The sequence below is a fragment of the Choloepus didactylus genome, chromosome 1 (assembly GCF_015220235.1).
Source record: "Choloepus didactylus isolate mChoDid1 chromosome 1, mChoDid1.pri, whole genome shotgun sequence".
NCBI lineage: Eukaryota > Metazoa > Chordata > Mammalia > Pilosa > Megalonychidae > Choloepus > Choloepus didactylus.
In genome coordinates, this window is record NC_051307.1 from 144,687,289 (window position 1) to 144,795,568 (window position 108,280).

General features: G+C 36.7%; 2 protein-coding genes across 3 annotated transcripts; one reads left to right on the forward strand and one right to left on the reverse strand.

Moving 5' to 3' along the window:
• Positions 1 to 26,975: 26,975 nt before the first annotated feature.
• EIF2A (eukaryotic translation initiation factor 2A) lies at positions 26,976 to 76,707 on the reverse strand. 2 transcript variants are annotated; one of them, XM_037842753.1, is made up of 14 exons: positions 75,625 to 76,707; positions 55,406 to 55,475; positions 49,005 to 49,079; positions 46,457 to 46,575; positions 44,513 to 44,612; positions 43,665 to 43,747; positions 39,701 to 39,774; positions 39,418 to 39,562; positions 39,104 to 39,220; positions 35,853 to 36,424; positions 33,087 to 33,200; positions 29,627 to 29,752; positions 27,961 to 28,026; positions 26,976 to 27,355 (listed from the first exon to the last, which is right to left on the reverse strand). In XM_037842753.1, exons 1-14 carry the CDS (start codon positions 75,650 to 75,652, stop codon positions 27,290 to 27,292), a joined length of 1,755 nt encoding a protein of 584 aa, XP_037698681.1. In that variant the 5' UTR covers positions 75,653 to 76,707; the 3' UTR covers positions 26,976 to 27,289. The 2 variants fall into 2 exon arrangements, with proteins under 2 accessions (XP_037698681.1, XP_037698691.1); XM_037842763.1 differs by lacking the exon at positions 46,457 to 46,575 and having other exon boundaries at positions 75,625 to 76,704.
• Positions 75,836 to 78,752, forward strand: SERP1 (stress associated endoplasmic reticulum protein 1). Its single transcript, XM_037842777.1, has 3 exons — positions 75,836 to 76,414; positions 76,690 to 76,765; positions 77,915 to 78,752. Exons 1-3 carry the CDS (start codon positions 76,331 to 76,333, stop codon positions 77,953 to 77,955), a joined length of 201 nt encoding a protein of 66 aa, XP_037698705.1. The 5' UTR covers positions 75,836 to 76,330; the 3' UTR covers positions 77,956 to 78,752.
• Positions 78,753 to 108,280: the final 29,528 nt, after the last annotated feature.

Consider the following 108,280-nt stretch of genomic DNA (forward strand, 5'->3'; position numbering starts at 1 on the left):
ATGCCTCTGAATTAACAGACAAGAAAGGGGATTATTGTACTGGCTAGGGTTACTGATCCTTACTATCAAGGGGAAATAGGACTGCCACTACACAATGGAGGTAAAGAAAAGTTTTCCTGGAATACAGGAGATCTCCTAGGGCATCTCTTAGTACTATCATGCCCTGTGACTAAAGTCAATGGAAAACTGCAACAACCCAATCCAGGCAGGACTACCAGTGGCCCAGAAACTTCAGGAATGAAGGTTTGGGTCACTCTACCAGGCAAAGAACCATAGCCAGCTTAAGTGCTTGCTGAATATAGAATGGATAGTGGAAGAAGATAGTGATAAATATGAACTATGACCATGTGACCAGATACAGAAATGAAGACTGTGATGGCATGAACATTTCCTCTTTGTTTTGTAATGAGTATATCTGTATTTGTCCATAAAGCAAATATCTTTGTTTTCTTCTCTATCTTATCCCATTATTTTATGATATAAGTTATATTGTTCATTCCATAGAATTTAAGTTATAGGATATAGAGCTTAATAGTGAGTCACCAAAGGACTTGCACCCTATTCTGGGGAGATTTTGTGCATTTCCAGTTGTACACAGGACAGCTGAGTATAGTTACATGAAACATATGTCTGCTATTGTTTTCTATTTAGAGATTAAGTATGGTTTAAGGTGATGTGTATAGCTGCCAAGTTGACAAGGTGTGGACTGTGATGGTTAGGTTCATGTGTCAACTTGACCAGGTGATGGTGCCCAGAGGTCTAGTCAAGCAAGCAGTGGCCTTTTACTGCAAGAACATTTTGTGCCTGGTCAATTGACTGCATCTGTGACTGATTACATCAATGAAGGGCATGTCTCCCTCAATGAGAATTCAATAAGCTGGATTTAACCCAATCAGTTGAAGACCTTTAAGGGAGAAGAGAGAGAACTTTCACTTCTTCTTCAGCTAGCCAGCCTCTCCTGGGGAGTTTATCAAAGACCTTCATCAGAGTTGCCAGCTTGCTGCCTGCCCTCATGCGTCCTCCCTTACAGAATTTAGACTCATGCATCCCCACAGTTGTGTGAGACACTTTTATAAAATCTCATATTTACAGATATGTCCTATTGATTGTTTCCCTAGAAAACCCTAATACAGTGTCCAACATATAATTAATTTAATGGCATTTTAACAAACATTGAAAATGGTTTATAAATGTTTATATATGTCCAAAACAATACACAAGAAACCAAGAAATGTTTGACCGTTAGAAATGGTAAATGGATGGCCTAGACTGTCTTGAAATTCTTAATCATTTTTTAACAAGGGCCCCACATTTTCATTTTTGCACAGGATCTCTTAAATTATGTAGCTGGTCCTCCTTTTATGTCTGAGGATGATCACTTCTCTATCACTGTCTGTATAACCAAGCTCTATCAGAAATTCCTTGAAAAATTTTTTCACTGCCAGTTTTTAAAACACCTGCTCCATGTTTTTGTTATTTCCATCAATAAATATGAACAAATTGTCTATTATTTAATTGGGTGGTGGCAGGAGGTACCAGTCAGGGACTTCAGTTTTCTGAAATGGGGGACAGATATTCTTGCTGGGAAGAAGAGGGGAGAGGATGTAAAAAAGGCTGGCCATTATAAAAGGCTCTCTTTTATGATATGACAATTTTTCTAGCATTTGTGCTGTTAATATCAACTGAACATAGAGAAATAAACAAAATTGTGCCTAGAAGTATTTTTGCTTGATAATGTAAACACAAGCTCTGATTTTGCCAGGACATTTAAGACCTAAAAGCACAGTTGACTTTTCTTTAAAGAGGAACCTAAATCCAAGAGATTTGTCAAAGTATTCCCAAGTCACAGGTGGCTGGTTTGCAACTATCCCTGGGATAAATAAGTAGCTACATAATACCTCTCTTCCTCTTCCAAGACTTTTTACCAACCCCCAACCCTTCCTGAGCTCCGACAAGAAATTGAGACAGTGTCCTGTATGTATGCAGTGTCTCCAACCGAATTCCAATGTCTCTTTCCCTTATGTCTTCCTTTTTTTTCCCTCTTTTACTGTGCATCTCATATATATCTTTTTCTCTGTAATCCCCTTCTCTTTTTCCTCTTTAGCTTCCATTTTTTTTGTTTGTTTAATGATTTCAGGAAAATATCTCTCCCTCTTTCTTTCCTTACCTTTATTTCATTTGTAAACTGAATGACCGCAACCAATCATGGTTAAATTTCTTCTAGTTTTTTTTTTTTTTGACCACTTTCAAGCATACAATTCAGTGGTGTCAATTACATTCACAACATTGTGCCACTATCACCACCATCCATAACCAAAACATTTTTGTCATACCAAACAGAAAATATGTACCCATTAAGCATTAATGGTTAAATTTAATAGTGAAAATCTGTATCAAGAAAAAGGAAAGATAAGTTTTTATGTCTGTAGCAAAGAACCAATATCTAAAGCATTCAAAAATGACTAAAAGCATCTTTAGAAATCTCCAAAAAATTATTTCTGTTTTTTCCTTCATTTAAATCTGCCTTTTCTAAAAACAAAATTGCATTCAAACTTGCAAAAACAATTCTCATTCTATTTTCTTATATTTCTTATTTAGACAATAAATTATTTTAAATTAATTTTTAAACCACTTTTTAAATGAGTCTATATCCAGTTCTTCTGTTTAAAGTTTTCATGGGCTTTCATCAGCACCAATAACCATTTATAAGGGAAAACACCCTCCATTTTCTAAACAGTTGACTTACAGACAAACACTTGGGACATAACCATTTGCATTTATGAGGAGATCAAGGAATAAGCATGCTCACAAGGCGTCAGAGAGTTATTTCAAGGAGTGTGACAATGAAGGAAGAAAGAGCAGCAACCCAGGCTACTAAAATGAAAGTTTTAAGTGAGTGAACATATTTTCTGAATATGTTCTGAAATGTCTAATTCTGCATCAATTTCCCTATACTCTGATCTTTGGAACCCTCTAGTGGCCAAATGAGGAATCGTTTTGGGTGAATTGAATAAAATGCTTTTGAGTTTTAAATTCATTTAATATATACACATATTTTATAAAACATATACAAACTTTAAAAGTGTGCTTTTATGACTTCCAATTTAAGACAGCAGATTAAATTTATGGCAACATTGAAAAGGACTAGTGGTTCAGAAATGGTGTAAAAACTCCAAAAACAGAAATCAGATGGAATCATTAGTTTATTTATGATTTATATAACATACTGGAAAGAGGATAGTGAAGATGGAAACTTGTGAAACCCTACAGGGGTTCCAAGAACCAAATGAGTGCTATAGACAGAAGGAATGAGCTATAAAGCCTCAACTTAAGTGGAACTGCTAAGCCTTGGACCGTCTTTATATGTAAAGAGCAAATGGCCACGTATTTGCCTCTGGCTGGAGTCCTGCAAACTTCTTTAAAATTCCGTTTGGGATGATTCAGATCTCCACAATGTCCTGAAGAGCAAAAGAAGTTCCACTCCTAGAGGAAGAGGAGCCTTTACTTTGGAAATTGTGGTGGCCCCAGTCATCCTGCCATTATACTTACAGGACACCTGCCTGTCACAAGACGTGAGTAGGCAGTCTGTCCCCCCATTGAGGAGGGGTCTTTTGTGTAAACAAGTCTCCACAAATGAAGAGGCATACATGCCTGACGCCTGACCTCATCAACTTTACGGGGTGGAGGTGTCCCTATATACTTGTAATCTTACTGTGGTGGCCTGTGGCTGACCTCTGATACAACAGAGAGGTTACAGACTCAGAAGTACTACAGTTATTAATCGATTGTGTCTTGTAAGTAGAGAGCTGAAGAAAAGAATAAACTGCTTACCTTACAATTTACTTTTGGAAAACTCAACATCTTTTTTCACGTTTCTGGATTGCAACACAAACATTAGGAGCTTTCTGATATAAAATAAGTTCTTTTGGAACTCATACATATAATCTTTATACTTGGCAGGGGGTATAAATTCAGACAATGTTCAAATTAGTTCAAAAAGAGTGGCATACGTCTCTTTCTAACTAAGCCACCTTGGAAGGTGATCTCACGGCCCTCCCCTGCTACATGGGACCTGACTCCCAGGGGTGTAAATCTCCCTGGCAATGCAGGATATGACTCCTAGGGATGAATCTGGACCCAGCATCATGGGATTGAGAACATCTTCTTGACCAAAAGGGGGATGCAAAATGAAACGAAATAAGGCTTCAGTGGCTGAGAAATTTCAGATGGAGTTGAGAGGTCACTCTGGCGGACATTCTTATGCACTAGATAACACTTTTTAGGTTTTATTGTATTGGAATAGCTAGAAGTAAATACCTGAAACTACCTGACTCCAACCCAGTAGCCTTGACTCTTGAAGACTGTATAACAATGTAGATTACAAGGGGTGACAGTGTGATTGTGAAAACTTTGTGGATCGTGCTCCCTTTATCCAGTGTATGGATGGATAAGTAGAAAATCAGGGCCAAAAACTAAATGAAAAATAGGGTGGGAAGGGGGAGATGAATTTGGTGTTCTTTTTTATTTTTTGGAACTCATACATGTAATCTTTATACTTGGCAGTGGGTATAAATTCAGGCAATGTTCAAATTAGTTCAAAAAGAGTGGCATACCTCTCTCTGATTCTTTCTGGATAAGGAAAATATTCAAAAATAGATTGGGGTAATGAATGCACAACTATATGATGGTACTGTGAACAGCTGACTGTACATCATGGATGATTGTATGGTATGTGAATATACCTCAATAAAACTGAATTTAAAATTAAAAAAAAAAAAAGAGTTGCACAATGGTTTATCTGATGCAAGTTGGTTAGCCCTGAACTCCTTTCATTAACCTTTGAACAATAAATGTTTAAATGGTTCGATCTGTGTGAAAAAGCAATATGGCCCATTACACTGTTTCTTTTTTTTTTTCTTCAAATGTTTAGTTGTTAAAATGCCAATCGGCCATCATTCACCCACCAGATTGACAATGGCTTTAGAGTAATAGCAGTACCAAATGGGAAAACAGATCGAAGGAAGCCAAAAAAAAAAAAAAAAGGTGAGATTGGTGAAGGAAAAAGTAAGAGTCTTTTTAAACATAAAAAGTGTTAACATTTTTGAATATCACTTAACTAAGAAATTCCACTTCTAGGAATTTATACAGCAGAGAATACAAGAAGAAAAATAACTAGATATTATGATTATTCCCATGTCACTTTGATTCTTCTACAGTGGGGGTCAGCAAACTTTTTCTATAAAAGGTCAGAGAGGAAGCATTTTAGGCTTTGTGAACCAGAAGGTCTGTTACAACTACTTAACTCAGCAGTTGTAGCATGAAAGCTGCAAGGACTTATTTATCTGAATTTCATATAATTTTCAGGTGTCAAAAAATAGTCATTTGATTTCACAACCATTTAAACATGTATAAACCCACTTGATGTGTGGTCAGATTTAGCCTAAGGGCTGTGGTTTGCTGACTATTGTTCTACAGCATCATTTTATAAAGGCTGATGGTATTCCATTGTATGGATGTACTATAACTTAACCAGTCCTCTATTATTAAAGTGCTGTTATGAGTATGACTGGAAACACTAAACATTTTTTTATTGTGGTAAAGTATATATAACATAAAAATTTACCATTATAACCATCTTTAAGTGTACAATTCAGTCACATTAATTATTTTCATAATGTTGTGCAACCATCACCACTATCTTTTTCCAAAACTTTTTCAATACCCTGTTCTAGTTTGCTAATGCTGCTGGAATGCAAAACACCAGAGACAGATTGGCTTTTATAAAAGGGGGTTTATTTGGTTACACTGTTACAGTCTTAAGGCCATAAAGTGTCCAAGGTAACACATCAGCAATTGGGTACCTTCACTGGAGGATGGCCAATGGTGTCCAGAAAACTTCTGTTAGCTGGGAAGGCATGTGGCTGGCATCTGCTCCAAAGTTCTGGTTTCAGAATGGCTTTCTCCCAGGATGTTCCTTTCTAGGCTGCAGTTCCTCAAAAATGTTCACTCTTAGTTGCACTTAGGGTATCTGTCCTCTCTCAGCTTCTCCGGAGCAAGAGTCTGCTTTCAACAGCTGTCTTCAAACTGGCTCTCCTCTGCAGCGCCTGTGCTTTCTTCAAAGTGTCCCTCTTGGCTGTCGCTCCTCTTCAAAATGTTACTCACAGCTGCACTGAGTTCCTTCTGTTATGTCAGCTCATTTATATGGCTCCACTGATCAACTTAGACCCACCCCGAATGGGCAGAACAACACCTCCATGGAAATTATCCAATCAGAGTCATCACCCACAGCTGGGTAGGGTGCATTCCAAAGAAACACTCAAAGAATTAGAATCTAATCAACACTGATAACATCTGCCCACACAAGATTACATCAAAGATAATGGCGTTTGGAGGACACAATATATTCAAACTGGCACACACCCCAAATAGAAACTCTACTCATTAAGCAGTAACTCCCCATTCTCTCCTGCCCACAGCATCTGGTAACCGCTAACATTATTTTTTTTTTCATGGTCATTCCCAGAATTCATGTCTCTAATAAAATTCTTGTCCCTATGAACTTGCCAATTCTAGGTATTTCATACATGTGGAATCATACAAAATTGACCTTTTATGTCAGGGTTATTTCACTTAGCATAATGTTTTCAAAGTTCATCCATGTCGTAGTTTTCCAGGTATGCTATTTCAAATACCACACAATGGGTTGTCTTAAAGAATAGGAATTTACTATCTCATGGTTTTGGATGCCAGAAGTCCAAAGCCAAGTTCTCCACTTGCTATGCTTTCTCCTGGAGTCTGTAATGTTCTGGTGCTGGCTTGTGGCAATTCTTGGTCTTTGGGGTTCCTTGGCTTGCATTTCTTCTGCCACACAGCAATCTGCTTCCTAGATCTCCTCTGGTGTCTTTCTCTCACTGTGTCCAAATTTCTTCAGCCTAATAAGGATTCCAGTCACATGGATTAAATCCCACCCTGATTCAATTTATCGCTTCATCTAAATAGGATATTGAAAGATCCTATTACAAATGAGTCTACAAATTAACCAATAATAACCTCTTCAAAAGTCATATTTACAAATGGGTTCACAACCACAGGAACATGGATTAAGTTTTGGGCATGTCTTTATGGGGACAAGATTGAATCCCCAACAATTTATACTGTAGTATGTATAAGAACCTCATTCCTTTCTAACAGCTGATTAATACACCATTGTATGTAAACGCCTTATTTTGTTTATCCAATTCATCTGTTGATGGACATGGGTTGCTCCCACCTTTTGACTATTGTGGAAAATACTGCTTATGAACAAGTACCTGTTTGCATACCTGTTCTAGTTTGCTAATGCTGCCGGAATGCAAAACACCAGAAATGGATTAGCTTTTATAAAGGGGGCTTATTTGGTTACAAAGTCACAGTCTTAAGGCCATAAAGTGTCCAAGGCAAGTCATCCACAATTGAGTACCTTCACTGGAGGATGGCCAATGGCATCTGGAAAACCTCCGTTAGCTGGGAAGGCACTTGGCTGGCATCTGCTCCAAAGTTCTGGTTTCAAAATGGCTTTCCCCCAGGATGTTCCTCTCTAGGCTGCAGTTCCTCAAAAACATCACTCCTAGCTGCTCTTGGGGTGTTTGTCCTCTCTTAGCTTCTCTAGAGCCAAGAGTCTGCTTTCAACAGCCATCTTCAGTCTGTCTCTCATCTGCAGCTACTCTAAGCTTCTTTGAGTTCTTCAAAGTGCCCCTCTTGGCCGTAGCAAGCTTGCTCCTGTCTGAGCTTATATAGTGCTCTAGTAAACTAATCAAGGCCCATACCGAATCGGTGGGGCCACACCTCCACAGAAACTATCCAATCAGAGTTATCACCCACAGTTGGGTGGGTCACATCTCCAAGGAAACACTCAAATAATTACAATCTAATCACTAATACATCTGCCCACACAAGATTACATTGATAATGGCGTTTTGGGGGACATAATACATTCAAACTGGCACAAGACCTAGGGAGTGGAATTGCTGGGTCATATGTAATAAATGTAATTCTACATTTAACTTTTGGAGTAACCCAAACTGTTTCCCACAGCAACTGCACCATTTTATATTTCTACAAGCAATGTATGAGAGTTCTAATTTCTTCACATCTTTGTCAACACTTATTTTACATTTTTTTGGTAATAGCTATCCTAGGGGTGTGAAGTGGTATCTCATTGTGATTTTGATTTGTGATTCTCTAATGTAATGGCTGTTGATGTTGAGCATCTTTTCTTTCTTTTTCTTTTTTTTAATTTGCCAGATATTCTTTTTTTTAATACATTTTTATTGTGAAATTTAACATATATATAGAACAGTGAAAACTTTCAGGGTACAATTTAACAAGTAGTTAGGGAGCAAATTTCAAAGAATATTATGGGTTACAGTTTCACAATTTCAATTATTTCCTCATTGTGATATATAACATATATAGAAAGGTGACAGCTTTCAAAGTACAATTTAACAAGTAGTTATATAGGTAATTTCAAAGAATGTTATGGGTTACAGTTAAGCAGTTTCAGTTTATTTCTTTATTATGAAATAAAAGATATACAGAAAGGTAAGAACTTTCAAAGTACAATTTAACAAGTAGCTATAGAGCAAATTTCAAAGAATGTCATGGGTTATAGTTTCATCACTTCAGTTATTTCCTTCTAGATGTTCTAATACCTTATCATCTAATATATATATATGTGTGTGTGTATATAAAAATCCAGTATTCATAATCCTTTGTTGAATCCTATCCTGTCTGTTGCTACCCCTTCCTCTCATTTAATCACTTTCTTGATCTTCAGGGGTTTCTAGGCAGTATCACCCTAACTTGTTCATATTAAAAAGGGGTGTTGACATTATGGGGAAGGGAAATGCATCTGGCTGATGTTCTGAAGAGGCTGTTGCCTCTGGGTCTTAGGACTTGTCTGGTATAGGAACACTCTGATGGATTTTAAGTTTCAGAAAAATAAACTTAATGAGTGAAACTTTTATAGAGTCTCAAGTAAGGACCCAGGTATTTTGGGACTACTGTTGGTTGGGGCATGGCATACTGTGGCCATTTGGGATATCTGGCTGGAGCTTGCATAAGAGTAACTTCCAGGCTAGCCTCTCCACTCTATTGGAAATCTCTTAGCCACTGTAACCTTATTTTGGTAACTTTCTTTTCCCCTTTTGGTCAAGAAGGCATTTTCAATCCCTCAATGTCAGGGCCAGGCTCATTCCTGGGAGTTGTGTCAGGGAGAATCACTCCCCTGGGAGTCATGTCCCATGTAGGGAGAAGGGTATTTAATGTATTTGGAGAGTTGGGCTTAGAGAGAGAAAGGCCATATCTGAGCAACAAAAAAGGTTTCCTGGAGGTGCCTCTTAAGCATAATTATAAGTAGGCTTAACCTCCCTTTTACAGTTGTAAGTTTCACAGAAGCAATCCTCAAGATCAAGGGCTTGACTTATTAAGTAAGGGGTCCCGAAGTCCACATATGCAAGATGAACAATCAGCATCTCATATTATCTTCATTTAGTTGCACAATCATCACCACTGTCCATCTTAAACAATTATCAGAACACAAAACACGCCAAAGCTTTTATCAGCCCCTAATTATTCATCCCTAGTATTAGTGTAGTACTGGTAAGGTATTCGTACTACATATAGTCTGTAATAGCAATGGGCAGTTTTTCCCATATACCACTCTTGTTAACTCTCTGTATCAGTGTCATACCTTAGAAGTATATAATGCAAACACTTACTTACATTTGTAGTGCTAATCTGTGGGATACATGCCTTTAAACAATTTTCAATTGAGTATCTTTTCATGTGGTTCTTGGTCATTTATATAATTTTTTTGGAGAAATGTCTGTTCCATTCCTATGGCCATGTTTAAAAATAGGTTGTCTTTTCCTTGAGTTGCAGGACTTCATTATACACACACACACACACACACACACACATATATATATACACACACATCTTCTCAGATATATAATTGGAAAGTATTTTCTACCATTCTGTAGGTGTTTTCACTTTCTCGATAATGCCCTTTATTGCATAAGTTTTTAATTTTGACGAGTCCAATTTATCTATTTTTTGCTGTTGCTTGTGCTTTTGGTGTTGTAGCTAAGAATCCATTATCAATTCAAGGTCATGAAAATTTATCCCTATGGTTTCTCCTAAGAGTTTTATGGTTTTAGCTCTTACATTTAGTTGTTGATCCATTTTGAGATAATTTTTGTATATGTTGTGAGATAGGGATCCACCTTTAGAAATCAGGTTTCCCAGCAGCATTTGTTGAAGATAACATTTTTTTCATAACATAGTTTTACATACATCCCTAATTATTCCCCTGCGGTAAATTCTGAGAGATGAACTTGCTGGGTTAAAAGGATATGTATGCATGAAGCACGCAACAACATGGATGAACCTTGAGGACATTACATTGAGTGAAATAAGTGAGACACAAAAGGACACATGTTGTATGATCTAAGATGAACTAAATATAATATGCAAATTCAGACATAAAATCCAGAATATAGGTCTTCAGAGGATAGGAGGGTAGAGAACGGAAAGCAGTTGCTTAATATGTGCAGAATGTTTAGATTGAACTTAAAAGTTTGGAAATGGATAGAGGTGATTGTAGCATATTATTGTGAGTATAAAAGCACTGAATTGTGAATGTGAATACTCCTTTGATATTTCTTATTTTCCTTTGCCTTTTCTTCACCTCCCCCACTTTTATTTTATTATCTTTCAGTTCCAATTCACACAATACACTCAAACCGGCACAGCTGGCAACCATAAGTATCTGAAATACAGCAAACTTTTTCTCTGTATGTCTCTGTGGTAGTTTAAAGCCATTATTACCCCAGAAAAGACCATGTTCTTTTAATCCATTCCTGTGGGTACAGACCTATTGTAGGTGGGACCTTTTGATTAGGTTATTTCAGTTGTGGTCTGCCTGCCCTGCCCCCCCCCCCACCCGCCACAGCGGGAGTGTCTTAATTCTCTTACTGGAGTCCTTTATAAGAAGATAAAGGACACACAGAAAAAAAAGAGATGAAATTAAGAGAAGTTTAGAGAAAAGCCCTGGAGAAGCTAAGAAAGGATCCACAGAAAGAGAGGAAGCCACTGAAACCAGAAGCTGAAAGCACTGAAGGACAGAAGGACCAGCCTATGCCAGTCATGTGCCTTCTTATGTGACAGAGAGGTCCTAGATGTCAGCACCTGTCTTCAGAGTCCAGGTATCATTGTGTTGATGCCTTGAGTCGGGACATTTTCATGGCCTAAGAACTGTAAATTGTAAGTTAATAAATCCCCATTGTAAAAGCCAACCCATTTCTGGTATATTGCATTCTGGTAGCTTTAACAAACCAAAACAAGCGCCCAAAACAGAGCCATGTTAAATCTCAATTCTTTCCGTGAAGCCTTCTCTGGTTAGTTGGCCTTCCTTGACCTTTAAACAACCTGAAATTTATACATCCCAACCCACCTTTCTTGTATCAATTTGATATTAAAGTTCATTGATGGATGAATGATCACACACAGTGCTGTTCCCTGACAGCCAATATTGTTTTTGTCAGTTACCTTCTCAGTCTATTCACCAGTATGCGTGCAATTATTTTCGAATATCTCATTACATTTTCCACAAATGACTAGACTATGGAAAAAAAAGTACTGATGCTAATAATAAAAACCTTTTCTCTTGTAAACTTAATACTGAGAAAAGACGGAATTTATTAGGTATGCCAAAAGTGTAAAATGTTTACCAACAGACTCCCAAAGGACTTAAGAATTTTTTTATACATGTAACCCAATATCAAAAAATATTATCATTTCAAAATGTAATAAAAAATTTAAAACTATTGAGATTTTTGCATTCTTTTAAAATGCTGTCCTTGATATCCTGAGTGTACTTAATAATTTTAATTTAAAATTTGATATTTATAAATTATACTTTATATATTTCTTTTAAACGTGTAAAAACTTACTTTCAAATAATTTCAAACTTACAGACAGTTCCTTCTTCTACCAGCTACAATCTGCTGTTCAAACTCTCCAGGGCATTTTAAATTTGTTATTGTTGTCTTCAGCTCTGTTTGGTTCCTTTTCATAATTTCCATTTCTTTGTTCTCTTTGTGTTCTTCTACCATTTTCCTGATGTCCTTGAATTCTTTCTTCATGTTTTCCATTAGTTCTTTTAAGGATATTAAGGACCATATTTTGAAAGTCTTTACTATGCCCCAGGTCTGGGCCTCCTTTTGATTAGTCTAATGTTCTAATATTCTCCTCTGCATAGATCATTACTTCCTGTTTCTTTGTATGTTTGGTAATCTTTTATTGCAACCTAGACATTTTGATATTTTAATGTGTTATCTCTGGAATTTTAGAATTTAGAAGCATCTATTCCTTAAGCTTACATCCAGCTAGTGTCATGACAGCTTTACTTGAAAGCCAGGAGCTAACTGGAAACAAAAACAAGAACACGGGGGGGGTGGGGCACTTTTCCTGGTTGTATTAGCCAGGGTTCTCTGGGGAAACAGAACCAACAGGAGATATCTGTAAACAGTATGAGCTTTGTAAAAAGTGTCTCACCCAACTGTGGGGAATGCATGGGTCCAAATTCCATAGGGCAGGCTGTAAGCTGGCACTCTGAGGAAGGTCTTCAACGAATTCCCCAGGAGAGGCTGGCTGGCCTAAGTAGAGATGGAAATTCTTTCTGACTGCTGAATTCATCACCTCTCCTTTTAAAGACTTCAAGTGATTGGATTAAACATTTCTCAATGCAGAAGACACTCCCCTTAGTTGACTGTAGATGTAATCAGCCATAGATGCAATCAACTTACTGATAATTTAAGGCCATGAAATGTCCTAACAGAAGTTAGGCCACTGCTTGCTTGACCAGACAATTGAGCACCATCACCTGACCAAGTTGACACATGAACCTAACCATCACATTAGTCTTTGCAGTTTGGCCTATGGGAGTACTCTTCTTCAGAGAGTATAGAGAACAACTTGAGACCCAAGTATTTAGGGTCCTCAGCAGTCCTTTCTGCACATATGCCTGCTATACAAATTCTGTTTACATGCATACAAATGCCCTTTCTTCCCTAGGAAAGAATGTTTCCTTACAGTCCCTGACACTGCACCGTGTATCCCTTGGCCAGCAAACCTTTGTCACAGGCAGCTGCAGTTTCACTGTTATACAGTGTTCTGTAGGAGAAATCTGGGAGCTGCTTCCATATACAGGGCAAGTTCTGAAACAATGAGCCTGTGAGAAGTGTCCTGATTCAGTCCTTCAGGCTGCCAACAGACAGATGGGCACAAACACATGTTCCTAGTATGCACACAAGGGTTACTCTGCTCCCTCTGGAACCAAAACCAGACACCCACACAGGAAATGTGGGCTGGCTCCAAGTCACTGAGGGAATTAAAAAGGGGCCAGCAAGGGCACCAAGAAATCCTACTACTAAGTTGCTTTCTTCTTTATTCAGCACTTCCCTGTTATTGCAATCCTTTAACTATTTTCTGGAGGTTTGAGAAAGATGCCTCTGCCAGTTGTGCTTGTTATTCAAAGCTTTTGTGGGGGAATGGAGCCCTGGAGAGTCTCTCCCACAAAACTTTGATGTATTCAAATGTAAACAAAAAAGAACATTTAAAATTATAAGAAATATTGTAAATATAGTGAATAATATGGCAATAAGGCAAGAAGTAAAATATTTCTATTTCAAGCTCTCTAAGATGAATATACATCCTACAACAGAAAAGAACATAACTTGACCTTCAGACACATTTTCCCTAATGTATTACATTTAGGACCAAAATTAGGATAGGCTAGATCTGTGGCTCCCAAACATTCCTAATACATTTCACTCACTTGGGGATGCTTTAAAAGATACTGATGCCTAGTTTCGAACACCAGATATTACAGCTAAATTTGGGAATCAATGGGCTAAGTTAACCTGGCAATAAAAACCATCCAGAAAATTTCAATGGCTTACAAAAACATCATTCAAAAATCCACAACAAAATACTTGCAAACTGAATTTGGCAGCACATTAAAAGAATTATACACCATGATCAAGAAGGTTTTATCCCAGGTATGCAAGAGCAGTTCAACACAAGAAAATTAATTAATGTAATATACCACATTGATAAATCGAAGGGGAAAAACCACATGATGATCTCAATTGATGCAGAAAAGGCATTTGATAAAATCCAACATCCTTTCTTGATAAAACAGTTTAAAAGATAGGAATAGAAGGAAACTTCCTCAACATGATAAAGGGCAAATATGAAAAACCCACAGCTAACATCACACTCAATGGGGAAAAACAGAAAGCCTTCCCTCTAAGATGTGGAATAAGACAAGGATGCCCACTGTCACCACTGTTACTCAACATTGTGCTGTAAGTCCTAGCTAGAGCAATTAGGCAAGAAAAATAATTAAAGGCATCCAAATTGGAAAGGAAGAAGTAAAACTTTCACAGTTTGCAGATGACATGAACCTGTATGTAGAAAGTCCTGAAAAATCTACAATAAAGCTACTAGAGCTAATAAATGAGTTCAGCAAAGTGGCAGGATAAAAGACCAGCATACAAAAATAAGTAGTGTTTTTATACACTAGAAAGGAGCAATCTGAGGAAGAAATTAAGGAAAATAATTCCATTTACAGTATGAACTAAAAGAATCAATTATCTAGGAATAAATTTAACCTAGATGTAAAGGACCCATATGCAGAAAACTACAAAACATTGCTAAAAAAATCAAGGAAGACCTAAATAGGTGGAAGGACATACCATGTTCATGGATTAGAAGCCTAAATTTATTTGGAAGGGCAAGGTGCTAAAATCCTTGCCCCAGTTTGCTAATGCTGCCTTTTCACAAAACACCAGAAATGGATTGGCTTTCATAAAGGGGGTTTATTTGGTTACAAAGTTACAGTTTTAAGGCCATAAAGTGTCCAAGGTAAGTCATCAACAATCAGGTACCTTCAAAGGAGGATGGCCAATGGCATCCGGAAAATCTCTGTTAGCTGGGAAGGCACATGGCTGGCAACTGCTCCAGAGTTCTGGTTTCAAAATGGCTTTCTCCCAAGATGTTCCTCTCTAGGCTGTGGCTCCTCAAAAATGTCACTCTTAGTTGCTCTTGGGGTGTTTGTCCTCTCTTAGCTTCCCTGGAGCAAAAGTCTGCTTTCAAAGGCTGTCTCCAAAATGTTACTCTGTAAGCTGCAGCTCCTCTCCCAACTCCTGTGTGTTCTTCAAAGTGTCCCTCTTGGCTGTAGCAAGCTCACTCCTTTTGTCTGAGCTTATATGCTACTCTAGCAAACTAATCAAGGCCCACACTGAATGGGCAGGGCCACACCTCCATGGAAATTATCTAATCAGAGTTATCACCTACAGCTGAGTGGGTCGCATCTCAATGGAAACAATCAAAGAATTACAATCTAATCAACACTAAATACTTCTGCCCCCAGAAGACTGCATCAAAGAACATGGCATTTTGGGGGACATAATACATCCAAACTGGCACAATCATCTTAAGAAAGAAAAATGAAGTTGGAGGACTCACTCTTCCTGACTTTAAAGCATATTACAAAGCTACAGTGGTCAAAACAGCATGGTACTTACATAAGGATAGATATACCAACACATGCAATTGAGTTGACAGTTCAGAAATAGACCCTCTCATATATGGCAAAGTGATTTTTGACAAAGTGGCCAAATCCACTCAACTGGAACAGAACAGCTTCTTTAATAAATAGTGCTTTAATAAATATCCATATCCCTAAGAATGAAAGAGGATCCCTATCTCACACCTTATACAAAAATTAACTCAAAATGGATCAAAGACCTAAACATTAGAATTAAGACCACAAAAGTCTTAGAAGAAAATATAAAGAAATATCTTAAAGTTCTTATGATAGGAGGTAGTTTCCTAGACCTTATATCCAAAGCACAAGCAATGAAAGAAGAAATAGATAAACAGGATTGCCTCAAAATTGAATACTTTTGTGCACCAAAGGACTTTGTCAAGAAAGTAAAAAGGCAGCCTACTCAATGGGAGAAAATATTCAGAAACCACACATCTGATAAGGGTTTAACATCCAGAATATATAAAGAAACCCTACAACTCAACAACAAAAAGACAAAAAACCCAATTAAAAAATGGGCAAAAGACATGAATAGATACTTTTCCAAAGAAGAAATGGAAATTGCTCAAAAGCATATGAAAAGATGCTCAACTTCACTAGCTATTAGGGAAATGCAATTCAAAACCACAATGAGATACCATTTCACACCTATTGGAATGGCCATTATAAAAAAAAACTACAAGTGCTAGAAGGATGTAGAGAAATTAGGTACACTTACCCACTTTCGGTGGGAATGTAGAATGGTGCAGCTGCTCTGGAAGGCAGTGTGGTGGTTCCTCAGGAAGCTAACTATACAACTGCCATATGATCCCACAATCCCATTACTAGCTATATACTTGGAAGAAATGAAAAGCAGGGACACAAATAGACATATGCCCACTAATGTTTATAGCAGCATTATTCATGATTTCTAGGAGATGGAAACAGCTCAAATGTCTATCAAGTGATGAGTGGATAAACAAACTTTGGTATATACATATGATGGAATATTATGGAACTGTAAGATGGAATAAAGTCAAGATGTATGCAACAACATGGATGAACCTTGAGGACATTATGTTGAATGAAATAAGCCACAAACAAAAGGACAAATACTATATGGTCTCACTAATGTGAACTAACTAGAACGAGCAAAATCTGAGCATTAAAACCAAGAGCATAGGTTACCAGGAAATAGAAAGAGGGCAAGATGGTCAACTGATGCTTAAGGAGTACAAAATGTTTAATGAGGTTGATTCTAAATGTTTGGAACTGAATAGCACAATACCATATGATAGTAGCACAAAACTGTCTAATTGTAATTAACAAAGCAGGGTGTGAGTATGGTTGAAAGACGAAGGCTAGGGTCATGTGTATCACCAAAAGGAAAGCTAGAGGATAAAAATCAGGACCGTATAACTTAGCAAAACCTACAGTGGATAATGATGGTGGTTAATTGTACAAATGTAAGAGTTCTTACATGAACTAGAACAGATGTACATCATTATTACAAGGTATTAATAATAAGATGGTATATGGAAAAAAATACAATTAATGGAAATTAAGGTCTATAGTTAACAGTAACATTGTAATATTTTTTCAGTAATTGTAACAAAGCACTATACCAAAGCTAAATGTTAGTAATGGGGGATAATAAGGAGTATGGGATTTTATTTGCTTTTTGTTTGTTTTTTCAGAAGAAATGAGAATGGTCTCACATTGACTGTGGTAGTTAATGCATAATTATGTGATTATACCAAAACCTATTGATTGTACACTGAGGATGGGTTGCATGATATGGGAATAAAACTGTTTAAATTTTTTTAAAAAAGTAAAAACAAAACAAAACAAAACCAAAAATACAATTCATGCTATAAGTTCAACATGAGTCAGCAGGGGGACTTGGCTCATCCTAGTCCCTTAGAGACTGTGCTGGTTTGGATGTATTATGTCCCCCAAAAAGCATATTCTTTAATCCAATCTTGTGGGGGCAGACGTATTAGTGTTGATTAGGTTGGGATCCTTTAAGTGCTTCCATGGAGCTGTGACTCAATAAACTGTGAGTGAAATGTTTGACTGGATTATTTCCAGGAGATATGGACCCACCCATTCATGGTGGGTCTTGATTTAATCACTGGACTCCTATAAAAGAACTCACAAACAGAAGGACCTCAGAACAGCTGAGACTGACATTTTGCTGCTCAGCCAAGAGAGACATGTTGGAGACCGCCACTGAAAGTAGACTTTTGCTAGTCCAGAGTTTGCCTGGGAGAAACTAAGAGGACACCTCCAGATGCCTAGAGAGGAATGTCCTGGGAGAAAGCCATTTTGAAATCAGAACCCTGGAGCAGATGCCAGCCACATGCCTGTGACTTTCTAGCTAATAGAGGTTTTCCAGATGCCACTGGCCTGCCTTCAGTGAAGGTATACCTGTGTTGATGCCTTAGTTTGGACATTTTCATGGCTGTGCCAGTTTGAATGTACTATGTCCTCCAAAACACCATTATCTTTGACGTAATCTTGTGTGGGCAGATGTATGAATGTTGATTAGACTGTAATTATTTGAGTGTTTCCTTGGAGATGTGACCCACCCAACTGTGGGTGATGACTCTGATTAGATAGTTTCATGGAGGTGTGGCCCCACCCATTCAGCATGGGCCTTGATTAGTTTACTAGAGCACTATATAAGCTCAAACAGAAGGAGCAAGTTTGCTACAGCCAAGAGGGACACTTTGAAGAATGCATAGAAGCTGAGAGAGTAGCTATAGATGACAGACAGTTTGAAGATGGCTGTTGAAAGCAGACTCTTGCTCCAGAGAAGCTAAGAGAGGACAAACACCCCAAGAGCTACTAAGAGTGACATTTTTGAGGGGTTCAAGCCTAGAGAGGAATGTCCTGGGAGAAAGCCATTTTTTTTTTTTATTTGCAATAGGTATATATTTTTCCCTATATATATATGCCTCTCTATTATTAACTTCTAGTTGTACTGTCATACATTTGTTCTGGTTCATGGAAGAGATTGCTAATATTTGTACAGTTAATCATGGACATTGCCCACCAGAGGATTCAGTTTTATACATTCCCATCTTTTGAACTCCAACTTTCCTTCTGGTGACATATATGACTCTGAGCTTCCCCTTTCCACCTCATTCATGCACCATTCAGCACTGTTAGTTATTCTCACATCTTGCTACCAACACCTCTGTTCATTTCCAAACATTTAAGTTCATCCTAGTTGAACATTCTGCTCACACTAAGCAATCGCTCCCCATTCTTTAGCTTCATTCTGTATCTTGGTACCTTATATTTCATGTCTATGAGTTTACATATTATAAATAGTTCCTATAAGTGAGACCCTGCAATATCTATCCTTATGTGTCTGGCTTATTTCACTCAGTATATTGCCCTCAAGGTTTTGTCATCAAATTTTTTTTTTCTTAAGACGTTTTTGTTCACATGCCATACATTCCATCCTAAGTAAACAATTGATGGTTCCCTGTACAGTCACATATATATGTGTTCACCACCCTCACCACTATCTATATAAGGGCATCTACATTTCTTTCACAAGGCAGGAGGGAGAGTCCAAGCAGGCAGAGGCAAAAGAAAAAGAAAAAAGAAAGAAAGAAAATGACAGCTAGGAAGCAGCAAAAGGAAAGATAACCTTAAATCAAAGTAGAATAAAGAGTCAGACAACACCACCAATGTCTAGTGTCTCACACCCCTCTCCTCCCCGCCATCTGCATTTACCTTGGTATAGTGCCTTTGCTACATTAAAGGAAGCATAATACAAATGATTCTGTTAATTACAGTTTCTAGTTTATGTTGATTGCATCCCTCCCCCAATGCCTCCCCATTTTTAACACCTTGCAAGGTTGACATTTGCTTGTTCTCCCTCATGAAAGAACATACCTACACATTTTATCACAATTGTTGAACACTCTAGATTTCACCAAGTTACACAGTCCCAGTCTTTATCTTTCCTCCTTTCTTCTGGTGTCCCACATGCTCCCAACCCTCCTCTCTTAACCATATTCATAGTTATCTTTGTTCAATGTGCTATCATCTCCCCAAATTGTGTTCCAATCCTCTCACTCCTGTCTTCCCCTATCACTCTGTAGTGCTCCCTTTAGTATTTCCTGTAGGGTGGGTGTCTTGTTCATAAAGTCTCTCATTGTCTGTCTATCGGAAAATATTTTGAGCTCTCCCTCATATCTGAAGGACAGTTTTGCTGGATATAGGACTCTTGGTGTGGTTTTCCTCTTTCAGTATCTTAAATATATCACACCACTTCCTTCTTGCCTCCATGGTTTCTACTGAGAAATCTGCACATAGTCTTATCAAGCTTCCTTTGTATGTGACGAATTGCTTTTCTCTTGCTGCTTTCAGGATTCTCTCTTTGACGTTTGATAATCTGATTATTAAGTGTCTTGGCATAGGCCTATTCAGATCTATTCTGTTTGGAGTACACTGCGCTTCTTCGATCTGTAATTTTGTGTCTTTCATAGAGATGGGAAATTTTCATTGATCATTTCTTCTATTATTGCTTCTGCCCATTTTCCCTTGTCTTCTCCTTTTGGGACACCTATGATACGCACATTCTTGTATTTTGTTTTGTCCTTAAGTTCCCGGAGACATTGCTCATATTTTTCATTCTTTTCTCCATCTGCTCCTTTGCGTGTAGGCTTTCAGGTGTTTTGTTCTCCAGTTCCCGAGTATTTTCTTCTGCCTCTTGAGATCTGCTGTTATATGTTTCCATTGTGTCTTTCGTCTCTTGTGCCGTGCCTTTCATTTCCATGGATTCTGCTAGTTGTTTTTTTGAACTTTTGATTTCTGACTTACGTATGCCCAGTGTTTTCTTTATAGCCTTTATCTCTTTTGCCATATCTTCTCTAAACTTTTTGAATTGATTTAGCATTAGGTGTTTAAATTCCTGTATCTCAGTTGAAGTGTAAGTTTGTTCCTTTGACTGGGCCATAACTCCGTTTTTCTTTGTGTAGGTTGTTTTCTGTTGTCTAGGCATCTGACCTCCCAGGCCACTGCAATCAGGTGTTCCCAGACAAGAACAAGCTCAGGTCACAGGAGGAGGAAATATTCAGTCTGGTTTCCCTGATGGTTTTTCTTAGAGGATTGACACACCCTGTGCTTTTCTGCCCAGCAGGTGGTGCCTGTCAGCCTGTCATGGGCTGGTGTAAGGGGGTGTGGCCTGCGGCTCTCCTCCCCCAGGCTCTGGGGTCTGGTTACGAATGTAAGGCAAGTAGTAGAGCCAAACCCCTCCCTTTCCTCTTGGGAAGCAATAACCCCTCCAGAGAGGTCATTTGCATATAAGAAGATTCTGTTTCTCTGACTCTGCTGGTTAGAGTGCTGCCATTTAAAAATGGCTGAGGCTTTCTCTATTGCAAAGAGCTGCGAGCTGAAAATGGCTGAGGCTTTCTCTACTAAGTTGCCCAGGCTGACAGAGAGAGAAAGGGACAGAAAGCTCCCAGATTCACCCTTCAGCCAGAGATAGCACCCGATCCTCTGGGCTCCCCATCCTGAGACAGATACATCCCCTGTCTCTCCCAAGGTCAGCCGTCACCAAAAGCCTCTGCCTGCTTGTCAGGGATTCGCTGTCTGTATTGAGCAGTTAACATTAAAACCCCAGGTGGAGCTGGGCTGAGGTACACTTGCTTGTTCAGAGAGTTCTGTTCTCTAGCACTGCAAGGCTTCTGTGAGGGAGGGGCTCTCAGCTCTCGGCACAGGTCCGCAGTTTTTACTTACAGATTTTATGCTGTGATCCGGGGCATTCCTCCCAATTCAGGTTGGTGTATGATGAGTGGACAGTCATGTTTGTCTCCCCGCAGTTATTCCACATTTGTAGTAGTTTTTCTGTTGTTTATGAATTGTTCCAGGGGAACTAACAGTCTTCCACTCCTCTCTATGCCGCCATCTTGACCATTGCCTCGAGAAAGCCAGTTTGAAACCAGAACTTTGGAGCAGACGCCAGCCATGTGCGTTCCCAGCTAACAGAGGTTTTCTGGACACCACTGGCCATCCTCCAGTGTAGGTACCAGATTGTTGATGTGTTACCTTGGACACTTTATGGCCTTAAGACTGTAACTGTGTAACCAAATAGAACCCCTTTATAAAACACCATTTCTGGTGTTTTGCATTCCGGCAGCATTAGCAAACTAGAACAATGGCCTTCAGACTATAACTTTATAACCAAATAAATCCCCTTTATAAAAGCCAATCCATTTCTGGTATTTTGCATAATGGCAGCTTTAGCAAACCAGAACAGAGACCCACCATGTTATGACAATGTCATTTCAACTCCAGACTTCATGATTCACTACAGCAGGGCAAGAGGCAAGATGAATCATGCACTGGCTTTTACATGCTATTGCTTAGAAATGACACACCTTACTTCCCCCTGACATTTCACTGGTTGAAGCAAGTCACATAGCCATGCCTAACTTCAAGGAGATGGGGAAGTATAATTCTCCCAAATGCCAGGAGATAAGAACAAGAAATACTGGTGACCACACTAGTATCATCCATATTTTCATAGCAGTATACTTTGAATTTTGTGTTTATTATTACTTTTGACCACCTCTTTTGGTACCAGATCTTGAACACTTAATTATCTTCAACTTATTTAATGAACCAATCTCAGATCTACAAATAACTGGATATTTCTAAATTATATATTGTATTTCGGTTGTACATTGCACAGTTCCCAATAAACAATCAGTGAATTGATCCAGGTAACTTAAAAAACAAAAAACAAAACAAAACAAAAACTAGGGTGAAGGTTATTCCTTCTAAATCTCTTTTGATTTTATGGATTTAGAGGATGGTAGAGAGGATGACTCAGAACTAGTATTGACTTATTCCACTATTCCTCTTTCTTTCCAGAATGAAATAAAGCACTTGAAGAGCAACGATGTCACCAACATTCTTCTCATTTTTTTACTCATAAATTATTGCCAGTTTGTACTGCTTTGATTAGTGTTCTGTTTTGCTAATGCTGCCATTATGCAAAATACCAGAAATGTATTGGCTGTTATAAAGGGGGTTTATTTGGTTACAAAGTTACAGTCCTAAGGCCAAAAAAGTGTCTAAACTAAGGCATCAACAATAGGATACCTTCTCTGAAGAATGGCTGATGGCATCCAGAAAACCTGTCAGCTGGGAAGGCACATGGCTAGCGTCTGCTGGTCCCGGGTTGTGTTTCAGCTCCACTCTCAGCTGCTGTGCGTCCTTAGCTTGGCATCTCCAAATAGCTGCCTGTCCGCAACTCCAAACATCTCTGAGCATCTCTTGTCAGCTCCCAAGCCTCTCTCAAAAGGTCTCTCTCAGCTGCTCTTGGGGTGTTTTGTCCTCTCAGCTTCTCTGGAGCAAACTCTGGGCTAGCATCTCAAAGCGTCAGCAGCATCTGGGCCTATGTCAGCTCTTTTTAAAGGACTCCAGTAAACTGACCAAGACCCACACTGAATGGGTGAGACCAAATCTCCATGGAAACATTCAATCAAGAGGTCACACACTAATCAAAAAGATTAATCAATCTGTCCCCACAAGGTTGCATTTAAAGAATATGGCTTTGGGGGACATAATATATCCAAACCAGCACAGACAGTATTTACAAAGGTGTATGAACCCAAGAACTGCTTTGAAATCGCACTTGAATACTCTTACTCTCCCCAGCTATTCTTTCTAGTATCTCATTAACTCAAAAAAATACACTGCAAAACTGACCGCCAGTCAAACTGAGCATCCAAGGTACTAATTCAATTTCCCAAAACATTTAAATTAATCCTAAAACATAGTTTAACATCTTTACTTCTTTTTGTTTTTGTTTATTTAACTGATGTTTCAAACCTAAATATACATCAGTGTGGGGCTGGTTAAATTACCTTACTTCCCCACTGCACCAGTATGAAGTGTTTTATATATAAAGGACAATATACTGATACGGACTGATCTCCAAAACATGTTAAAGGGAAAAGAGTACAAAACAATGTGTATAACAGACTACTATTTGTTGTTTTGAAAGTATGTATATATATGTATACTTAAATACACATACTTCTATCTTTAGAAAGATACGCAAACTGGTAATAATTGTTACCACTATTACAGAGGTAAGAGGCATTTTTTATTGTATGCCGTTTTGTACTGCTTAAATTTTTTTTAAAATTGTATTTTTTTTAAACTTTTAAAATTCTTTTCTAAAAGAGGATTTTATGGGTTACCACATGGGACAATCTTACAAATTAGTAAGACAAGAACTAAACAACCAAATAGAAAAATGGGTTAAGGAAAAGGAAAAACAATTCACTAAAGAAATGTAAATAACTGTCAAATGTTAAAAAGTATATAATTTATCTCAAATGAAGAAACATAAATAAAAATAACAAAAAGTATCATTTTCCCATTCTCAATATGGCAGAAATAAAAACCTTACAGCATCCAATACTAACAAGGATATGGGAACCTTTCAATTGGTGGAAGGATAAATCTTGAAAGAGGCCAATTTGGTAATACCTATGACAATTTAAATGTGCAGTCTATGGGCCAATAATCATCTATAACATCTATCCTTCAGAAACACTAAGTACACAAGCATGTATCACTGAAGGCTATAGAAGCAATATGTCACTGTGCCACAGAGTGTCCTAAGATGCCTAGGCTCTGGCATCAGATTACCTGGGTTCAAATCCTACCTCCTAGCTTTGTGATGTTGGCAAATTTCTTAATGCAATGGCTTTAGCTCCTTCATTTATAAAATAGATTACAAAAATAATATCAGAGTTGTTATGAGAATTAAATAATTTAATGCACTTAGATGTCTGGCTCATGGCAAATGCTCAACAAATATGAGTTATATAAGGTTGTTCATTGCATCTTTTCTTGGGAAGAGAGTAGGGAGATGAGGGAGGGAGGAAAGGGAAAAAGAAAAAACCTGCCAAACAGGCTCCTCTTTCTGATATTTCAATATCACACGTGTAGTTAACTATAAACTATTAGTATAACGTCACACTTAAAACTACAGACATTGAAAATTCTAGTCCTATTTATTATTCCTTATTGTTCAAAATCATCAAAAGGATGTCTGGCAAATCAAAGATATCAAGGCAATCTTTAAGTAGGCTCTGGATGATTTAATCTATGATTAAGTCTAAGTTACAAATCTTATTGCTATACATATTGTTATATAAAAATCATACAGGTACCCATTGATTAAAAGAAAAATGTAAGTGACCAATGAGTATGTGAAACAGGAATCAAACTCAGTTTTGTTTTTGAATTAGGTAATATGCCAGGATAAAAGGCACAAGCCAAACCTACTATGTATTTTATATGAGAAGAAAGCAGATATCCATTTTCCAAATCTACTTGTCAAAATTCATAAGCAAAAAAATAGATTAGAAACATTTTTCCAGACATATGTCTCTGTCTCATCTTGCCTCATATATTAGGTGATATATAACAAAGACTAAATGAATTCTACCCATTTCCCTAATAATGAGCTCTTATCTCAGATATCAGAGGTATATGGCAGTCTTAATATTAGACTGGAAGAAAACAAAGTTCTTATTCTGAAGTCGTTTCAATGAACTGTAATTTTTAAATTGTACAAAACTGTATTTTCCTTTATATATATAAAAAAATTAAACATTGCCAATAAAGTTAACATCTCTTTTCATTCCCCCCACCCTAGTGGTCAATGTGGTCAGCTTTGTGTGTACTCTTACTGGACATTTTTCCATATGTTTATATACTTACATGTACCCATAGAAAATAGTATTGTTTTGAAAATATTCAGTATTACCTTATGTAAGAATATACATATGCAAGATTTTACATAAATACTATATCTATTTCTTTTCTAAGAGGATAATTCCTTTTCTTAGGGTTAGACTTGGGTTTTGCTCCTTTTTTTCTTCCCTCACTGGGAAGAATAGTTAACTAAGGTAAGGTAGGAAGAGCCTTTGTGTCTACTGAAGTGCCTCTCCTCAAACCTCAAACTTATAACATCTCTAGAGATGTCTTATGATAGATGCATAATATCTCTGAGTTGACTAAGGAAGGGAGGTCTTTATGAGAATCCAGGATTTACAGATTTTCCTTTATAATGAATACAGCAATGTATTTTAAATTTCATTTCCAAGCAGACTTTCATCACCTTAGTCATATCCCCAGAGGATGTGTTTAAAATAAAAAGCATATAAAATATGCAGTCAAAGAACACCTCAATGATTTTTATATTGATCTGTGCCTAAGAACTAAAACACTTCTTAGGAAACAAATGGATTCAAGACAATTCTAAAAAAATGAGTTTAAGAATTTTGGTAGGATCAATCACTCAGAAGCAATTAAAAAAAATCTGACTAAAAAAAAGAACAAATGGCACTACCTTGAGATAAATACTTTAAAAATCAATTATAAGTACATGTGAGTACGCACACACACACCAAACAAACATTTAACGTACTATTTAGATTTTAATGCATTTTAGGTCTTTACCAAATCTAAGCAGAAGCTTTGGGATCTTGATCAACTGTTATCTGTATGTGGTTCTCTCAAGGTGCTTCTGGGTTCTTTTCTTTCACTTATCAGTTTAGGTATTAGCATTTTAACTAGCTGGCCCTGGAAAATGAACACCGATATCAATACAAATGAAATAAAAATAATTTCAAATGTTAACCTGATGTAAAAAAATTAATTATAAGACAGATAAATTGATAGGACAGATACATAGATAGATGGATAGATAGAATGATATGGCAAATGTACCAACATGTTAAAAAGTGGATCTTGATATCTGGATGGGGGTTTTGTGCTATTTTTGCAAGTAAGTCAGAAATTATTTCAAAATAAAAAGTTCTTAAAAATTTAATTATAACAGACTCCAAAATCAAATTTATATTAGCCTTGATAGTTGAAGTCTTAGATTATCTTTTTTCATCATAAGAAGGACCAAGCAAAATAATCAAGACTTGATTACAGCAAAATAAGCACAGTTCATTATCTGGAAAATATTCACCTCACCCTTAAATCACTGTGTTTATTATTTAAAATATCAAAATTAAATGTTTTACTATTTCCTAATTTTAAAGTCTATATTTACTTCAGAGCTAATTAGAAAAACTTTACTTCAAATACTACAAAAAATATAAACAATTTAATATATTTAATAAGTCTGATTTTTAAGGCTTTTCTTAAGAGTTTGGACAATATGATAATGTTTTAGGATCAAGAAAGCAGTATTGTATACTCAAATGAAATATTTCCCAAACCTACCAGGTAAATTAATAAAGGTCTTCTTAATTTGGATTTATAATAAAGCCAAAAATGGTTATATTTAAGATGTCTTTATTCATTTATATGGTAAATACTGTTTCCCACTAAAAAAGAATGACATTTATCTTTCAATATGTCAAGCTTAGCTTAAAAATTCATGAGTCTCTTTTCTAAATCATGTATTAACAGATAGAAGAATTCAATTTAACAGACATTATTAAATATTTTCACACATATGCAGAGTCTTGGATAAATGGTTAAAATCACAGGTGAACATTTGAGTACATGGATACTCCATGTACACCAATGCGTTTAACATAAGACGTGTTTGCACCGATTTTTGGTAACCAACTTGTTTTCTGTGACTCTTTAAATACCCAATTCCAATTCTTCCAACTCTTGCAGAAGGGATTTCTCTTTTTGAATTTTCTCCAGCTAGAAAAATTTAAAACAAGAAAATTATTAAATAGGAAATGAAATAAAATCAATTAATTCAATGTTTTTGGATCTATAACCAAAGAAACAAGGGAGAAAACATTTCTGATACTATAAGATCCATTGGTGAACACAGCTTAAAAAATACAGATTAAACAAAATTCTAATTTATCTGGTATGAATCAAAGGGGTAAAGGGCAAAAGCTGTCTTACTGCATCCCTTTGGGTTCAGTGATTTTTTCCATCCAACATTTGGGCTAAAAAGTACTTAGGAGAAGAGGGAAAGTGACAAACAGAGCAGTGTAACCTGAGATACAGCAAAGAAGAGAACCCTCTATATGTCTAATGTAAGAAATTGCCTTTATTTTCAGCAGCAGTAACAGTATGCTTCTTAGGAAGGGCAACTGTCTAATTCACCATGATCCATATCATTTCTTCCCATATCCTGTACTGTTTAAGAGTTAAAACATTTTTATACAGCATATTGTTTTCAAAGAAGTTTTAAAATCTATTCACTGCCTTATCAGATTAAACAATTGCTTATAATAAAAGGGAGGGGGGGGATAATGGTGACTGTGGACCCAAATTAAAAATGCAGAAAATACCTGATTTTTTTCTAACTGTTTTCCAGTTGCTGCTTGTTCTTTCAATTGTTCAATTGCTTTCAGTTTCTGTAAACATCAAATATACTATGAGTTAAGAGGAAGAAAAAAATTGCCATTTTAGAATGCATATTTTCTTATTAACAACTCAATCATATGAATGTGAAACCTGAATAAAAAGAATCAATTATCTTACATTTGTGTCAAGAATGGTCTGTTAAAATGATAGGGTAAACTATATTTTAAAGTTAAATGTAAAATTGGAAATATTTAGAACATGGGATTTCACAATCTTTTCATTAATGTTATATCATATTATAATATTATCACCAATTTCACCATTTATTTCAGTACCTCTTGTACCTAGATTATGTTTTTGACATTAAAAGAAACCTCACAATGTACACAGCTCCTGGCAGGAAGACAGGAAGAGACAGGAAGGGCTCTAGAGACCTGGTTTTATTCCTAGGGTCATCATCAAACACTAATTGCAATTTGACAAGTTAAGAAACTTCATTTTGTCTGTTTTTCAACTTTAAAACTGGGATAATTATCTCTTCCTGCCTATTTCACAGGTGTCTAGTGAAATATTGGTTTTAGAAGTTTCAGGATACCTCTATAGAAATGCACGTTCTTATTAACCCAAAAATCAGTAATAAAAAGACTAACAATAAGCCAGGCACAAAAAGAGAGATATTGTATGTTACCACTAATGTGAATTCTGTGAAAAATGTACAATGTTTTATACTGTAGAATGTAGGGGACCTAGAGATACCAATTAGTGGAGGGGGAATGATAATCTAATAAGAACAGATAAACTATGGAGGGTAATCTCAATGTTATGGGAATGCTCAGGAATGATTATGGTTTGTAAACTTTATTGGATATAGTAAGATCATGTTGGAAGCAATAGAGTTATTTTAGGTTTTTTTTTTCTCTTATTCCTTTGTTTTCTTAGGGGTTGTTAATTTTCTTGGGGTATGGTAGGAACATGTTGGAAGCAATGTAGCTATTTTAGATTATTTGTTTTTCTTACTCCTCTGTTTGGACATGGTTTATTAATTTTCTTGGGGTATGGTAGGAACATATTGGAAGCAAAGTAGTTATTTTAGGTTATTTGTTTTCCTTAATCCATTGCTTTGTTTGAAATGTTGTGGGGTTTTTTTGCTTGTTGTTTGCCTGTTTGTTTTTAATTTTTTGATAAACAAAGTTAAAAAATTGAAAAAAAATCAGTAGAAAAATGGGAGTAAAAACTAAATGACAAATAGGGTGGGATGGGGGGATGGTTTGGGTATTCTCTTTTCACTTTTATTTTTTATTCTTATTCTGATTCTTTCTGATGTAAGGAAAATGTTCAGAAATAGATTGTGGTGATGAACGCATAACTATATGATCATCCTGTGAACAGTTGATTGTATACCATAGATGACTGTATGGTTTGTGAATATATTTCAATAAAACTGAATTAAAAAAAAATAATAAAAATAAAAAGACTAACAGCCTATAGACATTTGTGAAAAGAACTAAAATCCATGCCAATCCTAAATTACAATATTTCTAGTGAGAAAGCAACAATGAAAATTGCTACAAATTTCTTAGATGCCTGTCTGTAAATACCAAGGATGACCTTCTTAGAAAAACACATTTGTTTTTCATTTAAGTCTCTCACCTTCTTTAGGTTCTTGATTTTTTTGTCTATCTCAGGGTCTCCAGAAGTTGACTGAGAGACAGTATTTCGCGGTATGCTCTGTGGGGCAGGAGTAGGTGCCAAATCTGGATTGTCATTTCTTGCCTCCTGTAGGAAATTGTTTAAAATAAGCAATTTTCTAAAATGAGAACATTAAAGTATTTCAACCAACAAAGCCTTTGTATGAAATGCAGATACCAAATATGTTACTGTATCCTTTACGGTACATTTTATATAGAGAAAGGATCCAAACTGAAGTTCTCATGAAGTAATGCCACATATTCCCATAATAGACAAGTAGATAAAATACAGTTTAATAAAAAGAAAATCACAATATAATAACTTTGAGATACCCACAAGGTTTTTACTATACAATTGTTATAAGAACTTTGCTAGATCTAGAATTTAGAGTTAAAATAATATAATAAAAATACAGTATTAATAATATAAAGAAATGACAAATAAAAAAAAATGAAATGGCTCGATCCTGAGCAAGATGGAAGAGTGAGATGCTTCAGGGCTCTGTACCCCCCACAGAAGCATTGAACAACCAGCAAGAAATGGTACAAACACCTTTCTCAAAATCCCAGAAAACAGTTAATAGTAACAGGGCAAGCACCGAATCAAGAAAAAGGTTACTTTAAAAGTGGTAGAGTCTTATGGTCTCCTGGCTGTCCCCTGCCCCCTCTCTCACTGGCTTGTAGGCGTGGAGCCAGCCCCACTCCCAGTGCAGACCCCTGGTCCTGATTCTAGAGGGAGCAGAGTAATCCTTGCACACATGCTGGGACCATGTATATCTGGCCAAATCTCTCCGGGGAGGACAGCAGTCCCAGAAATTGCCCTGAGTGTAGAAAGCAGCTCAGAGAGTTCTCCTACAGAATACCATGGGAGAGCAGTCTGGTCATGCTGCCTGGGGCAAGGGATTGCTGATTGTAGGACTTAGTGCCTGGGAATGCAAGGGAACTATTTCCTAAGGAAAGGAAACATTTTTAATTATGTAAATGGGGTAGGGGGGATTCCTAGGGTCACACACACATGCTCAAGATAAGATGCATGTGCAGAAGGGATCAGAGAAGCTTCTAGGCTTTGGACTGGAGCTATTCTCTAAACTCTTTGTATGAATAAGCACTAAAGGAGAGCACCTGCACAGGTAAATCTACAAAGATGGGGAAGGTGTTTTATTTTTTTCCTCCTTTTTTTATTAGCTCCTGGCAATCAAGGAAAGCTCTCATAACACTAGCTGGATACAAGCTTAAGGAGCAGGTATGTTAGAGTTAAATTCCAGTGATAACACATTAAAATATTAAAATGTCAACAAGATTACAAAACATACAAAGAAACAGGAAGTGATGGCTCAGGCAAAGGAAAAGACTAAAGCATTAGAAAACCATAAGTAAGGAGGACCAGACCTAGGACATTACAGATAAAGATTTTTATAATGGTCCTAAGTATGCTTAAAAAGCTAAAGGAAAACATGGACACAGAATAATGGAAAATCATAAAAACAATAGATGAACTACAAAGAGAATATCAAAAGAGATGAAAATCATTAAATACCCTAGAGGGGAAGAAGAAGGATCAGAAAACTTGAAGATAAGACAATTGAAATCATTCCATTTGAGAAGAAAGTAAAAAGAATGACTAAAAGTGAACAGAGCCTAAGGAATCTGTGGGACACATCAAGCACACCAATATACACATTCGGGGAGTCCTAGAAAGAGAAGGGGTGGAGAGAATATTCAAAGAAATAATGGCTGAAAACTCCCCAAATGTAATTAAAGACATTAATATACACATCTAAGATGCTCAACAAACTCCAAACAGGATAAACCCAAACAGACCCACACAGCAACATAATCAAACTGCTGAATGCCAAAGATAGAATTCTGACAGCTGCAAGAGGGAAGCAACATGTCACACACAAAGGAGGTTCAATAAGATTAAGTGCCAATTTCCCATCAAAAATCATGGAGGCAAGAAGGCAGTGGGATGAATAATTCAAGTGCTGAAAGCAAATAATAATAAATAAATAAATAGATAGATAGATAAATAAATAAATGATAAAGCCACCCAAGAATTCTGTATCTGATAAAACTGTCTTTCAAAAATGAGGGAGAGATTAAGACATTCCCAGATAAACAAAAGCTGAGGGAAATCACCACCACTAGACCAGCCCTCCACAAGCTGCTAGAGAGTTCTGCAGTTTGAAAAAAAAGGACAATTAACTGAAGCTGAATGAAGATATAAAGCTCTCCACTGAGGGTAAAGACATGGGAAAATATAAATGCCAGAACTACTGTATTTTTTGGTTAGCAGCTCTACTCTTCTCTTCCTATAATATCTAAAAGGCAAATGCAAATAATATAATAATAACTCAATGGTTGTGGACTCACAGTGTGTCAGCATGTAATTTTTACCAAGAACTACATAACAGTGGGGGGGACACAGTAGGGGTATAGGAACACACTTTGTCCATTCTATTGAAATTAAGTTGGTATCGAAGCAAATGAGATTGTTAAATCTAATACCTGGATCATTTTACTTAAAATGACCTAGACCTGACCTATTTAATAATATTTCTGGAGATGAAATATATTAACTACAAAAAAGCACAAGAATTTTTTTAAAATCCCAAATTATAGCAGAATATGGTTAGAAAATACAATTATAGGCCTTAAAATAGCAATTGCCTACCAAACACTAAGCAACTCAGAACTATCAAAATTAAAACATTACGAGCAAGAATGCATTGGTAACACAGCAATCAGCTATGAAAAATCTATCCCACAATGTTTGACTCTCAAAAATGTGGACAGCATGATATCACCAACCAGATCATCTTAGTACAGCTGATCACACCATCACCATGAACCATATACTATCAATATATACACATGAGCCATATACTATCAGAATATATGACTGTCAGAATCTGTCAGTGACTAAACTTGCACAGTTTTTCAGCAGCATAATCAAATAAATAATTATTTTAGAGTAATTCCATTGTTTGGATACTTCTAGTATTGACTCCCAGCATAATAATCTCATCTAGTAATAAAAAACTGGGTGACAAACTGGCTTTATAATCAGGTAATTTCCAGCCTCTTTTGATAAATACATGCTTTAAAGAAAGTGAACTACACCATTTCGTACAATGCTCACCAAAAAGGTCTTCAGTAAGTAACATAATATATAAATTCCATTAGACTTTCCGGTTTTAAGGTCAGGTCCAGTTTCCTCACCCACATATAATGCTAAATGGTTACTTAGAAATTTATGGGCAAATATAAAAGATATTCTGGCTATTGAAGTCTAACTCCAACTACATTTTACAACATAACAATCAAGTCTTTAGGACCACAGTTCTTTAAACTTTACAGCATAAAGCTAATGAAACTGGCCTTTTTTTTTGTTTGTTTGAAGAGATTAGTATCCTAAATACCTGCTTTGCAGCTTTCTTGGCTTCATGCTTCCTTTGATTTTTAAGGGCTGTTTTTGATAATGGCTTATCATTTCCTGGTTGTGGCTTCATATTCTGAGGTGGTTCATCCTCATGCTACGGAAAAATAGAAATTAAGTGATTTTGAAATGTAATACAAGTTCTTGAAAACATATAGAAAAATTATATAATTTTTGCTACTACGGAATAAACTTTTACTAAATTTATTTAAGATCTCCAGCAAAGAATGTTTCCGAACTTTTATTAGTGGTGGCATACTCCAAATGTCAGGATGGATTTAATTAGGTTCTTTGTATAAATTTACATTTATCTTTCAATTACATAAGAGTTAGTAGACTTCACTTCCACTGGTTTTGTTTAAAGAAAGGAATTTTTTTAGTACTACTACTGAAACACGATTCTTAGGAAATTAGACACCAACAACAACTTCTCCAACTTCTTTTTGGATCTGACTAATGCCAACAGAAACCAAAGTGCCTTGCTTATTTTCTTTGCACAAAGTATTACCTGCTAAATCTTTACTTGCAAAATCAGACATGGAAGATTCAAACCAAAAGCAAACAAAAAAAAAAATTAAAATTCACTTTAAGAAAATAAGTCAAATAGAAAGAAAGGAGTGAGTAACTGCCTATTTATAAATCTGGGCTTAACATAAGGATGAGACCTTCAAAAAAACTTATGGCTTATCAGACTATACAATGAAGATAACCATTTCGATCACCAGAGATTTATATAACCATATATCAACTACATTCCAAAACAGAAAGAGGGTGAATTAGAGGTTCAAGATATTGCCAGAGTAGCTTCAGGCAACCTACAGCAAAAGTGATGATACTACAACTTCTTATCAGATTCATCTACTTATTGGTTTCTCTCCACATTGCTATTATCATGGTAACAAACATCTCAATGCACATTAAAGGTACCAGCTCTCCATGAAGTTTCTTGAGAACTAGGTCTCAAATCTATATTTTATTTATAAGTCCTATAAGGAAATGAGAAAGGCTCAAACATTTAAGTTACAGAGGAATAAATAAGAAACCATAAAGTGGCCTTACCTTAGGAGCTACATTAGTTATTTTAGGTCATCAAAGGTGTATATATATACCCTACTTTAAACAAATATAGGAAAACCCACATTTGAACAACAGACACATTTGGAGTACAAGACTCTTTTACTTCTTTTATATCCCTGTTGCAAACCACATTAGGTAAGATACACAATATTGACTGAGCATTTGTTTTACATATAAAATCCAAAATTCTTTCAATAGTGGACTCTTCTATAGTATCTTGCTTTAGCTAAAAGTTTTTGTTATGAGCACTTCTAAAAATAATAAATCCATTAAAAATGTGCAAGGAAAAAAAAGGATGATTTAGTCTCTTCCACTTAAGAGCATCATGTGGCCACTGACAGACTTTTATTTTAGACAAAACATTTACATGACTATTGTGGATTAGGAGCTTTTCCAGCGTTCACAGAAACTGCAAAATTTAGAAGATTATTCCTGTTAATAAAATTTATTTCCTAAGTATAACAATTATCATGGTACTGTTTTGATGAACACCTTGCAAAAATGGAGGATTTTTAGAAAGCCAGGAAATACTTAAGTACAATTTATATATGAATTTCTACTTATAAAAAACTATGGTTCCTCAAGAAGCTAAATATGTGGGTGCCATAAGGTGCTGCAACCTTATTATGGGGTATATGCTTGGAAGATCTGAGAGCAGGGACATGGGTGGACATTTGCACACTGGTGTTTATGGAGGCAGTTTCATCATTTGCAATGGGTGGAGGTGGCCTAAGGATACACTGACTGAGGAACAGAATGAACTGTGGTGTATGCCTACAATGGAATATTGAGCAACTGCAAAAAGGAGTGAATCTGTGAGACACAAAACAGGTGAATGGATCCTGTAAACAGCATTTTGAGTGAAGTACGCCAGAAACAATGGCAAACACTGTAATGCCTCACCAATATGGACTGACTACAATGTGTAAACTCAGAACTGAATCTTAGAGCACAGCTTATCAGGGAAACACTCATTGTAATGGTTCCTAGATTCTAAGCCCTTACAGCAGTCAAATCTATTCCTAAGTTGTAATGGCTTTCTCCAGATTCTGAGATGCTGATCCCTTTGTGTATGACCTGGTCAGTCTCTGGAAGTTTGGGTATCTATGTGACACCTGAGGCTCAGAGCTAGAGTTCGGCAGATATGAACATCAGTATTAGCACACAGAGCAACTGTTTAAAAAGCTGAAAAAGAGTCTAGACTTCAATTAGAAATCCAATATAAGCATCCAAATTTGTTTCATCTTGAAAAATCAAACATTCTGGCAAAGTGGGCCTAAAATCTCCTATGGAAGCTCTTTAAATAGGACACGGGGCTCTCTCATTCACTAATCTTTCCTACCCTCTATATAGCCTCACCTGCCTAGCCTGACAGGCATCTGAATTTGAGTCCCTGATCAACAAAGCTGATATGTCACACTCAGTTATTTCTCCCAGAGATATTATTTAAATTTGCATTGTTATTAAATGTTAATTAACATTAACTACTTTTTCAACTAAATAATATGAGCTGTTCAAGATCTTCAGCAGTAGGTCCTAGATGATTTCTGCCCTACAGTTTTTATTTTCATCATAGGAGGTACTAAGTAACACAAGAACATGATTAAATAGTCAAGAGAATTCCACACACTGGAAAAATCTTTTCCTACCAAAGTAGTAAAGTTTTACTTACCAGTTTGGAATTGGTGATTGGTTTATTTCTTAAAGCTGGGGGTCTATAAGCTGTTGTAACTTTAGGTTCCTCACTGGGTACTTCACTTGGAACTGCTTGGTAAGTTATTGCTTTTGCCGGAAATATTCCATCCAAAAATGGCTGCCAAGAAACCTGCCAAATTTCTGCATTTGTTGGCACATTGTATTTGTGCAAGATAGAGCCAGTATAATGCCAAATTTTGTACCCATTATTAACTCGTAACCTAGGAGCACACGTGGCAGTCAAAATATGCTCACCATCTGGGCACCAAGCAAAATATGTAGAATCAGAGGCCACTGGTTTAGAAATAAGTTTGTAGTTTTTAACATCCCACACTTCCATTTGTCCCCTCAGATTTCCAAATCCAGCTAGCACTAATATATGTCCATGAGGGCTATAGAAGGCTGCATTACGAGGACCAGTTCCAAAATCAAACACAGGATCACATTTCAAGTTGAAAACTGTCGCTTTGGCAGGCATAAAACCATAAACAGCACAAAACTCAGTGGAACTAGAGTTCCAAACTACATCATAAATGGGACCATTTTTTGCTAGAAACAGAATATAAAACCCAAATTAGTAATAAAGAATTACACAATTATATTTATTATAACAAGATATAAACATATAGTAACTCATAATCATGTCAAATAGTAAAAAAAAAACCCAAATTTCAAGACATGTTAAAATTAAAATATTCTTACATGATATATTTTAGGGATTAATGTATAATCATAAATTTATTTAAGAACTGCTACTGAATCTCAATTTCTTTTAAACACTTTTGGCAATGTAGGCTCACAGAAACATAAGCTATTATTATTAATAACAAACTAGTTTCTATTGGAAAAGGTAATATAGGCACATGGTAATAAAAATACAAACTACATAAAAAGACATGCCACAAAAATAAGTCCCTCTACACAGTGGCAACTCTCTGTTATATTTCTTGCATATCCTTTCAGAATTTTTTTTGAACCAAAGGGTATCTCTCAAACATACACATACACTAAATATACAGTTCTGGACCTCTGTTATTTCATTTAATACTATATCTTGGAGATTTTTCCACATAAGCACATTAAGACTGACCTCATTCTCTTTTCAGTTGTACTGAATTCCATTACAAACCTTGCTGTATATTCCCCACTGTGCGAGTGTACCGAAATATATCTGTAGGTATGAAACTGTTAGGGAAAGGGCATATACATTTGTTTGGTAATAAACCACCAAAATGCTCTCCAAAGAAGTTTTAGCAACAATTTTTTTTGTGTTTTTTTTAGCATTTTTTATTGTGAAATGTAACATATGTACAAAAAAGTGGTAACTTTCAAAATATAGTTTAACAGGTAGTTACAGAGCAAAGTTCAAAGTATAGTATGGGTTACAGTTCCACAATTTCAGGTATTTCCTTCTGGCTGTTCCAATATACTAAAAACTAAAAAGAAATATCTTTATAATGATTCAGTAGTCATAACCACTTGTGAAATCCTAACTTCTCTGTTACAACTCCTCCCTCTCATTTGTTCATTTTCTCAGTCTCCAGAGATATTTGGGCAATGATCATTCTAACTTCTTCTTGTTGAAAAGGGGTATCAACATTATGGGGTAGAAGAATGCAACTGGTTGATGTTCTGGTGGAGACTGGTACCTCCAAGTTTCAGGGCTTATCTGGCATAGGGACAATCTGGAGGTTTTAAGTTTCTGGTAAATAAACTTAATAAGTAAAACTTTTTATAGAGTCTTAGATAGAGCCCTGGGTTTTCTTTCAGGTTTTCAGGGATACTCTGCTAGCAACAGTTTTTTATAGTGCAGGTTTCCCTGTGTGCTCACCTTCACTGCATAGTACCATATTTTTATCCCTGCCAACCTATTAAGTGAAAAAGTGCACTTCATTTTCATTTCTATTTCTTTAATTCTGAGTTAGGCACCTTTTAATATATTTATAAGTAATTTCATTTCTTTTTCTGTGGACTGATTTTTACTGTATCATTAATTTTTTTCAATTATTGGTCTTGCTCTTGATTTACTTGATATATCAAAATTCACTTCCCTTGTCTTAGAAAATATTTTCCTTAATTTTTTTGTTTACTTTTCATATCTTACGGATTCTTTTCTTCCCCCAGTGTAGAAATCTCTAATTTTTATATATCCAAATCTATTATTCTTTTCTCTTATGACTTCTAGATCTTGTTTAGAAAGTCTTTTCCACCAAGATTAGAAAAAATTTCTGCCATATTTTCTTCTAGTTCTTCTATAATTTATGTGTAATTTTTTGGCTCATTTGGAATTTATTTGATGAAGGGGCAGAGAAAATATTTGTTCCAAATACAGCCAGTTGTGCCCAAAATATATATTGAATGATTACTATTTTCCCCATTGATTCAAAGGCTGACTTTATTATATGTTCCACTCATTTACCCATCTATAAGCCAGAACAAAGCTGTCTTAATTACAATTGCCTTATGTTTTAATATCTGGTAGTATCAGAACTACCTTTGCCCTGCTCTTTTCCAAAACTTTCCAAAATATCCTTGCATGTTTATTTTTCATTATCAACTTTAAGAACCAGCTTTATCTAATTTAAAAAACCAACTGGCATTTTAATTTAATTTTTAGATTAATTTGGAGAGAAATGACATGTTTTAAAAATAAAGTATTTCTATTAAAGGACATAGTTTGCCCCTCATTCAGAGGCCTTCTAAAGTTTTCTTCTCATAGGTCCTACATATTTCTGAATAATAATGGAAGCGGAGCCATCCTTGTTTCGTTTCTGACTTCAATGGAAATGCATAGTTTTTTGTAAGGAAGATTACCTTACATTTACATGTTCAATTCAAAATGAAAAAATTAGGGAGATGTCAGAATTTAAGAACTATTAATTTATAGTTAATTTAGCTCATTAAAACAACAAAATTGTAACATTCTCAGGTATGATTCACAACTGTAAGACAGTATTCAATTCACTAGATCAACTTGCTGCCATAATTAAATAAATCCCAAAAGAGCTACTAAATGGGATTACCCTACTGAAATGGTGGAATAACTCAACTAATTAGATTGTGTCAAAATAATGTATGTTTAGGGACGATTTTAAGTTCCTTAATTAAGAGGAATTTTTAACCTAAAAGTTATTAAAATATGTGAGTTTTAATTACTTGATCAAAGAAAATTAGATTACATTTATGGTATAGTATTTTTTATCAAAGGAAAACTTCTGGAATACTTACGTAATTGTACTACAGCACTTTCTCCATTTGTTGCAATGTAATGCAGTGTTTGTTCCCCATAGTAGGAAGCGCCTGTCTTGTCAACATCTGTACTAGCTATTACCAACACTGCAGTAGCTAAAACATTAAAAACTTTAATTAGATTTAAAATACAAATTAACCTAATGGTGATAAGAAAAATATTAAAAACATAAGGGCACATCTAAATTTCCGTTAGATAAGCATTGGTACTCTTATTTTTCTATTCACACAGGAATATAAGTCTAAATTAACACTTGATAAACAGAATCAAGGATAAAATATATTTATCATACCTTTTTTATTCCATAGCATTGTAACCTTATCAGCCTTAAAGAAACTTTTGTTGGCTAAAGCTGCATGAGGTCCACCAAAATTGGGATACTGATATAATCTAACAAATGAAGGTGCACCTTTACTTCCTGGAACATAAACAGCCACCTAAGATATAGATATAAATCATTATTTAATTTTTTAAGCATATAAACTAAAATGGACATGTTTTTATAGTCATCAAAAACTAGGAAAAGGTTTAAACACGTAATAGGCCTCATGAACAAGCAAAAACAAAACAATTACCTTGTATGGTTGGGGTCCAGGTGATAACACAAAATCATTAATTTTTTGTAAATGCAATTTATTTGCCATCGTACCTAAAAAAAAAAACAAATGCTGTTACGATGATGGCAGAGACAGCTAATAGGAGTTCAGCTAATAGGAGTACTCTGAATGCATTATAAAAGGTTAATATAGCTATACTTTAATACTGCTCAATGTAGTTTCATGTAGGTAAGGAAGAGCAACATAGTGGAAAAAGTATGGGCCAGAAGTAAGACAGACTAGGCTTGAATTCCTACTCAGTTATTTTCTAGTTGTGTGACCTTGGACAAGTAATGGGATTACATCGCTTACTTTTTTAAGAGCACAGTGCATGCACATAGTAGGTACTAGCAGTGGGACCCCTTCTTTTGGAATGTTTTAAAGAGAGTAAGACAGGAAAGCAAGCTAACCCAAAAACAGTGCAGCAGGAGTGAGTCTTGAAAGCAGAAAAAAGAAGTGCACGGCTATACTTATTGTTTGGATAATGTTCAAAATCAGCCTATATGCCATCTTTGGTACATATGAACAAAGTCACCAATTCCTAATCTACTTTAATATATGTAAAAGTGCACAATCACTAATGGAATACTCTTAAGGAAAAAAGGAACTGCAAACTTTTTTTCTTTAAATTATTTTCAGTAATCATGCTATTGTAAGTAGTGATGGTATTGCTACTGTGAGAATATTATGAGGATAATGTGGAAGAAAGCAAATGAATACTAATGTGAATGTAATATTTTCAAACTATCTTTCCTGGTATCCCAGAAAAACAAGATTCTTGGTATCAGAGGAAGGCAATACAGACATAAAAAAAAGGTTAAGTAGAAATCTTGTCTTTAATTTAAATGGAAGTTATCAGTATGAATTCATGATTATTATACCATTGAAAAAAAAAAAGGCCCAGAAACAATGATCAACTCTGTAGCAATGAAAATCCTAGAATCCAGATTGTAGTGCCTAAAAATCATTTTCTACTAAAAGGAACCAGAGTTTCTTGGAGAACTGGCTGATTCTAAGTGTATAGGAGGAAATATGCAAGATGATTCTAGAACATCTTACATCTTATCTTACTGTATAGCAAAGAAATCATTCAAGAATATTGGTCAAGAAAAGGACAATTTGAGCATCAATTAAAATAATAATTGCAACGGATTGAAATATCACATATGTTTAAATACATGGGTTCTTAAGGACTGAGGGGAAAACTGGCTGCAAAGGAGATGCTAGAAAAAGAAACTATTATTTTAAAACTGATAAATTAGGCAAAGAATATTTTTCCTGCCTTTACTATATACCATGTACCACTAGGCAACCAAATAACAGATGGGGTAATTTCTCTTTATAGAAGTAGTCTAGCTAATAAATGAGGACAAAGGAAAGAAAAAGAAATTAGAATATCACTAATTGGCAACCACTGATGAAATAATGGATCTAGGCATTGAACATTAACGCCAGTCAACCCCACAAAATTCAATTTATTTAGACATAATACAAGCTTCTTGATAAAACAATTAAATATCACCTATGATGTAGTCCTGCCCTCACCCTGAAGCTAACCTGAAGCTGATCAACTCTAGATCCAACTAGCAATTTAGAGGACAGATGTACATGTTAAATTACACCATGAGATAGAACAGTAAAACTCAAGCTGTGGGTACATATAGAAGACAACCTCATTTCTCAATTTTGTTTCTCAAACAATAAATTACAAGGAGGAAGAAAAAAAGATGGAGAAGGAAACTACGGATAAAAGAAAAAAGATATATCAATCAATTACAATATGTGGAGCCTTGTTTGGATCCTGAGTTTAAAGTTATAACTGTAATTATTAAAAATTCAAACACTGTTCAGACATTTAATTTGAACACTGATCAGATACTTAACTTGAATATTGACAAGATAGTTAACAATTTGTGAAATGGCTAAGTTTGAAAAAAAGAGCTCCCAATCTTCAGAGACACATACTAAAATGTTTGTAAGTAAAATGATATGATGTCTGATTAATTATAATAATGAAAAGAGAAATGGCTAAAATGCCAAAAAGTAAAGGACTCCTTAAATAAGTTTCTATGTATCTTCAAAAGAGAAAATAACCATTCACAATAAAAACTGTAGTCTGGAGAATCATGAACAATTTTTTTTATAATAGTAAGAAAAAAGGCAGAATATAAAATTACCAAGGTGTTAGACATGTTCCAATTTAGAAATGCTTACAAATGCAAACACTTTAGGACCTGGTGATTATACAAGTGAATGGTCTCCCCACCCTCTCGCCCCTTCTCTCCCTTTCTGTCTCTCAGTATCTTTGATAAATGCATCCAAATTCTGACTCATTCCCACTTCTGTACCTTATTCCCTTGTCAATGGGAATATTTTTTTTCGCATGTATTAGGATGTGGGGGCATTTTGCGGAGGAATAGAGGAAGGCCTTGTTTTCATGAGTGTGCAATGAATGTAAGAAAAGTTCATCAAATTATTTGGGACATAGTTGGGACAATTAATTGAGACATATTCAGTGTCACACAAGTCCTCTGCAAGGCCTGCCCAGGTATTTTCTTTCACCTTTCTAGATGACCTTGGCTACCAATGAAAAACTCGGAGAACAACACTTGATATTGCTGTTGCTGTCTGTATCTTTCCAAAAGAGTAATGCCCTTCTTAGGAATGAACTCCTTATTGGCCATAAAACTGTAAAACTTGACAGCAAACTTACATAGCAAATTAGATCTACTAGGAAACCAGTAATCATCAGACTTAATGAATGAATCAAGTCTCCGCCAGACCCAGGAACACACATTTCAGTGAAGAGACCATTCACCATGTGAGTGCATTTAGGTTGCCCATTTAGAACCTGCCTATTGCACATGGGTTATTCCATCCACAAAGCTCTGCCCACCTTATTTCTAGGCATTTAGAAATGAGCTCAGACTTCTCTTGCTCTTTCATGTTTTTACTGTGTTTTTACCTGTGTTTCACTGATACCACCTGTTGTTGGTGAGCTTCACACTCAGCCTCCTGACAAAGGGAAATTCTCACAGGTCTATATCCTGTCAGGCGTTCTCAAGCCCATCTGTGCTTTGTCACATTGCTTGCTTTTCTTATAGAAGACACTTACCTAACACTTAACACATAGTAGATACTCAATGAAAAGTTTTCATTGAGTCAACCAATCATTTGTTGAGGGCTTTATTTGGGAAATGAAAAGAATAATTTGGTGAACCTTTCTTATATTTGGAGCAAGCCTGTGAAGGTGGAGGCATCCCTTTATTTTTCTGTAAAGTGTTTCTACATCTAAACCATGTGAAAAAATATAAAACTGTATTTTCTAGTCATCTTCCCTTTATCTTTAGAAAGAGGCTGTAACCACTTACATTTAGAAAAAATGAATTTAAGTCTTATATAAAATACAATCTATTCCGTTTTATAATTATCATTCATATATATATTCCTAATTTCCATATTTAATTTTACATTTAATAAAAGCCCCTATGAATATTTTTTTAAAATCATATGATATCTGAGATTTGTTACAGCATAGGAAGAGAGATGGCAGGTGGAGAGACCTATAGATGAGGTAGGAATGGCCACGGACTAATGACTGTTGGGACAAGCTGTCTACTTTTCCATTTGAAATTCTCCACATTAAAATATTTTAATTCTAAAAATTGGTGTCACAGAATTTCATTAGCAATTAAACTCAGAAAGAGGTCTTCAAATGATTTAATTTAATAGTAACTGTCAAATAATATAAGATTATAAAAGAAAACCTATGTTATAGAATTTCACTAGCATTTAGACTTACAAAGAGTTATTCAAATAAATTAACATTATAGAGGTTATTAATAAATTAACACTACTTAGGAGAACTCAACAATACTAAATAAGGCAATGAAAACTATACACATTTACAAATAATACAATTATTTCATAAATCTTCCCATACTAAAATTGTTGTTTTCAAAGAAGTGAACTTCATTGTTAACATTTCTGGCACAAATAGTTTCATCTTCTGACCAGGATGGACACCTAATATTGAAAAGAATTAAAAAAAAAAAAAAATTTAGAATATAACATCACTGTTAACATGCTAAAGTGGTATTTTTAAAATAAACATGTAACCCAGAACCCTTGAATCTTGAAGATGATTGTCTAAAAATGTCGCTTATGAGAGGTGACAATGTGATTGGGAAAGCCATGTGGATCACACTCCCCTTTGCCCAGTGTATGAATGGATGAGTAGAAAAACGAGGGCAAAAAATAAAAATAAAAAGCACCCAGTATTCCTTTTTACTTTAATTGTTCTTTTTCACTTTAATTTTTATTCTTATTACTTTTGTGTGTGGGGTAATGAAAATGTTCAAAAATTAATTTTGTTGATGGACGCACAACTCTATGGTGGTACTGTGAACAACTGATTGTATGCTTTGTATGACTGCATGGTATGTGAATATAGCTCAACAAAATTGAATTATTAAAAAAATAAATAAACATGCTTGTGATATTGCTTACTGTTTTAAAAAAATACTTATAAACATGATGTTAAGTCAGTTACTAATAGTTTCCTTCAGTATAGGTAATAGAAAAATACTGTTCCTATCTATTTAAATACTAAACAAAAGTAGTATCAAATTTTTACAATAATAGCTTAAGTAAAGACTGCTATATATGGTCTTAGAGGTCTAGCTTGTCTGACAAGTTATTTTTGAAATCAATACCAGAGAAACAAACACTATGGAGATATTTAAAATTTAATATTTTGTAAAGAATAAGTACTTTAAAACATTTAATTACCAATTTTGCATTTTTTTCTGGATGAAGGATTTCAAATATGTTCCAGTTTTGACATCATAAAGTTGTAGGTTAGGTATTCCAGCTGTGCCATCTTTAGAGGCTGCAAAAAAAACAAAATTTTTTTTTTTGCAGTATTATCTAACATTAATAAAAATGTTTCATTCTTAAAAAAATTTTGAACAAGACTATAAAGATCAAGTAAAAGGACTGCTTTAAATCTCTCCCCTCTAGCCTTAATTATGAATTTAATCATCCATTCTTAAAACCATGACAGTATGACAGCTATTTAAGAGCAAAAGTCTAGCATCTCGAAAATGAGATAACTACTATAGATTTTAAGACTACTTAAGAGATCCCTTGTTAATTAAGTGTAACATGGTTTAACTGCCAAATGAATTGAGTCTTATCAAGAAAGCCTGCATCCGTAAGCAATACATGCAAAAAAAGTTATATAAAACCACTCGTAATTCTCAATTGATTCTCAATTTCTCTTTTATTTTCTTGGACAAATAAGATTCATTAGAGCCCATGCCTCTTAGAATAACAAACCAGAAGGTTTAAAACACAATAATGAATAATTATCATATATTTAACTCAGCAATATCCACTTTAGAAAATGTTGCTTAAAAATAAGTCCCTGTCGTCCTTGATCTTGGGGCTTGCCCTTACGAAGCTTGCTACCACAAAGGAGAGGCTAAGCCTACTTATAATTGTGCCTAAGAGTCACCCCCAGAGAAACTCTTCTGTTGCTCAGATGTGGACTCTCTCTCTAAGCCAGCTCTGCAGGTAAACTCACTGCCTCCCCACTACATGATACATGATTCCCAGGGGTGTAACTCTCCCTGACAACATGGGACATGATTCCTGGGGATGAACACGAACCCAGCATCATGGTATTGAGAGAGTCTTTTTGACCAAAAGGGGGAAGAGAAATGAAACAAAATAAAGTTTCAGTGACTGAGAGATTTCAAATGGAGTCAAGAGGACATCCTGGAAGTTCTTTTTATGCATTATATAGATATCCCTTTTATTTTTTAGTGTATGGGAATAGCTAGAAGGAAATACCTGAAACCGTTGAACTGCACCCAGTAGCCTTGATTCTTGAAGATGATTGTATAACTATATAGCTTACACTGTGTGACTATGTGATCATGAAAACCTTGGGACTCACATTCCCTTTATCCAGTGTATAGACAGATGAGTAGGAAAACGGGAACAAAAAGTAAATGACTAATAGAGAGGGTTGGGGGGATGGGATGTTTTTACTTTAATTTTTATTCTCTTTTTTTATTTTTGTGGTAATGAAAATGTTTAAAAATTAATTGTGATGAATGCACAACTATATAATGGTACTGTGAACAACTGATTGTACACTTTGGATGATTATATGATATGTGAATATATCTCAATAAAATTGAATTAAAAAAAAAGTAAGTCCCTATACCAGATCCCAATATTGTATTACTTATTTATGAAGCACAGCTATATAAAATGTTTATAAATGTATTATTACTAGATACCTGTAAATGCATTAGAAAAATGACAAATCATTTCCCACTTTTTCTTATACCATACACATCAGGTAGATGTTGTACCTACTGACGTACTCTTCCATTTATAAAGATAAATTTAAAACATTTTTTTATTTTAAAAGTCATTATTATTTTTAATTTTTAGGGACTATTCCTATCCAGTAGTTACATACTTCCTAAATTTTCCTTTAAGCATTTTCTTTTTTTCAATCTCATAATGGATCTTCTCACTTACTTAAACTACCTTATATTTAGAGAGCACAAGATTCACTGCTGATTAAAAATGTTCAAAAACACTATTCAGTATCAGAAAGACTAATTACTTCCAAACAAGGTTATAAACTGTTTTCATATTTTCTGACTGAATTTAATTGGTTCTGTCAGAATATTTTTACGATTGGAAAATACTTACTAGCATAAGGCTGCCACGCTGCCAGGACAGTGTTTTTTGGCGAGAACTCAAGGCAAACTGCCTTTGGGAGGTCGAAGGAGTGCAGCAGTCCCTTGTTAGTGACATTGATAATATTTACTCTGGTTTCAAAAGAAATACCTTTAGCAGTGAAATACTGTTTTATAATAGCCAACACTAACCAAAGTATTCACATCTCTTTTCAAATATAGATCACTCTAAAGAGCCCAATTTGCACAAAAATCAATTTGCAGTTAGTTCTACAAAATATCCAGTAAAATACCTTAACTAAAAAAAAGTACACATTTTACCAAAAGGCTCCTATATAAGGCTGCTGTTGGAGAATAACGTCAAATTAGCCAAAAGACAATAGAAGATTCCTCCTACAGTTGAAAAGGAAACAAATGGGCCTTTAAAGGAACTCAGAAGCTGAGGTATATCATACCAAAGAGAAAGCAGAAAAAAACAGAGGTAACTAGAGGGCATAGCGAAAGTATTTTTTTGAGTAAACGGAAGCTATAGCAGCTATGGAAATCAGCAAGGAAACTCTTGAGGTCTACTAAAATCTCAGAGGAAGTCTCCAAAAGATATAACTGTAAGAATTATTACAGTACAGTAATGATGAAAATGATAAATAGTATAATAAAAGCAGTTTCCATTTGTTAGATGCTTTCCATATGTCTTGTACTGGTCTAAGCAGTGCACATACATTTTCTCATTTAGCCCACACAACAGTCTTATGAAATAGGTATTATCATCCCCATTTTACAAATGATAAAATTAAGGTTTAGAAAAATTAAGTAATTTGCCCAAGATTATACTATTGATAAATGTCACAGCCAAGTTTTGAAACAAGTTGGTGTGACTTGCTTTTGTGCACTACACTAAACCCTTTGGGGTTAAAAAAACAAAACAAAACAAAACCAAAAACACCTTTTCCCAGAAATTATTTAAAGTAACTTTGTTCCACTCAGTTTTGAGGAAGATATTGAGGTTAGGATAATCAATAACTGGTAAGAATGCAAAATTACTGCATATTGTTTAAATACACACACACAGAAAATGACACACATACACATGTAAGATTCTTTATAACTTACTATATATTAAATATTTTAGGATTAAATGAAGCTTTCTTTTTTAAAAGTTGTTGTTGATAACCTTTAATAATTATTCTTAGTTTAATGAAGAATATCAGTTTTAATAAAAAAGAATACCTTACATAAGGAAAAATCTGTGATTGATTCTGACTTAGTTAACTACTAACTTCCTAAAAACACAATCGGTATACTATGTCTGATTCACTCAGTCCTGGAACAATATGTACCATGTGGCAACAGCACTTTAAAAGGCTAAGTGGGGATATGAATAGGATAGTACATAAACCCATTAAGGATAACTGCCAAGGTGAAAATCAACTTATTCAATAAGCTTTAAAGCTAGTAAAATAAGGGATACTTCAAAAAGACAAAAAAGCAATGACTAGAAGTATGGAATATCCCTTTAGATAGTAAATTTCAATTAATTCATAATTAATTACTCAAAAACTACGGACAGAAAAAAACCTCAAATACCCACACCACCAAAAGAAATAAGAAAAACTGAGAGTATATCCTATCCTTGAGGCTGAGATTAAGACTGGTCTGTAAGGACTGTGACTAGGATCCAACAAGATACATTCTTCATAATCTGAGAATAACGGCTTATTGGCTTAATTTAGTAACTTCAAAAAAATAAATTGATATAATCTAATCTGACCCTAAAAGACTTCAGAATACATTACCACTGTGCAAAGAACAACATTTTTCAAACTACTGTATACAGTTTTTTCCCCTCTAAAAAAACTTACAGGATTATATCTGGTTAAAAACAACAAAAATAACATTTAACCAAGCAACAAATATTTAGATATTTTCTTGGTTCTGTGAACTGAAATGCTATAGTGATACTGGAAAAACTAAAAAGGACTGATTTTTCCAGTGAAATTATGAACATTTAATCAAAATACTTACTTTTTTGCAAGACCAATTCTGTAAACTGATATTTTATGTAACATAGATTAACAGAATAACTTATGTTATGTTACTTGAATAATTTATAAAATACTTAGATAATATAATTTTATATACAATAAAAGAGTAATAACCACAGACAGTTGTTATTAATTTAACAGCAAAGATCAAAAGCATCCAAACCTAAGATAAACAAAGAGAATTATTCCCTAAATGTTAGTGCAGAACTTAAGAAACCCTAAACAGAGCACCATTTCAAACAATCTCAGCTTCTTCAAAGAAAAAAGAAAAAGGCAGTAAATTAATTGCCCTTTTTTACATGCTGAATTTAATTCAAAGTAACTAGATAAAACAGGGCACATACACAAAAATTAACAACTTGGGAGGTGTTAAAATAGAGACAATGTCTAATTACATCATGACATTAAAAGATGGACCTTACTAAGGAAACCCAAATGCATGTCATTCAAAGAATGTTAGATATGCTTTATATTCATAACACACACAAAAGTTATAATGTTACATAAATGAACACTAACTTTTCTCCGCTGCCCCAGGTAAACAAGGTCCCATCCTTACTGAAGGTATAGATCTTGCAATTTTTCCCAGACTCCCTGAAAAATGACCAAAAACATATTTAAATTAAGCTTTAATACTGTTCAAAAATCTAATTACAAAATCCACAGTCTTACTTCTAATTTAATGACTAAGAACTCAAGTAAATTTTAGAAAATAATTCCAAAATGCTTTAGCCTGTCAACACTTTAATCTCCAAAATGCAGTACCAACAAACACTGTAAAGTAAGCTGGTGCAGAGTAAGGTATTTAACCTCCAGAAAAGGTCTGGCCTTTGTCCTGCTACTGGGAACATCCTTGGCATTTCCCATGTTTTCATGGCAGGCCCTGGACCATGCCTGATAGTTCACATGCTAATGAGAAGTCTCAGGATGGGGTCAGCCTTACCAGTAGTCTTAGAGGGGAGTGGGCCCCACCCCTTGGGATGGTGGGAATTCCCAAATTTGTACCAGCTGGTCAGAAGTGTGGATGGCCAGGACCTCTGAACTTGCGACTGGTACCCTGAAGGGCAATCTTGTAGAGGAGTGCTCCTTAACATTTGGAGCCTGGCCTAACACCAGGAGTCAGGCAGAACTGAAATGTACCTGATGACTGAAGTCACTGCAGTTTATACCATTGGTGTTTGACGTTTCTGCAGTTCGGGTAGCTGGAAATTGATTTTATAATTATTTTTTATAAATAGTTTGTGTGAAAACCCAAAATGTAAGTGAATGTGAATCTCCCATCACCCAGATCTGAGAGGGCTGATGTATTTCAACATGGAGACTTTGTGGAAAATGCTTCAGACCCTTTCTAACAAAACAGTGGTAGACAGAATATCCTCAAAACAAGTACCCCTGGACTTGAAGGACAAAGACCTTCCATCAACTTAATTTATGTAAAGACAGAGAAGTATCAACAAGAGGATTTTCACAGTAAATAAATGCTGATGCTGGATTCTGTACAAAAAACAGACCCATAGAAATCAGACTTCTTGGCAATATTCTATCAAGTGATCATCAAAACTCCAAGAAATGCATTTCTCAACTGGAAATGCCCACTGTGAATATACCTCCCAGTGATGAAAACTCAAACAGAAATGCGTATGTGTATATATGTAGATGTCCATGTGTGTAGTCACAATAATACATCAGACCTTCATTGCTAATAAACATTTGAATTGTTAAGTAACAATAAATTGGCACTGAGAATTGACCATTATATACCTTTGTAGTAGACTAAATTATGTACCTCCAAAGACAAGTTCCTGTGGGTACGAATCCATTGTAAATAGGACCTTTTGGAAATGTTATTTTTAGTAAATGTGTGGCCAAATGAATGAAGGTGGGCTTTAATCTTGTACTAGTGGAGTCTTAAAAGAGAAGTCAGAGAGAGCCACAGAGCCAGAAGCTGGAAGTCTGCGGAAACCGGAAGAGTGGACACAAGGAAAGAGACTGCCATGTGATGGGAGGCAGAGATGAAAACCAAGAAATCCCAAAGACTGCAGCAAGCTAGCACCGGAATATTACAGACTTTGTGGAGAAAGCAAATGCCTTGATTTTGGACTTCTAGCCTTTGAAACTGTGAGCCAATAAATTCCTGTTAAGCAACCCCGTTGTGTGGTGCACTTGGTTGGATGTATTATATTCCCCCAAACGCCAGGTTCTTTAATGAAATCTTGTGGGAGCAGACATATTAGTGTTGATTAGGTTGGAATCTTTGGATTAGGCTGTTTCCATGGAGACGTGACCCACCCAACTGTGGGCAATACCTTTGATCAGATTATTTCCATGGAGGTATGGCCTGCCCATTCAGCATGGGTCTTGATTAGTTTACTGGAGCCCTATAAAAGCTCACAAACAGAAGGACCTCAGAGCAGCTGCAGCTTAGAGAGACATTTTGGAGAACGCCATTTTGAAACCCAATCTAGGAGCAAGCGGACGCCAGCCATGTGCCTTCCCAGATAACTGAGGTTTTCCAAACGCCATCAGTGTTCTTTAGTGAAGGTACTCTACTGTTGATGCCTTTGTTTGGACATTTGCATGGCCATAAGACTGTAACTTTGAAACCAAGTAAACCCCCTTTATAAAAGCCAATCCACTTCTGGTATTTTGCATAATGGTATTTTGAAAATAACAAAAAAATGTGGTATTTGTCATAGAAGCTTGGCAAGATGCTATCTTTTCATTAATTCATCTTAAGATGCACTTCTGCAGTCACACAATAATCATAGCTTATAATCAGTTTGAGTGATCTAAACGTGTTTTCCCTCTCTCACACAAACAGCTTTGACCAATACTTACCTCATTCTTTTGCAAATCATTTCTGAAACTTAAGGCAGAATTTTATAATTATCTTTATTAAATTCTACCCTTTAGATTGTGGCCTATCATTCCAGCCTAAGACCTACTTAAGTTTTTATCTTTCTCCTTGAAAACAGTCATTCCTCAGATTTGTGTAATGCGTAAATTATAAAACACTGTTTCTCAACTATCATCTAAACAATTTATAAGAATGTCAAATGAGCTCTAAACAGGATCATATAGCTCCACGAAAGTCCCTTTCTTCAAACTAAAATCAACTTATTAATCAACTGAATTCACAAATCAAAACTAAGAACTCCTGTTATTTTCTTCATCCAACCCAAAGACTTTCTCGTTTTTTACTCTGCTAAAATCATGTTTCTAGTTCTATTGTTCTTAGCAAGCTCATTTTGACTCCAATAATCATCCCCTGATCTCAATGTTCACAAAGTGTCCATTTGATAACTCCTTCTTTAATTGTGTTCAGGAGTGAAGGCAAGTTTCTGGCTTTCTACCTACTGCCCTGGAGAAGTAACTAAAACCTGTAACTCACCACTCCACCATCTTGCCCCCTCAATTATATTTTTACAATTATTTTCATAATTTTGGCAATTGGGAATTTTCTCCATTTCCTTCTGGTACAATTTGTTAAATGACAAATTTCAAATATACACAAAAATAAAGAAAAGGTATGATAAAAATTGCCCCCACGCATCCATCATCGAGGCTTAAATAATTAACTCATAAACAACCTTGTTTAATCTACCTTCCACTTTTTTTTTAAATGCCAGAGTATTTTACAACAAAAACCAGATGTTATGTCATTTCACTCTATATTTCAGTATGCATCTCAAATTGATAAGGATATATTTTAAAAACATAATCACCACCATGTCACTTCATCTCACAAAATTACAATAACTCCTTCATATTGTCTAAAACCCAGTACTTGGCTTGGGTATCTAGGTTTTTTTTTAAAGCTCCCCAGGTAATTCTAATGTGCAGTCAAATCTGAGAACTACTTGCCTAGAAGCCTGACTCAGGTTTTCATTTAGGCAAGTTCTTCATAGATGCTACGCACTATGTAGCTCCTATTACAACTTATTAGGAGACACCTAATGTCTGGCTGTTGCACTCTTGATGCTGAGATAGTTCTGGACTCAGTTATATACCACCTCAGATTCACCCAGCTCTTCCTGCTCTCAACTGGCTACCTCATCCCCTAACACCACTGATTATTTCAGACTCTGCAGTTGAGAGTTGTACTTCAGTAGCAGGCAGAGAAGCTCTGATACTCGGATTCAACCTAAACAGACCAACAGAGGCTCTGGCTACAGAAGAATTTCTTACCCTTCCTCCCCACATCACTTCCCTTTTTCCCCTTCACTCCTGCTGCCTTGAGATTGTACACCCAAATGATGTATAGCACATAGCTTTGCCACAGACTGTTTTCCAGAGCAGTGCTTCCCAAACATTAATGTGCACACAAATCACCTGAGGATCTTGTTAAACTACAGATTCTGATTCTGTAGGTCAGGTAAGGCCTTAGATGCTGCCATTACTGCACTGGATCACAGGTGATGCCAATATGGCAGGTCTTGTTGGGCCCACATTTTCTGCAAGGTTCTAGAGAACTGTGCCTAATAAAAAATTGGTAAATAGATTCAGGTTTGATTTAAAAATTCCCCATCAAGACTTCATCTAATGGCTTCAATATCTTTTGGTGATCATCTGCGTAGATCTGTGTTTCTTAAAGTGGGGTCCCCAAACTAGCAGTATCATATTACCTGGCAACTTGTCAAAAACACAAATTTTCAGGTCCCACCCCAGACCTAATGAATCAGAAACTCTGGGAGTGGGGCCAATAAGGTGTATTTTAACAAGCCCTCCAGCTGACTCTGATGTATGCTAAAGTTTGAGAGCCACTGGCCTAGATTCATGATTTCTTTAGGATTATAAAATGATGATTATCCAGTCCCATCATTCCTTCTGCCTTTACCAGCTCGAATTCTTCTGTAAAGAAGAACTTCTCCTCAGCAACTATTTGGTTACCCTGAAAAACAATTTGCACTAATGCAAAATGTTATTACAAGGGAAAATTGTGGGGGTGGGAGCTGTATATGGGAACGCTGTACTTCCTGCATAATTTTTCTGTAAACCCACAACAGCTCTAAAAAATAAAGTTAAAAAGAAAAGAAAAGAAAAACAACAATTTGCACAGGACAGTCAAGACATATGCTTGTCATGGGACTGAGAAAGTCTTCTTGACCAAAAGGGGGAAGAGAAATGAAACAAAATAAAGTTTCAGTGGCTAAGAGATTTCAAATGGAATTGAGACGTCATTCTGGAGGTTATTCATATGCTTTATACAGATATCCCTTATTAGTTCTTAGTGTATTGGAATAGCTAGAAAGAAATACCTAAAACTGTTGAACTGCAACCCAGTAGACTTGAGTTTTGAAGATGACTGTGTAACTATGTAGCTTACACGGTGTGACGGTGTGATCATGAAAACCTTGTGGCTCACGCTCCCTTGAGCCAGTGTATGGACAGATGAGTAGGAAAAAGAGAACAAAAATTAAATGAATAATAGGGGGTTGGGGGGGATGGGATGTTGCGGGCATTCTTCTTTACTTGTATTTTTATTCTGATTTTTAATTTTTTGAAGTAATGAAAATGTTCAAAAATTGATTTTGGTGATGAATGCACAACTACATGATGGTGCTGTGAACAACTGTACACTGTGGATGACTGTAGGGTATGTGAACATATCTCAATAGAACTGAGTTGAGGAAAAAAAAGATACATGCTTGATTCCTTTTTTTATCTGTCAATTTTCAAAGCAATGAGCAAAGACTCCACAACCTTCAGTGCTGACCAATAAGGTTGAGGGAGGGGTATTTTTTGGAGCATTTATATATTTGACATGTTTTAATCCTTTTCATCATTATTCTTCTTAATGCCTAAACTGTCCCATATCAGTGTGTGAGCCCCTTCAAGTTGACTCCTATGACCCTTTGACAAAACTTAGGCAGCTTCCTTATTTTTGGGTACAAGATTCCTTCAGAGCAACTTTAACATTTTCTGTTCTAGACATGGAGTCAGCCACTTTTCCAAGGAGCTGGTTCATTTTAGTGAGAAATAATATTTAGAGATCAATGAGATCATAATCTATGAGGCAAGGATATTCATTGCTACTGGGTTATCAATGCTTCTAAGCCATTTTAGTGGACAGAGCTAGGAAGTACAAATGTTTTTATGAAAAGAAATCATGAGTCCATTTTGATATTTGAAAGTCTACCTCTTTACTCTTGTGATGAAAAATCTTGGTCCCTAGTAACATTAATATAATTACTTATTTACTTTATCCTACAGCAGACTCAAAGTATTATCAATTTTCTGTTAATAATAAAACTACTGAATGCATTCAAAATTTTTTCAGTTCTTCATATGGTTAACTTCATATAAAACTAGGCTCATTAGTTTCAGTTTTCCATTTTAATTTTTTAATATAGTTTTTAAAATTTAAAACAATTACATGGCCCAAAGTCAAAACTATATAACAAAATTCATTCACAGACATGTCCCCGGTTTCCTGTAACTCTCAGCTTATTGGCTTTTGGTTTACCCTTCCATTGTTTCTTTTAGGGGAAAACATTTATATATCTATTGAGTTATATATTACATATACATATTCATAGCTTCTTCTTTTCTTACACCTTTTTCATTTTTTGATTTCATGAAGATTACTGGCCATGGTCTGCTATCATGTTTACAAGTTTTATTCATTCCCTGAGATCAAATTCTTCTAAGCTACAGGCTTGCACTCAATTACACTAGTGTCTAAGCTTTCCCTTAATGTTGTTTCCCCTTTTTTTAACTAGGCTTAAGCTATTATTCTCAAACTTGAAGATCATTTTCCTTAAAAATGAATACGCATTCTTTCGGACTTCTGTTAGTATTACATAGGTCCCAAGAAACTAGTTTATCTTCCCCTTTATTGTTCAGAATATAACAGCAAAAGAAACTTTAGAATAGACTGCAGAGTTCCCTATACCATCACTCAACAAAATAAACCATACCTTGGAAACACTGTGCTTTCTGTAAAATGTGGGGGGCCATTCACCATGTAGAGTCCTTCTGATCCTCGGACTAAAGAAATGAAATCGAAAGAATCATCATTACTTTGCTAATAAAGAATAGGTTATCACAAAAATGTTTCAAAAAACAAAAAGCTTTCAGTCAAAATATAATTCAGGGGGCAAGATGGTGGAATGGTGAGTTATAGGTTTTAGCTACTTCTCCAGGGCAGTAGGTAGAAAGCCAGGAACTGTGTGGACCAGACACCGCAGAGCAATCTGACCTAGGGCATACCTCATACAACACTCACGAATGCATGGAACAGCTGAGATCAGCAAAATCTGTAAGATCTCCCAGCCAGGGGACCCACGCCCCTCCCTACCAGGCTCAGTCCCACGGGAGGAGTGGCCATCCCTGCTGGGAACCAGGAGGGAGAACTACAGTTGCAGCTCTGATTGAAAACTCAGACAGCGAATCAAAAATTGCAACCAGAGACAGACTGAGACCAGACACCTGAGAATCTGGGAGCAGTCAGCCCAGCTGAGAAGAGATAGGGCTAGCAAAAACAGCAACAGCAACAACAAAAAAAAACCCAGAAAATAAAAACAGAGACTTTTTGGAGGTCTGGGAACATAAAATGGAGAAGGGCAGGGCTCAAAAAGAATCAGGCGCATATGCAAATCCAGAGGGTGAGGACCCTTGTCTGAAGAGCCAGTTTCTCTGTTTCCGTGATTGTTCCTTAATGGCCCTAATCTCCTTGTCTCTCAGCATTTCAATAGCCCATTAGATCTGCAAGGAGGGCCCTTCTATTTCTTTTTCTTTTTTTTAATTTTTCTCTTTTTCTAAAACAATTACTCTATGAAGCCCATTACAGAAAGCCTCAAAGACTTGCAATTTGGGCCCAGGCAAGAGCAGAGCTAAGACAGCTCTGAGGGACAAAGCAATAAGTCTAGTGGCTGAGAAAATTCACTAAACACCGTAACTTCCCAAAAAAGGGGGAGTGTCCTCTTACAGCCATCTTCCTGGCAGGCTGGGAACACGCTTGCCCAGCGCCAGCGCCACAGCCCAGAGATGCCCCAAACAACCCAGTGTGACAGGAAGTGCTTCCAGCAACACACACATACCACAATATCTAGTGTGGACGACAGCCTTTCGGGCACCCACAGCTAAATTGTCCTGGAACTGGAAAGGCGGAGCTGTGTGAAAAGGGGGAAACTAACATGCCCCATTCAGCCATCATTTCGGCAGAGTGGAAATGCCCCGACACGGTCCTGTGGTCCAGAACCTCCCTTGAGGGATGGCACTCACCTGTGACACAGCACAGTTTTCCCTCAGCAGAGGGCATGGCTTGGAAGACGGACCTACTCACAAGTCCCAGGGACCCTACGCCAATACCAAGGACTTGTGGATCAGCGACAGAGACAAACTGTGGCAAGACTGAAGGATTAGACTACTACAACAGCTTTAAATCTCCAGGAACACCTGGGAGATTTGATTATTAAAGCCGCCCTCCACTCCCTACCTGCTCAGACACACGCCCCAAATTCGGGGCAGGCAGCACCAACTACACACGCAAACTTGATGCACCAATTCAACCCCCACAAGACCCAGACCCCACTCATCACAAAGACAAAGTTGGGGAGAACTAGCTTGAGGGGAATAGGTGGCTTGCGGATGTCACCTGCTGGTTAGTTAGAGAAAGTGTACTCCAACAAGCTGTAGATCTGACAAATTAAAGACAAGTGTTTGAATCAGTCTACATATCCTAAAAGAACCCAATCAAGTTAAGCAAATGCCAAGAGGCCAAAAACAACAGAAAATTTTAAAGCATATGAAAAAACTAAACAATATGGATAACCCAAACCCAAACACCCAAATCAAAAGATCAGAGGAGACACAGTACTTGGAGCACTTAATCAAAGAACTAAAGACAAACAACAAGAACATGTCACAGGATATAAAGGACATGAAGAAGACCCTAGAAGAGCATAAAGAAGAAATTGCAAGAGTAAATAAAAAAATAGACAATCTTATGGAAATAAAAGAAACTGTCGACGAAATTAAAAAGATTCTGGATACTCATAGTACAAGACTAGAGGAAGCTGAACAGTGAATCACCGACCTTGAGGATGACAGAACGGAAAATGAAAGAACAAAAGAAAGTATGGGGAAAAAATTGAAAAAATCAAAATGGACCTCAGGGATATGATAGATAATATAAAACGTCCAAATACAAAACTCATTAATGTTTCAAAAGGGGAAGAGAAGGGTAAAGGTCTAGGAAGAATATTCAAAGAAATTGTTGGGGAAAACTTCCCAAACCTTCTAAACAACATAAACACACAAGTCATAAATGCCCAGCGAACTCCAAATAGAATAAATCCAAATAAACCCACTCCGAGACATATTCTGATCAGATTCTCAAATAATGAAGAGAAGGAGCAAGTTCTGGACACAGCAAGAGAAAAACAATTCACCACTTACAAAAGCAAACAGCATAAGACTAAGCAGTGACTACTCAGCGGCCACCATGGAGGCGAGAAGGCAGTGGCATGACATATTTAAAATTCTGAGAGAGAAAAATTGCCAACCAAGAATTCTTTATCCAGCAAAACTCTCCTTCAAATTTGAGGGAGAGCTTACAATTTTCACAAACAAACAAATGCTGAGAGAATTTGTGAACAAGAGACCTGCCCTACTTGAAATACTAAAGGGAGCCCTACTGACAGAGAAACAAAGGAGAGAGAGAGATGGAGAAGGGTTCAGTACTAAAGAGATTCAGTATGGGTATGTTAAAGGACATTAAGAGAGAGAGGAAAAAAATATATCTGACAAACATAAACCAAAGGATAGGATGGCTGATTCAAGAAATGCCTTCACAGTAATAATGTTGAATGTAAATGGATTAAACTCCCCAATTAAAACATATAGATTTGCAGAATGGATCAAAAAATATGAACCATCAATATGTTGCATACAAGAGACTCATCTTAGACACAGGGACACAAAGAAATTGGAAGTGAAAAGATCGAAAAAAATATTTCATGCAAGCTACAGCCAAAAGAAAGGAGTAGCAATATTAATCTCAGATAAAATAGACTTTAAATGCAAGGATGTTCTGAGAGACAAAGAAGGCCACTACATACTAATAAAAGGGGTAATTCAACAAGAAGAAGTATCATAAATCTTTATGCACCCAATCAAGGTGCCACAAAATACATGAGATAAACACTGGCAAAAGTAAAGGAAGCAATTGATGTTTCCACAATAATTGTGGGAGATTTCAACACATCACTCTCTCCTACAGATAGATCAACCAGACAGAAGACCAATAAGGAAACTGAAAACCTAAACAATCTGATAAATGAATTTGATTTAACAGACATATATAGAACATTACATCCCAAATCACCAGGATATACATTCTTCTCTAGTGCTCACGGAACTTTCTCAAGAATAGATGATATGCCAGGACATAAAACAAGCCTCAATAAATTTAAAAAAATTGAAATTATTCAAAGCACATTCTCTGACCACAATGGAATACAATTATAAGTCAATAACCATCAGAGACTTAGAAAATTCACAAATACCTGGAGGTTAAACAACACACTTCTAAACATTCAGTGGGTTAAAGAGGAAACAGCAAGAGAAATTGCTAAATATATACAGATGAATGAAAATGAGAACACAACATATCAAACCTATGAGATGCAGCAAAAGCGGTACTGAGAGGGAAATTTATAGCACAAAATGCATACATCAAAAAGGAAGAAGGAGCTAAAATCAAAGAACTAATGGAGCAACTGAAGAAGCTAGAAAATGAACAACAAACCAATCCTAAACCAAGTAGAAAAAAAGAAATAATAAGGATTAAAGCAGAAATAAATGACATAGAGAACAAAAAAATAAGAGAGAGAATAAATCACACCACAAGTTGGTTCTTTGAGAACATCAACAAAATTGACAAGCCCCTAGCTAGACTGACAAAATCAAAAAGAGAGAAGACCCATATAAACAAAATAATGAATGAGAAAGGTGACATTACTACGGATCCCGAAATTTTAAAACTATAAGATGATACTATGAACTACTGTATGCCAACAAACTGGATAATGTAGAGGAAATGGACAATTTCCTGGAAACATATGAACAACCTAGACTGACCAGGGAAGAAATAGAAGACCTCAACCAACCAATCACAAGCAAAGAGATCCAATCAGTTATCAAAAAACTTCCCACAAATAAATGCCCAGGGCCAGATGGCTTCACAGGGGAATTCTACCAAACTTTCCAAAAAGAACTGACACCAATCTTACTTAAGCTTTTTCAAAACATTGAAGAAAATGGAACATTACTTAACACATTTTATGAAGCTAACATCAATCTAACGTGAAAACCTGGCAAAGATGCCACAAAAAAGGAAAACTACAGGCTAATCTCCCTAATGAATACAGATGCAAAAATTATCAACAGAATACTTGCAAATTGAATCCAAAGACACATTAAAAAAATCATACACCATGACCAATTCCAGGCATGCAAGGATGGTTCAACATAAGAAAATCAATCAATGTATTACAACACAGTAACAAATCAAAAGAGAAAAATCAAACGATCATCTCAATAGATGCTGAAAAAGCTTTTGAGAAAATGCAACATCCCTTTACGGCAAAAACACGTTAAAAGGTAGGAATTAAAGGAATCTACCTCAATATGATAAAGAGTACATATGAAAAGCCCACAGGCAGCATAGTACCCAATGGTGAGAGACTGAAAGCCTTCCCTCCAAGATCAGGAACAAGACAAGGATGCCCGCTGTCACCACTGTTATTCAACATTGTGCTGGAAGTGCTAGCCAGGGCAATGAGGCAAGACAAAGAAATAAAAGGCATCCAAGTTGGAAAAGAAGAAGTAAAACTGTCATTATTTGCAGATGATATGATCTTATATCTGGAAAACCCTGAGAAATTGACATTACAGCTACTAGAGCTAATGAAAAAATTTAGCAAAGTAGCGGGATACAAGATTAATGCACATAAGGCAGGAATGTTTCTATATGCTAGAAATGAACAAACTGAAGAGACACTCAAGAAAAAGATACCATTTTCAATAGCAACTAAAAAAATCAAGTACCTAGGAATAAACCAAAGATGCATAAGACCTATACAAAGAAAATGACATAAATCTAAAAGAAATAGAAAGGGACCTTAAAAGATGGAAAAACATTCCATGTTCATGGATAGGAAGGCTAAATGTCATTAAGATGTCACTTCTGCCCAAACTCACCTACAGATTCAATGCAATCCCAATCAAAATTCCAACAACCTACTTTGCAGACTTGGAAAAGCTAGTTATCAAATGTATCTGGAAGGGGAAGATAGGTCAAATTGCTAAAAACACTCTAAAAAAGAAAAATGAAGTGGGAGGACTTATACTCCCCAACTTACAAGCTTATTAGAAAGCCACAGTCGTCAAAACAGCATGGTACTGGCACAAAGACAGAAACATTGATCAACGGAATTGAATTGAGAATTCGGAGATAGACCCCCAGATCTACAGCCGACTGATCTTTGGTAAGTCCCCCAAACTCAAAGAACTGGGGCATAACAGTCTTTTCACCAAATGGGGCTGGGAAAGTTGGATATCCATATCTAAAAGAATGAAAGAGGACCCCTACCTCACACTCTACACAAAAATTAACTCAAAGTGGATCAAAGGCCTCAATATAAAAGATAGTACCGTAAAACTCCTGGAAGACAATGTAGGGAAACATCTTCAAGACCTTGTATTAGGCGGCCACTTCCTACACCTTACACCCAAAGCAGAAGCAACAAAACAAAACAAAAAAAATAGATAAATGGGAACTCCTCAAGCTTAGAAATTTCTGTACCTCAAAGGGATTTATCAAAAAGGTGAAGAGGCAGCCAACTCAATGGGAAAAAGTTTTTGGAAACCATGTATCTGACAAAAGACTGATATCTTGCATATATAAAGAAATCCTACAACTCAATGACAATAGTACAGACAGCCCAATTATAAAATGGGCAAAAGAAATGAAAAGACAGTTCTCTGAAGAGGAAATACAAATGGCCAAGAAACACAAGAAAAAATGTTCAGCTTCACTACCTATTAGATAGATGCAAATTAAGACCACCATGAGATACCATCTCACACCAATTAGAATGGCTGCCATTAAACAAACAGGAAACTACAAATGCTGGAGGGGATGTGGAGAAATTGGAACTCTTATTCATTGTTGGTGGGACTGTATAATGGTTCAGCCACTCTGGAAGTCAGTCTGGCAGTTCCTTAGAAATCTAGATACAGAGTTACCCTTCGATCCAGAGATTGCACTTCTCAGTATATACCTCAAAGATCTGAAAGCAGTGACATGAACAGATATCTGCACGCCAATGTTCATACCAGCCTTATTCACAATTTCCAAGAGATGGAAACAACCCAAATGTCCTTCAACAGATGAGTGGATAAATAAAACATCATATATACACACGATGGAATACTACCCAGCAGTATGAAGGAATGATGTCGTGAAACATATGACAACATGGATGAACCTTGAAGACATAATGCTGAGCAAAATAAGCCAGGCACAAAAAGAGAAATATTATATGCTACCACTAACGTGAACATTGAAAAATCTAAAATAAATGGTTTATAATGTAGAACATAGGGGAACTAGTGATAGAGAGCAATTAAGGAAGGGGGAGTGATAACCCAATAAGAACAGATAAGCTATCATGGGTAAATTTAATATTCTGGGAATGCCCAGGAATGACTACGGTTGTTAATTTCTGGTGGGTATGGCAGGAACAGGTTCACAGAAATGTTGCTATAGTAGGTTAGTGGCAGAGTAGGGACATGGTGGAAGTAAAGTAGTTATCTTAGGTTAGTTGTCTTTTTCTTACTCCCCGGTTATGGTTTGTTTGAAATGTTTTTTATTGTATGTTTTTCTTTTAATTTTTTTTTGATATAGTTAATAGTTAATTTTTTTAAAAAAGAGTTAATTAAAAAAAAAAAAAAAAAAAAAACAATGAAAAAAATATGCAGAGTCCCCCTGAGGAGCTGGTGGAGAATACAGGGGTCTCGGGCTTCCGCATCTCGATGGTTGCTGATGTGCTCACAGATATAGGGACTGGTGGTTTGATGGGCTGAGTCCTCTACCACAGGACTTGCCCTTGGGAAGACTGTTGCTGCAAAGGACAGGCCAGACCTCCCTATAATTGTGCCTAAGAGCCTCCTCCTGAATGCCCCTTTGTTGCTCAGATGTGGCCCTCTCTCTCTAACTAAGCCAACTTGGCAGGTGAAATCACTGTCCTCCCCTCTAAGTGGGATCTGACACCGAGGCAAGTCAATCTCCCTGTCATTGTGGAATATGACTCCCAGGGAAGAATCTAGACCCGGCATTATGGGATAGAGAACATCTTCTTGACCAAAAGGGGGATGTGAAAGGAAATGAAATAAGCTTCAGTGGCAGAGAGATTCCAAAAGGAGCCGAGAGGTCACTCTGGTGGGCACTCTTATGCACAATTTAGACAACCCTTTTTGGGTTCTAAAGAATTGGGGTAGCTGGTGGTGGATACCTGAAACTATCAAACTACAACCCAGAACCCATGAATCTCGAAGACAATTGTATAAAAATGTAGCTTATGAGGGGTGACAATGGGATTGGGAAAGCCATATGGACCACACTCCCCTTTGTCTAGTTTATGGATGAATGAGTAGAAAAATAGGGGAAGGAAACAAACAAACAAACAGACAAAGGTACCCAGTGTTCTTTTTTATTTCAATTGCTCTTTTTCACTTTAATTATTATTCTTGTTATTTTTGTGTGTGTGCTAATGAAGGTGTCAGGGATTGATTTAGGTGATGAATGTACAACTATGTAATGGTACTGTGAACAATCAAATGTACGATTTGTTTTGTATGACTGCATGGTATGTGAATATATCTCAATAAAATGAAGATTAAAAAACAAAAAAACAAAAAAAACAGCCCAGGCCATGGAAAAAAAAAAATCTTCTGTAAATCTATAATTTTGTGAAAATAACAAGAAAAAGAAGGAGGAGGGGGAAGAAAAGAGAAAGAGGAAGAAGGAAAAGAAGAAAGTTGCTGTTGGCAGCCATCTTAAAATCACACTGGGTAAGGCCAACTGAGGATGGAAGAGGCCCAGAGGAAAGAAAGCCAAGAAATGGACCTGGTGACTTTGTTTTAATTAAGCTTTGAATCTGCGTTGACCCTAAACTTTTCAGCTCACATGAGTCAAATAATTCCTATTCACAGGCATCGCCTGTGAAATGTATAATTCATCAAAGCCCAGCTGGAAGTTGCTAGATTTCTTTTTCTTTCATTCCTTTTTTTATTTAAAGCAGTTTTATTGAGATATATTCACATACCATACAATCCATCCAAAGTGTACAATCAATGGCTTTTAGTATAATGAGTTGTACATTCATCATCACATCAATTTTGGAAAATTTTCATTACTACAAAAAGAAAAGCCCTATACCCTTTAGCAGTCACCTCTCAATCCCTCTATCCTTCCTCAGCCCTACATAACCACTAATCTAATACCATCTCTATAAATTTATTTATATTTACATTTTAAAAAATGGAATTATACTATATGTAGTACTTTGCATCTGGTTTCTTTCACTTAATATAATGATTTTCTAAATTATTGCAGTTTTTTTAAATTAGAGAAATTGTAGGTTTACAGAAAAGCAATGTAAAAAACAACATTTCCATGTACCCCTATATTGTTGACACTTTGCAATAGTGTGGTACCTTTGTTGTAACTGATGAAAGAATATTAAAATATTACTGTTAAAAAAAAAAAAAAAAGGAAATGAAACAAGCTTCAGTGGCAGAGAGATTCCAAAAGGAGCCGAGAGGTCACTCTGGTGGGCACTCTTACACACAATACAGACAACCCTTTTTAGGTTCTAAAGAATTGGGGTAGCTGGTGGTGGATACCTGAAACTATCAAACTACAACCCAGAACCCATGAATCTTGAAGACAATTGTATAAAAATGTAGCTTATGAGGGGTGACAATGGGATTGGGAAAGCCATAAGGACCACACACCCCTTTGTCTAGTCTATGAATGGATGAGAAGTAAAATAGGGGAAGGAAACAAACAAACAAATAGACAAAGGCACCCAGTGTTCTTTTTTACTTTAATTGCTCTTTTTCACTTTAATTATTATTCTTGTTATTTTTGTGTGTGTGCTAATGAAGGTGTCAGGGATTGACTTTGGTGATGAATGTACAACTATGTAATGGTACCGTGAACAATCGAATGTACGATTTGGTTTGTATGACTGCATGGTACGTGAATATATCTCAATAAAATGAATATTAAAAAAAAAAAAAAAAAGACACACAGTAAAAACCCAGAGAGCATAGAGAAAAGCCCCAGAGAAGCTACAAGAGGACCCTCAGAATCTCCGAGAGGAAGTCACTGGAACCAGAAGCTGAAAGCAACAAAACCAAGAGTGAAGGGCCAGCAGAGGTGTCCCAGTTACCAGTGCCTGTCTTCAGAGAAGGTATCATCCTGTTGATGCCTTAATTGAGACATTTTCAAGGCCTTAGAACTGTAAAGTTGTAAGCTAATGAATCTCCATTGTAAAAACCAAAAAAGAAATATACATGTATAATTTAAATCACTAAAAATTTTCATAGAAGTATAGAATATCAGCATTAAAAGCACACATTTCCTTACCCTGTTGCATAAAATCATTTAACCACTGGGAGATAAATAGGTAATATTACTCTGTTTTTTTTTCCTATAAAATATATTCATTTACTCTCTAGGGAGTTACCTCAATAAATCTACTTTTATCTATTTAATAAGAAACTTATGCATGTGCATTGATATACATTATATTTCTTCATTCACATGAAAAAAGCTATATTACTTTTGTTTTTGTTTTGCTTTCTAACCTCAATTTCAAAATACATGAATGTTGTAATCTTAGATACAGAATTAGAAGCTAAACTCAATATTCTTTATATCAGCTTACACTCAAGTAATTTTTATAAAAAGAGACTCAATATCACCAGTGAATAACTGTCCAATATTTAGGAGGTAAAACTGACAGGAGTTGATGATGAATTGCTATTTTATCAGTCAGAATTTTTGCTATCAGCAACAGTATAAGGGCTGAAGAAAAAAAGTTTCAGTGAGGTCTAGGGCTACCACTACATGCTTCCTTTTCTGAAAGCTATTCACAAATCTCCCACCCTTCACTTGGTTATGAGAAAGCACCAAAATTGATAAAAAGGGAGCATCCTTGGCTCCAACTCTGATCTTTACTTCCTTTCCCTTTTCAGAAGATAATTGTTAGAATTCTGATATTCTACCTGAGAATTAACTAGTTCACTTTTCAGGTATCCTACTGTCCAAGAGTAAATAATTTAAAATAAAAAAAAACACTGATGAACAAGACAAAATCTCTGCCTTCATGGAGCTTCCATTGTAGTAGAGAAATGGAATATAGACAAGTAAACACACACTTGAATGACGAGATTGATAGATATTCACAAGTATACAGCCGGATACCCTATCTCCTCATAGTCAGGGAACTGGACTGAGCTATTTGGGGAGAACTGCTGGCCCTCAGGGTAGTTTGTCCTTGAAGAAAACAGAGCCTAGCAAAGTCCTCTGCCCATATGAGAATCCAAACTTCTTACACCATGGCTCTATATGATCCGGTCCCTGTATAGCTCTACTAGGTGCTAAACATTAGGGGAAAAAATTTCTTTTTTAATGAATCCATTGCTGCATGCAAGACAGTGATTTCAAAGGACTCAGACTATTGATCACCTTAAATGAAGCACTGAACATACTGATTCTAAAAATTTCTAATGACATTTAGAAAATGTTTTGCACCAGAGAATGTTTCCCTAGAATATTTTAAAAAGATTAATTCTTTAGCATCAAAATTTGCTTACCAGAAGGGCAAAGCAGTGTCACTTCTCATTACCAAATCAATCATTTGCTGCAATACCACATATAATAGATTTAGAAGAGAACACACAGTTCTTTTCTTAACACTATATTTAAGTTTGTGATAACATTTATTTGAGGGATTAATCAAAAATGAATTTCTCAAACTAAAAAGCCTATAAACCAGATTTTACCTTATTCTGAAGTTACAAAATTATTTTGTCAGATTCATGAGGTCCCACAAACTGCAGTGGTAACTTACACTAGGAGCTCTTTCAGAATTCATGCACAGGTCTAGAATAGCAAAATTGCATGTCACCAGTGTAGTCCCAATGAAGCAGCAGAGTAACTAGAAAATATGCCACCTGATGACATAATCAAACCATGTTCTACTGCCTTCAACTGCTGGCACCAAGGACATAAGCCTGAACTGACTGGCAAAAAAACAAAAACACAACTTTTCCCCAGCTTATCTTAGTTTTCTGCATTCTTCTTATGATACTTGCAACTAGTGACCTTGGTCCTTCATATTTGTTGACTTTATATTTATCATTAATTACAATGTTTACTTGGGGAAAATTCTAAGTTTTTGTACATTACTAAAGTGGCAGCTGTATCCCTTAACCCATGAAGGCAACCCTTTCAGCTACAGCAGTAAGAAGTTTTAGGATATTCAGGGCAACTAACAGAAAGTTTTCCTTTTATAAAATTTCTATTTCCTACCTACATCTCAAACTAAGACACAGACAGGTGAAAGACCCTAAAGGAACAGAATGGAAAACAACCACCTGACCCACTCTCTTTCATACAGACCATCAACCCCAAATCTTAGAAGGCAACCATGCTGGTTTAGATATACTATGTCCCCCCAAAATCATTTTCTTTAATGCAATCTTGTGGGGGCAGACTGATTAGTCTGTTGATTAGGGTGGAAACTCTGATTAAATTATTTCCATGGAGGTATGGACCCTGCCTACTCAGGGTAGGTCTTGATTAGTTCACTGCAGTATTTAAGAGAGAAGCTAAGAGCTGACACAGACGCAGATGTTTGCCAACCTTAGAAATGCTTGGAGATGCAGACAGAAGGAAGCTTGGAGATGCCAAACAAAGAGATGAAGCCCAGGGTTTGCCCCAGAGAGGCTAAGAGAGAGACCCAGAGACATTTTGGAGAAAGCCATTTTGAAATACAATCTGGGAGAAAAGGACCAGCAGACACTGGTCATGTGCCTTCCCAGCTGACAGAGGTGTTCTGGATGCCACTGGCCATCCTTCAGTGAAGGTATCGTCTTGTTGATGCCTTAGTTTGGACATTTTTATGGCCTCAGAACCGTAAATTTATAACCAAACAAACCCCCTTTAAAAAAGCCAATCCATTTCTGGTATTTTGCATAATGGCAGCATTGGCAAACTGAAACAGCAACACTTGAGAGAAAAGCCAGTGTGAAAAGTGCCATGTTTTCCCTTCTTAAGTAGCATTTAAAGTGTTGTGTGGTTCCCAATTCCTAAATTTAGTATGCTTCTGCAGAAGCAAAATCTTGAGTAAAATTAATCAACCACTTTTCAACTGCATAACGTTTAGAATGTTTGCATTCTAAATAAAGAACACTTTAAAATCAAAGATCCAAGTTATGGTTTCATTTCTATCACATTCTTGAAATGACAAAATTGTTGTGATACACAAAATATCTGTGGTCGCAAAGGGTTAGGGTTGGAGGGATCTAACTATAAGAGGTTAGCAAAGGGAGTTTCTTTGTGATGATGGAGCATGTCTGTATCCTGATAACTGGTGGTTATGTGAATCCACATATGCGATAAAATTTCTTAGTATTAGCATAGTACTCAATGGCCAGAGATTGAAAGTCTTCCCTCTAAGATCAGGAACAAGACAAGGATGCCCGCTGTCACCACTATTACTCAACATTGTGCTAGAAGTACTAGCCAGAGCAATCTGGCAAGACAAAGAAATAAAAAACATCCAAATTGGAAAGGAAGAAGTAAAACTGTCATTATTCACAGATGATATGATCTTATATTTGAAAAACCCTGAGAAGTCAATGCCATAACTACTCGAGCTAATAAGCAAATTTAGCAAAGTGGCGGGATACAAGATTAACATACATAAGTCAGTAATGTTCCTGTACACTAGAAATGACCTAACTGAAGAGGCACTCAAGAAAAAGATCTCATTCTCAATAGCAACTAAAAAAATCAAGTACCTAGGAATAAACTTAACCAAAGATGAAAAGACCTATACATAGAAAATTACATAACTTTACTAAAAGAAATAGAAGGGGACCAAAAAAGATGGAAAAATATTCCATGTTCATAGATAGGAAGGCTAAATGGCATTAAGATTCTACCCAAACTCTTCTAGAGATTCAATGCAGTTCCAATCAAAATTCCTATAACCTACTTTGCAGACTTGGAAAAGCTAATTATCATATTTATTTGGAAGGGAAAGATGTCTTGAATTGCTAAAAACATTCTAAAGAAGTAATATGAAGTGGAAGGTCTTACACTTCCTGACTTTGAAGCTTACTATAAAGCCACAGTAGTCAAAACAGCATGGTATTGGCACAAAGATAGATTACTGATCAATGGAATCAAATTGAGAATTCGGAAATAGACCCCAGATCTATGGACAACTGATCTTTGATAAGGCCCCCAAACTCAATGAACTGGGACATAACAGTCTCTTCAACAAATGAAGCAGGAAGAACTGGATATCTATATCCAAAAGAATGAAAGAGGACCCCTACCTCACACCCTACACAAAATTAACAAAAATTAACTCAAAGTAGATCAAACTCCATAAAACTTCTTAATGTGGGGAAACATCTTCAAGATTTTGTATTAGGAGGTTGCTTCTTAGACGTCACACCCAAAGCACAAGCAACGAAAGAAAAAACAGATAAATGGTAATGCCTCAAAATTAAAAGTTTCTGTACCTCAAAGGAATTTGTCAACTCAATGGGAAAAAATATATGGAAACCCTGTATCTGATAAAAGACTGATACCTTGCACGTATAAAGAAATCCTACAACTCAATTACAATAGTACAAACAGCCCAATTATAAAATGGGCAAAAGATTTGAAAAGACATTTCTGTGAAGAAGAAATACAAATGGCTAAAAAACACATAAAAAAATATTCATCTTCATTAGGTATTAGGGAGATGCAATTTTAGACTACAATGAGATATCATCTCACACCAATCAGAATAGCTGTCACTAAGTAACAAGAAACTACAAATGCTGGAGAGGATGTGGAGAAATTGGAACTCTTATTCATTGCCAGTGGGATTGTATAATGGTACAGCCACTCCGGAGGAGAGTCTGGCAGTTCCTTATCAAATTACCCTACAATCCAGCAATTTCACTTCTCGGTATATACCCAGATCTGAAAGCAATGACACGAACAGATACTTGCACACCTATGTTCATAGCAGCATTATTCACACTTGCCAAGAGATGGAAACAATCCAAATGTCCTTCAACAGATGAGTGGATGAACAAAATGTGGTATATACACCCAACGGCATACTAGGCGGCAGTAAGAAGGAATGAGGTCATGAAACATATGACAACATGGATGAACCTTGAAGACATAATGCTGAATGAAATAAGCCAGACACAAAAAGAGAGAGATTGTATGTTACCACTAATTTGAACTCTGTGAAAAATGTAAAATAAATGTTTTATATTGTAGAATGTAGGGAACCAAGAGATAGACAGCAACTAGTAAAGGGGGAATGATAGTCTAATAAGAACAGATTTTTGAAAAATGTAAAACAAATGGTTTATAATGTAGAATGTAGGGGAACTAGCAATAGAGAGCAATTAAGGAAGGGGGAATGATAACCCAATAAGAACAGATAAGCTATTGTGGGTAAATTTAACGTTCTGGGAATGCCCAGGAATGACTATGCTCTGTTAATTTCTCATGGGTATGGTAGGAACAAGTTCACAGAAATGTTGCTATATTAGGTTATTTTCTTGGGATAGATTTAGGAACATGTTGGAAGTAAAGTAGTTATCTTAGGTTAGTTGTCTTTTTCTTACTCCCTGGTTATGGTTTGTTTGAAAAGTTTTTTATTTTATGTTTTTTTAATTTTTTTTTATATAGTTGATTTTAAAAAAAGTTAATTAAAAAAAATGAAGAACAGATTTAAGATACTGAAAGTAATCTTAATGATATGGGAATGCTCAGGAATGACTACGGTTTTTAAGTTTTCTTGGGGTATGGTAGGAACATATTGTAAGTAATGTAGTTATTTTAGGTTATTTGTTTTTCTTATTCCTTTGTTTTGTTTGAATTGGTTTTTTTTCCTAATTTTTTGATAAAGTATAAAAAAACTCTTAGTTTTATGCATGTGCACACACACACACAAACACAGAGTCCACATAAAAACTGGTGAAATCTGAATAAGGACTGTGATTTAGTAAATACTACTGTACCAGTGTCAATTCCCTGGTTTTGATAATGTATTACCGTTATGTAAGATGTTATTGTTGAGGAAAGCTGGGTGAAGGGTACACATAAACTCTTTGTACTCCTTTGCAACTTCTTTTGAGTCTTAAATTACATCAAAATAAAAAGCTTTTTAAAAATTCCAGTCATTTTCAGTAATGCTTTGTTCACAATATGGCAAGAAATAAAACCAATTGAAAGTTTAAGTTCAACATTTCCCGAGAATGGTTTTATTTGGGAATACTGGAAGAAAGTGCCAAATCATAATCAAATATGGAATAGACCAGAATTTCAAGGCAAAACATATTGCAGGAGACACAAGTTCACACAAAAGGTTGATGATATTGTTAGCCCCCATTAAATAAGACAACCTTTTTTGTACACGATTCTTTGCAATAGATATGTCCAGTTTAGAGGAACCAGTTATCAACTGAATTCATCATAAAAATCATATGAGGTCATCATAATTTTCTTCATGTATTAAGCCACTATTTAAAACTATTTTATTTCACACTTCTCTATACAGAAGCCTAACTATGAGAAAGTGCTGAGACACTTTGAGACCAATAAAATACTTCACTAGATTTATCAGTTTGAGCAACCTCCTCACTAAAATTTGAATAAACAGGTATAAAAACAAAGTTTATTAGGAGAAACACAAAATCAGGTTATAATTAAACATAAACTATTTTACCAGATCATTAAAGCAAAAATAAATATGGACTCAAAATCTTTTTAATGACTGAAACAATTTTTTCCTACATATTACTTTCTAATGAGGAATTCATTTTAATTAGAAGTGCCTGAACATGAAATAGTAAACAGAAAGTTGAGATTGCTTAAGATAATGTATTCAGACTTGGTGACATTCTGTTTTTCATGATTTTCCCCTTTAATCAAAGGGGATCAGTTAATGCATAAAGGATGCAGGGTTTCTGTTCAGGGGAAAGGAAAAAATTTGGTAACAGATGGTGATGATGGTAGCCCATCATTATGAATGTGATTAATGCCACTGAATTGTATGCTTGGGAGTGGCCGAGATGGAAAATTTTGTTATATATGTGTTACCACCACTGAGAGAGAAAGAGAGAGAGAGAGACTAAAGACTCAGTGACAAATTAAAAGTAATACGTGATCCTGGATTGGATGTAATAATGGGGAAAAGGCTCAAAAGAACATTATTAACACAGGAAAAAATAAGAATATTGACTGTATGCTTTATATCTACGTTAAATTTCTAGAGCTTGATAGCTGTTCTTAAAGTGTTTACATAAGTGAGTGTTAGAAGATGTACACGGGTAACTGTTAAGATGAGCATGATGTAGGCAACGTACTCTCAAACATTTAGAAAATAGAGAGATGAGAGAAAGGAAGGTAGGAAATAGGAAGGAAGGAAGGAAGGAAGGAAAAAAAGTAACAAAAGTGGCAAAATGCTAATAGTTGGTAATTCTGGGTATCTGAGTGGGAGTTCTATGGAGTTTCAGTATTATTTTTGCAACTTTTGTGTAAGTTTGAAATTATTTCAAAATAAACAGTTAAAAAGGGGGGGGTGGGATTAGCAACAAGTTCTATCAGAAAAAGCAATCTAGAATGCAAACGGTTTTTCATTAAAGGAAAAAATAAATGCTGGATTTTCACCCAGAATAACTGTTTCAACAAAACAATTTCATTAAATGTTGTACCTACATAGCATCTCTTCTAAACTTACTAGCTATTCTGGATGCTCATATATCAATTATTGCTTTCTAAGCCTGAGTTAAAATGAGAAAAACACTGGCTTCAAAACACAAAGGCCCTATGTCAGGGATAAGGTGATTATTAAAATATGAGACTTTTTCTGACCTTTACATCCAATGAACTACAAATCGATTTAGGAAAATTACTCAAATTTGAATAAACTATCTCAAGGACCTCAACTGGGTAAGCTGATTATACACTGTGGGTTTTAGATGCCCAGCATCCAGATTTCCTTCTTTTGGAGATCCTAGTTTCCCTTTGGAGAACCATCCAAGGTTGAGGATATGTTTGGTCCTGGCCAATTTGAAGAACTGATTGACTCAAAGATGAACAAGGGTCAAGCCAAGCCAAAAGATAGCCTTGAGACTTTTGCTGGGATTACTGGCAAAGAGGTACTCTTTCCTTTGAGTATGGTTAGCTGGTTGAATAAAAGCCTAGAGCTTCCAAGTAGAAAGTTAGTCTGAGAATGAATTTAGTCCAGAGGGAAGCAGGAGCCTAAGCATGGAGAAAATCAGATTTTTTGGAGTCATTTCAGTACGTAGATCCAGGTTACCTGAAAAGAAATAAAATTCTTTTCTTCACCTGCTTTAGCTTTTTGTCATTTCCAATTAAGTCACGACTAATAAAATTTACTAGATAATCTCCAAATTATGGTTATAAAATTCCATGAATATAAATTTAATAAAAAAATTTTGGAAGTAAAAGCATCTATTGTTTACTGAACCATCTATACTAAGAATGTTTAAAAGCGGTGTTTTAGTGAAAGAAAAATGAGCCACTACTAGGTATATACCCAAATAATTGAAAGCAGGGACTCAGATATTTGCACAACAATGTTTGTAGCGGCATTATTCACAATTACCAAAAGACAGAAGCAACCCAAAAGCTCATCAACCAATGAATGGGTAAACAAATGTGGTATATACATACAATGAAATATTATTCAGCTGTAAAAAGGAATGAAGTCCTGATACGTATGACAACATGGATGAACCCTGAAGACATCATATTTAGTGAAATAAGCCAGACACAAAAGGCCAAATATTGTTATGATCTCACTGTTTTGAAACAAATAGAATAAGCAAACTCATAGAGTCAAAATCTAGACTACAGGTTACCAGGCGACAGGGTGGGGAGAGGGAATAGGAAGTTAAGGCTTAAAATGAACAGGGTTCCTTAAGATCAAAACCCTTGATCTTAAGCATTTCAAGAAAATTGCCATTCTTGGTTAAAATGACAATAAATGACTACAAAGCGGCTGTTCTTCATTAATTTATTCCTCCATCAAACGTTTAGAGTGCTTATTGTTTACCAAGCACTGTTATTTGTATTGATACAGTGTTCTTGCCATCAAGGGGCTCACAGTCTAGCAGGGGAGAAAAACATCTGAATAGTGACATAATTATCCCACATAATAGTGGGGAAAAAAAAAATTCAAGCATATATGAGGTACAAAAATAGCCCAGAGGAGTGACTGACCATTTCTGGAAAGACTGAGAAATGACTTCACAGAAGAATGATAGTCTGAGAAGAATTTTAAAAGATGAAACGAAGTTTGCCAAATGAACAAAAGGAACAGTACAGTCCTAGGCTGAAGAAATAGGTTGTTTAAAGGTATTTATAAGCAGTTCAGAATCAATGGACCACAAAATAGTGGCAAGGAAATGAATAACTCTGAAGAGCTATTCAAAATTATAAAGGGATTTGCATGCTATGCCGAACAGGATGGAATTTACTCTATAAGGAGTAAGGAGCCACTACAAAGATTTTTAAAGGGGAGAATATTTATCAGATTTAAAAATGTACTAATTTTTATTAGAGTTCAAATAAGCATTTAGTATTTGAAAAATTGTAATTTAAATTTAAGCTACCTTTATAAAGCTATAGAAAAAATTCATTTAATTATATAATTATGCCTTTTAAACAGTCTTGGCCTAGAATATTCTCTAGCAAATTGGAATCGATGTTCCATTTGATGAATGAATTATGATAGGCAAACTGAATATGAGTGGGCATGGTACCTAATAAATACCAAAGAGCTTAAAACAGAGAATGGCAAAATGCTCAAAAGTTTTTTAAGGTTGCTATTAAATCTCAGGGGGAATACTGTCCCCTCCTCAAAAGTAGGCAACTTTTCTCTTATATATGTCTTCTCCCTTCTATATATATTTATCGTGACTTAATCAGTCTTCTCCCCTCTCAACTCCCCTCTTCTTTCGTAATAGTCTTATACAAGATTCCCGGCCCTACTCTGGATTGGTGTGTTTCCCAGCGTTGTCCAAGACTAAGTTTATTATCTCTTCCAACACTAAAACTCTGCCTCCGATTCAGAACCACAGGAGTCCTCTAGTGTTCTAATTCTAAAATATTTATAACTGTTTCACCACATGTTGCTAGAGTACTTCTCTCACTGCTACCACCCTAGACCACACCATGACTTGACTCTGCACTACCACAGCGCCTACAAACATCATCTTACTGGTCTTTCGGAAAATACCGCTCCTTCTCAAAGTCTGCAGTGGGTTCCAATGATTTCCATCTATTCTCCTTTAGCAAAAGTGTATGTAGGTCATTAATGCAAGGAGAACAGGATTTGGTATTAAGTTTAATTGTATTTAAAGTGTGTGGTCAGTTTAGAAGATTGAGTCATTTGCCTATCTCTGTCATGATTACAGAGCTAAATGGCTTCACACCATCAACAGGACCTGTCACCACATAAGACTCCGTGGTAACATTGGTATTATAGACCCAGGGATCACAAATTCATGTAGCACTTTCTCTTCCTAACCCCCTTCCTCTATTATTCAAGATGAAAGGGCAGGCAAAAGTGGATGAGAAAAAAGTAGGGAGAATACTTAGCCCAGAAGCGGAGGCATCACTTCCTATTGCCACGCTACAAGAAACCCAAAAAGCCATCTGGCCCTAACGCAAGCCACAAGGAAAGACAGAGTACACTGCAATGCTCCTCGGCTAGTTCTCAGAAGCAAAGTCATGAAAAGAAGCTGCTCTAAAAAAACAGTCCCTTGATCGTCCAGAACTCACCAGCCAGGAGCGGCGTGGACGGCGCCATCTTATCCCGGAAAGAGAAACCCGTGCGTTCGGTTCAGAGTTCACGAGGGCCGAACCCGGCCCCAACACGTCTGCTCAGGCGTGTGGGCGACAGATCGGAATTTCCGGGGCCAGCAGCCTGGGGGCCAATTTACTTCCGGTCCGGAATTGGGGAGGAAAGGGACCCTGAACGCGCACGCGCTCCTCTGGGTCAACACATCCAGGCGTGAGTGTTCTGGACTAGGTCTCTGGCGTGTGCCTTGGCCCTCCCTCTCCCTCAGAGGGCGGAGCCTGCGCTTCCGTGAAGTGGAGCCCGCCCAGTGCTGACGTTGGCAGCCGAACCCGAAGTAGTTCGAGGGTGCAGGCTGCACCGCCCGGTTGTTGCGTTGCGCTTCCTTCCTCTTTAGCTCCACGCTCTCGGCGACTGCCCCAGCAGCGGTGGCGGCGGGAGAACGGCCCGGCGGCCTGCTTTGTTACTTCCGCGCACCCGGCCTATCGGTCTGGCGGCCGCAGTCGATTGACCCGCGTCCGCTTAGCGCTCAACCCTTGCGCGCACCGCGCCCAGGCCCAGTGGCCGGAGCTCGCTCTTCTCCTGAGAGCCGCCTCTGTCCGGCGGCGGCGAGCCTCGCAGCGGTCCGAGGGAAGGCGAGCGATCGAGCGAGTTTAAGGGGTGGTGGGGTCTAGTGGTGGCGCCGCGAAGATGGTCGCTAAGCAGCGGATCCGTATGGCCAACGAGAAGCACAGCAAGAACATCACCCAGCGCGGCAACGTCGCCAAGACCTCGGTAAGGAATGAGAGGGCGCCCCTCTCCGTTCTGCACCCGGGGCTGAGGCCGGGGCCCAGGGCCGCGTCGAGTTCGCCTCCCCAGACCCGGCGGACCCCGGGCTCCGTGTGCCGTGGAGGGACTGCTGGGTTACGCGAGGCCGCGAGCCGGCCGCTGAGTTGAGGAATCCAGTGAAGTGGGTGTCGGAGGGAGACCTGCCCTTGGGTGCAGGCTGTGAGGGCCCGTGGTCCAAATGGTTTCTCTGCATCTGAAACGGTGGGTTTTTCTTTCTGCAGAGAAATGCCCCCGAAGAGAAGGCATCTGTAGGACCCTGGTTGTTAGCGCTCTTCATTTTTGTTGTTTGTGGCTCTGGTAAGTGTTTGGGGGTTTTCATTGGGTAGGATGTTGGGTGACGGGTTTGGGATGACGTGGTGAACTATCAGTGGTAAATGCTTCCCGTGCGGTTCTCAACCCACCTGCCGGGAGCGTCTCGTAATTCTGTTTCATCTGAACCAAATTACTTGTCCCACATATGCACAGAGGGTGGTGCTCCAGAAACTTCTCCCAGCTTGATTTGTCCTCACAGGAGATTAGAAAGGAGGTCAGGCCTTTGGTAATGATCAAATTGGAAGAAATTTGGACAGAACAAAAACAAATGGTTTGCAAACCCATTATCTGTGCCTTTGCAAGTCAAAACTGGGTATGATGTATAAAAGGTAAAGCAAGGACAAAGGGTTGACTCACTATAAAGGAAATGTTTTTAGATGGATTTTAAAAAAGGGTAAGAAAATTTAGTTATCAAGTTTAAAAAAAATTTTTAAAAAGGGTAGGAAAATTTAGTTATCAGGTTTTAGATGGATTTAAAAAAAGGTAGGAAAATTTAGTTATTAGGGTAGCCTGCTGTTGTCCTAATGGACTCCTGCCTTCTCAGATGAATTACAGAATGTCTTTCCTCTCCATTTATTATCTTCATATGCAAACTGCTATGTAGATGTTTCTGTTTACCACATTCTGACATTCTGAAGTTCTTGTTAAAACGTTTCACTTCACTTTTCTCCTGAACTAACCAACTGTAAACGGTCCTAATAAATGGCCAAGAGCCAACAATTTATATAACCTAATGGTTATTGAATTTCAGCTTTGTGAAAATGAGGAAACTTGCATGTATTGTGAGTAGGCCTTAAGAGGACACAATTATTTAGGAATAAACCAAAATAGTTCTATGCTAAAAAAACCTGTTTGCTTTGGTGCTTTAAGATGTTTTTGTAATGATTAGCTATTTGGAAGCTCTCTTGGACACTTAGATTTAAAATTCAGTGAAGCTAAGGTTTTAAAAGAAGATAGTTTATGAGCATTTAATTATTTTATTAAGGTAGGTCTGTCTTACTACAGTGTACATAACATTTGCAAATAATTCTAAGGGTATCCATGGATTCTTGAACTACCTTAATAAAGTATTCATCAGTTATCAGAACCGTTTTATTTAAAATTTGTTTTAATATTTGCTTTTTCTCTTTACAGCAATTTTCCAGATTATTCAAAGTATCAGGATGGGCATGTGAAGTGACTGACCTTAAGATGTTTCCATTTTCCTGTGAATTTTAACTTGAACTCATTCCTGATGTTTGATATCCTGGTTAAAAACAATTCAGTAAAGCATCCTGCCTCAGAATGACTTTTCATATCATCCTTCATGTGTCATTCCAAGGTTTCTTCATCAGTCATTCCGAGTTTTCTAGTCCATACCACAGTGCCTTGCAAAAGCACCACATGAATAAAGCAATAAAATTTGATTGTTAAGCTTCAGTAGTGGGCCCTACTTATTCAGTCAGTAAGGAGTAAGTTTTTCTATGTGATTGTTCAAAACAGGATAGATAATTAGATCAAATCTGTAGACGGGGTCTAGATTTTGTTAACCCTAATGTGTCTATGTAATTAGCTTAATTTAAAATTTGGAATCTGTGGTTTTTATAAAGGTAGGCACTTTATTACTATCTCTTGAATTGAAAGCACATTCCCGTATAGGGTCAAGTAATTATCCTATAATAAGGTGCTTATAAATGGAACAGCTGCACAGCCTAGTTTCACCACCACCTTTAGCACCTGAAAAATTTTTAAGACGCTTGTAAAGGCCTAATATGAAGGGAGAGGCTTATAGCCACAACATCTATTTTAACAATAGTCTTTCTATTATACTACCTTGGATTTTGCATGAGTGAATATACTAACCTAAGATGCCATAAAAAAAAAAAAAGTATTTTATAACTTGGTCATTGCAGTTTCACTAAAAGCTACTATGGAGCCAAGTCAGGGAAGGTTGTTTATGTCAGCATTGATTTCACTAGAATTATTTTAATATGTCAGAGGGGTTTACGATGCTAGACAAAATTTAAGGAAAAAATACTACTAACGGTGGAAGCCTCATCAGGACATGCTGTTGAGCCCAATGTGCCATAAGACATCCTAGCATATTACTAGCACTCTTAATACCAAACAGGCACATCAACTAAACTAGAAGTTACACTTAGTTTAGAAATGCTTTTACTGGATTTATGATTGAAATGCTGTTAGTTACTAGATACATCACACTAGGGTGACATCTGAAATTAGATTTAAGGATAAGGATCAGTCTTTAGTCTTCCTTTGTTGTATGATTTTACAGGTTTTAATGAAATTTCCTTTTTACTAATGGGGTGAGGGTGATAAAGCAGATTTTGGGTTTTCTAGTACTGTTGAAAAACTGCAAGTATCGGCTAATTATATTCTAGCCATAACAGTGGGAAAAAAAGGCTGAGGTGTCTATCAATGAATTGGAAAAAAAGCTGCTTCTGTGTGCTTTGTTAATAGTCTCAGGATATCTCTTTTAAACAGTTAAGAGGAACAGAAGTGAAAACTGCTACCTAGTCTAAAAACAGTGTGAACCTCAGAGAAAGTTTCTGATAACCCCAAGTATGGAAGAAAAGGAGAGGAGTAGTTAAGGACCTTGACGACTCTTGTTAGCTGAGCTGCTCCAAATGAAGGAACGGGAATCAGCTGACCTTGGGCCAGCAGGGTTTTAACTACATTGTTACCTGCCCTTCTCACCCAGTAAATCAACCCCTGTATTTGGTTCCTTCTTTGAAACAGGTGTCTTGGTTAAATAAATCTATTTTATAAATTTAAAATGAAAGTTAACTGCTCTAAATTCATAGCAGGTGCCTTAATTTTTGCTTTGAGTTAAACCATTCCATATCTGAATTTCCCTTGGTTTACTATAGATAATTGACTTCAAAATGTTGGGTTTTAAAAAAAAAAATATGATGTTTTGATTAATTTGACTGTTAAATTGGTATAGACGTGCTTGTTTTACATATGTAAAATTGCATTCCCTTTGTATTTCATGGGTAATTTACCAATTGAGTACATTTTATATTAAGAATGGATTATGCATGTTTGGGTAAATGAAAAATGTATCTTATTTGATTTGTCCTTTAAAAAAATAAAGTTCCCTGAATATTTCATGCCTTCTAAAAGAAAATTATTTTTCAGTTATCTGAATCTACTTTTTATAGTAAATAGAAAATGATTTTAAAGAGTGCCTAGAGCTAAGTTGTACTTGAGCTTAAATAGTATCCAGAAGCACAGATGTAAGGGTTATAACTAGAAATAGGTAGCAAGAAAAATATATAAAAAGCACAATTAATTAAATACTTCACCTAGGATTCACCATCATCTCATTATTATCCAAGTTTAGTTCATAGAAAAAGTCTTTTGATCTCCCTTTCATTAGATATCATTAGAATTTAGATATATAATGTTGAGCACATATTAGAATAAATGTATTAAGAGTTGTCTACATTTCCAATTGGTGATTTAGCTATAACATTTCAAGTGGTTGTCGATTTCATTTTATCTGTCAGGTTGTATATAATGTTGCTTAAAATAATTGAGTGGGCTTCCAAGATGAGTAAAGATTTTCATTGTAACAGGATGCTTTGTAATAGGCTTTGACTTATATTTTAAAATTGTATACTCAACTTGGCAGGGCCATGGCTCTTCTCACTGAGGTTACTAGATAGAGTTCTGTTGGCAGAGAGAACTACCCTGTAGAACTGGATTATGTTCTTGGTCTCAGTAGCAAGTTCATTAGCAAAATTTTATTGTGCTTTAGCATGTATAAAATTTAGAACAACAAATTCTCCATTTAGAAATTGTTCTCACATCTGATTTGCCTTTATCTTTTTAGCTGGTATTTTGATTTATTGTTTTAGAAGCAAAGCACAATTGGAAGAGCTAAGAATTGGCTTTAACAGCAAACTCCCTGTTACCCTATCACTAGCTGCTTGTATTACTTTAACTTCAGTTTGAACTGGGACAAAACTGTACTAATTTGGAAGGAGAACTGATGAGCAATAGGGGGCTAGAAATCTCAGGAATCTTTCAGTGCAGTAGGTGAAGGAATAGGCAATAAAATGAAAATATGACCATTGTGATAACTACTTCAAAAGAAAAGTAAAATTAGATGGTGTCTTTTTTCACAGGGCTAGTTGGGTTAGAGCAGAAACTAGAACCCAGGTTTCCTGACTCAAATTGTACTCTATAAAAACCATGGGAATGATTGCAAAACGTCCATATAGACACTTCTGTTTTCATGGGATCTTTACTTCTGCTTTTAGAAAAGTACTTTAAATTTTTTTTCAACTTGCCAGTTCAAAGAAGAAACAAAAAAGGAGCTTCTCCTTTCATGGATGAAGTTTCTCTTGAAAATAAACTTATGTGGCAAATTTACTATTGGTGTTTCCTGTGCAGCACAAAAATGCAAAGATCAAATCAGTATATTTATCCACTGAGGCATCTTCAAGAGTATATTCTCTTTAAATTATCTTGCAATAGTTATACTGTATTTTGTTATAAAATTTTTCATATATGATCTGAAAAATAATTTCTATTAGGTAGTCAAAAAAAAAAAAAAAAGTCATACACTCTCCACAAGACACTTTTTATGACAAAGGCTCAGTGAATAAACCACGTGTGACTTCTTTCCCAGTGCATGAATTTCTACTTTGGAATGCTGTTAGAACTTCCATAAGTAAAACTGTATTGATTTAAATATAATTAATAATTTTGGTACCTTCAGTAGAAGGTTTTTTTTCCTTTCTCACTTTTATTGAGAAAAGCCTCTCAAACAGAAAGAAAATAATCGATTTTAGAACTGGAAGGAACTTTAGAAATGATCTTGTTTGGCCCCTTAATTTTTTTTTCCTTGCAATTTTATTGAGATGTAGTCACATACCATACAGTCATCCAAAGTGTACAATCAATTGTTCATAGTATCATCATATAGTTGTACATTCATCACCACAGTAAATTTTTTAACATTTTCATTACTCCAAAAATAAAAATAAAAATAGAATAAAAGTAAAAGTAAAAATAAACACCCAAAACAACCCATTCCCCCCTATTATTCATTTACTTCTTGTTTCCATTATTCTACTCATTTGTCCATACACTGGATAAAGGGACTGTGAGCAACTAGGTTTTCTACAATCACACGGTCACACCATATAAACTATATAGTTACACACTTGTCTTCCAGAAATAAGTCCACTGGGTTGCAGTTTCTGGTATTGCCTTCTAGCTATTCTAATACACTAAAAACTAAAAAAGGATATCTACAGAGCTGTATGTTTTAGTTACTCCTCCAGGAAAGTAGGTAGAAAGCCAGGAACTGCGTGGACTGGACACCATAGAGCAATCTGACTTTGGGCATACTTCATACAACACTCATGAAAATGTGGAACTGCTGAGATCAGCGAAATCTGTAAGTTTTTGCGGCCAGGGGACCCGCGGCCCTCCCTGCCAGGCTCAGTCCCGTGGGAGGAGGGGCTGTCAGCTCCGGGAAGGAGAAGGGAGAACTGCAGTGGCAGCCCTTATCAGAAACTCATTCTACTGATCCAAACTCCAACCATAGATAGACTGAGACCAGACACCTGAGAATCTGAGAGCAGCCAGCCCAGCAGAGAGGAGACAGGCATAGAAAAAAACAGCACGAAAAACTCCAAAATAAAAGCGGAGGATTTTTGGAGTTCTGGTGAACATAGAAAGGGGAAGAGCAGAGCTCAGGCCCTGAGGCTCATATGCAAATCCCAAAGAACAGCTGATCTCTCTGCCCTGTGGACCTTTCCTTAATGGCCCTAATTGCTTTGTCTCTTAGCATTTCAATAACCCATTAGATCTCTGAGGAGGGCCCATTTTTTTTTTTTTTTTAATCCCTTTTTCTTTTTCTAAAACGATTACTCTAAGAAGCCCAATACAGAAAGCTTCAAAGACTTGCTATTTGGGCAGGTCAAGTCAAGAGCAGAACTAGGAGAGCTCTGAGACAAAACACAATAATCCAGTGGCTGAGAAAATTCACTAAACACCACAACTTCCCAAGAAAACGGGGGTGTCCGCTCACAGCCATCATCCTGGTGGACAGGAAACACTCCTGCCCATCGCCAGCCCCATAGCCCAGAACTGCCCCAGACAACCCAGTGTGACGGAAGTGCTTCAAATAACAGGCACACACCACAAAACTGGGCGTGGACATTAGCCTTCCCTGCAACCTCAGCTGATTGTCCCTGAGTTGGGAAGGTAGAGCAGTGTGAATTAACAAAGCCCCATTCAGCCATCATTTCAGCAGACTGGGAGCCTCCCTACACAGCCCAGCAGCCCAGAACTGCCCTGGGGGGATGGCACTCACCTGTGACATAGCACAGTCATCCCTCAACAGAGGACCCGGGGTGCACAGCCTGGAAGAGGGGCCCACTTGCAAGTCTCAGGAGCCATACGCCAATACCAAGGACTTGTGGGTCAGTGGCAGAGACAAACTGTGGCAGGACTGAACTGAAGGATTAGACTATTGCAGCAGCTTTAAAACTCTAGGATCACCAGGGAGATTTGATTGTTAGAGCCACCCCCCCCTCCCTGACTGCCCAGAAACACGCCCCATATACAGGGCAGGCAACACCAACTACACACGCAAGCTTGGTACACCAATTGGACCCCACAAGACTCACTCCCCCACTCACCAAAAAGGCTAAGCAGGGGAGAACTGGCTTGTGGAGAACAGGTGGCTCGTGGACGCCACCTGCTGGTTAGTTGGAGAAAGTGTACTCCACGAAGCTGTAGATCTGATAAATTAGAGATAAGGACTTCAATTGGTCTACAAATCCTAAAAGAACCCTATCAAGTTCAGCAAATGCCACGAGGCCGAAAACAACAGAAAATTATAAAGCATATGAAAAAACCAGACGATATGGATAACCCAAGCCCAAGCACCCAAATCAAAAGATCCGAAGAGACACAGCACCTAGAGCAGCTACTCAAAGAACTAAAGATGAACAATGAGACCATAGTACGGGAGACTAAGGAAATCAAGAAGACCCTAGAAGAGCATAAAGAAGACATTGCAAGACTAAATAAAATAATGGATGATCTTATGGAAATTAAAGAAACTGTTGACCAAATTAAAAAGATTCTGGACACTCATAGTACAAGACTAGAGGAAGTTGAACAACGAATCAGTGACCTGGAAGATGACAGAATGGAAAATGAAAGCATAAAAGAAAGAATGGGGAAAAAAATTGAAAAACTCGAAATGGACCTCAGGGATATGATAGATAATATGAAACGTCCAAATATAAGACTCATTGGTGTCCCAGAAGGGGAAGAAAAGGGTAAAGGTCTAGGAAGAGTATTCAAAGAAATTGTTGGGGAAAACTTCCCAAATCTTCTAAACAACATAAATACACAAATCATAAATGCTCAGCGAACCCCAAATAGAATAAATCCAAATAAACCCACTCCGAGACATATACTGATCACACTGTCAAACACAGAAGAGAAGGAGCAAGTTCTGAAAGCAGCAAGAGAAAAGCAATTCACCACATACAAAGGAAACAGCATAAGACTAAGTAGTGACTACTCAGCAGCCACCATGGAGGCGAGAAGGCAGTGGCACGATATATTTAAAATTCTGAGTGAGAAAAATTTCCAGCCAAGAATACTTTATCCAGCAAAGCTCTCCTTCAAATTTGAGGGAGAGCTTAAATTTTTCACAGACAAACAAATGTTGAGAGAATTTGCTAACAAGAGACCTACCCTACTGGAGATACTAAAGGGAGCCCTACAGACAGAGAAACAAAGACAGGACAGAGAGACTTGGAGAAAGGTTCAGTACTAAAGAGATTCGGTATGGGTACAATAAAGGATATTAATAGACAGAGGGGAAAAATATGACAAACATAAACCACAGGATAAGATGGCTGATTCAAGAAATGCCTTCACGGTTATAACGTTGAATGTAAATGGATTAAACTCCCCAATTAAAAGATATAGATTCGCAGCATGGATCAAAAAAAATGAACCATCAATATGTTGCATACAAGAGACTCATCTTAGACACAGGGACACAAAGAAACTGAAAGTGAAAGGATGGAAAAAAATATTTCATGTAAGCTACAGCCAAAAGAAAGCAGGTGTAGCAATATTAATCTCAGATAAAATAGACTTCAAATGCAGGGATGTTTTGAGAGACAAAGAAGGCCACTACGTACTAATAAAAGTGGCAATTCAGCAAGAAGAAATAACAATCATAAATGTCTATGCACCCAATCAAGGTGCCACAAAATACATGAGAGAAACACTGGGAAAACTAAAGGAAGCAATTGATGTTTCCACAATAATTGTGGGAGACTTCAACACATCACTCTCTCCTATAGATAGATCAACCAGACAGAAGACCAATAAGGAAATTGAAAACCTAAACAATCTGATAAATGAATTAGATTTAACAGACATATACAGGACATTACATCCCAAAGCACCAGGATACACATACTTTTCTAGTGCTCATGGAACTTTCTCCAGAATAGATCATATGCTGGGACATAAAACAAGCCTCAATAAATTTAAAAAGATTGAAATTATTCAAAGCACATTCTCTGACCACAATGGAATACAATTAGAAGTCAATAACCATCAGAGACTTAGAAAATTCACGAATACCTGGAGGTTAAACAACACACTCCTAAACAATCAGTGGGTTAAAGAAGAAATAGCAAGAGAAATTGCTAAATATATAGAGACGAATGAAAATGAGAACACAACATACCAAAACCTATGGGATGCAGCAAAAGCAGTGCTGAGGGGGAAATTTATAGCACTAAACGCATATATTAAAAAGGAAGAAAGAGCCAAAATCAGAGAACTAATGGATCAACTGAAGAAGCTAGAAAATGAACAGCAAACCAATCCGAAACCAAGTACAAGAAAAGAAATAACAAGGATTAAAGCAGAAATAAATGACATAGAGAACAAAAAAACAATAGAGAGGATAAATATCACCACAAGTTGGTTCTTTGAGAAGATCAACAAGATTGACAAGCCCCTAGCTAAACTGACAAAATCAAAAAGAGAGAAGACCCATATAAACAAAATAATGAATGAAAAAGGTGACATAACTACAGATCCTGAGAAATTAAAAAAATTATAAGAGGATACTATGAACAACTGTATGGCAACAAACTGGATAATGTAGAGGAAATGGACAATTTCCTGGAAACATATGAACAACCTAGACTGACCAGAGAAGAAATAGAAGACCTCAACCAACCCATCACAAGCAAAGAGATCCAATCAGTCATCAAAAATCTTCCCACAAATAAATGCCCAGGACCAGATGGCTTCACAGGGGAATTCTACCAAACTTTCCAGAAAGAACTGACACCAATCTTACTCAAACTCTTTCAAAACATTGAAGAAAATGGAACACTATCTAACTCATTTTATGAAGCTAACATCAATCTAATACCAAAACCAGGCAAAGATGCTACAAAAAAGGAAAACTACCGGCCAATCTCCCTAATGAATATAGATGCAAAAATCCTCAACAAAATACTTGCAAATCGAATCCAAAGACACATGAAAAAAATCATACACCATGACTAAGTGGGGTTTATTCCAGGCATGCAAGGATGGTTCAACATAAGAAAATCAATCAATGTATTACAACACATTAACAAGTCAAAAGGGAAAAATCAATTGATCATCTCAATAGATGCTGAAAAAGCATTTGACAAAATCCAACATCCCTTTTTGATAAAAACACTTCAAAAGGTAGGAATTGAAGGAAACTTCCTCAACATGATAAAGAGCATATATGAAAAACCCACAGCCAGCATAGTACTCAATGGTGAGAGACTGAAAGCCCTCCCTCTAAGATCAGGAACAAGACAAGGATGCCCGCTATCACCACTGTTATTCAACATTGTGCTGGAAGTGCTAGCCAGGGCAATCCGGCAAGACAAAGAAATAAAAGGCATCCAAATTGGAAAAGAAGAAGTAAAACTGTCATTGTTTGCAGATGATATGATCTTATATCTAGAAAACCCTGAGAAATCGACGATACAGCTACTAGAGCTAATAAACAAATTTAGCAAAGTAGCGGGATACAAGGTTAATGTACATAAGTCAGCAATGTTTCTATATGCTAGAAATGAACAAACTGAAGAGACACTCAAGAAAAAGATACCATTTTCAATAGCAACTAAAAAAATCAAGTACCTAGGAATAAACTTAACCAAAGATGTAAAAGACCTATACAAAGAAAACTACATACTCTACTAAAAGAAATAGAAGGGGACCTTAAAAGATGGAAAAATATTCCATGTTCATGGATAGGAAGACTAAATGTCATTAAGATGTCAATTCTACCCAAACTCATCTACAGATTCAATGCAATCCCAATCAAAATTCTAACAACCTACTTTGCAGACTTGGAAAAACTAGTTATCAAATTTATTTGGAAAGGGAAGATGCCTTGAATTGCTAAAGACACTCTAAAAAAGAAAAACGAAGTGGGAGGACTTACACTCCCTGACTTTGAAGCTTATTATAAAGCCACTGTTGCCAAAACAGCATGGTACTGGCACAAAGATAGACATATAGATCAATGGAATCAAATTGAGAATTCGGAGATAGACCCTCAGATCTATGGCCGACTGATCTTTGATAAGGCCCCCAAAGTCACTGAACTGAGTCATAATGGTCTTTTCAACAAATGGGGCTGGGAGAGTTGGATATCCATATCCAAAAGAATGAAAGAGGACCCCTACCTCACCCCCTACACAAAAATTAACTCAAAATGGACCAAAGATCTCAATATAAAAGAAAGTACCATAAAACTCCTAGAAGATAATGTAGGAAAACATCTTCAAGACCTTGTATGAGGCGGCCACTTCCTAGACTTTACACCCAAAGCACAAGCAACAAAAAAGAAAATAGATAAATGGGAACTCCTCAAGCTTAGAAGTTTCTGCACCTCAAAGGAATTTCTCAAAAAGGTAAAGAGGCAGCCAACTCAATGGGAAAAAAGTTTTGGAAACCATGTATCTGACAAAAGACTGATATCTTGCATATATAAAGAAATCCTACAACTCAATGACAATAGTACAGTCGGCCCAATTATAAAATGGGCAAAAGATATGAAAAGACAGTTCTCTGAAGAGGAAATACAAATGGCCAATAAACACATGAAAAAATGTTCAGCTTCACTAGCTGTTAGAGAGATGCAAATTAAGACCACAATGAGATACCATCTAACACTGGTTAGAATGGCTGCCATTAAACAAACAGGAAACTACAAATGCTGGAGGGGATGTGGAGAAATTGGAACTCTTATTCACTGTTGGTGGGACTGTATAATGGTTCAGCCACTCTGGAAGTCAGTCTGGCAGTTCCTTAGAAAACTAGATATAGAGTTACCATTCGATCCAGCGATTGCACTTCTCAGTATATACCCGGAAGATCGGAAAGCAGTGACATGAACAGATATCTGCACGCCAATGTTCATAGCAGCATTATTCACAATTGCCAAGAGATGGAAACAACCCAAATGTCCTTCAACAGATGAGTGGATAAATAAAATGTGGTATATACACACGATGGAATACTACGCAGCAGTAAGAAGGAACGATCTCGTGAAACATATGACAACATGGATGAACCTTGAAGACATAATGCTGAGCGAAATAAGCCAGGCACAAAAAGAGAAATATTATATGCTACCACTAATGTGAACTTTGAAAAATGTAAAACAAATGGCTTATAATGTAGAGTGTAGGGGAACTAGCAATAGAGAGCAATTGGGGAAGGGGGAACAATAATCCAAGAAGAACAGATAAGCTATTTAACGTTCTGGGGATGCCCAGGAATGACTATGGTCTGTTAATTTCTGAAGGATATAGTAGGAGCAAGTTCACAGAAATGTTGCTATATTAGGTAACTTTCTTGGGGTAAAGTAGGAACATGTTGGAAGTTAAGCAGTTATCTTAGGTTAGTTGTCTTTTTCTTACTCCCTTGTTATGGTCTCTTTGAAATGTTCTTTTATTGTATGTTTGTTTTCTTTTTAACTTTTTTTTCATACAGTTGATTTAAAAAAGAAGGGAAAGTTAAAAAAAAAAAAAAAAAGAAAAAAAAAGAAAAACAAGGAAAAAAAAAAAGATGTAGTGCTCCCTTGAGGAGCCTGTGGAGAATGCAGGGGTATTCGCCTACCCCACCTCCATGGTGGTTGCTAACATGACCACAGACATAGGGGACTGGTGGTTTGATGGGTTGAGCCCTCTACCACAGGTTTTACCCTTGGGAAGACGGTTGCTGCAAAGGAGAGGCTAGGCCTCCCTATGGTTGTGCCTAAGAGCCTCCTCCCGAATGCCTCTTTGTTGCTCAGATGTGGCCCTGTCTCTCTAGCTAAGCCAACTTGAAAGGTGAAATCACTGCCCTCCCCACTACGTGGGATCAGACACCCAGGGGAGTGAATCTCCCTGGCAACGTGGAATATGACTCCCGGGGAGGAATGTAGACCCGGCATCGTGGGATGGAGAACATCTTCTTGACCAAAAGGGGGATGTGAAAGGAAATGAAATAAGCTTCAGTGGCAGAGAGAATCCAAAAGGAGCCGAGAGGTCACTCTGGTGGGCACTCTTATGCACACTTTAGACAACCCTTTTTAGGTTCTAAAGAATTGGGGTAGCTGGTGGTGGATACCTGAAACTATCAAACTACAACCCAGAACCCATGAATCTCGAAGACAGTTGTATAAAAATGTAGCTTATGAGGGGTGACAATGGGATTGGGAAAGCCATAAGGACCACACTCCACTTTGTCTAGTTTATGGATGGATGAGTAGAAAAATAGGGGAAGGAAACAAACAGACAAAGGTACCCAGTGTTCTTTTTTACTTCAATTGCTCTTTTTCACTCTAATTATTATTCTTGTTATTTTTGTGTGTGTGCTAATGAAGGTGTCAGGGATTGATTTGGGTGATGAATGTACCACTATGTAATGGTACTGTAAACAATTGAAAGTACGATTTGTTTTGTTTGACTGCGTGGTATGTGAATATATCTCAATAAAATGAAGATAAAAAAAAAAAAGGACAACTACTGTATGATCCCACTGCTGTGAAACAATTAGAGTAAGCAAACTCATAGAGTCAGAATCTAGAATATAGGTTTACCAGAGTGTGGGGTGGGGATAGGGAAGAAGGATTTAAGGCTTAAAATGTACAAAGTTCTTTTGAGTTGATTGTAAAGTTTTGGTAATGGATGATGGTGATGGTCACATATTGTGAACATAATTAACAACACTATATGATATATGTGAATGTGGTAAAAAGGGGAAATTTAGTTTATAGATATGTTATTAGAATAAAAATTTAAAAAATCACATAAGGCTATATAACACAGTGAACTCTATTATAGATGATGGACTATAGTTAATAGAGCAATTATAAAAATGTTCTTTCATGAATTGTAACAAACATAGCACACTAATGCAAGGTGCTAATAATAGGGTGGAATCCTGTATTTTATGAATGATTTTTCTGTAAACCTACAACTTGTCTAATAAAAAAACAAAAAAGAATTTAAAAAGCAAAAAAAAAAAAAAAAAAAAAAGGATATCTATAGAATGCATAAGAATAACCTCCAGAATGACCTCTTGACTCCATTTGGAATCTCTCAGCCCCTGAAACTACTTGTTTCATTTCTCTTCCCCCTTTTGGTCAGGAATGCCTTCTCAATCCCACAATGTCAGGTCCAGACTCATCCCCAGGAGTCAAGTCCCACATTGCCAGGGAGATTTACACCCCTGGGAGTCATGTTCCACATAGGAGGGAGGGTAGCGAGCCCACCAGACAAGTTGGCTTTGACAGAGATGGCCCCTTAACTTGACACTTGAAATTATGGCCTGGGGAGGTTATCTTTCCCAAGATGAATGAATCTGTAGCAGAGTAAGTTTTAGAAAACTGGTCTTGTGATAACCAGTCTCTTCAAGGAATTATGTATGTATTAATCTCCTGAAACTCCATGAGTGTTCCATAAAGTCTGAGGTTTTTTACTTCAATGGCCTCACGCTGCCACTAGGATGAAATAACTTCTTAGCCTTGATTTTTCAGAATGCTTCACAGCATGGTCCCAACCTACCTTTTTAGCCTCATTCCCTGCAGCTTCTCTCCATAGATCTGTTCTAGCCCAAAGAGTCTACTTAACGTTTTTCCAATACCTTATGCTTTCTTTAAGTGTTTTTTTTTTTTCTCATTTTCCCCACATACTACCAATCCTTCAAGGTCCATTTAAATTTCACCTTCTCTGTAAGTTTTCCCTTACCAGGGATGTCAAAAACTTTCTCTTCCTCTATCCAACAGCTACGAGGGTTTGATGATTCTGGATCAGCTGTTTAACATTTATTATATGCTGCCATGTTTATTGGTTGTTTTTTTTTTTTTTCCTTAGTTTCTCAACTAACGAGTATGGAATCCTTAAGGACAAGTGTCAAATCTTTCTTTTTTATTCTTTCCTCACTCACTCTCACCACCCCAAGGCTAGTACAGTACTTTATGCTCGGTAGGAACTCAACACATTAGTTGAGTGATAGAGTGAAAAAGAGGACAAAGGAATGCCCTATGATATCATAATAATCTGTAAATAATCTTTAAAGAAACTCATAAACTCCTTGAGCCCTAGTACAACAGCCAACCCAACCATTTCCAATCTTAGTGACCTCTGGTTAATGGCTGGGCTTCAGGGACAGAATTCAGATTCTTTACCCTTGAAACAAATTCACCAGAGATAGGCTTGATATTTGGAAGTATTTGTCCTTCAGTCATATTTGTGAACCATTCATAATAAGTGTCATTGAGAAAACCAAAAGTGCTTTATCAAAGAAAGCTGACACCTCATCACACCAGTTAGTCCAGTTTTAAAGAAAGAGTCAACAGCCTTGCTTACTGTTTAAAGCAGGTGCCTGTGGGTTGTCAGCCTCCCTCAGCCATAAGCCCTATCCCCAGTGCACCACAGGCCAAGGACACCACACCGATGTGCCCTTCTCCACACCAGACCTGGGCGAACCAACACAGTTCTATGCACCTCAGGCACACCTCCAAACCAGATCTAGTCCCTGGGAAGGGATAGGCTTGTTACCTCACAAAGAAATTCCCCACAGCAAGGCCACATCACATGGACTAACCAAATATGATGTGGTTTCCCAACCAAATCTCATATATTGGGCAAAGGAGGCTCCCAGGGCTCTTCTCAGGAAAATGCCAGCCAGGCAGCCATGGAGCGCCCCAACTGGATATAACTTCTGGCAGCCAGAGGCATCATGGGACCAGGGTGAACCATGCAACTAAAGATTCCAAGCAGCAAAAACATCCAGGACTGAAAGATTAAAATTTCCAGAGAAAGCAGAAATCAAAAAGGTAAATAAACAGAGGGAGTATCCATGCATGATTCTGCCTAGCTTCATCCTTGGTTACCCATGCACAACCTACCATTAATTATGGTAGATGATATGAAAAAGGAAGGTGCTACAGAGAAAGAAAACCACCCTGATATCTAAAAGTCAGTTCTGTTTGGCAGAGAACAACATCAGGATGTTTCTCAAAGCAAAATCCCTCTCTTTTGCTAAACATTACCCTAAAATCCGTCTGCTTTCCTAAGTACACCCAGGGAAGGGTGACTAGCAGAGTTTATTACCCAGTTAGTATAAAGGTCTAATCTTCTAGTACTCAAAGCGAGGACTAGCAATAACCTGAAAGCCTATTAAAAATGCAGAATCTCAGACCCAAACCCAGACAGACTGAATCAGTACCTACATTTTCACAGGATTCGCAGGTAATTCATGTACAAATTAAACTCTGAGACTTGCTGAAGAGGTCTATGAATTTTAATTCCATGACCTTAAACAAATCCCACAACTTTCTTGAGCTTCATTTCTCTCACCTGAGGAAAAGGGAAGATTTACCTTCCTCCTTCAGGGAGCTGTTGTGAAACCTAATGGTGGTAAAAGCACTTGGAAAAGTTAAAAAATGCCCTATGCAAGTGAGATATCACTAACTCTGTGAATTACAAATACAAAGAAATCTGATAGGGGAAAGGCCTTCCCCATTGAAAATCTAAAGGAACTGTAGCCTTCATGTTTGACTTGGCAGGATTGCCTGCTATTTATAAATCTTGAATTATACTTTCACCTTTTCAAAGAGTTGCCTTCTGAAATGGCTTCTCAAAACTTAAAGGATTATGAATTATATTCAGCTTTTTAGCCTCCACCACAAAATGCCTTGCGAACAGAAGTTCCTCTACAAAAATCTGTTGCACTTGGGAAAGTGAAGAGAAACCGGGGGCCATATTGACTCAAAGATAGCTCATCCACACTGGTTATCCCTAATTCCAGAGGTTTTTATGACACCTTTTTTAACACCTTATATAAAAACTGCCAATACTCTACAACAAATGGTGCTGGGGCAACTGAGTATTCATAAGCAAAAGAATGAAGCTGAACCCTGTATCTCACACCATATACAAATATTAACTCAGAATGGATCAAAGACTGTTATGGATTGAATCATGTCCCCCAGAAAGACATTAAAGTCCTAACCCCTGGTCCTGTGGATGTCAACTCATTTGTAAATAGAATCTTCAAAGATCCTATTAAGACGAAGCCAAATGGAATTGGGGTGTGCCTTAATCTAATATGACTGGAGCTCTTAGAAGCAGAGGAAATTTGAACACAGTGGTAAGGGGAGTAGGAGACAGGAGACAGATGGCCATGTGACAGAGGTAGAGACTGAGTTACAGATCGCTGGCAAGCCACCAACAGAACATTACAGTCTTAGGAGAAAGCATGTTCCTTCCAACACCTTGATTCCAGACTTCTAGCCTGCAAAACCATGAGGCAATAAATTCCTGTTCTTTAAGCCAACACATCTGGGGTATTTGTTATAGCATCCCTGGGTAACTAAGACAAAGACTTAAATGTAGCAGCTAAAACCATAAAACTCATAGGAAAAAACATAGGGGTGTTGAAAAAAAAACTTTTCATGCAATTTTGGATCTCACAGCTTTATTGAGTGATTCATGAATCTGTTAGCATCCCATCCGCAAAGTAGAAGGGCTCTCTGCCAAGGGGGTGGAAAGTGGGAGCTTTTATGTGACAAGTGAGGAAGCAGGTGAGGAAATGTTCTGATTGGCTAATGTTAAGTTTCTATTTTATGTAGAGTGGTCTTACAAAGTGGGGAGCAGATATACATTGATTAGTATGGCATACTTGTCCATTCTGATAAGGTATCTCTACAGAACTGAAACTGATTTATCACCAGATATTGCTTAGCTGCAACTCTGTAGGGTACATTCTATTTTCTCAGAAAGCCCCTGCATGTAATTGTTTTTGTCTTATGGAAAATACTTTCTCAGAAAGGAATCCCTCCTAAGAATGCCCATTGCAGGCAGCCATTTTATTTTACTTAGGGATAAAACCTTCATGATTTTTGATTTGGCAATAGATTCTCAGATATAACACCAAGCACAAGCAACAACAACAAAAATAAATAAATTGGACTTCATCAAAATTTAAAACTTTTGTGCATCAAAGAACATTATCAAGAAAGTAAAAAGAAAACCTACAGTATGGGTGAAAATATTTGCAAATCATATATATGATATGGATCTAGTATCCAGAATATATAAAGAACTCCTATAACTCAACAACAAAAAGAAAAAAAACTAAATTTTAAAATTGTCACTTTTGATTTTTGGCTTGGAGGAGGCCAAGGAGCAACCTTCTTCAGTTGTCCACTCTGGGTTCTTCTGACGTGAGTTGCATCCACCATGCTGCCTGTGCTGGCTGTTAGGTACCCCAGAAAAGGCCATATGCTTTTAATCCATTCCTGCGGTGGGTGCAGACCTGTTGTGGGTGGGAACTTTTGATTAGGTTGTTTTGAGATATGACCCACCCAATTCAAGGTGGGCCTTAATCCTTTACTGGAGTCCTTTATGAGGGGATAAAGAACATAGAAAAAGCCAGAGAGCTCAGAAAGAGAAACACCCAGAGAGTTTGGAGAGAAAAGCCCCAAAGAAGCTAAGAGAGGACCCACAGAAGCTCAGAGAGGAGGCCACTGGAACCAGAAGCTGAAAGCAATGAGACCAGGGAGTGAAGGACTAGCAGACTCCATGTGCCTTCCCAAGTGACAGAGGAACCCCGGATGCCAACAGCCTGTCTTCAATGTGCAGGTATTATCCTGTTGATGCCTTAATTGGGACATTTTCATGGCCTTAGAACTGTAAATTTGTGAACTAATAAATCCCCAGTGTAAAAGACAAGCCATTTCTAGTATATTGTATTCTGGCAGCTTCAGCAAACCAAAACCCTGCCCCAGTTTAATCCCAACAAAATCAAAGTTGTACATCTAAGGTGTAACTGGTGGGGAAGTACGTGCCATGTCTGCCTTTGTTCCCAAGATCAGATTCCTGGGTCTGTCTCCAAAAACAGTTGGAGATGATATCACCAAGGCAACTGGTGATTGGAAGGGTCCAAGGATTATAGTGAAACCAGCCATTCATAACAGATAGACCCAGTTTGAAATGGTATCTTCTGCCTCTGCCCTGATCATCAAAGCCCTTAAAGGCCTGGTTCCTTTTTATCAGGAAAGGGTATTTAGAGATCACAATCTGGATCTGAGGGTGCTTACTGCAACTGTGTTCTCATTGTTTTAAGATGTTTATTGAGCAAAGCTAGGAAACATGTTTTCAATTGAAAAAATTTATACTGGTATTTGCAATTCAATTTTATGATAAGTTTTCACTTAATTTCTTTAATTTTGAATTTGTGTTTCATTTTTCTTAAGTTGGAAATCTTGGATACTAACATTACTGGAATTACCTATCTGCTTTATCCTACTAAATATGAAATAATTTTAGAATAACAATCCCAATTTTATTACTAAAAATATGGTTATGAAAAACAGTTTTTTATTTCTTTACAGTTCTTTTTGTCCTAAGGGAATATTTCACAATGGATATATAAATCAAATTACTGACAAATCAAGTGAAATTTCTATTTATGGAAGCCACTAATGAAATGCACAGTTAAGTTCATTATTTCATTTGACTTTGATTTTTTGTATATAATAGCTTTATTGAGATGTATTTCATATATGATAAAATTCACCCACTTAAAGTGTACAATTCAATAGTTTTTAATATAATCACAGAGTTGTGCAACCATTGCCACATTCATTTTTAGAACATTTTTATCACCTCAAAAAGAAACCTCATACCCTTTAGCTATCACCTCCTCAATCACTCCTGCCATTAGTCCTAAGCAAGAGTGAATCTACTTTCTATTTCCTAATATTTGCCTATTCTGTCCACTTAATATAAATAGAATCATATAATATATGGTCTTTTTGTGACTGGCTTCTTTCACTTAGGATAATGTTTTTAAGGTTCATCCATGTTATATCATATAGCAATACTTCGTTCTTTTTAAAGGTTGAATAATAGTTCATTATTTGTATATACCACATTTTATTTATCAGTTCATCAGTTGACGTACATTTGGGTTGTTTCCAACTTTTGGCTAACACAAATAATGTTGCTATGAATATTTGTGTGCAAGTTTTTGTGTGGACATATATTTCATTTCTGTTGGATATATACCTAGGAATATCATTGCTAGGTCAAATGGTTATACTATGTTTAATTTCTAAATTAAAAATTTTTATTACAGCAGTTTTAAGTTTACAGAAAAATCATGCAGAAAGTACAAAGTTCCCATATATGTTCCCCCCAACATACATTTTCCCTATAATAAACATTTTGCTTTAGTGTAGTAGCTTTGTTACAATTGAAGAAATAATATAATAATAATTACTCAGACAAAAGTTTACATGAGGATTCACTTCTTTGTATTGTACAATTCTGTTTTTTGTCTTTTAAATTTTTTATGTTTAACTTTTTGAGGAAATGTTAGACTGTTTTCCAAAAGGCCTGCACCATTTACCATTCCCACCAGCAGTATACAAGTCTTCAGATTTCTTCCCATCTTTGTCAACACTTGTTATTTGACCTTTTGATTATAACTATCCAACTGGGTGTGAAGTGGTATAACATTGTTGTTTTGATCTGCATTTCTTTGCTATCTAATGATGTTGAGAATATCATTTCACGTGCTGATTGGCCATTTATGTATCTTCTTTGGGGAATGTCTGCTCACATCCTATGCCTCTTAAAATTGTTTTTATTATTATTATTATGTGTTGTAAGAATTCTTTATATATTTCTGGACACTAGACATTTATCAGATATAGGACATGTAAATATTTTCTCTGAGTCTGTCAGTTGTCTTTTCATTTTCTTGATAGTGTCCTTTGATGCACAAAAGTTTTAAATTTTAAGGAAGTCCAATTTATTTTTATTTCGTTGCTTGTGCTTTTGGTATCATATCTAAGAATCCACTGCCAAATTCAAGGTCATAAAGATGTACCCCTACATTTTCTTCTGTTGTATAGATTTTATTCTTACATTTAAGTTTTTGATCCCTTTTGAATTAATTTTTGTATATGGTATGAGGTTAGAGTCCAACTTTTTTTTTCTTTTTTTTTTTTTTAACATGTAGTTATCCAGTTGTTCCAGAACAATTTGTTTAAAAGGCTCTTCTTTCCCCATTGAATCTTCTTGACATCCTGGTAAAAATCAATTGACCATATATACATGGATTTATTTCTGGACTCTCTCTTTTTTTTTTTCTTTTCAATTGATCTATATATCTATGCTTATGCCATTACCACAGTGTCTTGATTATTGTTGCTTTTCTGTAAGTTTTGAAATCAGGAAGTGTGTGTCCTCCAAGTTTGTTCTTCTTTTTTCAAGATTATTTGGCTATTCTGGGTCCTTTCCTTTCCATGTGAATGTTAGGAAGATCTTGTCAATTTCTATTAAGAAGTCATTTGGGATTCTGATAAGGATTGTTTTGAATCTGTAGATCAATTTGGTGAGCCTTGCCATTTAACAATATTGTCTTTTAATCCATAAATATGGGATGTCATTCCATTTTTTTAATTGTCTTTAATTTCTTTCAATAGTTTTTCAGTTTTCAGAGTATAGATTTTGCCTGTTTCTTGTATTTATTCCTATTTTATTCTTTTTAATGCTATTGGAAATGGAATTTTTTTCTTAATTTAATTTTCAGTTTGCTCACTGCTACTGTATAGAAATACAATTTATTTTTGTATATTGATTTTATACACTTGTAACCTTGTTATACTCATTTATTAGTTCTAATAGCTTTTTAGTGGATTCCTTAATATTTTCTATATACAAGGTCATGTCACCCAAGAGTATAATTTTACTTCTTCCTTTCTAATCTAGATACCATTTATTTCTTGCCTAATTGCCCTAGCTAGAAGTTTCAGTAAAATATTGAATAGAAGTCATGGCAGTGGACATCCTTGTCTTATTTGCTTCTATTCCTAGTTTTTTGAGAGTTTTTATCATGAAAGGATGTTGGATTTTGTCAAATGATTTTTCTGAATCTATTCAGATCATCATGAGGGATTTCTTTTTTTTAACTATTAATAGGATGTACATATTTCTTGATTTTCAGGTGTTAAACCAACCTTGCATTCCTGGTATAAATTCCACTTGGTCATAATGTGTAATTCTATGCATATGTTCTTGATTCAGTTTGCTAGTATTTTGTTGAAGAATTGTGCAATATTCATAAGAAACATCAGTCTGTATTTTTCATTTCTAGTGATGTCTCTGTTTGATTTTGGTATCTGTGTAATACTGGCCTTATAGAAGGAGTTGAAGAATTGAGGAGAGTTCCTCTTCTACTTTCTGGAAGAGTTTCAGAAGAATTCATGATAATTCTCCTTGGAAAAATTCATGAGTGAAGCTAACTGGGCCTGGGTTTTCTTTATTGGGAGGTTTTTGATTACCGATTCACTCCCAACTACTTATAGGCCTCTTCAGATATTCTATTTCTTCTCAAGTCAGTTTCAGTAGTTTGTGGTGTTTGTCAATTGTTTTGTTATTTTAAAAGAAGCAACTTTTGTTTAATTTTCTGTATTATTTATCTATTCTCCATTTTTGAAAGACAGTTTTCCTGGATATAGGATTCTTGGTTGACAGTTCTCTTCTTTGAGCACTTTCATCTGTTATCCCACTGCCTTCTGGCCTCCATTGTTCCTGATGAAAAGGTAGCTGCTAATCTTATTGGGTGCCCTTGTAAGTGACAATTAATTTTTCTCTTGCTACTTTCAAGATTTTCTCCTTCTCTTGATTTTCATCATTTTTGCTATGATGGATCTGTTTGTGGATATCTTTGCATTTACCCTACTTTCATTTTCATTCTTCCTGAATGTGTGGATTAAAGTTTTTCCTCACATTTGGGAATTATTCAGCCATTATTTCTTCAAATGCTTTTCTTCTTTTCTCTCTGCCTTCTTCTCACATTCCCATTCCATTACATGTATATTGGTGCACTTAATGATGTCCCTCAATTCTGTTAGGCTTTGCTTGTTTTTCTTCATTCTTTTATCTCTCTGTTCTTTGGATGACACAATCTCTATCAATCTAACCTCAAATTCACTACTTATTTCTTTTGGCACCTTAAATCTACTATTGAACAACTCTAGTGAATTTTTCGTGTCAGTCGTCATACTTTTCACCTCTGGAATTTCTGTTTGTTTCTGTCTTTTAATAATTTATATCTCTTTACTGATATTCTCTATTGGATGAGACATTAGCATCATATTTTCCTTTCCTTCTTCATGCATGCTTTCTTTTAGTTCTTTGAATATGTTTATAATGGCTACTTTGAAGTCTGTCTAATTCAACACCTATTCCCTCTCACAGGCAGTTTCTTGTTGCCTCCTTTTTTCTCATATATGTGTCAGAATTTACTGTTTCTTTGCATGTTTTGTAATTTTTGTTGGAAACTGGGCATTTAAGTTAATTTATTGTAGCAACTCTGAATACTTGTCACTCCCTTACCCCCAGCCCTCCAGTGCTTGTTATTGATATTTGCTTTTTTATGTGTTTAGCAACAGGCTGATTTCTTTAGTGAACACTATCATTCTATCCTCCACTCACACATGCCTCTGATATTTTTTCTCAGAAGGTGCAGACTCCAACACACACACAGGGCCCTCTTTGACTGTCTCTTTCTCTGATCATACCTAGCTGTTAAGCTCCATGAATTGCTAGCTGATGGCTCTATTATTTTCAATAATGTCCCGAGACATAAATTGTTCCACAGATTGATTCAATTAATTTGATCTCCCTTTAGTTTTTGAGGTCAGTGTTTGAGATTTGTTTTAATCCTTGTAGCAAGTACTCTTCTTGTCTGTCTCATTCCCTGGTTCTCTCCGCTAAACTAGCTAGTCTTAACTTATATCTCCTCTTTGATTGTTTTCAAACAACTCCTCACCCTTGTTGTTTTCAAACTTTGGTGCAAATGAAGTCAGTTCCTATTGGAAGTGTTTTGGCCTGTCTCTCCACCTGGGCAAAATCTCAGTCATGACTCTGGAGCTCAGGGACAGTGGTCTGCTTCTCTGCTTTATGAGCTGAGCACTAGGTGGAGGGGAGCATCTTTAGCCTCTGGTTTTCTCAGCTTGCCTCTCCTGGTATGGAATCTCTGCTTTACAAATGAGCTGGGTGTTAGGTAACCAGTATTCTCAGTGTTTCATGCCAGGTGGAGCCTCTACTCTACAAGTGGGGACTGGGTGGAAAAAAGCAGTTCCTACCTTTCTGATATATCTGCCTGGAACCTAGCCTCTGCAGCAGGTAGCTAGGGACAGGATGAGAAACGCTGACATCCTATCCCTCTCAGGAGAAAGCCCTCTGACTAGAAACTGGAGGGGAGAATGCACTCTCTTTTCTTGGCTATTTAGGTTCTCTTTGGGGTGACGGAAAAGTTTTGGTAATGGATGGTGGTGATGGCAGCACAACATTGTGAATGTAATTATCACCACTGAATTATATATTTGAATTGGTTAAAAGGGGAAATTTTAGGCTGTAGATTTGTTATTAGAATAAATTTAAAAAATAAACCCATAGGACTGTACAAACAGTGAACATTAGTGCAATCTATGTACTATAGATAGTAGTATAATCATAATAATATTGTTTTATCAATTGTGACAAAGGTACCACACTAATGCAAAGGGTTAATAATAGAGAAAACTGTGTGTGAGGGGTTTGTAAAGTAGAACTCTGTAATTTCTGCATGATTTTTCTGTAAACCTACAACTTCTCTAAGAAAAAAAAATACTGTGTTTAGGCCATTTGCATATATATACTCTTTTTTTTTTTATCTATTTCTCCTGTTATATTTGTTATTTTTTATTTTGTTTATTTTGAACTTCCATTCCTGCTTTCTATCAGATTGACTGGGCTTTGAGATTTCTTTTTAAAGACTAAATTTTACCTCAGCAGCATAACATTTTATTTATTATAACTTTTACTTGTGGGTTCTTTTATTTCAGAAGCTGGAGATCATCTTTTCATTAAGCTGTAGTTCCTTCCCCTTCCTCCAATTTAGAGATAATTTGGAGAAGTTAATATGAAATTAATTTTTAATTTACACATCATAATTTAAGTGTTCATAAAGCACTCAAAACTGTAGTTTACAATGTACCAGGCTTTTGAAACAAAATGACATTTTCATCATAATCTTTTTTTACTGTAACAATATTCTCTATATATGCTTACCACCAAAAGATAGTCTCTTTTGGATATTCCTATTAGGAATATCAGGCAATACACACCAAATACTTAGCCATGATGTATGTAACATCTGCAAATGGTTCAGGAAAATGATTATGTATGTACATTATACATAGTTAGTAACTGTCTCTTTCTCTGTAGAGAAAGAAAATGAGTTTCAAAAGTGGTGGAAAATGTCCAGGGAGTGAATCTCCCTGGTGATGTGGGACATGGCTCCCAGGAATGAGCCTGGCCCTGGCAGCAAGGGATTGAAAATCCCTACTTGACCAAAAGGAGGATAAAGAAAGGTAACAAGCTGAAGTCATAGAGACTGAGAGATCCCAAATAAAGTCGAAGGTTATCTTGAAGGTTTCTCTTATGCAAGCTCCAGCAGACATCCTGAATGGCCACAGTATGCCATGCTCTTACCAAAAGTACTCCCCAAATACCTAGGTCCCTACCTGAGATTCTATAAAAGATTCACTCACTAAGTTTTATCTCTCAGAAACTTAAATCCATCAGAGTGTTCCTAAGCCAGGCAAGCTCTAAAACCCAGAGGCAACAGCCTCTTTAAGAACAACAATCAGATGCAGCCCCCTCCCCCATAGTGTTGATACCCCCTTTCAATATGAACAAGTTAGGGTGCTCACGGCCTAGATACCCCTGAAGATGGAGAAAGAGATAAAGTAAGAGGAAGGGGTAGAAACAAACAAGATAAGATTTAACAAAGGTCTATGAATACTGAAACTTTATATAAATATATATATTTTTAGATGCGGGTGTTGGAATAGCTGGAAGAAGGTAAATGACAAAGTGGAACTGTAACCTATAATATCCTTTGAAATTTGCTCTATAGCTATTCATTGAATTGTGCTTTGAAAGTCATCACCTTTCTGTATATATCCTATATTGCATAATAAGGAAAGAACTGAAACTGTGGAACTGGAACCCATAACAATTTTTGAAATTACCTATATAATGGCTTGTTGAGCTGCACATCAAAAGTTATTAACCTTTCTGTATGTATGTTATATTTTACAATAATGGATATAGCTGAAGTTGTGGAACTGTGACCCACGACATTCTTTGAAATTTGCTCTCTAATTACTTGTTAAATTGTACTTTGAAAGTTATCACTGTTATCTATATATGTTAAAGTTCACAATAAAAAATGCATTAAAATTGGTGGAAAATGTTAACAAAAGGTAAATATGGGTAAAGGGTATATTGCTCTTTTTTTGTACTGTTTTAATTTTTGCAACTTTTTATAACTTTGGAATTATATCCAAGTAAAAAGTTCAAAAACTCCATATTAACCAAAAGATTTAAGACATAGTCTCTTTTGTTTGTGATTTTTCCTGTGCATGTTAAGTAAAATAATTCTTACTATCTTAGTATCTTTGATAGTAATTGGGTGCCACCCAGTGTTCAATTTCTGCAACTACTAATCTCACAAATTCAAACTCAAGTTCTCAAAACCTCATTCAGAAATGCCTTTTTATGTTGATTTCTTTGTGTTGGCAACATAAGATTATGAAAAGAATGTGTGTAATATCAAAATTCATAAAAAATAATCACATGCTACTAAAATATGTAAAACACACTCATGCATTGTGATTTTATATGCAGATTTTTGGCTCTCTTAAAGTTTATCAAAATCTAAAGAGGACAGCTGAAGCATACAGAAGGGATCAGTGCACAGATTGGTGGGATCAGTGCACAGACTGGTCAAAACTATCCATGATAATTACAGGGCAAAGAATTTACTCAAAACATGCATTTGCTGGAGGTGAAGTGGTTACAGTGGAAAAACTAGAAACATTGTTCCAGTTTGCTAATGCTGCCAGAATGCAAAACACCAGAAATAGTTTGACTTTTATAAAAGGGGGTTTATTTGGTAACACAGTTACAGTCTTAAGGCCATAAAGTGTCCAAGGTAATGCATCGACAATCAGGTACCTTCACTGGAGGATGGCCAATGGCATCCAGAAAACCTCTGCTACCTGGGAAGGCACGTGACTGGTGTCTGCTCTGGAGTTCTGGTTTCAAAATGGCTTTCTCCCAGGATGTTTCTCCCGAGGGTTCAGCTCTTCAAAAATGTCACTCTTTGTTGCTCCTGGGGCATTTGTCCTCTCTTTGCTTCTCTGGAGTGAAAGTCTGCTTTCAAAGGCTGTCTTCAAAATGACTCTGTAAGCAGAAGCTCCTCTCTCAGCTCCTGTGCATTCTTCAAAGTGTCCCTCTTGGCTGTAGCAAGCTCAGTCCTTTTGTCTGGGCTTATATAGTGCTCTAGTAAACTAATCAAGGTCCAGGGTGAATGGGCGGGGCCACACCTCCATGGAAATTATCTAATTAGAGTTATCACCCACAGTTGGGTGGGGCACATCTCCATGGAAACAACCTAATCCAAATGTTCCGACTTAATCAATACTAATATGTTTGTCCCTACAAGGTTGCATCAAAGAATATGGCTTTTTCTGGGTGACATAATATACTAACCAGCACACACATATTCCTCCCCCTTTTCTCTAAACAACAAATGTTGTGGTCTTTTACCCAAGAAAATTACACTACAACAAAGAATAAAGTGAGTTTAATATTTAAGTTAAGGATAATACAGCATCCTCACTTTTTAAAAAACATAATACTTTATGACGAATAGTCTGCTTTAACAAATGTCATTCATGTTAATGATGTTTTGGTCTTCTTCATGAGTTGTGGCCATAATCCAAATTGCATAACAATCCTCAGAAAAATTGGAATGTAAAATGTTGAATTCACTTTAGATAACCTCAATGTCTTCACCATCATCTCCAATGTATCGAGCTGCATTTGGGCATCATCTCCAGGAACAAATGTAAGATACCGCTGATGGTAGTTTATCCTGGAATCTCACTATTTGCCTTCTGATGTCCAGCTTCATCAGCAAGAGGTAGTGTAAAATAACATCACTTTGTTGTCCAGTAGCCTTGTAGGCCCATCAATATAATGGCTGAAGTCTTTATCCAAACCATTTTTCTCAATTTTCTCCTGACCATCAAAACATATCGCTTCTAACTGTCCATTTTTGTACATTTAGATTATCTGGGTCTATGGGTCAATTCTCTGTGAACACCAATTCTTTTATTTTAGACTTGTTCTCACACTTACCTCTGCACCTATTTTTGTCTTTGTTCTTGGACATGGCTGTGGCAGAGGTCTAGGTCTCCATCACCATCCCAGGAGGCTACCTGGGTATAGCAGTCAGGTGAAGCCAGGTGACATGTGTGGGAGAGCATCCAACTGAAGTTTCCTTATTACCATTTTCCCCCTCTATTTTTTTCAAAGTTATATATTTTATTTCTATTTTCTTAATGAATTCCCTTTAAACTTATCCAGGTATATTTGATGAAGTCTAACATTAACTTTTGTTTCTACCTTCTTCCTGAACTTTAAAATGCTTTAATTTCAGTCAACCCTCTTTCATATTTTATATTAATGCTATCTAATTGCTTACTGTTCCTTCTTGCCTCTCATTCATTCTGGGTTCAGTTTTCTTCTTGAAGTATATCCGCTGGTATTTTTTCAGCAACTTATCAGTGTGTTACAGTTTGCTAATGCTGCCATTAAACAAAATACCAGAAATGGATTGGCTTTTATAATGGTGCTTTATTTGGTTACACAGTTACAGTCTTAAGGCCATAAAGTGTCCAAGGCAACACATCAACTTTCAGGTACCTTCACTGGAGGATGGCCAATGGCATCTGGAAAAGCTCTGTTAGCTGGGAAGGCATGTGACTGGTGTCTCCTCCAAGTTCTGGTTTCAAAGTGGCTTTCTCCCAGGACGTTCCTCTCTAGGCCGCAGCTCCTCTTCAAAACATCACTCTCAGTTGCTCTTGGGGTGTTTGTCCTCTCTTAGCTTCTCCGCAGCAAAAGTCTGCTTTCGACAGTTGTCTTCAAACTGTCTCTCATCTGCAGCTACACCCTCAGCTCCAGTGCTTTCTTCCAAGTGTCCTTCTTGGCTGTAGCAAGCTCGCTCCTTCTGTATGAGCTTATATAGTGCTCTAGTAAACTAATCAAGGCCCATGCTGAATGGGTGGGGCCACACCTCCGTGGAAATTATCCAATCAGAGTTATCACCCAGTTTGGTGGGGCACATCTCCATGGAAACAACCTAATCCAAATATTCCTACTTAATCAACACTAATATGTCTGCCCCCACAAGTTTGCATCAAAGAACATGTTTTTTTCTGGGGGACATAATATATAAAAACCAGGACACAGTGAGTGATTAATTCAGTCTTTTTGGGTTTTTGCATGAAAATATTTTAATGTTGTTTACTTTCTTGAAGGAGCTATGTGTTGATTTCTAGATTGACAATTATTTTCCCTCAGCAATTGGAAGATATTATTCCATTGTCTCCTGGACAATGTAAAGTCAATATAAAGCCCTGTTTTAAAGTCTACTGTCAGTTTAATTGTGTTTCTTGGTGAGTAATATGTTTATCCCCCTCAAGGTTCTTGTTTTTGTGTTTTTCAGTTTCACTAAGGTGAATGGAGCTAGCATCTCAAGCATCAGCCTACATCTAGGCCTGTGTCAGCTGTTTTAAAGGACTCCAGTAATAATTAAGACCCATGCTGAATGGGTGGGCCACACCTCCATGGAAATAATCTAATCAAAAGTATCACCTACAACTGGGTGTGTCACATCTCCAAGGAAACAACTTAATCCAAATATCCCACAAGATTGGATTAAAACATGGCTTTTTAGGGGACATAATATATCCAAACCAGCACAATCTACCCCCCGGACCCCAAAAAGATGTTTTTTTCCAAATGCAAAAATACATTCATTTCATCAACTTAAATCATTTCAGTAACAATAGGTAAATACAAGACCCTATCAAAATCAGTTACAGGCATGGTCTGTCCTAAGGCAAAATTCCCTTCTAGCTGTGGACCTATGAAACTTAAGACAAGTTATCTGCTTCCAATATATAAAAGAGGGACAATCATAGGATAAGCATTCCCATTGCCATAGAGAGAAACTGAAAGGAAAACGGAGGTCACTGGACCTAAACAATTCCAGAAAACTGCAGGGCAAACTCCATTAGATTTCAAAGTCTTAGAGTCATTTATAGAATGCCGTTATATCCTCAGGGCTTGAGAGAGCAGGAGTCCAAAATCCTTCACGGCAGCCCTTTTCTCTTCAAATTCTGGGGTGAGTGCTCCAATATATCCACACACTGGGGAGACCACCTTCTTCTTGGCCCCACCCTCCTCAAGCATTGGGGTGCCACCCAGACTCTGCCTTTCTGGGGCAAAGGCTCTCCTCTCTGCAAACAGTGGGGTGGCAGCCAGGATCTCCTCAATCCCCAGGGAATGTGCTCCACCCTCTCTGAGGCCTGGGGTGGCAGCACTGTTCCTGAGCATCGAGGTGGAAGACAAACCCTCTGCCTCTGGGGCAACCTCACTCTTTCTACGTGCATGGGTCACTCTGCTCTCCCAGCCTGAGACCTCTTGACTCCATACTGCAACCTTCATGGCTGTGTCTTTGAAGAATTTTTTCCTTCAATTTGTCCCTTCTCCATCACCTCCAATCCAGACTGGCAGTGGTCATGTCTATACAGATCTTGCAAAAAGAAAGTTTTTGGCTTGGCATGCAGCTTACAGGGGTTAAAACCATCAGACAATAGGACTTTCCATAAAGCCTTTCTGGATAACACCATCTCCAATCCTGCCTTATACTGAAATAGCAGTTAGGTTCCATGTTTGGTTAAATCCTCACATAGGACTATCCTCTGGGGTCTTACTTCCTGGAAGCCTGGAGTTTTCCAAACCATCAATTTCTGGTTTCTTTGTACCCAAGAGTTCAGTTCTTAGCTTATCTCTTTCCTTTCACTTTTTACTATAAGCTGCAAGGAGAAGCCAGGCTGCATTTTCAACTTTTAGTTTGATCTCTTCAGCTAAGTATCCCAACTCATCACTTTCAAATTCTGCCTTCCATTCAATGCCAGGACACAGTTTTGCCAAATTCTCTGCCCCTTTAAAACAAGGATCATCTTTCTTCCAGTTTGCAATAGCAGATTCAACATTTCTGTTCAAGGCCTCATCAGAGCTACCTTTAGAGTCCATATTTCTACCAATAGTCTCTTCAAAGCTATCTAGGCCTTTCTATCAAGCGCCTCACAATTCTTCCAGGTTTTCCCTTTATCCATTTAAAAAGCTGTTCCAACATATTTGGTTTTGCAAACTCAGCAGCACCCCACTTCTCTGGTACCCAAATCTGTTCCGGTTTGCTAGTGCTGTTATGCAAAATACCAGAAATGGATTGGCTTTTATAAAGGGGGTTTATTTGGTTACAAATTTACAGTTCCGAGGCCATAAAAGTTTCCAAACTAAGGCATCAACAAGATGATACCTCCACTGAAGAATGGCCGATGGTGTCTGGAACACCTCTGTCAGCCGGGAAGGCACGTGGCTGGTGTCTGCTGGTCCTGGATTGTGTTTCAAAATGACTCTCCAAAATGTCTCTCTCAGCTGCTCTTGAGGCATTTTGTCCTCTATTAGCTTCTCCAGAGCAAACTCTGGGTTAGCATCTCAAAGTGGCAGCAAACATCTGGGTCTGCTCCTTTTAAAGGACTCCAGTAAACCAATCAAGACCCGTGCTGAATGGGCAGGGCCACACCTCCATGGAAATAATCTAAAGTATCACCTACAGTTGGATGAGTCACATCTCCATGGGAACAACCTAATCCAAATAACCTACGAGATTGGATTAAAACATAGCTTGAGGGAGGGACATAATATATCCAAACTGGCACAGGGGTCAGTAAACATTTGG

Coding starts and splice junctions, on each gene's coding strand:
- EIF2A (XM_037842753.1), bottom strand. CDS start 75,652: ATGGCGCCGTCCACGCCGCTCCTGGCTG. Junction 55,476..75,624: donor GTCCACGCCGCTCCTGGCTG/GTGAGTTCTGGA, acceptor TCATTTCTTTAG/TCCGAGGATCAGAAGGACTC. Junction 43,748..44,512: donor CAGAAAAAAATGCAAAATTG/GTAATTAAATGT, acceptor TTTCAATATTAG/GTGTCCATCCTGGTCAGAAG.
- SERP1 (XM_037842777.1), top strand. CDS start 76,331: ATGGTCGCTAAGCAGCGGATCCGTATGGCCAACGAGAAGCACAGCAAG. Junction 76,415..76,689: donor GCAACGTCGCCAAGACCTCG/GTAAGGAATGAG, acceptor TTCTTTCTGCAG/AGAAATGCCCCCGAAGAGAA. Junction 76,766..77,914: donor TTTTGTTGTTTGTGGCTCTG/GTAAGTGTTTGG, acceptor TTCTCTTTACAG/CAATTTTCCAGATTATTCAA.